The 144179-nt window shown below is 33.7% G+C and overlaps 4 protein-coding genes and 2 pseudogenes across 13 annotated transcripts; 3 read left to right on the top strand and 3 right to left on the bottom strand.

The window, feature by feature from the left end:
- Window positions 1-37776: 37776 nt before the first annotated feature.
- On the bottom strand, window positions 37777-101048 carry LOC121224524 (uncharacterized; annotated as a pseudogene).
- On the top strand, window positions 44293-46935 carry LOC121224078 (uncharacterized). 10 transcript variants are annotated; one of them, XR_005921546.1, is made up of 5 exons: window positions 44452-44674; window positions 44840-44935; window positions 45693-45819; window positions 45906-46005; window positions 46482-46935. XR_005921546.1 is itself a non-coding variant. In XM_041106599.1 (5 exons), the coding sequence occupies exons 3-5, from the start codon at window positions 45236-45238 to the stop codon at window positions 46689-46691; spliced, it is 402 nt and encodes a 133-aa protein (XP_040962533.1). In that variant the 5' UTR covers window positions 44452-44674; window positions 44840-44898; window positions 45119-45235; the 3' UTR covers window positions 46692-46935. The 10 variants fall into 10 exon arrangements, 3 of the variants coding, with proteins under 3 accessions (XP_040962534.1, XP_040962533.1, XP_040962532.1); XR_005921543.1 differs by having other exon boundaries at window positions 44840-45300; window positions 45889-46005; XM_041106599.1 differs by lacking the exon at window positions 45906-46005 and adding an exon at window positions 45119-45300 and having other exon boundaries at window positions 44840-44898.
- On the top strand, window positions 64012-69730 carry LOC107945429 (kinesin-like protein KIN-14R). Its single transcript, XM_016879436.2, has 19 exons — window positions 64012-64355; window positions 64762-65060; window positions 65145-65316; window positions 65424-65494; window positions 65587-65770; window positions 66071-66180; window positions 66289-66388; window positions 66469-66555; window positions 66661-66834; window positions 66932-67205; window positions 67346-67507; window positions 67611-67826; window positions 67909-67946; window positions 68064-68227; window positions 68326-68577; window positions 68664-68729; window positions 68817-68891; window positions 68970-69038; window positions 69150-69730. The coding sequence occupies exons 1-19, from the start codon at window positions 64130-64132 to the stop codon at window positions 69618-69620; spliced, it is 3210 nt and encodes a 1069-aa protein (XP_016734925.2). The 5' UTR covers window positions 64012-64129; the 3' UTR covers window positions 69621-69730.
- A 222-nt stretch (window positions 101049-101270) lies between the features above and the next one.
- On the bottom strand, window positions 101271-102665 carry LOC121224523 (uncharacterized). Its single transcript, XM_041107964.1, has 2 exons — window positions 102655-102665; window positions 101271-102531 (listed from the first exon to the last, which is right to left on the bottom strand). Exons 1-2 carry the CDS (start codon window positions 102663-102665, stop codon window positions 101271-101273), a joined length of 1272 nt encoding a protein of 423 aa, XP_040963898.1.
- A 10381-nt stretch (window positions 102666-113046) lies between these two features.
- LOC107945430 (equilibrative nucleotide transporter 1-like) lies at window positions 113047-115362 on the top strand (annotated as a pseudogene).
- Window positions 115363-125449: 10087 nt separating this feature from the next.
- On the bottom strand, window positions 125450-127611 carry LOC107945431 (dof zinc finger protein DOF5.7). The gene has a single exon (XM_016879437.2). It carries the CDS (start codon window positions 127305-127307, stop codon window positions 126297-126299), a length of 1011 nt encoding a protein of 336 aa, XP_016734926.1. The 5' UTR covers window positions 127308-127611; the 3' UTR covers window positions 125450-126296.
- Between the last annotated feature and the right edge of the window lie 16568 nt (window positions 127612-144179).

Genomic DNA, 144179 nt, shown 5'->3' with positions numbered 1-144179 from the left:
CAGAAAGGAATAGGGATAAAGGAAAGAATATATGGGCTGAGTCTGCAGTTTGGCTAGACACCTGAAAAGTTGTCGAGTCTTGTCGAATGGCTAGAAGATTAGCTAGGGGAAGATTACTTAGTGGTCTATCCTTGAAATGAAAGTTCAGGGAGTGAAACAAAGATCGCCAACCTAGATTGACAGATATTGTACTAAGAAACTTAGGAAGTGAAATGTGACTGGTTCTCTTTTTATTACTCCAATGAGTTTGGGCTATTTTGCGTAGTATAGTAAAGAAACTAACTAAGTTCTTTGACCTTGCAAAATCTGACTTATGACTCATTGGACTAGAAAGGATCTTGAGGAAGGACCCAGCCAGACAATGGTAGATCAAGGAGCGATCATTTGTTTTTGTCATGCATATAAGAGGAGGTACCCTTGGAGGCCTCACCTCAGAGATGATGACATTGTATCTAAGTAGATTCTTTAGAGTTCAAACTTTGAGTTAGTAACTTTTATTTTAAATTTAAGGTTTCTATTGTAATAAAATTTAATGCTAAGTATTAAATTTAGTCTCTAAAAAGTGTTAAGTTAAAATTTGTGTCTAGTCCAATCCAGTTTTGTGGCACCCCATACCCAGATCCAGCGAACGGGTCGGGTGCGACTGTTAAGTCACCTAGAAAGTTTTCCAAGTGCCAGTAATATAATTGTACAGTCATCGACCTCGCTCTTTGTTTGTTGACGTCCATCGCCTTCCTAGGGTCCAAATCACACGAATGGCAATTTAAACCCTTTTGACCCACACAATACATCAAACTAAACCATAATCTCCTATTTTCCTACATACACCCCATACCCACCTATTAAAATCCCAACTAACTCCAACAAAAAATTATTTGAAATCGCCCCCCAAAAAAAACCATACTTTCCACTTACCAATCTTATATGCTAGTAGTTTTAATTTCTTGATTTATTTTTTGTGAGTTTTCTAATTTTTAATTTTTTTTTTGAAATTTTGAATTATTTGCAGACATAAAATATAAGATAAAATTGTATCATGTTAGTAATGAAATATGCACATACTACCACTTAGGTTACCACTTAGCACCATCAAACTTTTAACGGTCTATCCAATATTTTAGTTAAAATCATAGCAATTTAACTCAAAATGAAAGGTTGAAGGACAAATTGCTTAAAATATAATTTTTGAATTTTTATCTTTAAAAAATTTTCAATTATGTTCTAACTTGACATATAAAAAAAATGGTGTCATGGTGAAAAATATATGTAAAATGCCATGTGGGTTGCAACATCGATGACATCAAACCTTTAACAACCGAATCAACATTTCTATTCAAATCATAGCCAAAATTGAGGGATAATTTGCTAAAACAAATTAATGCCAAATTAATAGAAAGGGTAAACACTAAGGGCTAAATTTATTATTATGTTTTAGAAAAAAATGTGTTTATTAATTTTTTATAAATCCTACTAGAGGATTTATTTATAATGAGTAGTAAAAGAAACATTTTTAAATTATAAAAAATTAATAAATAATATTTATTTCGTAATTACTCGCATCATGTCAATATTTTTCATTGCTAAATGCAATAATAAATAAAATATGTCAAATTAGAGGTGTTATGAACCTGGTTAGGTTGACATTTTGAAGTAACTAGGAGTAAATAGGGGTGATGTTGGTATTTTAAATAAATTTAGGGTCAAATAGGTATTTCATGAAAATACATAAAATACTTACATTTCTTTAACACTTATGAATTTTGAATTGTATTAATTAATATGCCTTTAATTTTGTATTAACCATATTTTTTTTGCATTGCATGAATTTTTTCTTTTATTTCAAAATAGACATTTAGGTTTTTTAGTTATTATATATTATATATGTTGGAAATTATAGATTGTAAATTCATAATTATTCATAAACACTTATTAGAAAGTGATGATTTATTCAAAGGATACATTTGATTTCATGGGACATGTTTTTCTAAGAAGTATATCCAATAGAAATCAAATATAAAAGGTTGTGACTCTTCAAAATTGTGTTCATTGATTGTATATAAATACAGGGTCTATGGTGCTCAAAAATATATTACAATTAATTCAATTTCAGAAATTAGAGTAAGAGTTAGATAATTCCTTGATTTTGCTAATCAAAGGAAATTCAAAAACTTCATTATATCCCGAGAGGACCTTTGTCTTAATCCTCTAGCAACTTTGTGTGGGGAAAATAGTTCTCTTTCGAAAGCGTCACCCGCGCCATAAAGTCTATTGTTTAATTCAATATTGTCTCCTAATCTATCTTCTCCACTCAAAATCTTCAAAAATCAAATAGAACTATTTTTAGAGATGGCGATGGAGGCTACCACCGTATTCAAAGTGATGAATCAAGAGTTTGTGAAAATTGACCGATTTGATGGCTCAAACTTCAAACACTGGAAGGACAAGATGTTGTTCCTTCTTACTATCTTAAATGTGGCATATGTTCTGGATCCAAACCTACAACCCGTGGAGGATCCTGCCCCCAATGCAAACCTTGAGAAAATTGCAAAAGTGGTTGAACTCAAGAAGAAGCGTGATGAAGGCAATTGCACATGTTGAGGACACATTCTCAACACCTTATTTGATCGATTGTATAATCTCTACATGTCGATGCAATCCCCGGTGGAAATCTGGAAATCTTGAAGAGAAATACAACATCGAACAACAAGGTACGTATAAATTTTGAATGATGAAGTATTTCGAATTCAAAATGCTTAATAGTATCCCGATCATAGATCAAGTCCATGAAGTATAAGTCCTTGTAAGTAGGCTTTGTGACTTAAAAGTTGTTATTCCGGAATTGTTACAAGTTGGGGCTATCATCTCGAAGTTGTCCTCGTATTGGAACAATTATCAAAAGAAACTTGTGCCTATGGTAGAGGACTTCACTGTAGAGTAAATACTTAGGCCTTTGCATATTGAAAAGGAAACTCAAAAGCGTGATGTGGTTTATCTTCCCCAAAGTTCTAAAGTGAACCATGTGAACGAGTCTAGGAACTTTTGAAATGGTAAGTGAAAGGCCACATCCGAGACCAAAGACGTTTAAGACTTGAAGAAAAAATCTCACCGTTGCTATAATTGTAATAAGAAAGGACACTATGATCGGCTGTTTAACGTCACAGCAATAATGTACAAGTGTACACTGTCGATGCAAGTATAGTAAACAGATATGAATCTATCGGATACTGATCCCACGAAGATGGTTGTCTTTTGACTATCAATGTCAGTGCAATAAATAGTAGAAACAAGATAAACTGTAAGAGTAGTTGAATAACTTGAAAATAATAAGATAAAATATGATAATGATAAACTGGGATCCCCAACATGAATATTCAACAGAATACTAAGTGCTCACTAGGTATAAAAAGATAGGTGATTGTCGATGCATTAAATTGCAATGAATATCTTACCAAGCTTAACTTATATATTTAATCTAAGATTTAAACATGCACATTAACCACACTTTCCAATGATGGCAATGGAACACTATTAAGAACAAGTGGATTAAATTCCTCTAATCCTCAACCAACTTCCGTTGTCATGCTTGTTAGCTTGAATTGTCACTGCACTTTCTAGTGTCAGTGACCGCAATAACACTTCCATGCTAAAAACATTCAAACCTAAAGATTAAACAGTAGAAGAAAGATTGAATAAAATAACATTTAACCCAGAAATCATGTATACTTCTTTACAAACATGAAATAGAAAGTAATCACCAAAGATTGAATAAAATAACATTTAACCTAGAAATCATGTATACTTCTTTACAAACATGAAATAGAAAGTAATCACCAGCATTTAGAAAAGAAATATAAAATAAACAAGTAGAGAGTACTATTCTTAGAAAATCTCGACTTGATCTCTCAACTCCCTCTTGTGTCGCACTCAACGCTCCTCCTCAAGAGCTAATATGCATCCCTTTCACGTCGGTTCACCCATAGGAGGATTAAGTCAACATAGCCAAAAAGCTTTAAAACATAGGTTGAAGAAGATGATACCCAAAAAAAAACCTCCCTTTTCTTTTTTCTTTTTACGTGAATATTAATATTTATCCAAATAGCATAGGTGTCCTTTCATTAGAATCATGCTGGCTCTGTATGTACAAGTTGGTTGTACCAAACTAGACAGCTCACACATTTTTGTCCTTATCTAGACAGTTGTCAGGTGCGGTGACAATTCTAGAGATACTCATGCAGTGACATCAGTACCAATACATGACAAAATTAAGGATAAATAGACTAAGATCTACTGAGTTATAAAATGCAATTTACTGAACTTAAAATGTTAAAATATGTGCTAAAGATAACTAAATGGGGACAAATTAACCAATAAGTAGGGAGAAAACATATGTTCTTTCTAGTACTATCATACCCCCAAACTTGAGTTTTTACTTGTCCTCAAGTAAAACAGAAACTAGCAAGGCTACACAAGAATTCACTAAGGCAAATGATCATTCTAGCAACTTGAATCATCTAAAATCCTAATGAATGAGTCACATTCAAATGACAAAATATTGCATCGACAATACATAAGTATGAATGAATAAGACTACAACTTCATTAAAACCAACATCATGCTTCAAATCCTAAATTCTATCTATCAATATAGCATTTATTGTACAATATATGTCTCTCTTTTTTGTGTGTGAATAAGGGATATCATTGCATTATTGTACCCTTGTTCCTGAGAAGTAACGATAGCGTGCAACAAACCCCCAGGGAGTATGTAATTACGCTGACACACACTCATGCAACGACAGCCTTTGGCCAGATTCATTTTTCTAATGCTTGCATTAGAGTGTTCCCTCTTTAACATTTCACAATACACCCACTTTGGAGTGTCTCTTATTCATAACTATATATATAAGCAGTTGTAAAAGCCAAATTCATTTAAGATTCAAGGAATGCTACTAGTCATCCATTACTGATGCAACCTAAATCATTCATCTAAGAATTTAAGATACAACATTCAGTCAAATTTATCCAACTCTTTCATGGATAATTCACATGATTCAAGAATTAAGCATCGAATGTAACAAAAAATTTTCAAACACATTTGCATTAACCACAAGTAAACCTTGCATGCTTCATTAAACTCAACTTTTTTTGACATGTGGGTGTATTTCCTAACCCCATATGCATTCCCCCAAACTTAAAGTTTGTATTGTCCTCAATGCACTAAAATTAAAATGCAATGACAATAGAAATGCAACGGTAATGTGCACTAACAAAATAAAAATTACAGCTATGTGCAATGAACACTACAACTAAAAGAAACTAAAAATAAACTAACTCAGTTTTCCTCAGCCATCAATGTGGTTGCATGATGTTTCTTTTTCCTCCTCTTTTTTCTCCTCCTTGTGTTTTTTATCTTTGGAGCGCTTTCTCTTCTTTCCTTTGCTTATTGCACGGTCCTCGGATAGCTCCTCAGTTTTCGATGCTACCTCAGCATCATCGATTGCTTCCTCTGTAGCTTTTGCTGGTTTAGGTCTATCTCACTCCAAATTATCAATAGTTGTACCCACAAACTCGGGTGCAGTGACAATGTTCTGATATGTCGTCATACTTGATGAGTCATAAGTGACAGTACAATAAAACAAACTGCGTCGACAATGGTACCTAATTATTCTCCAAAAAAAAGAAGTAAAACAAACTTGAACAAAAACAAAAAATAAAATAAAATCACATAATGATAAATTCAATAAAAATTAAATTTTTCGACCAATTTAATGGTCTCTATCTGCTTTTGATTAATATTCCCAAAATAGTGTTTCAACCGTTGTATATTCACTTTGAACCGGTTTCTATAATGTAAATCTCTTATTGTGACTGCACCATGAGAAAATACTTCGACAACTTCGAAAGGTCCAGACCAACAAGAGCGCAATTTACTTGGGTGCAGTTTTAGTCTAGAATTGAATAATAAAACTTGTTGACCCGCGATAAATTGTCGCTGCAAAATAATTCTGTCATTCCATCATTTGGTCATTTCCTTGTAAATTGCAGCGCTTCATACGCATTTCGCCTAATCTCCTCTAGTTCAGTGATATCCAACAACCTTTTCTTTCCAGCAGCTTCATAGTCCATGTTCACTTGCTTAATTGCCCACATTGCTTTGTGCTCGAGTTCAACTGGCAAGTGACATGCTTTCCCAAAAACCAATTTGTACGATGACATCCCTAATGGAGTTTTGTATGATGTCCACAATGCCCATAAAGCGTCATCCAGTCTGGAAGACCAATCTTTCCTCGAAGGGTTCACAACCTTCTCAATAATGTTTTTAAATTGTTGATTCGATACTTTAGCTTGTCTATTAGTTTGCGGATGATAAGTAGCAGCCATTCTATGATTAAATTCATATGTCTTCAGTGCGACTACCACTTGGTTGCAATGAAAGTGTGTACCCTGATCACTAATCAATGCTTTTGGTGTGCCAAAGCTGGTGAGCATATGCTTGTGAAAAAATTTAAGCACAGTCTTTGCATCATCCTTTGGGACTGCAACAGCTTCAACCCACTTCGAGACATAGTCAACAACTACTAATATATAATGATTTCCAAATGAACTTGGAAATGGTCCCATAAAATCCATACCCCAAACATCAAACAATTCAACCTCCATAATTGGCTGCTACAACATTTCATTATGTCGGGATATAGAACCAGTGCACTGACACCTATCACATTGATTCACAAAATTGTGGGCATCTTTGAATAATGAAGGCCAGTAGAATCCTGATTGGAGAACTTTAGTAGCAGACCGCATGCCACTGAAATGACCTCTATAAGGAGCACCAAGACAGTGGTTTAGGATTAAAAGCATCTCCTCTTCCGGAACACAACATCGAATAATGTTGTCATTGCATACCTTGAATAAATATGGCTCGTTCCAATGATACTTCACTACTTTATGAAAATTATTTCTTTTTTATGGCCTATGACACTCAATTGGAATTTTTCACACACTAGATAATTAACCAAATCAACATACCAAGGGGTTGCATCTACAGCAAATAACTTTTCATCTGAGAATGCATAGACAATTTGAAGTATGTTTCTATCTTTGCTGCCAACGTCCAATCGAGACAAATGCTCTGCAACTTGATTCTCTGAACTCTTGTGGTCTTTTATCTTGATGTCGAATTCTTGAAACAGTAAGATACAGCGTATCAGTCTTGGTTTTGCTTCCTTCTTTACAAAAATATATCTCAACACCAAGTGATCAGTAAATATGGTAACCTTTGGGCCGACAAGATAAGAACGAAACTTGTCGAAAGGAAAGACTACAACCAACAATTCTGTCTCTGTAGTGGTATAATTGACTTGAGCCTCTTAAGAATTTTACTAACATAATAGATGGCGTGAAATATTTTTCCCTTACGTTGTCCTAAAATAACACCCACAACAAAGTTTCTTGCATCACACATAACGTCAAAAGGTTGAGACTAATCTGGTGCAACGACAATGGGTGCAATTACTAGCACGTTTTTAATTGAATAAATGCATCTAGACAGGCATCATTAAAGAGGAATTTTTTATTCTATTCTAGTAATGAGCATAAAGGCTTTGCAATTTTCAAAAAATTTCTAATAAATCTTCAATGAAACCCTGCATGCCCAAGAAAACTGTGAAAACCTTTCACATTTGTCGGTAGAGGTAATTTCTCAATGATTTCCACTTTAACTTTATCTACTTCAATGCCTTAACTAGAGATGTGATGGCCTAACACAATGCCTTCGGTTGCCATGAAATGGCATTTTTCCCAATTTAGAACAAGATGTGTGCCTTCACATCGCTACAACACTTTATCCAAATGATCAGCACAATAATCAAAACCATCCATAAAAACCTCTAAATAATCTTTAATCATATCCAACAATATTGTCATCATGCACCTTTGAAATGTGGCTGGTGCGTTGCAAAGACCGAAAGGCATACGACGAAAAGCAAAAGTACCAAAGGGACAGGTGAATGTTGTTTTCTCTTGATGCTCTGGTGTAATAGCAATATGATTGTACCCAAAATAGTCGTCTAAGAAGCAGTAATAGGCTCTTCCAGCAAGCCTATCCAACATTTGGTCAACGAAAGGAAGTGGGAAGTTGTCCAACAGACTAACCATCCCGTAGGAATGCATGTAAGAATTAATTCATCTTTGTCGTTGCTAACTATAGTGATGCCACTCTTTTTAGGAACACAATGCACTGGAATTTCCCAATTGCTATCAGAAATAGGGTAAATAATTCTAGCATCAAGCCATTTTATAATTTCTTTCTTAACAACTTCATCCATCTTCTCATTTATCTTGTTTGTTGCTTAAGTGATTCCTTGCCTTTATCTTCTAACTTGATCTTGTGCATGCAAAAATATGGACTAATGCATCGAATATCGGCAATACTCCAAGCAATCGCTCGTTTATGTTTCTTAAGAATATGAACAAATTTCTCTTCTTGAGTTACATCCAGTGTTGCGGAGACAATAACTAGGAAAGTATTGTTATCACCAAGAAAGACGTATTTAAGATGAGTAGGTAGTGGTTTCAATTCCAAAGTAGGAGCTTCGTCGATAGATGGCTTGAAAATTTGAGCTGCTCTGATGGCTAAGTCTAAGGTTTCAATCTGCCATCCATGTCTGAGTTTAATATTATTAGCTTCAACCATGTTATCACAATTATCTAAGAATTAATCATTAGATGTTAATGCAAACTCCTTAAAAAGTATTGTGCTTTGGTTATTGAATTCTTCCTCAATTAGATCATCTAGCACATTGACAGTATGGCATTCTTCTTTATCCTTGCATTTAACAGATTTGAAAACACTAAAGGTAACTTTCTCATCATTAAGTTGCATGGTTAGTTCACCTTTGCAAACATCAATAAGAGTTCGTCCGGTGGCTAAAAATGGTCATCCCAAGATTATGGGAACCTCCTTGTCTACCTCGCAGTCAAGTATGATAAAATCAACTGGAAAAATGAATTTACCCACACAAACTTAGATATCTTTGATTTTCCCTTCAAGTTGAGCCAAGGATCGATCAACTAGTTACAATGTCACTATAGTATGTTTCATGTGACCAATTCCCAACTTTCTGAAAGTAGATAGTGGCATTAGGTTGATGCTAGCTCCCAAGTCGCATAAAGCCTTGCCCAAATAATGGTTGTCAATTGAACATGGGATAGTAAAGCTCTCAAGATATTTCTTTTTGGGGGCAACTTATTTGTCAAAACAGCACTACAGCCTTCTGTGAGTGCATTAGTTTCCATATCATTAAGCTTTTTCTTCTTGGACAAGAGCTCCTTCATAAATATCCCATAATTCAAAATTTTCACAAGAGCGTCTACTAAAGGAATATTGACCTGAAGTTGCTTCAGTGTGTTCACAAACTGTTGAAACTGCTTATCCTACTAATTCTCCCTGAATCTTTGTGGAAAAGGTAAATGTGGAGATACATCTAATTGCGCCGACACTTTTGATTGCGTTGATAATTTCGAAGGTTGGACATTAGGCATACGATTGACAATTTGTAGAACTTCTTTGTCTAGTACATCAACAAGCTCTTCAGATTCAACCTTCTCAATAGGGATCACTTTACCAGTATCTTAAGGTGCTACAGTAGAGTCTGTAGTGGGCTCACTAGTTTGTTTATTACTCCTGAGAGTGGTAGCCTTGCAGTGTTCTTTCCCCCTCGGAATGGGATTTTTTGTGTCACTAGGTAGTGTGTCTGATGGTCGAGTATTCATATTGGAAGCAAGTTGTCCTAATTGTGCCTCTAACGCCCAAATAGAAGATGATTTTCCTTACACAATAGCTTCTGTGCGAGTCATATGCTCCCGCATTATAGCCTCAAGAGCTACTAATGGGTTAGAAGGAGAAGCTTGCGTGTACTATTATCATCGATGTTCTTGAACATATTGATTTGGCATTGAAGAGTGTTGTGGCTGCGTCTGATTCTGGTGTGGGTGCATCTGGCTTTGTTGTGGATGCATCTAAGTGTGTGAATTGTAGTTCTATTGTTGTTGATTGTAATTCCCTTGTCTTGAATTATAATTGCCTTGAGTAGATATATTCCCATATCAGAATGTCACAACATTTTTTCCAACATTTTGAGTTCTCCAAGACTGTTGCTTGCATGCAAAATCATTATAAGAGGTGCCATAAGAATTGTTGCGGATGTTACTAACATAAAAGGCATTCTCTGCATGTTGTGGACAATCTTCATAGCTGTGGTTGTCACTGAAAATCTCACAACAAAAGGTAGGAACATCAACTTGTTAAATGACTTGTATATGTGCAACGCCACTAGTCCCTTGCATATTTTTATCATATTTGCAATAGAAGAAACTTAAGCACTAAGTGCAAATATTGCGTCCAATTCAATAACTCCGAGAGTAGCTTTTGCTTGTACAACTCTAGAGATAGGATATTGATAATCATTCTGAGCAATTCTCTCAAGAATTTCAATAGCATCATTATAAATACAATCTAGCAAAGGATCATTGGCTGATGCATCACAAGATTCTTCATGTGTGAATTTATCCCATTATAGAAAATCTCAATTTGTGTTTCCTATTGAATGTCATGCATGGGACAACGTCAAAGAAAAGATTTATAACGTTCCCGTATGGTGTGAAGATTTTCATCATCCAGCTGATGATAAGCTGTAATATCATTTAGGAGATGACCATTCATTGCCAGCGGGTTAAAACGCAAAACAAATTGTGTTGCTAGTGCATTCTAAGAAGTAATTGATCTAGCAGGTAGCCCAAGGAACCAAGTACGAGCTCTTCCCTGCAGGGAATAAGGAAATAGTTGCATCTTCAAAGCGTCATCAGGAACGCCTTGTTGACTAAAGGAAGCACAAACCAATAAAAATGATCTAAGATGTTCTCGTGCATAATCATGTGGCAGTCCAGCATATTGCCTATTAGAATTCAGCATTCGAAACATTACTACCTTGAGTTCAAAATTTTCAGCTTGGATTGCTGGCCTAACAACTCGCGGTTGTAAGTCATCTAAGACAGATTCTACAAAATCTCGTATAATCTTGTTTTGTATTTGAGCGTCTTGTGGCAACAGTGGGTCATTAGCATTTTGGTTTTGTATCGGGGGTATGACTTCATAGTTTCTTGGTAAAGCAATATTCCTTTGTTCTCGAAGTATCCTCTGAACTATTCTTTCAATTTCTGGATCAAAATCAGTAATAAACTCTGAATTGTTTCGGGTCATACAACACCTAAAATAAAATGTAAAAATAGCGATAAAAAGAAAACAAGTTAGTAACAACTAAATTTTATGAAATAAAAATAAACAAAAATAAACATAAAAAATGCCATCTCCAGCAACGGCGCCAAAACTTCATCGGTTGTTTAACGCCACAATAATAATGTGCAAGCGTACACTATCGATGTAAGTATAGTAGATAGATATGAGTCTATCGAATATCAATCCCACAAAGATGGTTGTATTTTTTCTATCAATGTCAGTGCAATAAATAGAAAGAAACGAGATAAATTGTGAGAGCAGTTGTCGAAGCAATAACTTGAAAACAATAAGATAAAATATGACAATGATAAACTGGGATTCCCAACATGAATATTCAACAAAATACTAAGTGCTCACAAGGTATAAAAGGATAGGTGATTGTCGATGCATTAAATTGCAATGAATATCTTACCAAGCTTAACTTCTAAATTTAATCTAAGACTTAAACATGCACATTAACCGCACCTTCCGATGATGGCAATGGAACACTATTAAGAACAAGTGGATTAAATTCCTCTAATCCTTAAGCAACTTTTGTTGTCATGCTTGTTAGTTTGAACTAGTGCTGCACTTTCCAGTGTCAGTGACCGCAATAACACTTCCGTGCTAAAAAATTCAAAACCAAAGATTAAACAGTAGAAGTAAGATTGAATAAAATAATATTTAACCCAAAAATCATGTATCCTTCCGTACAAACATGAAATAGAGAGTAATCACCGGCGTTTAGAAAAGAAATATAAAAGAAAAAGTGGAAAGTACTATTCCTAGAAAATCCTAACTTGATCTCTCAACTCCCTCTTGTGTCGCACTCAGGGCTCCTCTTCAAGAGCTAATCTGCATCCCTTTCACGTCGGTTCACACATAGGAGGCTTAAGCCGCCATAGCCAAAAAACTTTAAAAGATAGGTTGAAGAAGATGATACTCCCCAAAAAAAGCCTCCCTCTTCTTTTTTTCTTTTTATGTTAATATTAATATTATCCAAATAGCACAGGTGTCCTTTCATTAGAATCATGATACCTCTGTACGTATAAGTTAGTTGTACCAGACTAGACAACTCAAACATTTTTATTCTTATCCGGACAGCTGTCAGGTGCAGCGACAATTTTGGGCGCAATCTGGAAATACTATTGCAGCGACATTAGTACCAAAACATGACAAAATTAAGGATAAATAGGCTAAGATCCACTGTGTTATAAAATGCAATTTATTGAATTGAAAATGCTAAAATATGTGCTAAAGATAACTAAATAGGGACAAATTAACCAAAAACAAATGTTCTTTCTAGTATTATCACACTACATTAAGGATTGCAAACTTCTCAAAAAGAACGAAGATATCACAACTTCCAAAGCCAATATGGTAGAGAACATGCACTTAGTGGCCATGGTTACAAAAGGATCGAGAGTTTCAAGATTGGTATGATTACTGAACTCAACATAGACATGACCGATAAGTCCTATAATTAGTGGCTCGACTCTAGTGCTACTGTCCATGTGTGTAATGACCGGCAACAATTCCAGAATTATGAACTAGTGGCAAAGCGTGAAGTGCTTATGGGCAACTATCAATCGGTTAAGGTGCTTGGTCAAGGGACAATGGAACTGAACTTCACATTTGGGAAGAAATTGACTTTGACCAATGTGTTGCATGTTTCTAATATGAGAAAGAATTTAGTGTCCATGAGTCTTCTATGTAACAAGGGGTTTAAGGTTATCTTGAAATCCAATAAGTTAGTCTTTCTTAAGGGTGATATATATGTAGGAAAAGGATATTGTAATGAGGGCATGTTTTAGTTGAGCATTAATATGAATAAATTCAGTTTTTCTGCTTATATTGTTGAATCATATCCTTTGTGGCATGCACATTTAGCACATTTTAATTTTAAAACTTTACAATATATGAAAAGAATGGTTATATCAGTCTAAGTAATGACGAGTTTGTGGATAAATGTGAAGTTTGTATTCAATCAAAAATTACCAAGAAACCGTTTCCTTATAAATGTGAAAGGAATTCACAAGTGCTAAATTTAATCCATTCAAATGTTTTTGAACTAACTACAATTCTAACAAGAGGTGGAAAATGATATTTTATCACTTTTATAGACAATTCTCTAGATTTACTTATGTGTATCTCATGAGAAGGAAAGACGAGGCTTTTGATATGTTTAAACGTTTTAAAAAAGAGGTTGAGAATTTGTTTAGTAAGAAAATCAAAGTGTTTCGTAGTGATAGAAATGGTGAATATTTTCCAAATGAATTTAATGTATTTTGTGAGGAATAATGTGTGATACATGAGTGTTCCACACTTTATACTTCGCAACAAAATGGTTTGGAAAAAATAAAGAATCGTACTTTAATGATATGGTTAACTCGATGTTGTTAAATGCTAAATTTCCATATAATCTATAGGGTGAAGCATTATTGACTGCGTGTTATATCCTTAATAGAGTACCATCGAGAAAGTTAAAAGCATCTCCATATGAGTTACAGAAGGGTCGGATGCCAAACTTAGATTATTTCAAAGTGTGGGGGTGTTTAGCTTACTATAGAATTTCTGACCAATGAAGAACAAAGTTAGGACCAAGAGTTGTCAAGGGTGAATTCGTTGGATATGCTTAACACTCTAAGGCTTATCATGTTCTTGACTTAATGTTAAATATGATAATTGAAACAACAGATGTTTTATTCGTTGAAAATAAAGTTTTCAATGATTCAACGAATTTGGAAAAAGAATATCAACCAATGATCTCAAGTGATCAAGCCAAGAGAAGTCTTTGTGACAATAAGGATAAGGAGTCGAGGAAAAGTCAAAGAGAGGTAAAGGACTTTGGTCCCAATTTCATTTCCTCACAATCTCTAGCATTCCTTATTGAGGGAAATAGAAAATCTATAATTCCATATTGTTTAATGTGGATGGTGATCCACAATCCTATGGTGAAGCCATGACTTCTAGGGATGTGGCTTTTTGGAAAGAGGCAATCAATGATGAAATGGATTCAATATTGTCTAAAAATACTTGGATTCTAGTTTATCTTCCTCAAGGATCGAAGTCTATTTGGTGTAAATGGGTGTTTAAAAGGAAGAATACCCCAACAGGGGTTCTCCAACTTTTAAGGCTAGGTTGGTGGTTAAAAGATTTAGGCAAAATGAAGGCCTAGATTATTTTGAAACCTATGCACCAATGGCTAGTATGACCTCCATTCGAATTATTATAGCACTTGAATATATCCATAAGTTACATGTACATCAAATGGATGTTAAGACGACTTTTTTGAACAGCGATCTCGAAAAGGAAGTCTACATAGAGCAACCAGAAGACTTTGTGCTTCCTGGGAATGAACATAAGGTGTGTAAGTTGATCAAGTCATTATATGGTTTAAAACAATTGTCTAAACAGTGTAATTATTTAACTTGGCTATCTTGTCATATGTTTTTTACATAATGGTGCGGATAAATGTATTTACCCTAAATTCACTGATAGGTACGGTGTAATTATTTGTCTCTATGTAAACAATTTGTTGATTTTTGGGACGAACATGAAAGGTGTTCGTGAGACCAAAGAGTATCAAGCCTCAAATTTTAAGATGAAGGATCTCAATGAGGTGCATACAATTCTAGGTATAAAGGTGAAAAAGCATGAAATGGGCTTTGTACTAAGCCAATCTCACTACATCGAGAAAGTATTGAAAAACTTCAAACACTTAAATATCAAGGATTTGAACACTCTATCCGATTCGAACTTCAAGTTAAGTGAGAATAATCACAAAGCTATAGTGCAACTTGAGTACGCTAGCACAATTGGAAGTCTAATGTATGTAATGCATTGCACTAGACTCGACATTGCATTTTCTATATGGAAATTGGTGAGATTATTGGAAAGGAATTTGTAGGGTTTTGACTATCTTAAGAAAATAAAAAATTTAGGATTATTCTATAGTGATTATCTCGTGGTACTAGAAGGTTACTCGGATGCAAGTTGGATTACAAGTCTAAGTGACAATAAGTCCACATCGAGATGGATTTTTACAATCGGAGGTAGAGCCATTAGTTAGGCTTCCAAGAAACAAACTAGCATCTCACGTTCAACTATGGAAGCTAAATTTATAACCTTGGCGGCTACTGGCAAGGAAGCAGAATGGCTAAGAAATCTCTTGCTAGATATAAAGTTGTGGCCACAACGTAGGTTCAACATTCCCGTAAATTGTGATAGCGAATCCACCATGTCTTGAGTGTACAATAAGGTGTAAAATGGAAATTCTAGACATATAAGTTTGAGACATGCATATGTAAGACAATTCATTAGGGAAGGTGTGATAACTGTTACCTATGTTAAGTTAATTGACAATTTAGCAGATCCATTAACAAAAGGTTTGTCAATGGATTTGATTAAGAGTACCACCACTAAGATGGGATTAAATCTATTCTAATCACGTTATTGATAATGGAAACCCTACCTTGTTCTAGCCAAAAGTTAGTTTCGAGGTTCAAAGGGTAATAACAAGTTATCGAATGACAACGTACACTAAGAATCAAGATTTTATGTTTATGTTTCGAGGATGAGTTTTACTATTAATTTATGTACATTAGTTCTCATGAAATCCACATATATGGACATAAAGTGGTGTCGTTCAACAAGAGTTTCTTTATGGTTTTCTCTCGTACATGTTCATAAAACAGGATTAGCACATGACCATAACGGTGCTAAAGCAAATAAACTCTTACTCTAATATTTTACAGTTATATGTGAAATTTTTTCGGTATTGACTTTAGGAGTGATGGTTCAAGCGACTAGCCATCATTCACTTTGTTGGTACTTTGAAGAGTTTGCACTAAAGGAAGGTTCAATCTGTGGACACCCTTCTTTATGCATAATTGTTGTGTACTTATTTTCTGAAATTAACAATCTAGTAGGGGATTGTTGGAAATTGTAGATTGCAAATTCATAATTATTCATGAACACTTATTAGAAAGTGATGATTTATTCAAATGATACGTTTGATTTCATGAGACATGTTTTTCTAAGAAGTATGTCCAATGGAAATCAAATGTAAAGGGTTGTGACTCTTCAAAATAGTGTCCATTAAGTGTATATAAATAGAGGGCTTATGGTGCTCACAAATATATTACAATCAATTCAATTTCAGAAATTAGAGCAACAGTTAGAGAATTCCTCGATTTTGCTAATCAAGAGAAATTCAAAAATTTCGTTATATCCCGGGAGGACCTTGTCTTAACCCTCTAGTAACTTTGTGTGGAGGCAAATAGTTCTCTTTGGAAAACGTCACCCACGCCTCGAAATCTACTGTTTAATTCAATATTGTCTCTAAATCTATCTTCTCCACTCAAAATCTCCAACAATATATACAAATTTTAACTTTGAATTGCTACAAGCATTTTCTAATTATGATTTTTATGAAAATGTTTTTTAATTATTATTGGTATGAGTTATCACTATTAAAATATTTAATATATAATATAAAACAAACTCTCTCTTTTTTTGAGTAAATAGAGGTAATGTTAGTATTTTAAAATAAATCCAAGGTCAAAATAGGTGTTTCCTGAAAATATATAAATTACTTCAATTTTTAATTAAACTTTTTTTTCTGATAAATTAAACTTATTAATTTTAAATTGTATTAATTATCACGCTTCTAATTTTGTATTAACTATGATTTTTTTTTCTTACATTACATGTATTTTTTTCTTTTATTTCAAAATAGACCTTTAATTTTTTTTAAATTTTTATTTTTTAAAGAATGAGTATTGAATATTACTATATAGATAATACAAAGAGAAAATTTGGAGGGTTTAAAAACATTTTTTTCTTATTTTCTCTCACTTTATCTACTTAAAATTTTTATCTACTTTTATTTAATTTTTAATTTTTTAGAATTTTCTAAAATTTTAAAAAGAATTTCAATTTTTTTTCATTTTATTTATAATCAATGTTGAATTGAAAGAAAATATAAAAAATTAAGGACTAAAATTGTTATTATACCAATTAAAAAAGTATTAGTCGGGTAACAAAAAAATAATTTCAAAAATATTAATGATCAAATTGTAACTTTTTTAAGTAACCAAAACAAATTATATAGTTCACTCTAAAATTTATTTACCAAAAAAAAAACAAAGCAGCTTATTTTGAACCATAACCTAACACCAAAATGCCACAATGAATGGCAATTTGAATTTTTTTTTGTTTACTTTTTTCAACGCGAGAGATTAACAAAAGAACATGCACTCCAACTGAAATAAAAAAAATTGTTTAATTTATAAGTAAAAAAAATTGAAATAGGTAAATACATTATATTAATAAAATTAAATGCACTTTAATTATTTATCATGATTTTATTAATTTTTATAATTCGTCAAAAAGTTAGTAAGTTAGTGAAAGGAAAATTTAATATTAAAGTTTAACTTTTAAAAAATTAAATCTCGAGTTGACTTTTAACGTAATTAGCGACATTATCTATATACACAAATTTAATGAGAGTAAAAATTTAGTGTTAAAAGTTTTTTTTTTAATTTACATAAAAATTATTATTGATATAGTGAGAGAATTTATTCATAAATCTATTAAACATGAGTTCAATTCTTAAACATGTTAATTTTAGTTAAGAATGAAAAAACAAAAAAAAGTCATCAAAATATTCTTTTGTGGATAAGAAGAGTTAAAAGAGACGATAGAAACAAACCAAAACAGAGAAGCAAAACTCAGCAATTACAAAAACCTAACTTATAAAAATCCTTTTCATAAATAAATAAATAAATAACAAAATATTTAATCAACCATAAAGTGGAAAAAAACAAAGAAGCCTGTTTTGTGGGTATTTATCTGTTCGTGAAATTGCAATGAAAACGGCAGTTATAGACTCGCAAATTAATAATTAGATAAATGCAAAGGAAACTTTGAACTTGTCCTACAATACAAACATGGTATCAACGATAACAAGCCGGCTGATACCTTCCTACCTTTTCCTTGTCCTCCACTATTCCAAAGTGGAATCCAGAACTTGAGATACTTTCAATTATTTTTATTTTATTTTTTTATCGATAGAGATTTATCTATTTATATCAATATTTTTATTGTTGAATTTATCAGTATAATTATATCTTTTATACAAATAAATTTTCTAGAGACAGAATCATGGGTAGACAAATGGAAAATTTTAGTAAACAATCTCCCTCGAGTATTGAATTTTCATTTTAAGTCTTTTAGTCAATCAAAATTTTAAGATTTTATCTCACCATCTTTTATCGAAGTTTTTGGTTTTATCATTGTCACTATCATATCAACTTATAGTACAATATTAATATTTATTGAACAGTTAAAAATATATTACATAAAATAAATAATTTACATTAAACTTAACATATATGATCTATATGAATCAACCGTGAAAATATTAATCATAAAAAAATACCAAAAATGTACCAAAAAAATATTGGAGATTAATGTCTCCAACTTGCAAAAACTTAAATATGTATATTACCATATTAACAAATTATTGAGATTAGTGTCTAAATTTGGTTATTAATGTATTTTGTGTCACATTTATTTTATTTTTTGCATCATAAGTTCAATATAAATTTTAAATAAATATAACTTCATTTGTATATTTATATTATTTTTTAATCGTTATGTTGAATCATGTTTTTGGTGTGGTTTTGTTGTTACTTAATATATTGTTGCCATGTAATAAGTTTGAAGTGAATGAAACGCGGTTGATTTTGGGGTTAAAGAAGAAGAAAAAAAGTAATTTCCAATTATAAATAAAATGTTATTATAAAATCTGGACCAGTTGACGTCAACGTGTATGGAAAATCAATATTCAATGTCATAGTGATGAATGCTTGAATGGACACAAATATAGTGTTACTTTTGTTGAGGATATGCACCAAAATATGGTGGCCTTCCCACACCTCTTTCTTTATATTATAATAAATTATTTGGTTTTAAATTAATAAAAAATAGAAGGCAGACGGACTAGCATTTAGTCCATTATGTTTTTTTTTTTGGGAATATGTATTAATAAATTAGTTGGGGGTTATAAAGGGATGCGTTTGTTCTCTATTATTTTAAATCACAATCAACAAGGAAGACAAAGTTAAGTTGAGCATAAATGAAAGTTTTGTTATCAAGATTCTGTCTTTTCTTCAAACTTCACCATTGGGTTTCATATGCTTTTTTGGGTAATCTAAATGAGACAAATAAACCACACTCTAATCATATCAACTTCAATCTTAACAAAAAATTTGCTCCTTTGGATTTGTTTATCAAGTTGCTTTCTAAATATTCCTCAATATTGAAATTTTTATTAATTAATTTGGGATTTTAAAAAAAAATTCTATTCCATCCACACAATGATAAGGTATCTTTTAAGTTAACATAACTAAGATTCTAGCAACATATGTATTCTTCTATTCAAGATTCTAGGAATAATTAGATTTGATAATTCATGCATACTATTACTCCTTTGTAAATGGGGCTGGACTAATTCTAAAATAGTTGGGTTTTAAAATTCGCTTCTATGAGGAGAAAGTTAATTATGGAGTTTGGATTCGAGATGATTTTCAATACTTAAATCAATGAAAAATTAAAGGAAGTGAAAAAAAATTAGAAAGGGGAAATGGGTAGAATGATTAAATAGTAGAATTACCTAGACTTATATCTTATCTAAGGAGTTGGCTTGGAGCCAAAAAGTGCATAGATATTGGCCCATTCTCCTTGTTCTTGGCTACCAGCCTTAGCTGTGGTAGAGTGTAAGCTGGAAAGGGCAATGATAGTGTTAGACCTTACTTTATGTACGACCAGGGGCGAAGCCAGAACAATTTTTTAGGGGCGAACGAAATTTTAAATTTTTATAGTCTATATTTTTATAATTTTTAGATTATTAAATCAAATTTTTATAATTTTAAGGGGGTCAAAGGGTAATTTTACCTTTACTATTTAAAATTTTTTTAAAAAATTTAAGGGCCTAAATAGCAATTTTCCATTTTAGGGGGACTGGGGCCCCTGCCAACCCCTTCTAGGTTTGCCTTTGTGTACGACCTGTATATTTGTATGTTGAAACCTATGAGCTTGAAGTTGTTGCCAGTTGTTATTAGTTGGTGTGTTGGGTCTTTTAGTGTAATGTTTCAGGTTTTTTTTCTTGAGAATTGAATTTTTAATTTTTTAAGTTGGAATTATGAATTGAGTTGTTTTAAGAAGTTAAATTGAGAAATTTATAGGAATGGCTTCTGGTTAAGTTGCGGGTTATTAATAAGTGATTTATTGGGGTAATTATTATGTTTTAATTAATGAGTAGTGATTTAAGGATTAAATTGTAAGATTTATAAAAATTTTGAGGTTAAGGTGCGAATATGTAAAACATAGATTTTGTACATTAGGAAGTTTTAAGTTGTGATTTTCCCTAGGGTCATTAGCAAATACACCATTGGCCGGTTTTGAAGGGGGCGACAATTATGGGATTTATTTTCATAGGATCAAAATTTCTCTCTAAATCTTTCAATAATTTTCCAAGGTTTTGATTTCTAATAATCAATTTTGAAAGGTAAACTTAAGTAGTGTTTAGAAAGCCAACTAAACAAATCATCACAATAACATGGTTGACCATTCCCCAACAAGAGTCAATTAGATTGATTTGACCCTCCCCATGACAAGTTAACAGTAAGGTAAACCTTTACCAGATTTTCTTTTATCTACTCTGGATTTGGTAGGGAAACTAGGGGGACCAAGAGTATATCTATGGGAAGGGGACATTTCAGATCATTTTCTATCTACTTAATGTTCAGGTTATTCTTTCTAATCTCAAAATTTTCTTCTTCTTCTTCTTCTTTGTTAAAATCAAATTAAGATCTTGTTTAATGAGTAGATGATTCAGCCTTCTGGTAAGTCTTACAGCTTTGCACGTTACAAATATAGAAGGAAGGGTGTTATAGGAAGACCTTGCTTGGGGGTCGTATGTAATTGAAACGTTAGTAAAATGTCTATAATGGGGATTCTAATAGAAATATTTTAATACTACAAGCAGTTGCTACTACTATTTTGGGTTGAACATTTGAAATGAAAGTTCCAAGATGAGGTTAAGGTCGGTCTCTGGTGAGTCTCTAAACCCAACTTCTATACACTATATTATAATGATTCCTTGTATGGTCGATGCGCAGATCTTCTTGAGGAGTTTTTGTGTGTGTGTATGGTTATATATTCTTTTTGAAGCATTCGTATGTACACTCTAAAGTGTATGATGCGTTGCATGAATATGACAATGTATGGTAAGCATGCATGGGAAGTTATATGTTAAGAAGCATGACTCTAAGATTATGAGTGAAATTTGTGTAGATGTATCCATTATATCATTTGAGTGATGCATGATAATGTATGTTGGCATTAAGGGGGTTCAGACGGAGTGTCGAGAAAGTATGTGATACAATAACGGACCCCATAGTGGTACTTGGATGACGTTGGGACAGTAAACACAAGGGCCATTATGGTGAGTATGTTGTCCATCGAGACAGTAAACACGAAGGCCAGTGAGGCAATTATATGGAAAGACCATGGCCATGGCATATTCGGGAAATGGCAGATGAGTCACATTTGTCTACTAGGGTTTTTGCATGTCCTAGAGGCGATGATGGGCAAACCTCAAGTTATGCTAAGTTCAGGCAAATCCATACTGTCAAACTAACATTTGGTGTGGTGCCTTGATGGCAAACCAAACCAAGCCTTTGTGGTGAATATTTTGTAAAGCCTTTATGGCAAACTCTCTATAAAGCTTTTGTGGCGAACTCTTTGTAAAACCTTCTTGGCATATTATTCATAAAGCCTCAGTGGCGGAGTAATCTAGGGAATATTTGGGGCAAATTTTCTAGAAGGTTTGTATTTTGAATTCTGCAACTCTAAACGATGAATTGATATTCCACCCTTATGGCAAGACCTAGGCATATCTATGAGGTATTATCTAAAAGAGTTCTCGGCAGTGTACCTGTTTAATGATTCCGTCATAATGACCCGCCATGTCAGGGAACTTTGTGTATATGGAATATTAGTGGTGCAAGTGTCCACCAAACTCAGAATTTCTTAAGTTTTGTATTGAAGTCATCTAGGATTCTATTGCTTGAATTAAAATGTTATATTCTTCTAAGTAAGTTTGGTTGTCTGGACTGATTTGAAAATACAATATAACTAGTGTTCTGATAATTGCTAGATCTAGTAAAAGAATTCGTCAAAAGTAGCATCCGTTGGGTATCATTTTGAGAAGTGCATTCAACTACTATCTGTAAAGAAATTGTGTAATACGATTTGGAATATAGGGTGAAGTCTGTGATCCGCCAATTGGGTGAAATGTGTAAAAGATGCTTAAGTGTAGAAACTGGCGTATGGTAATTGACCAACTAGGAATCAGAAATGTATCTGCCAAGGTCTGAAAGGAAGTCCAGAGTCTTAAAGTCAAGGATTTCAACAATAACATTAAAAGGTAATATTGTTTGAGACTCATTAGGTTCCATTGAATTTATGGGTGTTTATTTACAATGCATGTTATTAGGATTGAACCAGTTCTCCAGAGGGGATCAAGCCAGGAATGCATCAAAGTAGATTATTGTAGAGCGATATTATGGATACAAAGAAGTACTTTTGAGAATATGTTTCAAATGGCGAATAGTATTATACACCACAATCGAGTCTATTTTAATAAAGTTTTAAGTAATATTGTCTTATACTATCACTGAGAATTAGTTGTAATCAAACAAACGTTTACCTTTAGAATGTTTAACTTAGAATAAAAATAAATAGGTAACAAGAACATTCAATAAATCCTTCACTCGTTTTAAAAAAAAATTCAAGTGTTTAAATCTGGTGGCATCCTATATTTGGATCCAGTAAATCGAGTCGGGTATAAAGTGTTACACTGAAGGGGAACAGAAAGCCGCACGACTTTGGGACGAGAAGGTCCCTAACGTCGAGATGAAGCGACGTCTTTGGCAACCACACAAGGTTGCAACATTGTGACGAGTAGGTAGGCAACGTCACGATGAGACGATGATTTCTGCACAAATACAACTACGGTTTTTACTTTCAACATGACTTCTTCTTCCAGTCAAACTCTATTTCCTACAGGGTTATTTAAGTCATATTGGACCCACATTTCAAGCCTATTTAAAGGGCTTTTGGAACCCTATTTAGATTAATAAGATTTAGAGAATCAGATTTACATTATGTATCTCTTGTGTAAGATATGTTAAAGAGATTTTAGGGAAATTTTTTGAGAAAGTTTTTGTATTTGGGATATTTGGGTTTCTTTTGGGATTTGCTATTTGTATTCGGGTTGGATACTCTCCATTGTTGTACTCTTTCTTTGGTGTTTAGTGAAAAGTCGAAGTCTCATTTGTTGAGGTTTTTCCCTCAATGAGGGTTTTCTACGTAAAATATTTGTGTTCGTTCTTCGCAAATTTTACTATCTCATTTTTTATACGGGTCGATCCCCAACAAACCGGTATCAAAGCTACAGTTTAGCTTTTGCAGATTGACTTGTTCGGTGACACAACAATGCTTTTAGATATCATACAATTAATTTAATTTGATAGATTTAAAAATTAGACATAACATGTACGACATACGTAGAAGGTCCAGTTAAAATAATATGAAATATGTTTCACATGTTTTAACGGAAAAAAAAATGCTTTACCGAAATTTAATAAATAGGGTATTTAGTAAATTCTGGTTAAGCAAAATTTTAGGGATTAAAATAAACTTATATCACATTAAGAGGAGATAACATTTTATTTTTATTTCCTAAAAATCCTCTACATTATTTTAGCTATTCAAAATTGGTTTTAAATAAAATAGAATTAATCCATCCTTTCTTACTAACTTTTCCCAAAATACTTTGTTTAGCACACTAGAAGATTTTGAGAGAACTCTCTGAAAAGTTTAATAAAGATTTCCCTTTGTGTTTGTTGGGTGAGTACAGTAAAGATTAGAGTGAAAAATTACAGTTGTGGTTGGACCTTTGCATCAAGAGCTTTTTTTTACATGATTTTGCCTAATTAGATTGATTGAAGGTAAATTCCATACCTTCTTTACCCTAAATTTGTTATCTTGTACATGGATCCATGGTGTGGGATTGTCGAAAATTCTTTTTCCTTGCACTTCGACGACCCAATTATGGTATTAGAGTCACGTGTGCAACACGAATTTGGGTTAATATCGATGGGTTGCAATTTTGCATGAGATGTCCTCTTGTTATCTTTTTTGTATGACTTGTATGACTTGTTTATCTCTTGATTCGTTATATTTGATTTTGTTCAATGTTTGATTAATCGTTAACAGTGTTGATATATTTTGATAATTGCTTGCATTAATTATTAATACGATGTTAACATTTGAAACAACAAAATTGAAGGAACTTTTATTAATCCTATTTGTATTAAGCTACATATTAAAATATATTTAGTAAAGCTAATGACACAAAATAGGTTCTTTGCCTTTGATCTTTTTGCAAGAATAGTGAATGATGTTATGAATGATCATAATTATGAAATTTGTGGTGTACAATGTAAAAATCTTTTTGGCATTGTTTGTTAGAACAATTGGAGACAGAGGAATAAGGTTATCTTCAATCCTAGTGATTATTGTGTTGTGGTTATTTTAAGTCATTAATTGAGAAAAATCTATTGAAACTACAAGACAGTGTGCAATGAGTAAACTCAATAAAGAGTGGTGGAAAATTGGATGCTAGGCTCCTAATGAAGGATGAGTTAAAATAAATTTAGGTGGGGCTCTAAAAAAAACTACAACGTGTGCCTAGATAGGAGAAGCTATTTGAGACAGTAAGGGTTGTTGGCTAGTTGGATTTTCAATAAATGTTTGCTCATATATAATTACTCAAATAGAGCTTTGGGGGATTTTGGATGGTCTATATATTGTATGAGTAGAAGGTTATAAACAGGTCATTTTTGAATGTAATGATTTATCTGTTGTTCACATGTTAAATGTTAATTCAGGTGATGTTAGTACATTTGGATTGATTTGGCACATAAAGAAACTTTGTCAGATGCAATGTAGGGTTCAATTTTAACATATTTATAGGGTAGCAAATTATGTTGTAAACCTTATGCCGAAATGGTCCATTCATAATGATCTCTATTTGTGTAAGTTTGCAAGATCATTTATTGGAGTATTGTTCATCTTATTAGGAGATATGTTGGGTATTAAGTTTTCTTGTGACTATATTGTTTGGGTTATTTTAGTTTTTAAGAAAATTTTCCTCTTGTAACAAAAAAAACATCAAGAAGCATAATAATATATTCTAGATATACAATGTAATCGACTGGGTTGGAATCGCAAGTCAATTAGATATTAACTCGGTTAGACAAATTACTTAAAAATTATTTTTAATAAAGTAATGAATATTAAAATAATGATGATTTTGTCTTTACCATTTTTATATGAAATTTTTAAATAAAACAATTAAGAATAAAATGTTTAAATGTTCAAAAAAAAGATTTTACCACTCTACCAGCAGTTGAAATATTAATTTTATTTATAAATATATTTTTAATATTAAGTTTTTCTTTCACTCATACCGTGAGTATGATATAATCCAACAACAACAAAAGTTTCTTTTGAAAGGTATTATCACAAGACTTGTGATAAGAGAATAAAATTTTACTATGCTAGGATACACTTATAAAATGGCAAAAAATAGGATGAATGAGAAACATAAAGAACTTTGAACCAACAAAAAGGGTAGGATAAAATGAATAGATAACAAACAGGTTTTTTGGGGTTGACGATAGCGGGACTTGAACCTTTACGATTTTTAAAGTCGATAGATTTTCCTCTTACTATAAATTTCAATTTTGTCGGTACTGATATTGACATGTAGAACAAAACTCTATCTTTATTCTCACCTGATTAATCAATTTTTCAAAATATTTATCAGACTTGAATGATTTGATTAATAACTATTCTATTCGATTCTTTCTTCAACTTGGAATCGGTTCATAACAATTCTTTTTATTTTTCATATAAATTGATTTTGCATATAATATACTAGAAATAAAAAAAAAATATGGGTGTCAAAGACATCTATTTAAAAACAAAATGATCGATCTTTTGATGTCATTATTTATCTATTCCTATAAATTTTGTAAATTATAATTATATATATACTACTATACAAATTGCATAAAAATGAATAGAGATAAGAAAATCGCATAAAATAAAATTTTTACTAATAAAACATTCGTTGAATAACAAAATTAAGATCATGAGAACTTTGAAATACTTGCAATGATGGATTATATTGATACTATTACAACTTAAAAAAATTATATAACACAACATAATAAGCCAACAAAATATAAATTTTATTGAACTATATAAATATGTGTGGTGAAAATTCTATGAATATAGGTGGACATGACAAATGTGTTGAAATATATGTTAAATATTTCATATTTTATATATTGTAATGAAAAAATGAAAAATTTTGTTTTGTTGTTCCAATTTTATTATTTCTATATAAACTTAATAAAATTTAAAATATTTCAAATGATAAATTTTCATACAACTTTCATTAATTTAATGGACAAACTATTAATCCAAATTTATTTTACCTAATAAGATTATTTGTTTAATTAAGATGAAAATGGTGTGAGTTGTTTTTTTTTATTTAATTAAAAACTTGGATTTAACTAATAAACTTTTGGTAGTGTTGGTAATAGTTGAGACTTTGGGTCCTTGTATAATTAGGATCAAATTTGATTATATAAAATTGTTATGCGTGAATTTTCAATTTTTATCATGTATATATATATGCTTTGTATTGCTTTGATTTTACTTAATAAATCTTGAATTTATATTTATTAAAATAGACGTCTTTTAATTTTAAATTAACTTTTATATATTTTATTTAAGGTTATATTTGTTTGTCATATAATTGATTTAGGGCTAGTTTGGATGGGTGGTGTGTTTATCTCCGATGAGGTTAAAAACAGCGATGGCGGTGAGATTAGTTACTGTAGCGTTGAGATTGGATACTGTAGCGGTGAGATTAGAAACAATGGTGGAGTGTGTGTTTGGATTCAAACGCAGCTGTAGCGGTGAGATGAGAATAAAAAATGACTATTAAGGACATCAGATTAGAATTGATATATAATAGAAGTTTTTTAAATTATTTTACTTTTTTAAAATTATTAAAATATGTGAATTTATAAATTCATTTAATAAAATATTAAAATGTATCTTCCAATATTTTAATGAATTATATAATTAATTTAAATTATTTATTAGATAAAATGATAATTATTTTTAAATTTTTTATAGTTAAATATTTTTTAATAACAATGATAAATATTATTTTCACAAATAGTAACATTATACTTGGATAAAATTTTGAAGTATCTAAACGGATGGTTTTTAATAAAAAAATAATAACATAAGACATAACAAGTTTCATTATTACTAGAAATTAGGTTATGATACAAAATGTTTTTACAAATATGGATTCATTAAACTAGTTACAATGGTTTCCCTTAACATTGTGATTTCAAGGTCACTTTCTCTGTTAGAAGAACTCGATTCACCTCTGTCAAACTGGCTTGAAGAGACTGGCATGTCGGGTATATTCTCAAATTCTCGAAAATCCTCATCATTTGACCAAGCATGTCTTCGAATATAATTATGCAAAACCATTGTTGCAATAACTATTAAAACTTGCTTGTTGAATGAATAACTTGTAATATCTCTTAATATTGACCATTCTTTTTCCACACTCCAAATGTTCGTTCAATCACAGAGCGTAACGAAGAATGGGCATGATTAAAGAATTCTTTTTTTTCCAGATACTTGATGATTACCTCGACGAAAATCAGGTAAATGATATCGTTCCCCCCTATATGCACCTAGAAAACCTACCATTTGTGGATATCTTGAATCCACAAGATAATATTTTCCTACAAAAAAGTATAACATAATATCAAGTTTAAAAATAATTTAATATTTTTAATATTTTTTATGTAAAAAGTAATTAAAAAATTAAAGTTCAACCTGGTGGAGGGTGTGGAAACTTCAACTCTTGTTTTCTAAGTGCTTGCAAAAAAAATTTACTATCATGTGTTGTTCCTTCCCAACCAGGAAATGCAAAAATAAAGCACATGTTGAAGTCACAAACTGCCATAATATTTTGAGTTTGTTCACCTTTCCGTCAGATATAAGGTATTTGACAAGAAGGCGAAATGCAGGCTTTTATGTGTGTTCCATCTATGACCCCAATACAATCCTTTAAAATAAATACAAGTAATAAGATAAAAGTTAGAAATAATTTATATTTTAAAAATATAAAGACTGTGTAGATATTACCTTAAAGTGAGGCCAATATCTTGTATCATGTCGAATATGGTTTTGTACTTCCTCGAATTGACCTTCAGTGGGTTTAATCGTGTCTATTCCCATTCGAGCAAATATATGCAACAAATCAGTAAAAATTCGACTAACAGTTTCCCCAGATCGTTGAAATCGCTTTGTTGCATTTGAATTTGATTCTCTATTTCCAAGAATGTATAATGATAATGCTAACTTCTCCGTCGCTGATACTTTCCCATTCTTTAAGCCATAATTTGTTTGCAAATCATGCAACAAGATATGAAATATATCTTTTGGCATCCTAAAACTATTCATGCAACGATCATCGTGCCCATTTAATACTTCGTCCACCCATATTTGACCTGTATAATTTGAATCCATACGCGGTTGCATAGTGAAATAAGTTTCATGGTGTACCAATACACTGCTTAACACATATTCTTCCTCTTCATGATAATTGTTGTTCTCAACTTTGGTAACAATTGTGGCTATTCTTCGTTGAGCTTCTTCACTTAATTCAGGGGTACCATAATTCATATCAAAACTATTATACATATTGTTAAATTCATCCATAACCTGAAAAAGTAATCAAATGAAAATAAATCCTTTAAAATCTCGTGACATTCTATACAACACACAAACTTGATTAAAAGCATAGCATAAAAATACCAAACATAATAAGTATCATACATTAGTTTTACATATAAAAAATTAGTATAGTTATATTACAATAATAATTCTAAGGAGCTTATGGTGGAGGTGGTTGACGGTATGGTTGGAAGGGAAATGAGGATGTTGCTACCAAGGATGAAAATAATGCAATTGGATTTTGGTCAGCATACTCACGTCGAAGCCACCAAACCCTATCATCTAGATCTAAGTTCAAAAACACTTCTCGTTTCACCGATATTTAGAACATTTTGGTGGCAAAATAGTACAGTTCATCTTTTTTTTTGAATTTCATCTCCCAATGCACGTAAAGCATCCATTGCATTTGAAATAGTATATTGAGAGTGAGGAAAAATAATTTCATTCACTGACTTCCTTGGACTAGCCATACTATCACACAATTTCTCAATCTGAGTAGTTAATGTATTTCTTGATGATTTTCTACTTGAACTTGATTTTTTTCCTTTACTGTGTACAGCCCCAAGTGTTTGCTTTCTTCGATTAGAAATTTCATGTGAAGGGTTTGATGGTACCTCATCAGGAGTAATACATTCATTCTCATTACTATGTTCATCTGAAGCACCAAATCCATCATTAGGTGCATCATCTCCCATAGGAACCCCACTTGGAAGAACACCAGATGAAGATGCCCATGCGTTCTCTCCGATGGCTACAATGCCACCAAACATTTGCCACATTAACTCATTCAATCATGGTTCAATTCATTTCTTCTTAAATCCTTTAAAATCAAGATTTTCCTACATAACATGTTAAATGTTAAATGTTATACTAAGATTTTTATAATTGTAAATTATTAATTTCAATAAACTTTATGCATTAAAATAATGATAAAGTGAACACTAACCTGTATTTTTGCAGCCCACCATTCTTCGGTAGCATCGACCGTCTTTTTAGATGGACATCATCCAATACCTGTAGATTCCTTAAGCAACTCCCTCCATAACCTCCATTATTTTTTTAATGTATCCCACTTATTTTTCAATTGAGGTTTTCAATAATTTTTTTGTGTTTTTGCTTGAAAAAGAGCAATGACATTTCCCATCCTTTTAAGTTTAGATGAGTCTATTACCAGCATTGACTTCATTCAAACAAAGTTCATAAAATATCAACGTCAGCTCATCATCCCAAATAGATTTTGTTGCTAAGCTACTATCTCCTTCCATAAAATTGTGTGTCTTTACCATCTATTGTGATATAATTCAGTCAATGTGCTAGCATTCACCAAGAAGCATAGAGAAAATATATAGTCTATGAGTTATATTAGACGTCTCCCAATGCTAATCTTTATCTAGTCACACCCAAAAAAAAAACATTTTACAGCCTAAGTTTACTGGCATCTTAATTGAAAGCTTCAACTTTATGGAAAAAGGGGAAATGAATGCAACAAAAATATAATATTCAAGTCTCATATTTACTCCATTTCTGATTCTCTTGGACACAAGACATATTTATATGGATATCAGACTTAAGTCTCTGGGGAAAACTGATAAAATTAAAGAAAAAATCTACAAGAAGCATTGGTTCATGTTTCTTGCTTAAAAATCTATCTACAATACAATTTCTTCATGTTTCTGTCAAATAAATACAGGGGCAAGTACGTCTCTATTCATCTTCGCTTTGAGGGAAAAAAATGCTTGGTCCTAAGTCCTGACTCCACAATTTGGAGCAGTACGAAGCCTGTTTTTTAGGAATGGGATTCGGTAACAATACATATATCTTTTTGGCATCTGGGAAAATATACAATGCTGACAAAACAATTGCTCCATTATTGGACATGTTTCCCAACTTGCAGACAAAATAGATGCTGGCATCTGAGGAAGAACTTGCTCCATATAAGGTCTTTGAGATTAGATTATTAACATCTCTTTGATGGGATTATTGCTTTCAGAACTTTTCTTCCAGGATGGTTGTCATATATTATAATGTTTGCCTTCATAGTGAGGTATTTGTGACAACTCAAGGTGGAAATTTTCCTTATTTTTTGATGGGCCATAGAAGATATTTGTTTGGAGGACACTTTAAGACAATTCGACCCGACAAGCAAATATTTAGTTCATTTAATTAGCACATTTCATTCAAATCGAATCAAAACCAACAAATAGTACCCTTTACATGTGTCCACTGCATGTGACAGGCAGGACACGTTGTAACCTGTACTGCCACGTAGCCCTACGTGTCTACCTCACAACTCATTATATTACCCTTTGTATTGCACCACTTTTTCCCATTCACTGTGTCGAAACCATTTTTATTTAAAAAAACAACAGAAATCGACTTTTAAAAAATGAAAATTCTGGGAGTCGCCACCGATCTTTTACTGAGGTGTGATCGGATCACCTTGAAAATGATTTTGGCCTACGAATTTGAGAAAACAGGTTCGAGAGTCAGTTACGCACGAGGAAGGGTTAGCACCCTCGTAACGCCCAAAATTGGTACCAAATTGATTGTTTAATCTCTTAGTGTCGAGAATTTGAAAAGATTTTAAAATACGATCCTTACTTCTTTATTAATGTTAATTTTATAAAAGATGCTTGGATAAATCGATGCGAATGCTAAAGACCTCCTTGTCTCAGAGTAATAAAATGTCACACCCAATACATTAGGGCACGACATTTTTAGTCCTTGAGACTAAGCTTGTCTTTTGATTTTCAAAACTCCTGTGGTGAAGTTTAAGAAGGATATTCAATTGCTTTAAGTCAGATGAAAAATCGAAGCCCAATACGTTAGGGCACAATTTCTCAAAATCCCAAGCATTGAATATTGCCCTTATTATTTTTTAAAGATCTTCATTTCGAGAAAACGACATGTCATATCCAATACATTAGGGCACGATGTATCAAATTCCTGAGAATGAGTTTTTATGTTTTTGATTAAAGCATATCTCGATTATTTAGATTCAACGAGGAAAATTGGAACCCAATACGTTAGGGCTCAATATTTTCGAAGATCCCAAATGCCGAGTATTGCATTATTTTTGAAAACTTTTGTATGAAATAACTTTGACATTTGTAATCTTTTGAATAAATAAAAAAAACGATTGAATAATAATGTACAACGCGAAATGATAATTTGTAAACTAAAGCATACATTAATGAATCACAAAGATTCGATATATACGAATAAACAATATCATATACGTAAGAGCAACAATTTTATACCCTACACTATGCATATACTAACATCCATATTAGCAAGTAAAATGAATTAACAAGTTAATCTTAAAAAAGTAACAAGCGAATTAAATAAAATGTAACAAGTTCTTAAATAACAAAAAAAGCAATATGAAAAGAAGGGAAATTATATATTAAAATAAGTTTAAAATAATATATATACATGAAAGTTTGAAAATAAAAAATATAGTTAAAAACAAATACTTCATAAAATAATAGTATCCCAATAAATTTAAAAATAAATATTATATCAAAATACATAAAATTATATACATATATTAATTTAAATAAGTAATACATGAGAGAAAATAATAATAATAATAATAAAGATGATAATATATACATAATAATATATATATAAAGAATTTGAAATAAATAGAATATATAAAATAGGGTTTTTAAAAGTATATTATAAAATAAAAGTTATTAAAAATATTGGATTAATAAAGAAAGAATAATTCATCACAAAATTAAAATAATAATGTATGATAATAATAAGATAAAAGAATTTAAAATAATAGTGCATAATAAAGTAATATATATATGTAAAAAAATAAGTAACCGAAAATGTAACCAAATATAACAATAATGTCAATAACAATAACAAATAATAATAGTAATAAATTAATATTAAACTAATTAATAAAACAATGGGCTAATTTGGAATTAGAACAGAAATTTAGGAGTAAATCTAAAATAAATAAAAGGGAAAAGACCAAATTACAAAGCGCAAATAATATAGGGACTAAAATAGGAAATATTCCTTGCCCAGTAAAACGCAGCACTGTAAATAGACTAAAATGGAGTCAGTGACAAATTATGCAGCCCGATTTAAAGAAGCAACATAAACTAGATTGAAACCAAACACAAACAAGGAGTACCTAGAGCGTAAATAACCCTCCCCTACCAAAACACACGGGTCAAGCTCCAATCGGATCGGGTCATCGCGTTATGGCTCAATACGACACCGTTTTGGTGCCATTGAAGCAAGGCCCAAACAGTGCCGTTTCAATAATCTGTATTAAACTAAAAAAACTAAACCTAAGTAACCCTAAAACCATCCTTTCTGCGTCGCATCCAAAAAATATAAAGCCCCCATCCATTCAACTCCAATCTGAATGAATGAGGGATTCGGCGACGCACCAACCCCAGGTATGAGTTCTAAGCCCTTTTCCTTTCGTTTTCACTCTTCTTACTGAAAGAGATAAGCGCCGGTACGAAAAAAACAGAAGAAAAAAAATGAAAAATGAAATAAGAATGCGAAGGCCAACCACCTTTTGAAATTGTTGTTTTTGTGTTTTTGATTTCTTTGAATGCTTTTTTTTACATTCAATCTCTCTACTTTTTACATTCGTTCCTCTCCCCTTTTTTTACAGATTTTTTTAAATCGACCTTTATAGCCGAAATAAAAAATATAAAAAGAAATCTCTTCTCCTCTCTGTTGGCCTATTGTTGTTCCTTTTCTGTTACGTTTGTTGTCGTTTGCTGCAGGTACGGGTACAAAGGCGTAGACGTGGCACATACGTGGGGAGAGGCGTGCTCGTACGGAGGTGTGCGTGGTTGGGGAGAACGGCGCTGGAAGCTGCTAGGGTTTCAGCTTCTGGTTTTGCATTGGGCCACTTCGTGGTTGGGCTAGGGTTTAGGCAAATTGGGTTTAGATTTTAATGGGCCTTAGTGGGTTAGCATTTAAGCATTTGGGCCACTGTATTGGGTTGATTTTGGACTGTGGACATTTATTATTTTTTATTCAGTTTTTTAATTTTGGAACTGTATGTGGGCCGAGCAAATTTGGGCTATTACAGTTGCCCCTCTTTGCTCATTGTCGTGTAACGGGAATGGAGCAAAGACTAAAAGAGAGCCAATTTTGCCCGGTCGTTCTGGACCTTGGTGCTCTTCTTCTTTACGCAGCCTCATTCCATCCTACTGCATCTTCAGAGGTATTGGAATTGGTGCTTCGATCCACTCCACTGCAAGATCAAGGAGATAGGATTTATACCTTGTAGCTCCTCAAAAGAATAAAATTTTCTATCTTTAGTCTGCTCCACTGCAACTTCAACGAGATAAGACTTGTAGCTTTAACTTGTTCTGCTGCAACTTTAAAGATAATTATGATGCGATCAGCGCTACTGCAACTTCAGAGATATGAGATCCATCATTTTGATCCGCTCCACTACGTCATCGGGGAGATAGGATTAGAGTCTTCGATCTGCTCCACTACTTCTTAGGGAGATAAGTTCTGTAATTTTCAACCTACTCCACTGTTGTTCAGGGAGACAAGGCTGGGGTCTTCAATCTGCTCCAATACTGCTCAGGGAGATAAGATTTGTAATTTTCAACCTAATTCACTGCTGTTCAGAGAGCTAGGATATGCAATCTCCCACCTATTCCACTGCTGGTCAGGGAGTTAGGACTTACAATCTTCCACCTATTCCACTGCAAGTAAGGGAACTAGGGCTTACAGTCTTCCACCTATTCCACTATTGGTCAGGGAACTAGGGCTTACAGTCTTCCACCTATTCCAACTGCTGGTCAGGGAACTAGGACTTACAGTCTTCCACCTATTCCGCTGCTGGTCAGGGAACTAGGGCTTACAGTCTTTCACCTATTCCACTGCTGGTCAGGGAACTAAGGCTTACAGTCTTCCACCTATTCCAACTGTTGGTCAGGGAACTAGGGCTTACAGTCTTCCACCTATTCCACTACTGGTCAAGGAACTAGGGCTTACAGCTTCCACCTATTCCACTGCTGGTCAAGGAACTAGGGCTTACAGTCTTCTACCTATTCCACTGCTGGTCAGGGAACTAGGGCTTGTGATTTCACCGATCCGTTCCCTGGGGAACATGACCTGTATAATTCATTTTAAGAACCTAATTATGCCTAGTGATTAGGATGTCATGATCAGAATGAGTCAAATGCTCCTAACTAGGTATGTATGAATGATGTTTGCATGAATGTAGAATGTCATTTTTTTATAACGATCTTTCTTTATCGCTTAAGTTATCATTGTTCAAAGTTTATTAAGGTTTTATCACTGACGCGCTATAACGTCTTTGCTCGGCTGGCATTTCCAACGAAACACTTAATCATATTACCCCACCATGAACTTCAAAGTTCAATCCACTGGGACGCAAAATTGGTATCATCATTCTCCCACTGTAATCCAAGGGTAGAAATATGTGGATTTCCCTTAATCCTTTCCTATCACAATTCAAGGATACCAGATTTAAATCTTTCTGGTCCTTTACGCCATTCCCAGGGTGACGTACCAAAGTCTTATACTCAAATGAAGGCTTTCTTCTTTAAGGAAACCTCTTTCTATTGTCTGATAATCATTGTTTGCTTGTTTATTTAAGCTTTGTCATCAACATGACCTTCTTGTCATTTTGTTCAATCAATGTTTTTGACAACAAAATCCAAAGAGAAAGTCCAAATTTAGACTCTTCCTTCTCAAATTTCCAACCTTTAAATTTGGTGTGTTCTAAACAATAGTCTTGTTTCAGGCTCCTGTATTATTTAGAAACTTTTCAAAGTAATATGCAAAATTTCCTTTGTGAAAGTTTTATTAGTCCATTAATTATTATTCCAATGCAACATGCTTGCAAAAAGGTCATAATAATGGATAAAAATAAAGTTGGTTCTGAGCATAGCTCGAAAGGAATAAATTACCAAAAAAGTAAAGAAGGATAGCAAAGAAATTGATTGGGAATGTGTACCTTGGAAAAGAATGAAGTATTCCAAGAACAACAAATTCAATATAAATAGTAAGCAAATTGGGTGCCCCAGATATCGCAGCTTGAACTTTTCTGTACAAACTTTCTGAAGACCATTCTGAGTTTGACATGTGTTTAGGAGATCTACAGTGCTTTGTCGATGCCCTAAGATGTCGCCTACTCTTTCCTGTTGATTCAAGTATAGCAAGATCACCACATGCCCCAATCTGACAAAAATTTGAACTGCTCTGATCACCTACTGCCCCATTCTGATCAATATTTGAGCCGCCCTTTTCGGGTTTTCAACTCAAATCTCCTTTGGTCTCAATGCGCCCTTTGCGGGTTTTCCCCTTAGCCTCTCCATTTTTACTTTTCATTTTCCATTTTTCCATTTTTTGACTCAAAGTGCCCTTTGTGGGTTTTCACCTTGGTCCTTTCTTCTTCTTTAAACGAAGTATTTCTTAACTGGATCTGAGTTTATAGGACTAGCAATCTCACTCAGGATTAGTGCTCATCTGAAAAAGGTCTTCTTTACAACATAGGGACATTCTCGGTTTGGAATTCATTTCCCTCTAGAATCCTTTCGTTGAGGAAGGATCTTTTTCAACATCCAGCCCTCTCGTGGAATTCTCTAAGATAACCCTGTTTATTATGGGCTCGTATCATTTGTTTATGATACATCCGACCCTGATGAATAGCTTTTAACCCTTTTCCTAGGTCCAACTGACCACATCGCGATTGGATCCTTCCAACTCTAATACCCAAAGAGAGGGGATTTCAATAGGTAAAACTACCTCAATCCCGTAAACCAAAGAGAACAACATTGCTCTGGTAGAAATCTTGATAGATGTTCGGCAAGCAAGGAGGGCAAATGGTGATTTCTCATGCCAGTCCTTGTAAGTCTCAGTCATTTTTGCAATTCATTGTCTTGCAATACAGTGACAAACCGTGGTGTCTAATTTCACATTGATTACAGCTCTCAGCTATCATGCTATCCTTCAAGTTCAATGCATTTTCCAATACCATCCTTTCTGGAATTCTATATCGGCATATGATGACATTGACGCATGAAGTAGCCTCTATCCATTTGATGAAGTAACTAATGATCTCAATAGTGAAGCAATGTCCACTAGAAGTCTTCGATAATGGTGATGTCCATGCCCCATTTTGCTCAAAATTTGAGTAGCTCTTTTCGGGTTTTCAACTCAAAACCATATTTGGTCACAAAGCGCCCTTTGCGGGTTTTCTCCTTGGCCTCTCCTTTTCTTTTTCCTTTTTTCCTTTTTCTTCTCTCTTTTTTCATTTTCATTTTGACTTTGACTTTGATTTTTCTTTTTCTTCTTTTTTTATTTTTTATTTTGATTTTGATTTTGATTTTGATTTTGATTTTGGTTTTTTTTGAATTGGATCTGAACCCATAGGATTAGGCAAGTGCTTCTTATCCCTTTTGACCAGAACCAATATTTTTCTTGATAAAGTCTCCCATATAAGATCTCTCACTTTCATCTTGTATGCGAAAAACCTTCTTTGGTATCAAATTTCTTTCATAGAGCCTTTTGGGGTGCAACTACGACAGAAAAATTTGGATCTTGCTCTTTAATCAAAGTGAAATCCAACAACATCTTGAAGGAATGGAAAGTCAACTTTAAATGGGCAAAGCTATGCTGAGTCAACGAGAGAGGCATTTCCCCGGCAAAGAATTGCATTGTTCATATTGTAAATTTCTGACATCGCAATGTTGTGCAGATTTCATTATCAGTGGTTAACCCGGGCATATCTTGGTATGACCATACAAAGACATCTTTGAACTCTAGAGGTAACTCAGCAAGGTATTGCTTCGTCTTTGTGGTCAGGTCAATTCTAATCTTTACCAAGCTCACAATTTCTAATGATTCCTTGAGAGGTAGGATTTGTTTATCCTATTGTTCTACCATCCTTGACAAGTTCAGAGATAAGCTACGATCTATGTCATTTCCAAAGTCATGAGATCCCTCTAACATATGCCTCGCTCAAGAGGGAAATCTGAGCCTATAGTAGTGTCATTCATGTAATTGATATCTGGGGACCCATAATAAGTACCAAAGAATATACAAAAAATGTGTAAATTCATGAATAATTATTTGTACATGAAAATGATGTGAGAGAAATTCCAAAAGAATGAAAGAATAATCATTCAAAAAGAATAAAAGAATATTGGCTCAAAAATGAATGCAAGGATGTATTTTATTAGAATAATGATGTTCAGACATGAACCTATTTCACAAAGGAATTTCTATCATTTTTAGGCTAAAAACAACAAAAATTTTCTGAACATTACTCTAAATAAGCTCTAAAAACTACAGAGGTCTCTTCCACAATCCAATTACTTAGAACACTCCCAAATTTATAAGGGCAGACATTTAACAAGGTCCCTTCTTCAGTTGTGTCTTCATACTTGTCATTGATGTGAACGCTTCCCAACATCTCTTCATACATCACATTCACCTTATTGTCAATCATGATTGGGTAGCGGATTTTCTGCATTAGATGAGTCACCCAACTTGACAATACCCATGTTGATAACTTTTTCAACTAGCTTTTTGAAGGTAATGCAATTCTCTATTGAGTGCTCCGTAATTCCCGCGTGGTAATCACATTGTGCGTTCGCATCATACCACTTAGGATACGGAGGTTGTGGAGGTTTTAATTAATGAGGAGCAACAACATGCGTATCAAACAAGCTTTGATACAGCTCCTTATATGACATCAGAATTGGTGTGAACTGGAGCTTCTCAGTACCTGGTTTCACTCCAGATTCTTACTTTAAAGGACTCTGATGTCTAGTGGTTTTTGTCTTTGGCCGGCCCATAGTGATTGGTTTTGAGTGGCCCTTGTTATATCTATTTGCATTATCCCCACTATTCCCCTTCTTCCTTGGGGCCTTTATAGTATCTAGGTACTTTGCCCTCACCTGTTTCATTTCTACTGGATCATCACGAGCAACAAGATTAGCTAAATTGTTCCTCAGATTGAATCCTGGGCCTGTCAGGCAATTCACTAGTGTCGATGTACCAGTCTGATATTGTTGGGATCTGATACTAAAGAGTGCCCCTTGTGGACGCCCATCTGGCTGGACCTGGACACTTATCAGAATACAATCTGGGGAATAGGCAAGATCCACATTATCAACCCCAAAGTGGATCATCGAGTCTTTCACCTCTTCTAACTTTTCATCTAGCAATCGGTCAAACTAGCTCATCATAGTTCTCTATAATTCAAGCATTTGATCTCTCATTTCCTATTGAAATTTGGTCAATTGCTCTTGCATCTGTATTTGCATTTGCTCTAATTTCTCCAACCTTTGTTCTATTTTTCTAGCCTTTTCTTGGATACCGTAAGGGTGTTGGTGTTCCAAATTAACTGAAATAAATTTACTCAATTAGACCCTTTCAATGGACTTTAATGCATATAATGTAAATGTATGAAATGTATGCCTAAAGAGACGTTGATTCTGATTCAATTACATTTAGAAAACTTTACTAGAAGGAAAATTTCTTTACATAAAGTGAACATATAGGCTCGCCCTCATATTCCAAGAGACAACATCGATCCCTTGCTTCATCCGTATGCTAAACCTTGCGAATTCTTCAAAAGGGGTGTCTCCTCTATCTCTTTTTGCTTGATCTTGGTCGCAATCCGTTGTCTGCCTATCCTCGTAATGCTCAACAGCTTCTTTAAGGAAGTTAGAATGTTGAAGGCTCTAGATAACCACCTTGAATCCTCGGGCCACGAAGTAAAGTCATGAACTCTTCCATCGCCCTTCTTGGGTTTATCGAAATATATTCAGGCAACCGTATTATTTTCCACTTTACCAAGAAATCCGTATTCCATGACAAGCTTTCTAATTTAGTAATCGGACTTGAATCAATATCTCTTTCCTTAGATGCAAATACAATGCAATCATAATCAAAACGCAACAAGAGGGGTTAGTACAAAATAGAAGCAAACAAGGAAAACAAAAGTACCTAGTCGGGCAAACACTAGGGATTTGGAGCGGCTCTACCTAGGACGGGCTCCTAAGGTCTTATACATGCGGTTTGGCTCTAAAGTCAAGGTACCCAAACCAGCAAATTCTTCGATCTTCACCCATTATAGGCTCATACAGACCGAGTTCGGTTCATAGGAATACATTTCCCTATGGCTGCACGGAGATGAAGATCTCACGAAGACATAGGTACGGATGTATCCGAAAGTGATCCACTATCCTGCACGGAGGTGAAAACCTCACGAAGGAGTAGCTTCTCACTCCTACTTAAAAGGGTAAGACTAACAGTCTTTATGCAATATGATGCCAAGATAAAAAAAACTTGATTTACAGTAATCATACAAACAAGTGCAAAGAGAGGATCGTAATTTTTCAAATCAAATTTTCAATTTTCGACGATAAGACAGAAAATAATCAATTTTTCGGCTTGACTCTCTAAGTGTCCCCAGCGGAGTCGCCAAGTTGTTGAAACCGTTTTTATTTAAAAAAACAACAGAAATCGACTTTTAAAAAATGAAAATTCTAGGAGTCGCCACCGATCTTTTATTGAGGGGTGATCGGATCACCTTGAAAATGATTTTGGCCTGCAAAATTTAAAAAAACAGGTTCGGGAGTCGGTTACGCACGAGGAAGGGTTAGCACCCTCGTAACGCCCAAAATTGGTACCAAATTGATTGTTTAATCTCTTAGTGTCGGGAATTTGAAAAGATTTTAAAATACGATCCTTCCTTCTTTATTAATGTTAATTTTATAAAAGATGCTTGGATAAATCGATGCGAATACTAAAGACCTCCTTGTCTCAGAGTAATAAAATGTCACACCCAATACATTAGGGCACGACATTTTTAGTCCTTGAGAATAAGCTTGTCTTTCGATTTTCAAAACTCCTATGGTGAAGTTTAAGAAGGATATTCAATTGCTTTAAGTCAGATGAAAAATCGAAGCCTAATACGTTAGGGCACAATTTCTCAAAATCCCAAGCATTAAATATTGCCCTTATTACTTTTTAAAGATCTTCATTTCGAGAAAACGACATGTCATATCCAATACATTAGGGCACGACGTATCAAATTCTCGAGAATGAGTTTTTATGGTTTTGATTAAAGCATATCCTCGATTATTTAGATTCAACGAGGAAAATTGGAACCCAATACGTTAGGGCTCAATCTTTTGGAAGATCCCAAATGCCGAGTTGATAGAGGAATGCGCGCGGACCAAGATCGAGTTGCCAAGTCACGAGAAACTCCTACGAAAACCCTAAACAATCAGATCTGAAACAAAACAGAAAATTAAAAGATTAGAACTTTGAATTTCCAGATCTGAAATAAAATCCCCAAATCAGCAAAGAATCAAATTGAGAATAGAAATAAGTGTTAATAAGGGTTTTTGAAACCCTAAAGGAGATTGCGATTCTGCCCAATTGAACACCAAGATAGTTTTCCCCAAATTTCGACAATCTAATTTCACCCAAAAAGAGTATGGAAGAACCGTAGAAATTGGGGATTTTTGGGCTGATTCCTTAAGATAGAAAAAGGCTGAAAACATAATAAGAACAGAAAATAAATTAGATAAAGATTCAGCACAAGCAGAAATAAGAAAGAATTGACAGCAAAAAATTAAAAGATAAGTCCTAAGAAGCCTTGAAATCCCGAAAGATCTCACAACTCCGTTCAAACGGCTCTAATATCCCCTCCAAAGAATATCAATGGCAAGAAGAAGGCTGAAGATGGTTCCCACAATCAAAAGATTGTTAAAACAACTTCTAAAGAAAACCCAAGGGAGAATTCTTGGAGAAAAACTCAAACAGAATTCTGCACTTAAACAAATCTGAAATTTTTGATATAATTGAGAAGTTCTTTACAAGGTGGCCAGCCATGCCTTTAAATATGCCTTATAACTAGTCCTAATCTAATTAGAAAACTAAAATAAAAAAACACCTAATTATTTTAATATGGAAATTCGGTCAAAGGTCTTTATTTGGGACTCTTGGACTGAATATTTACATAAAAATTTAAACTAAGTAAATAAATAAATAAAAATAAAAATAAAACTTTACAACTTGGGCCACTTTGACAATTTGGTCTAATTTTCAACTAAGTATGTATGGATTTCTTGATTGGGCTGGGAATTTGCTTATTGGGCCTCGCCTTCAAGAATTTGGGCTTTTGTAACTCGTATCACGAGTATTGCATTATTTTTGAAAACTTTTGTATGAGATAAATTTGACATTTGTAATCTTTTGAATAAACAAAAAAAACAATTGAATAATAATGTACAACGCGAAATGATAATTTGTAAACTAAAGCATACATTAATGAATAACAAAGATTTGATATATATGAATAAACAATATCATATACGTAAGAGCAACAATTTTATACCCTACACTATGCATATACTAACATCCATATCAGCAAGTAAAATGAATTAACAAGTTAATCTTAAAAAAGTAACAAGCGAATTAAATAAAATGTAACAAGTTCTTAAATAACAAAAAAAAGCAATATGAAAAGAAGGGAAATTATATATTAAAATAAGTTTAAAATAATATATATATACATGAAAGTTTGAAATAAATCAAAAATATAGTTAAAAACAAATACTTCATACAATAATAGTATCCCAATAAATTTAAAAATAAATATTATATCAAAATACATAAAATTATATACATATATTAATTTAAATAAGTAATACATGAGAGAAAAAAAATAAAGATGATAATATATACATAATAATATATATATAAAGAATTTGAAATAAACAGAATATATAAAATAGGGTTTTTAAAAGTATATTATAAAATAAAAGTTATTAAAAATATTGGATTAATAAAGAAAGAATAATTCATCACAAAGTTAAAATAATAATGTATGATAATAATAAGATAAAAGAATTTAAAATAATAGTGCATAATAAAGTAATATATATATGTAAAAAATAAGTAACCGAAAATGTAACCAAATATAACAATAATGTCAATAACAATAACAAATAATAATAATAAATTAATATTAAACTAATTAATAAAACAATGGGCTAATTTGGAATTAGAACAGAAATTTAGGGGTAAATCTGAAATAAATAAAAGGGAAAAGACCAAATTACAAAGCGCGAATAATATAGGGACTAAAATAGGAAATATTCCTTGCCCAGTAAAACGCAACACTGCAAATGGACTAAAATGGAGTCAGTGACAAATTATGCAGCCCGATTTAAAGAAGCAACATAAACTAGATTGAAACCAAACACAAACAATGAGGACCTGGAGTGCAAATAACCCTCCCCTACCAAAACACGCGGGTCAAGCTACAATCGGAACGGTTCATCGAATTATGGCTCAATACGACACCGTTTTGGTGCCATTGAAGCAAGGCTCAAACGGTGTCGTTTCAATAATCTGTATTAAACTAAAAAAAACTAAACCTAAGTAACCTTAAAACCATCCTTTCTGTGCCGCATCCAAAAAATCGAAAGCCCCCCATCCATTCAACTCCAATCCGAATGAAGGGGGGATTCGATGACGCACCAACCCTAGGTATGAGTTCTAAGCCCTTTTCCTTTCGTTTTCACCCTTCTTACTGAAAGAGATAAGCGTCGATACGAAAAAAAAACAGAAGAAAACAATGAAAAATGAAATAAGAATGCGAAGGCCAACCACTTTTTGAAATTATTGTTTTTGTGTTTTTGATTTCTTTGAATGCTTTTTTTTACATTCAATCTCTCTACTTTTTACATTCGTTCCTCTCCCCTCTTTTTACAGATTTTTTTAAATCGGCCTTTATAGCCGAAATAAAAAACATAAAAAGAAATCTCTTCTCCTCTCTGTTGGCCTATTGTTGTTCCTTTTCTGTTGCGTTTGTTGTCGTTTGCTGCAGGTACGGGTACGGTGGCGCAAACGTGGCACGTACGTGGGGAGAGGCGTGCTCGTACGGAGGTGTGCGTGGTTGGGGAGAACGGCGCTGGAAGCTGCTAGGGTTTCAGCTTCTGGTTTTGCATTGGGCCGCTTCGTGGTTGGGCTAAGGTCTAGGCAAATTGGGTTTATATTTTAATGGGCCTTAGTGGGTTAGCATTTAAGCATTTGGGCCATTGTATTGGGTTGATTTTGGACTGTGGACATTTATTATTTTTTATTCAGTTTTTTAATTTTGGAACTGTATGTGGGCTGTATGTGGGCCGGGCAAATTTGGGCTATTACACGCTGCATTCATCCAAATCCTATACTCGTATATATACGTTTTCGCTTTCGCTTATTTCCTCAAGAGTCTTGCCTACTGTACTTTCTTGGTATCCAAACAAAACCCAAGTTATTAGAAACCTTTTTTCGAGGAACTGGAGAAAATCACCTTTTCATATTCACTGCATGTCGTGTAAGCATTGCTAGCTATTTTAGCAGAGAGCAATGCATGTGAAGAAGGGTTAGTTATTAAACATCATTCTTTTTTGTTTTCACGTTTGCAGTGCTAACCTATTTTTGCCAAGTACCACAAGTTTCTGATGCAGAAACACCATGCAGTTCTTTTGACCTTTCCTATTTGAAGCATATATATGCTAATTTTTGTTGCAAAATTTTTTGGATGTAGAAAAGAGAAAATAGAAGAAAAAGCTGCAATGAGTGAATGCGATCCTACCCCGACATTGGGTGATAAATACATTTTATTATTGTGCTTCTGAATATTGTTAGTATTTGCTAGTCTCAAATTGCTTGCCCGATAGTTGTTTGATAAAATGCCTGAGAAAGGTTGCTTGCCGAATGAGTTTAGTTTTGGGATTTTGGTTCGTGGGTATTGTAGGTTTGGCCTTGCTAATAAAGGGTTGGAGCTTTTGGATTTGATGAGAAGTTCTGGGATTTTTCCTAACAGGATATTTTTAACTTGATTGTTGGCACTTTCAATGGTTTGAGCGACACCGATGGTCCATCATTTAGAAGGATAGTTGAAATTTTGGACACTCTTGTGAAATATAGATCATGTGTTGTGATGTTGGATCTTGAATCTGATGATTTGGTTAATGAAATGTTCAGTACATTTTTTTCTGTTGTAAGGTATGTTTTATTCCATTATTTATTTAATGTCAAGAACCGTTTACTCATCGGTTCTGCTTACCAAAAAGTATGTGTTGCATGTAACATGAGTGCTTTTATTTTTGTTGAATGTAGAATTTTGAAATGGCTTTATAGTACAATATGATATTGGTCTTAGTATTTCACTTTAGTGCAGTGGCTAAGATATGCCTGCAACCTCTTTTTGTTCATTGTAGTACCTTGAGCATATCTATTTGTGTGTGCATGTCTATCTTGTGGTTGGGTTGGTACTTGAAAGTTCCATCTTCCCTTAAGTTGCTTTTATAGTAAGAATCTGCATGTTGTTTAAATCCTTTTCCTGTATGTTTTGAATTATCTTGGACTGGAGGATTGATGTTAACTACATATTGCAGGGATGATCATCCAGAAAGTGTTTTATCAGCTATGCAAACAATCATGATTGTGGTGTTAGAAGAGAGTGAAGATGTTCGAGATGATCTTTTACTTGTTATATTGTCTACATTAGGTCGTAATAAAAGTGTAAGAATTTCATATTTCCTATTAGCTTATTGCTTACAAATTATATGGCTGCTTATACTTATCCCCCAGGAATTATAATTCTGAAGGAAATTGATTTCTGGAATCTATAATCTCGAGGTGTTACTCAAGCTGCCAAGAGACTTGCTATGAATGTCATAGAGCAGTGTTCAGAAAAACTTGAAGCTGGTATAAAACAGATTCTTATTTCAGTGATGTCTGGATATAATCAATTAATAAAAAGTGAAATTGACTATCATGAAGTTATCTATGGCATTTATCATTGTGCTCCTTAGTAACTGTCAAGAGTTGTTCCATACCTCACAGGAGAGCTGTTGGTATGAACACAAAAATTCTTTTTCATTTCTACTAATTACTTAACTGCTTTAAGATTTTGTCGTCCATGTGAAGACATATTTATTTGTTGTTTTTGATAATTTTTGTATATTCTAAAATAATTCTTATAATCTTTTTGAGGATGAAATGTTTGTGGTTTTGGAGAGTTTAGGTTCAGCCTTTGCGAAAATGAGGGCTTTTTCTTTTTCTGTCCTTCTTATTATGGATTTGTCATAGTTTAGTCTTAATTTTGGAAAATGAGTTCAAAGATGGTTGGAGTTGATTGACAGTTTCTGAGGTTTATAAATTATAAATTCCAATATATGCAGGTTGATCTATTAGACACTCGTTTGAGAGCTGTGAGATTGGTTGGATCCCTTTTTGCTCTGCCTGGTGCTAATATATGTGAAGCATCTCAGCCAATATTTTCAGAATTTTTTATGAGGTTGACTGGTAGAGTTGTCGATGTTAGAATGTCTGTCCTCGAACATGTTAAGATCTGTCTGTTGTCAGATCCCTCTAGACCTGAGGCTCCTTAAATAATCTGTGATTTTCTTTTGATTTTTCTTTTCTCAAAATATATAGTTATTTATGTTAGTTCGCTAATTTTGACATTGTTCTAAATTTTCTAGCTGCCCTATGTGATCGGCATTTAGACTATGATGAAAATGTTCGAAAGCAAGTTGTGGATGTAATTTGTGATATTGCTTGTCATTCTCTTGTTTCCATTCCCGTTCGGGCTGTAAAACTAGTTGTAGATCATTAATTCATGATTGATTTTTACTTTCTTTCATGTTTTCTATTGGACCTTGTGCAATTTGTAGGAGTCACTCAATTTGTGCTCTATGCAAAGTAGGAAAGATAGATGAAGCTAAAAATAAATTCAGAGAGATGACGGGTAAAAACTTGCAACCCGATGCGGTTATTTTTGATACTTTCATCCATATTTTCTGTAAAGAAGGTATGGCTAAAGTAACAACCCGATCAGTGGCAAACAATAGTACACAGGTATGGCTAAAGTAGTAATTCTATTTGGTGCTAAATGAGAATTGCCAAATATAGACAGTAGTGAACTATAGTCTTCCCTCAAAAAAGTATTAAAGAACCATTATCTAATAAAATCACATATGTTATGTCGTGACACTGCCAGTAAATCCTTTGGTATCCTGGACTCCTATATGTGATATATTTTTAATAATGTCTTTGCCTGGTAACTCGTCACGTTTTTTTCTATTGCTGTTGTACGATCTCAGGTTTCTCTATATACCATTATCTAATAAAATCCTAATATTTCTACCTTCGGGATGTTAGTATATGTGGTCACAAGGAAGCCTTTTTTAGTTTAATATTTCTACCTCACGCACAAACAAATGAACCCAGATAGTTATTATTTTCTTAGCTAAGAACAAGATGAGAAGGGAAAACAGAAACTACTTTGATACAATTCAAACACATATATAGAGTGGAAAAAAAAGGTTTTGACTTACAAGATCAAAGTTGAGAACAAGATTGATAGGATGAGTCGAAAAATAGAGCTTCTTTGAGTCTGCTTGTTGTTGGTGGGGTTTTGTAAGAGTGTCAATTGAAGAGCAGGAGTTGAAGAGCAGGGTTTTCTACAGATTGAGAAAGAAATTAGTTTAATTTTCAAGGATAAAATGGTAAAATAATAAATAAAAGTAAGGGTATTTTTGTTTGTTACAGTGCCAACAGCTCAGTTTAGCCCTCCATTGCTGCTGAAATCTCCAGCTGAAAATCAGCTGACCAGCGTAGTGGAGAAGCAAACTCACTGCACTGACACCCTAAACCAAACAGCACAGCAGTGAGTTTGGCACCATATTTTCCTTGAAAACGCACCTCACTGGCTGTAAACCTCAAACCAAAGGAAGCCTTAAGGGGTAGATATTTGAAAATACTTATGTGGGTCGATTTTCATGAAAAGTCACACTATCATAAACCATTGTGGAGGATAAGTGCTCCATTATAATTGGATTTCACGGGATATTTTAAATCAATTGTTGGAATAAAAGAAAAAGGAAAAAAGAAACATTAATCCATCGTTGATCATGTCACATAATATTTACAGTGAGAAACATGAATTAACTTTTTAACCAATTCAACCAGTTTCAATATTAAAGAAATAGATAACCAATTTAAGAGGTTCCAAGTTATCACTACAATTTTTTAGTTTTTGATGTGAATTGATCAAATGACTATAATTTCTTTATTTCTATCCTCAAGTACAGTTATTGATTTAAAAAGGATTTCTCAATATCGCACTATAATAAAATCTCATACTAGATGTTATCTTAAAATTCATGTTACATCTTACGATTTTTCACTCTATTTATCTCCGATGAGAATATTGAAGAGATGTAACCAAGTTGAGTCTAATTCAAACTTCATTCAATATTCGAGGTTGGAAGTTTTTTTTTTCCAAATTGAATTTGTTTCAAGATAAAATAGGATTGTTGAGTTCATTCTATTAGGATCATTAGCTAATTTAATTAACCACTAAAAAACTTGAATTTCACTCACTTGATAACTTAACTTGTTCAACTCAAATTCGAATCAAGATTTTTAGAATCAAATCAATAGTAGAACCAATCAGACCATTAGTTCGTTAGTTCAATCGATTCGATTAAGAATTTATTAAAAATTCATAAAATATAAAAGTTTTGATTCACCTACCCAACGTTTTTCTCCCCTCTCTAATTTTGAAATTTTATATCTGCATTTATATTAAGTTTCTAAATTTAAAATTTATTTTCTATAAAATAATAAATATTAAGAAAAGAGCGTTTTTATCTTTTTCATATTTTTTAGTAAAATAATATTGTTTATGAATTTCAATTTAAGACACTTAAATTTTCTAACTTAACTACTTCCATCAGAATTTACTTTGATTTTAATATAAATTTTTTATAAATATAATTTTTACATAGATTTTTCATTATTGTGTCATAGTAAACTTGTTTAAGGGTTAGATTACTTGTCTAAAATTTGGGAGGGTTTGAATAAAAAAATAGACCTGATCCGTTTTCTATTTTTTAATATATTGTATTATGTTATTTTTATATTTTATGTATAATATTATAATGTAAGCACTAAAAAATGTTCGGTTATCTATATATAAAACTGGAATAAATGAAATTTTATATAATTATTGTAGCAGGCCCAATTAGCCCGGGCCTGCACAAATAAGATATTGGGCACAACCCATATTTTTACAAACCTAAAAATCTAAACCTAAGCCCAATACAGACACCAACCCAAAACTAAAAAACAAAAAAGAAAACCCTAGCAACAGGTAGCGCTGTAGCCCCTCCAGCCACCGCACGTTTCGGGACCAGCTCCTCCACACACACGTTTCTCTCCACGAATACCTGCAAAACAAACTCAAATCAAGGAGTCCAATAGAGAGGAAACAGCAAAATAATAGATTTATTAATTTATTTTTTCTCTTTTTTGGGCTATATAAAGCCGTATATTTTTGTAAAAAAGGGAGGATATACTGAAAAATGGGGAGAAAGATTCAAAAGAAATACAAAGTTTTTTAAAATACAGAGGTGACTATTTTTTCGTTGTACCCAATTTGATGTTCATTGTTTTGTTAAAATCTTTTGTTTTTTTCTTATTTTCTGCTCAAAATATAAAAAAAGAAAGGGGTCTTACCTCTGTCGTCAAGGACGCCGGATTGTTGCCATCTCCGCTGCGGTCGGAGCGTCGGCGCAGGCGAACGACGGTGCAAAAGGAAGGGTTAAAAGGAATCCTAGTAGAGCCTTTCTCTTAAAAAATGAAACAAAATGATTTTATTTTTTTTCTTTTTTCAAGATTTGTTTTATTTAAAGCAAGACAAAACGGCACCGTTTTACCCAGGCAGATCCGCGTGGTGACCCGACCTGGAGGGGAGGATCCGCGCGTTCTGACTTTAAATGGGGATATTGCCTTTTTAGTCCCCCTCTTGTGGCACGCATTTTGATTTGGCCCTTTCTGGTGTTTTCCATCTTTAAATTTAGCCCTTAAACACTGTTTATTTTTCAATTGGATCCTTAATCGGTTTTTTTAGTTCTTTTATATTATTTGACATTGTATTATTATATTATTTACTATCATTATTATTATTATATTTTCTATACATATACATGCGCATATTTTATATATAATATATATGCATATTTAATATATATATATTTATATATATTAAGCCTTTATAATGTATTTTACATACGTTTTTTATTTTTTTATTTTTTTTCCTTATCTTTTTAACTTTTATATGTTTTATATTTTATAGATATATACATATACATTTCTTTTATGTTGTAAATATATATACATATATATACATATTTTTATATTTTTATTTTACTTTCAAAATTTTCATGGGTACATGTACATGTATTTTTTACAAAATATGCATACATATTTTTAGAGATATTTATAAGTTTTTGCTTTACATGTTTCTTTTTTTCGCATATATATCCTTGTATATGTGTGTTAAATATATGCGTACACATATTTTCAAATTTACTTGTATATTGTACTTGTATATATATTTTGTAAATACATATTCATATATGTTTTAAATTAAAGTTTTTTATGGTACATTAACTTTTAACATACCTTTTGGGAAATATATTTTGGTTTTGTCAATATATCAAAATCATTTTCTCTTGATTCAAAGGTTTTTTTGAATAAAAGCAATGTTCAAAGTTTGAGATTTTCGAGGAAATTGAGCCTTGACGTATTGGGTTCCGATTTTCTTTGTTAATCTTAAATAACCAAGAATATTCTTTATTCAAAATGCATGAGTATAAAAATCATTTTCGGGAACTTAACTTATTGTGTCCTAATGTATTGGACATGACATATTGTTTTCTCAAAATGAAGATTTTCGCATAAAATAAAGCGATATTCAAAGTTCGGGAATTTTAAAAAATTGTACCCTAACGTATTGGGACTCAATTTCTTTACATGACTTGAACAATTGATTATCCTTTTCAGATTTCATCATTTGAGTTGTTTTTAAAAAAAATTTCTTTTTAGCCCTCGACACTAAGCATTAAATAATCAATTTGGTACCGATTTTTGGGTGTTACGAGGGTGCTAACCCTTCCTCGTGCTAACTGACTCCCGAACTTGTTTTCTCAAATTTCATAGACCAAAAATACGTTTAAGGTGAGCCGATCACACCTCAATAAAGGATCGGTGGCGACTCCAATTTTGTTTTTAAGTCGACAACTAGAATTTTTTGTTTTCAAAAAGGTAGTTTCGACAGCTTGGCAACTCCACTGGGGACTTTTTGAGAGTCGAGCCATGAATTGATTGTGTTTTGTCTTTTTGTCGAAAATCAAAAGTTTTTTTTTAAAATCATGTTTTCCCTTTGCATTCATTGATTTTTATCATGATATGTTTGCATGATTGGACCAAGTCGGTTACTTTGTATTTGCATTTTGCACTACATAGTCCGTTTTACCCCTTTAAGTGGGAGCGATAAACTAGTCCTTCATGAGGTTTTCACCTCCGTGCAAGGTAGTGGACCGTTTTCTGGATACATCCGTACCTATGTCTTCATGAGATTTTCATCTCCGTGCAGCCATAAGGAAATGTATTCCCCTGAATTGAACTCGATCCATATGAGCCTATAATGGGTGAAGATCGAGGAATCTGCTGGTTCAGGTACCTTTTCTCTAGAACCAAAACCTCATATAGTGAACCATAAGAACTTACCCTAGGTAGAACCATACCGAACTTTTAGTGGTCACCCGAATAAGCGTTCTATTTATTTTGGTTTTGCACTAACCTGTTTCTTCTTGTTCTTATTATGATTGCATTACATTTGTATCTTAGAAAAGAGGTGTTGACTCAAGTTTGATTACTAAATTAGAGAGCTTTTTATGGAAAGCGAATTTCTTGATAAAGTGGAAAATAATACGGTTGCCTAAGTATATTCCCAAAAACACAAAAAGGATGATGGAAGGGTACATGACTCTACTTCGTGGCTTGGAGATTCAAGCCGATTATTCCAGAGTTTTGATATTCCAACTTTCTTAAAGAAGCTAATGAGTATTACAAGGGTAGGAAAACAATGGATCTCAACCAGGATCAAGCAAAAAGAGATAGAGGAGACACCCCTTTTGAAGAATTCGCAAGGTTTAAAGAGAATATGTCTTTTCGTGGAGTATGAGGGTAAAGTCGTATATATATCCACTTTATGTAAAGAAATTTGTCTTCTAGTAAAGTTTTCTAAATGTAATTGAATCTGAATCAACGTCTCTTTAGGCATTCATTTCATGCATTTGCATTACATTACATCATATGCATTAAACACCGTTAAAGGATCCTAATTAATTAAAATCATTGCTCAGTTAACCTGGAAACCAACCAAACATCGTTACGGCACTCGAGCAAAGATTAAAGACATGGATCAGAGATTGGAAAAGCTCGAACAGTACCGAAGGAAATGCAAGACCGACTTCAGCTACAAGTGCAGGAGCGGTTAGACAAAATGAAATAGGATATGTCAGAGAAGATGTTGGAATCCCAAAAGGATATGATGGCGAAGTTGACCCAGCTGTTGATTGAGGGAAGAGATAAGGGAAAGGGCCCTATGGCTAATGTCGAAGAGGGTAACTATGATGAACTTCTCTATCCTCCAGGCTTTATTCCTCCATATGTGCGAACTCAAGCTGAAGTATACCCGCACAAATCTACTGTTACAATCAGGCATCAGCAATTCTAGGCCGGTGTTTCAAACTTCCAGGCTGGATCAGGCTCTAACCCCAGAAACCACTCTGCTAACTCTACCATTCCTAACTTCGATGAAGCGGCTGAAAAAGAAAGAATAAATAAAGATTTACCAAGGCAGTTAGAAGAGAGGTGCAAATGGCTCGAAGAGAAGTTCAAGGCGATGGAGATCATTGAAAACTATCGTGGGATCAACGCTAAAGAACTCAGTCTAGTCCCAGATTTGGTACTCCCTCATAAGTTTAAGATGCCAGAATTCAAAAAATACAATAGGACAAGTTGCCCAGAAGCACATATCACCATGTTCTACAGGAGAATGGCAGGATATGTTAACAATGACCAACTACTGATTCATTGTTTCCAGGATAGCCTCACAGGGGCAGCATCTAAATGGTACAATCAACTGAGTCGTACCACGATAGGTTCAAGGAGGGACTTAGCACAAGCGTTCATGAAACAGTACAGTCATGTAACAGACATGATTCCTGACAGAATCACCCTTCAGAATATGGAAAAGAAGCCGAACGAAAGGTTTAGGCAATATGCACAAAGGTGGAGGGAGGTGGCCGTTCAAGTTCAGCCACCGCTCTTGGAAAGAGAAATGAAAATACTCTTTATAAATACATTGAAATCCCCGTTTATTATGCAAATGTTAGGAAGTGCTACAAAAAGCTTTTCTGACATAGTTATGAATGGTGATGTAACACCCCGAACCCGAGACCGTCACCGGGGTCGAATACGAGGTGCTGACAGACTTTTAAAAATTTTTCCAGACACTGCCCAGTCTGAGTACTAGTCGCTTCAAAAATCATATCTTGAGTTTCACAACTCGAAAATCAGTTTTGTGATTTTTCCCTGAAACTAGACTCATGTCCCCACCTATATATTTTTTTCTAGAATTTTTGGTCAGGCCAATTAGTACAGTTTATTAGTCAAAGTCTCCCATGTTACAGGGGTCGACTACACTGACCTCTTCCCATTGCGACTTGGATATCTCTCTGCACAGAGCTTCAATACTGATGCCGTTTGTTTCTATGAAACTAGACTCAGAGAGGAAACCATGCATATATGGTATGACCCCTAATTATCTCTGGTCAATTTATAGTGAATTTCCAAAGGCGGAACAGAGAATCCAGAAACTGTTCTGGCCCCGTTCCACAAGAACCCGAATATCTCTTACTGTACTGTTCATATGATTGGTTCGTTACTTCCATATGAAAGTAGGTTCATCAAGGTTCGATTACATAATTTATTCACTATTTAATTCCACTCCTACGAATTTATGTGATTTTTCAATTCTACACCACAGTTGCTGTCAAAATCTGTTTTCAAGGTAAACTTTACCTATTTTGTGGTTACCATGGACCAACTAGGGTTTTGCCATACATAGGTCCACATGTGATCATATTTAGCCATTCCAATGGCTGATCATTAGCCCAACACTTCCATTTTAATCCATAGTCACATCGTGAAACCATATATATACATACATAAACACAAATGGTCTAATGCCATACTCCACTTCTACAAGCCATTTTCGCATGGCTTTACACACATACATCACAAAAGAACTTAAACAACAGGGGGTAGTCCTATACATGCCATATCCAGAGTTCAACTAAAGAGTACCAAAAGAGCTTGATAGTGTAGATGACTTCGACTTCGCTGATCCCGAATCCGATAGCTAACGAACAAAATCTATAAAACAGAGAGCCAAAGCAACCGGGTAAGCATTTTAAGCTTAGTAAGTCTCAAGTAATGAAATCGGCTTTGACTACAGTATTACATTCACATAGCTAACTAAGTCATTTTATTAACACACATTCTCATAATCATACTTACTTCACACTTCATCAACATATATACACAAGGTATCAACCTTTCTAAAAGCCGAAAATTCGTTAGCCGATCGCACGAATACTATTTAAAACGAATCGACTTTTCCAATGCACATGCAACATACCTTATCGTTCGGGTTGGTCGAGCATATTTATTGAATTAGTTACAGCACAAAACGCTCACATTCAAACCCAAGTTTCTTCGGTATTTAACCGAATACAGCCGCAAACACATTTGCCTTCGGGTTTTAACCCGGACATATCAACTTGCATAATTGCCTTCGGGTCTTAGCCCGGATATATCATCTCGCATAATTGCCTTCGGGTCATAGCCCGGACATATTAACTCGCATAATTGCCTTCGGGTCTTAGCCCGGATATATCAACTCGCGTAATTGCCTTCGGGTCTTAGCCCGGATATATTAACTCGCATAATTGCCTTCGGGTCTTAGCCCGGATATATTCCAATGCTCATGCACACATATATCAATAATCATAACACATCCATATCATTTCTTCGTTACTAAGGCTCAAACACAAAACATTTATTAAACCTTTCAAATTTCGGCTCAGTAGCCGCACACAAAGAGCATAATTTCAATTGGCTTTATAACATAGTCTCTAAGCACATTCGACTATCCGTCATAGTATGACTATTCATTTCAATATAATTCAAGTAGGGTCATTACTCGAAGACTTACCTCAAATGTCGTCGAACGACTTCAACGGCTATTCAATTACTTTTTCCTTCCCTTTATCGGATCTAGTTCCCCTTTGCTCTTGAGCTTAAGTTCAACAAAATTTAAAATAGTCATTAATCGACTATTCAAGTATTACTTTCAGAATAATATTATATATATTGATCCGACTTTCACACACATAGATTATAGTAAGCTTTATATTAATCAATAAATAATTCATCAGCAAACTTTCATTAATGTTTACAACAAAATCACATATTCACTACGAGCTGTTTTCCCGAGCAGTAGTTACTAAATTACTTATAACTGGAGCTACTAAACTCCAAATCACTTGCCGTTAATTTTCCCTGAATATAGACTCGTATATCTTCCATCCATAAAATTTTCAGAATTTTAGGCTTGGCCAATCAATACCAGATTTTTCTTAAAGTTTCCCCTATTTCACTGTTTGACTATTCTGACCACTCTTCACTACGAATCCAATTTCTCACTTTACAGAATTCCAAATGTGTTGTATTTAATCTCATTTGAAACTAGACTCATTAAGGAGTCTAAGCATATAAATTTTATCTTATAACCATTTTTGTACAATTTATAATGATTTTCTAAAAACAGAACAGGGAATCCAGCAGTCATTTTGACTCAGCCCCACAATACTTCAAATATCTCTAGATCGGCAACTCTTTTGTTTCTATAGTTTCTTTTGTAAGAAAATAGACCCTTGAAGCTTTAATGACATAATTCACTCAGCTTCTAATTCAGCTCCTACAAATTATGGCGATTTTCGAAAACCACCTTACTACTGCTGTCCCAAGTAGATTATGACCTAATACAACAATCTCATATAGGTTTCTTCTAAGCTAACCATAACCGAACCATTTAGTCAAGCTTAAGGCCGATTCTATTTTGTTCAAATTAAGGTCACACTCCCTTAAAAGAAATTCTAGCCTTCTTAACTTTAATTAGCTACTACCTATTCTTTAAACATTAAATACAATGCACTTAACATTTAAACCTTTATACCGAATTTGCTCACACAATAGTCCTTGACCGAAAGTTCTTAGACTCTAGCTACCCTAATGTCATTCCTTGAAACATATCCGAATATCACGTTCAACACCTCCCATCAACAAGTTAAAATTTCTCAAATTCAATTACTAGTGCTTTTATAAAACATAAACAAAAATACATTAAACATTATCACCCCAAGAATCAATAGCATAACCGAATACATATATTTTTTCTTTCTCTCTAGACTAGATTCGGCAATCCCATAAGCCATATTAACCTTAACTTTCAAGCTAAAACAATTAACAATTTAACACATCCAACCTAACTATCCATCTAATGTCATCAAAACTTCTACTAAAAATTTTAAGCTCCTAGGCCGAAATTCAACCCTCATAAATAACCTAATTTCAATCCAAAATTCAAGTAGCTTTTAAACCAATCCTCCAAATTATGCATACATTTTCAAGAGTGGCATAAAACATACCTTTTTGTATCAAAACACCTTAGCCGAAATTCAACAAGAGTTTTTCTTCTTTCTTTCTTCTAGTTTCGGCAATGGAGAAGTAAGGATGAAACACTTTGGTTTCTCCTCCCACTTCTCATTATATTATTTCCTTTCATACTATAATTCCTTTAATATCAATTATTAAATCATTTGTTAATACAAAATTATTTTAATTTTTGAATTAGTGGAGCATATTCCTTCCTTGGCCGGCCACCATGTTTATCATGGGCAAATTGACATGCAAAACCACTCCTTTCAATGCATGTACTATTAGACCATTGTAAAATTAACCTCTCACTTTCCAACAAAGTTTCATATAAGTCCATATTAATAAATTCACATAAAGATGATCAAATTAATGCATGAGACTTTCACACATGCATTTACTCACATCATAAACACAGAATATAACTTTTAATTATTTATAAGACTCGGTTTAGCAGTCCCGAAACCACTTCCCGACTAGGGTCAGTTTTGGGCTGTCACAGGTGAAATGATCAAAAATGCTATAAGGAGTGGGAAAATCAATACAGATGAGAGTAACAAGAGGTCAGTCTCAAGGAGAAGAGAAAATGAGGTGAACAACACGGGTTACTCTAAATCAGTTACTGTGAGCCAGCCAAGAAAGGTGGTTGGTAATCAACAGAATTCATCAAGGCAAGATTCCTGCATGAAGACTGAGAAGTTCCAGTTTACACCAATCCCAATACCGTATAGGGAACTGTATCAAAATTTTTTTGATGCACGTGTTATTTCCCCTTTTCATGTGAAGCCTCTATAACCTCCGTATCCCAAATGGTATGATGCAAACGCAGAATGTGACTATCATGCGGGAATTACGGGACACTCGATTGAGAATTGCACTGCTTTCAAGAAACTAGTTGAAGGACTCATCGACATGGGTGTTGTCAAGTTTGGTGACTCATCAAGTGTAGAAAATCCGTCACCCAATTATGATTGATGATGGAGGGAATGCAACGTATGAAGAAGTGGTGAGAAATTTGCACTTCGATGTCGTATATGCAGACACAATTAAAAGGGTCCTTGTTAGATATTCGCCTGGTAGGTGTTATAAATAATGAGACTGCAAAGGAAACCCCTATATTATTTAGAGTCTGATAGAGTAATGTCTGAACATTATTATTTTAATAAAATACATCATTACAATAATCTTTGAGCAAATGTTCTTTCATTCTTTACGATTCTTTCATTCTTTTGGATTTTTTCTGCCAAACTATTCATTCATTCATATTATTCTTTGTATATCCTTTAGCACCTACAATAGGTCCTTGGATATCAATGACATGATTGACACTGCTACAGACTTTAGATCTCCTTTTAAGCGAGACATGTGTTTAGAGGGATCTCATGACTTTGAAGATGACATAGACTTTAGCTTATCTCTAGACTTGTTGAGGATGATAGAATAAGAGGATAGTCAGATCCTACCTCACAAGAAATCATTGAGAGCTCGGTGAAGATTGGAATTGACATGACCACAAAGACGAGGCGGGACCTTATGGAGTTACCCCAAGAATTCAATGATGTCTTCAAATAGTCATACCCAGATATGCACCGTTTAAGCACTGGCTTTATAATCTGAATAACAACATAATGTCAGAAATTTGCAGTAGGTTTAACATTAATGTTATGAATGATACAGTGAAATTTCTTTGCTGGGGCAATGTCCTTCTCTTTGGCTTATCATAGCTTTGCTCATTGAAGTCGAATTGACATTTCTCTGTATTTTTATCCTAAGAGGAAGATCCGAAGGTTCGTCCCAAAGAATTGCACAAGGGGGAGCTAATGTTGAAAAAGATCCTTCCTATAAAAGGATGTTAGAGGAAGATGGATGCCAAATTAGGAGGGTCCATATGTTAAAGAAAGCCTTTTTGGGGAAAGCTTTGATCTTGAGTGAGGTGGATGGTAAATATTTTCCAAACCTGTAAACTCAGATTCAGTTAAGAAGTACTTTTCCTAAAAAAGGGGGACCAAGGTGAAAGCCTACAAAGGGCGTCTTGAGTCAAAAAAAAGGAAATAGAGAGGCTAAGGTGAAAACTCGCAAAGGGCGTCTTAGACTAAAGGGGATTTAAGTTGAAAACCCGAAAAGGGCGGCTCAAATATTGATCAGAATGGGGCATGAAGTAATCAGAGCAGCTCAAATACTGATCAGAATGGGATATGTAGTGGTCTTGCTATACCTGAATCAACAGGAAAGGGTAGGCAACATCTTGGGGCATCGACAAAGTACTATAGATCTCCTAAACACATGTTAAACTCAGAATGGTCTTTAGAAAGTTTGTACAGAGAAGTTCAAGCTACGATATCCGGGGCACCTAATCCTTATACCATCTTTGTTATTTTTGGAACACTTCATTCATTTCCAAGATACACATTCCTAAATCAATTTCTTTGTTATCCATCTTTATTATCTTTGATAATATATTCATTTTGAGTTATGCTCAGAACCAACTCTATTCTTATCCATTATTATGACATTTTTGCAAGCATGTTGCATTAGAATAATGATTAATAGACCAATAAAACTTTCACAAGGGAAGTTTTGCATATTACTCTAGAAGTTTCTAAATAATACGGAAACCTAAAACAGGGCTATTGTTTAGAATACACCAGGTTTAAAGGTTGAAATATCTAAGAAGGAAAAGTCTAAATTAAGGCTATCCCTTCATATTTTGTTGTCAGAAACATTGACTGAACAAAACGACGAGATGTCGTGTTGGTGATAAGGCTTCGATAAAAAGGCAAGCGATGTTCATCAAGTAAGAAGAGGTTTTCTTGGAGGAAAATTCCTCATTTATGCATAAGCATTTGGAATAACTCACTGGGAATGGGGTAAAAGACCAGAGAGCTTCACTTTCTGTATCCTTAAATTACAATAGGAGAGGATTTAGAAAAAGCCAGATTTTCTACCTTTGGGTCACAGCGGGAGAAATATGATACAAATTTTGTGTTCCAGTGGATTGAACTTTGACGTTCATAGTGGGAGGCAATTTGATTAAGTGTTCTTTGGAGACGCTAGCCGAGCAAAAAGGCGTTGTAGCACGTCAGCGATAAAACCTTAATAAACTTTGAGTAATGATAACCTGAGTGATAATGATGAATCATTCTCGAAAAAATGACATTCTTCATTCATCTAAATGTCATTCATACACGTCTAGTTAGGAGCATTTGATTCATTCTAATCATGACATCTTAATCACTAGGCATAACCAGGTTCGTAACGTGAATTATACAGGTCATGTTCCCCAGAGAACAGATCGGTGAAATCATAAAGCCTTATCTCCTTGAGTAACAGCGGAGCAGGTTGAAAAGCAACAGATCCTGTCTTCATATATTGGTAGCAAAGTGGATCGAAGATAGTAGATCTTGTCTTCCCATACTGGTGGCGAAGTAGATCGAAGAAAACAGATCTTGTCTTCCTGTACTGGCAGCGAAGTAGATCAAATATAGCAGATCTTGTATTCATGTATTGGCGTGAAGTAGATCGAAGATAACAGATCTTGTCTTTCCATACTGGTGGCGAAGTAGATCGAAGAAAACAGATCTTGTCTTCCTATACTGGCAGCGAAGTAGATCAAATATAGCAGATCTTGTCTTCATGTATTGGCGTGAAGTAGATCGAAGATAGCAGATCTTGTCTTCCCATACTGGTGGCGAAGTAGATCGAAGAAAACAAATCTTGTCTTCCTGTACTGGCAACGAAGTAGATCAAATATAGCAGATCTTGTCTTCATGTATTGGCGTGAAGTAGATCGAAGATAGCAGATCTTGTCTTTCTATACTGGTGGCGAAGTAGAGCGAAGAAAACAGATCTTGTCTTCCTGTATTGGCAGCGAAGTAGATCAAATATAGTAGATCTTGTCTTCATGTATTGACATAAAATAGATAGCAGATCTTGTCTTCCCATACTGGTGGTGAAGTAGATCGAAGATAATGGATCTTGTCTTCATGTATTGACATGAAGTAGATCAGAGATAGCAGATCTTGTCTTCATGTATTGACATGAAGTAGATCGAAGATAGCAGATATTGGCTTCCCATACTGGTGGTGAAGTAGATCGAAGATAATGGATCTTGTCTTCATGTATTGACATGAAGTAGATCGAAGATAGCAGATCTTGTCTTCCCATACTGGTGGTGAAGTAGATCGAAGATAATGGATCTTGAGTTTATGTTTTGACATGAAGTAGATCAGAGATAGCAGATCTTGTCTTCCCATACTGGTAGTGAAGTAGATCGAAGATAATGGGTCTTGTCTTCATGTATTGACATGAAGTAGATCAAAGATAGCAGATCTTGTCTTCCTGTATTGACAGCGAAGAAGATCAAGGCTACAAGTCTTATTTCCCCGACATTACAGTGGAATAGACTGAAGCACCAGTTCCTATACCTCTGAAGATGCAGTAGGAATGAATGAGGCTACTTGAGGAAGAGAAGCACTGAAGAAATCGAGGCTTAGCAAGACCGGGCACAATTGGGCTTTTAGCCTTTGCTCTGTTCTCGTTACACAACAATGAGCAAAGAAGGGCAGCTGTAGCAGGCCCAATTAGCCTGGGCCCGCACAAATAAGATATTGGGCACAGCCCATATTTTTACAAACCTAATAAACTAAACCTAAGCCCAATACAGACCCCAACTCAAAACTAAAAAATAAAAAAGAAAACCCTAGCAGCAGGTAGCGCCGCAGCCCCCGCCTCCAGCCACTGCACGTTTCGGGACCAGTTCCTCCATGCACACGTTTCTCTCCACGAATACCTGCAAAATAGACTCAAGGAGTCCAATAGAGAGGAAACAACAAAATAATAGATTTATTAATTTATTTTTTTCTCTTTTTTGGGCTATATAAAGCCGTATATTTTTGTAAAAAAGGGAGGATATACTGAAAAATGGGGAGAAAGATTCAAAAGAAATACAAAGTTTTTTAAAATATAGAGTTAAATATTTTTTTCGTTGTACCCAATTTGATGTTCATTGTTTTGTTAAAATCTTTTGTTTGTTTCTTATTTTCTGCTCAAAATATAAAAATTGAAAGGGATCTTACCTCTGTCGTCAAGGACGCCGGATTGTTGCCATCTCCGCCGCGGTCGGAGCGTCGGCGCAGGCGAACGGCGGTGCAAAAGAAAGGGTTAAAAGGAACCCTAGCATAGCCTTTTTCTTAAAAAATGAAACAAAATGATTTTATTTTATTTCTTTTTTCCAGATTTGTTTTATTCAAAGCAAGACGAAACGGCGCCGTTTTACCCAGGCAGATCCGCGCGATGACCCGACCCGGAGGGGAGGATCCGCGCGTTCTGACTTTAAATGGGGATATTGCCTTTTTAGTCCCCCTCTTGTGGCGCGCATTTTGATTTGGCCCTTTCTGGTGTTTTCCATCTTTAAATTTGGCCCTTAAACACTTTTATTTTTCAATTGGATCCTTAATCGGTTTTTTTAGTTCTTTTATATTATTTGACATTGTATTATTATATTATTTACTATCATTATTATTATTATATTTTCTATACATATAAATGCGCATATTTTATATAATATATATGCATATTTAATATATATATTTATATATATTAAGCCTTTATAAACGCATGCATGTATTTTAGATACCTTTTATATTTTTTTATTTTTTTTCCTTATCTTTTTAACTTTTATATATTTTATATTTTATAGATATATACATATACATTTCTTTTATGTTGTAAATATATATATACATATACATATTTTTATATTTTTATTTTACTTTCAAAATTTTCATGGGTACATGTACATGTATTTTTTATAAAATATGCATACATATTTTTAGAGATATTTATAAGTTTTTTGCTTTACATGTTTCTTTTTTTCGCATATGTATCCTTGTATATGTGTGTTAAATATATGCGTACACATATTTTCAAATTTACTTGTATATTGTACTTGTATATATATTTTGTAAATACATATTCATATATGTTTTAAATTAAAGTTTTTTATGGTACATTAACTTTTAACATACCTTTTGGGAAATATATTTTAGTTTTGTCAGTATATCAAAATCATTTTCTCTTGATTCAAAGTTTTTTTTTTTGAATAAAAGCAATGTTAAAAGTTTGAGATTTTCGAGGAAATTGAACCCTAACGTATTGGGTTCCGATTTTCTTTGTTAATCTTAAATAACCAAGAATATTCTTTATTCAAAATGCATGAGTATAAAAATCATTTTCGGGAACTCAACTTGTTGTGTCCTAATGTATTGGGCATGACATATTGTTTTCTCAAAATGAAGATTTTCGCATAAAATAAAGTGATATTCAAAGTTCGAGAATTTTAAGAAATTGTACCCTAACGTATTGGGACTCGATTTCTTTACATGACTTGAACAATTGATTATCCTTTTCAGATTTCATCATTTGAGTTGTTTTTAAAAAAATTTTCTTTTTAGCTCTCGACACTAAGACATTAAATAATCAATTTGGTACCAATTTTTGGGCGTTACGAGGGTGCTAACCCTTCCTCGTGCTAACTGACTCCTGAACCTATTTTCTCAAATTTCGTAGACCAAAAATACGGTGAGCCGATCACACCTCAATAAAGGATCGGTGGCGACTCCAGTTTTGATTTTATGTCGACAACTAGAATTTTTATTTTCAAAAAGGTGGTTTCGACAATTATTAAATTAAAAATTAAAAATAATATAATATAATATAATATATTTCTTAATTTTTTTTAAAGATAATATGGACGAATTTAAGTAAAATTTTAAATCTATATTTTGGATCAAATCAAACTTGAAGAAACATAAAATATGTTCGTATCATATTTAAATCTGATCCTAACCTGACTCGACTTAATCCATTAACACTTGAACATGGTAGGACTAGTTTTATCTATCTAATTCATTAACTTAAATTTGAAGACTTGGGTTGTTTTTGAAGAGAAGTAGAGAGTATAGAAAGGCAAGCCCAATGGGTTTTGCAAAAACTTTGGCAAACCCTAAAAGGTCCTTAACGGTAAAAAGGTCCCCCAACGGTCGACAAAGAGGAATTCAAATTCGAACATTTTCCTTTCCAAATACATCCCATTTTCAAACGCATTCTTTTTTTCTTTCTTTCTTTCACTCTTGCTCGTTACAGACTTATCCAAGCAAATCTCAAGAGTTTTCTCGGCAACCAAACACACCCGATGGATAATGCTCAGTTAAACGCTTTTCTCCAAAACCCAGAAACCCATTTCCCCGATTTCTCTATTACTAGGGGTTTCGACTCAGAAAAATGCTATCTTGCCTTGAATCTAGATAACCCTACATCCGCCATGGATGAAGGTGAAGAAGAATCTTTTGCTGATCTAATGCTTTGTGACTCTAATTCAAGGCTGATCCCATCCGGGTTTTCCAAATCTAATTGCACCGGTAAGTAAAATTTCATGATTTTATCTTGTTAAACTCCTAATTATTTAATCAATAATAAAGTACTGTGAAAGAAAGAAATTACAACTCTTTTTTTCCTTGATATGCTTGCCAAAAAAGCAGAAGTTTCTCGTGATTTAATTATATTTGGATTTTTAAAAAAATCTTTTAAAGTACATGTAGTAGCATTCCAGAACTTGTTTGAAATATTACAAAAAGAGAAAAGATAAGAAAAGAGGTGAAGTTTATTCAAACTTTTTTGAGTTGCTTTTATTTTATATATGTATATTGCAGATTAATTTAACACTTATGAGTAAATTATGAATTTTGACTTATATTTGTAGTTCTTAATGGTATATGATTCAATCAAGGTAGTAATATTTTTCCTTAAATTTCATACAATTTACAGATGAAATTGTGATGTTTATAAACGCTGGAGGAGAGGCTTTAAATGAAACAGATTCTAGCATGAAATTTCTGGGGGATAATTACTTTGAAGGAGGAAATGTTATGCAGACCAATGAGCCTATAAATGAGGCTGGAGATTGTCCTTTCATTTATTGGTCGGCAAGAATTGGTAGCTTCTCATACCGGTTCAATAATCTTCCTCCGGGAGACTATTTTGTTGATCTTCATTTTGCAGAGATCATTAACACTAATGGACCTAAAGGAATGAGGGTATTCAATGTCTATATGCAAGAAGAGAAGGCAAGTTACTTGTCAAAATCATTCAATTTGTTTTGTGGTTTTTCACTGCCTACAAATGTTGAAATTTTAGTGTCAATATGACAGGTATTGTCAGATTTTGATATCTTCTCAGTTGTTGGAGCCAATAAGCCATTACAAGTTGTTGGTTTGAGGGTATCAGTGAAGGAGGATGGGCTAATTGCTTTGAGGTTTGAAGGAGTTATAGGAAGCCCCATGGTTTGTGGGATTTGTGTAAGGAAAACACAAAATATTCCAGGTACTGGAATTTGTGTTTTAGTTATTTGATTCACCCCTAGATTTAACTTTGGACCATGTTAGAAGAACTGCTTATTTTTGAAACCTTTATTTATGATCTAAAAACAGTTACTCAGGGATCGCAAGAATACCTTAAGTGCAATAACTGTGCTGCTGAAATTGAAGTTTCCTCAGCTCAGGTTAGAGTTTATTTAATATGATTTGATGTTTTCTATGAGAGAAGTTAAGGCTGAACTTCCTGCTTATTTAGACTTTTATTTTGTGCTTGCAGATGAAACTTGTACGAACAAAAGTTACAGATAAGTATGAAAAGAAGATACAAGAGCTCACTACACAGTGCCAGCTCAAGACACATGAATGCCACGAGGCTTGGATGTCATTGACTGCAGCTAATGAGCAGCTGGAGAAGGTTAGGATGGAACTTGACAACAAGATCTTCCTAACACGCACTCTCGGTAACTATCATCAGTTTACTTGTTCTCAGTTTTTAATGACATGAGTAAATGCATTTCTTCTTAGAAACTCTCATTTTTGCTAAATAATTACTTGTTCCTCGTATTTCTGAATGTTTGAAGCATTTGAGTGGAGGAAGATTTGTTGGTATATTGTTTATTAAATTCTGACTTGATCACAAATGCTGACGAAAAAGACTATGCAATGGTGGTTTATTTGGATTATGTTAGGTGCTTAAGTTCCACAATGAGAGGCATAGTAATACTTGCTCCTTTTTAACTCAAGAAATCTTCTCTTGTCAGATGACACTGTGGGGAAACAAGCTGAAAATTTGAAAAATATTACTAGCAGTTATGAACATTATAAGAAGTATTGGGCAGCAGCAGTCAATAATTTACGAGAGAAAATAAAGGTAATGATTCTATCTTTCCAATAATCTTCTATTTCTTAATATTTTCGCTTCCTACTGTTGTTGAGGGATTATCTATTTTAATGCATTTTTTTATTGATGTTTCTGCAGATAATGAAAAATGAACATGCTCAGCTCTCCCATGAAGCTCATGCCTGTGCTGAGTCAATACCTGAACTGAATAAAATGGTCACTGGTGTCCAAGCACTCGGTAAGGTCTAATTTAACTTGGTTAAGTGAGTTGGACTTTGCATTTATACATCTGCATAGACTTACAGAATGAGTTTGCAGTTGAGCAGTGTGAGGATCTCAAAGTGAAGTATAGTGAAGAGCAAGCAAAGCGAAAGGAGCTCTATAATCAAATTCAGGAAACAAAAGGCAAGGATTTTTCTCCCTTCTGAGTAGTTTATCAATGCAGTCTATGAAATTTATCATTGAAGAGTACAGGGGAAAACACTTCTTACAGTATTTATTTAATATCAGGTAATATCAGAGTCTTTTGCCGCTGCCGCCCACTTAGTAAAGAGGAGATATCAGCTGGTTCTGCTCAAGTTGTAGATTTTGATGCAGCAAAAGATGGAGACATTGGAATTCTGACAGGTGCCTCCAAAAAGACTTTCAAGTTTGATAGAGTGTACACACCCAAAGACAATCAAGGTAACAATTACCCCTATCATTTGATGCACGGCCCTTATATAACCAATTAAAATGCTATAAGATGCTGATTGAGCTAGTGTTTGTTTTGTCATAACAGTTGATGTTTTTGCGGATGCCTTGCCATTGGTGACATCAGTGTTAGATGGCTACAATGTCTGTATTTTCGCTTACGGGCAAACAGGAACAGGGAAGACATTTACAATGGAAGGCACAGACCAGAACAGAGGAGTCAATTATAGAACTCTAGAGCAATTGTTTCATATTGCTAAGGAAAGGAGTGAAACTTTTATGTATAACATATCTGTTAGTGTTCTTGAAGTTTATAATGAACAAATTAGAGACTTATTATCTACATCACCGACATCAAAGAGGTGAGACAGCTGTACTTTTTGTTACATTTTTAACTACTTACTTTCAAAATATGGTATCCTGAATGGTGTGGTTTATGTTGTCTAGGATGAATTTCCTTGAGATATTGGAGCTTAATGCATTCATTTGATTTGGTTGATAGGTTGGAGATAAAGCAATCTGCTGAAGGGTTTCATCATGTTCCAGGCATTGTAGAAGCTCAGGTTGAAAATATAAAGGAAGTTTGGAATGTATTGCAGATTGGAAGCAATTCTAGAGCTGTTGGATCAAACAATGTGAATGAACATAGCAGCCGATCCCACTGGTATCAAGACCCCATTTTTTCTTTTTCAACACTTTAAAATGAACGAGTCTCTTTTATTTTCTGTATCTTTTTTTTCATCTTTTTCTCTTTTACTTTTGTTCAGCATGCTTTGTATAATGGTAAAATCAAAGAACTTGATGACTGGTGAGTGCACCAACAGCAAGCTTTGGCTTGTGGATTTGGCAGGCAGTGAGAGGCTTGCAAAAACTGATGCACAAGGGGAACGACTCAAGGAGGCTCAAAATATCAATAAATCCCTTTCAGCTCTTGGGGATGTTGTGTACGCTTTAGCAACAAAAAGTAGCCATATTCCATACAGGTCCATTGATTGTCTACCTTACTCGACTATATAGCCACTTGCCCTTTCATTCTTGTGCATGACATCTTTCATTTGATTCCAGGAATTCAAAGTTGACACATTTACTTCAAGATTCATTAGGTAAATCTGGGGGAATCTTGTTGTTTACTCAATCTCTGTTTGTTAGTCTTACTGACATTAGTTTTCGAAGCAATCAGTCTACCAATGTTGCAACTAACAGTAGCTAGTATTTATCAGGGGGTGACTCTAAGACTTTGATGTTTGTGCAAATTAGTCCTTCAGAGAGGGACATAAGTGAAACCTTGAGCTCCTTGAATTTTGCAACTCGAGTTCGAGGAGTAGAGTTGGGTCCTGCTAAGAGGCAAGTTGATACAAGTGAGCTCCAGAAGATGAAAACAATGGTAGGTCTAGTTATTAAGTTTTTTGCTTCCATCATTATTATTTTAGTATAAGATTGATCAACTAACTTGACTGCAACTACTTCTAAATTCTTATAAAGCTTGAAAAAGCAAGGCAGGAATCTAGATCCAAAGAGGAGTCTTTAAAGAAACTAGAAGAGAGCTTACAGAATCTAGAGAGTAAGGCCAAAGGTAGAGACCAAGTTTACAGAACACAACAAGAAAAGATTAAAGAACTTGAAGGTCAATTGGAGCTGAAAAATAGCATGCATAACCAATCAGAGAAGCAGCTCTCACAACTTTCAGATAGATTGAAAGGGAAAGAAGAGATTTCCACTGCTTTGCAACTAAAGGTTGCTATCAAAATGAAGTATTATTGACATATTGCAACTCGTTGTTCTTCATAGTCATACTAACTAGAAGCTATTATTTGGTAAAGGTTAAAGAACTGGAGGCCAAGATTAAAGAGCGACACCAATCGGATTCAGCTAGCTACCAGCAAAAGGTTACATTACACAATTTTTTTTATTGTTTTTATGTCTCTGTGTTTTCTAGTTGTTGTATTTGACAGACAATAGTTTGATTCAAACAGGTTAAAGAACTCGAGAATAAGCTGAAAGAGCAAGTACAAGAATCCGAGTCCCATTCACTTTCTCTTCAACTGAAGGTTGCAAATATTTCAGTACTGTTGGTTCATATTTTATTAGAGGTATAGAAAGCTTAACATGTTATGTTTCTTTTCCAGATCAAGGAGCTTGAGAGAAAGCTAAAAGAGCAAGAACAAAACCCAGATTCCATTTTTCTTCGTCAAAAGGTCATTTACATATATTGCTCTTATTATCTGAAACTGTACCTCTTTGTCCATTCTACCATCCTTGTCTTTGCATGAAGAAATAGGATTGCTAATTAGATAATTTTGTAGCAGATTAAGGAGCTGGAAGATAGATTGAGGGAGCAAGAACAACAATTGCAGTGTGCACTGGCTCGTAGCTTTGCTGATACGATTGCAGCCAGTCCTAGTGAAGGAAAATGGAGAAAAGATGATGAGTCCATGAATGAAGCTGAACCTCATATCCTAAGGAGTTCAAACTCAACCAGTAGCCGTCCCTTGAGCCATGGGTTCAAACAGCCAAGAATCAGTGATTTAGTTCATGAGCCAAGGAAGAAAAGGTACTCTAGAAGTGGTGAAACAGAGAACAATATAGTTATGGCTGCTTCTTTGGCTGATAAAAGGGCAAGAAAATCTGATCCACCTAAGATTGCAAGGGGTGTGAAAACAACAAAACCAGGTAGCTTAGCGGCACGGGGACCCGTGGCTCACAAAAGGGTCATTAATAGAGGTCAAGTCCACGGAGCAATGGAGAGAGATAGTAAGAAAAAGATTTGGTCAAGGTAAGTTGTTCAAGCCTAGACTCCATTCTTTGGAGTAATTATATTGATGTAACTTCTACAGAAACTCTTATTGTATCGAATTTGATTTTTAATCATCAAGAAAATTTGAAGAAAGTTCACAGCCTCTCTTTTTTTTTTTGTAATTTGCAAGGGATTATCAAATTACTCCCTATTATTGTTTAACAGTTTTTACGATTTTACAAAATATACTTTTTATTAAAATTTAAATTATTTGATTCGAGGAGAGAATTGATCCATTTAGTAGAATTATTAATTTTTAGAAGTAATTTTAATTCACCACTGTAAATTGTTTGACTATTTACTAGTACTGTCCACTGCTATTTAGAATGATTAGTTCTTTAGAGTAATTTTACCACAGTAAATTGTTTTGTAACATTGTCCATTCTAAACTATATGAGAAAATAAAGCTAAATTTAACAGAATCAAGGCAATGAAAAAACATGATGAGAATGTAAAGATGAACATGATATAGAAAAATAATTGAAAGTTTTATTGATATTTCCATTCTATGCAAGATTCTTTTTCCTATTGAATGAAGCTTTTTCTTTGGACTGTTTTTTCATTTTTATTCTTTAATGAATTGAATTTTTTTTTGACAACAAGAATTTCATAATTAAAGAAATGTTAAGAAAAGGAAGTATGCAACATAATTAAAATAAATTATATTTTAAAAAATCTCGAACCATTAATTTAAAGTGCTAATTTAGAGAATTGAACTTAGATTAAGGAATTCATTTTCCGCATTACACCAACTAACTCATTTAATGCAACAAAGTCAAGAGAAACAAGCAACAAGCCATGTTGTCAAAATTGTAAAATTTCTGATTAAATTCTTTTTAGTTTTGTTAATTTTGCTGAAATGTTTCTACGATTTTACAAAATTGCTTTTTAAATTTAGCTGATTACAATAAAGTTTTTGTAAATATAAGTTAATTGCTTTTTAAAATTATTAATTATAAATTTAGCAAAAATTATTGAAATATTGTAAAATATAATTCCGAATTTCATTTATTTTTTATAGTGTAACTGTTAGGAACGCTTTTATTTTCTAAAATGTGTGATATTTATAGAAATTGGTATTATACCGGTACTCATATGTATCATTCATTGTAAAGCAGTATTAAATAATCAATGTTCTTTCAATGTTCGTTTCTGTCAATACTAACTCGTACCGATACATATTGACCCATATTGGTTGATACAAAATTTTAATATTTAAAATAGTCTTTTATTCCTTTAAACAATATTTGAAAATACCCAAGGATTGACAATTTAGTGAAGTAATAGCATCCTTGCAATTTGACTCAACCTTAACATTGTCCCACCCTTCCGACTTAAGCCAAGAGAGAGTCCTTCGGATAAGCATCATTTTGTCAATAAGTGGATCGTATAGCACCGGGGAGAAGCCTATCAAACCAGCGACGAAATGCCCTCAACATCGTGAAGAACCGCACCAAATGTGATTGCAGAGTCTGCCGCAATACATGCTGCATTGACATTGCATTTCAACCCGCTAGGCTTTTTACTTGTTCTAAAAAAACTCAGAAATTATAAAAAAATTTTAAAATATAAATTCATTTTCAAAAAAAAAAAGAATACAAAAGTTTCTTATATATTTAGCACCTGAAAAAATTATCATAAAAACTGATAATTAGGCAATTAAACATTTTCTTACTAATAAAAGTTTGGAAACTATATCAAGAAGAGTTAGATGATATAATGAATATTCACTTTTAATTTTAAAGTTTTATATGTCAAAGGTAATGACAATATTATCGCAAATTATCTTAGCAGGCCCTATGGGTAGATGTAAACAACCTCTAGGAAAAGTCGGGGAATGGACTACCAAGGATTTATGTCAATACATTTGTCACATCCCAAAACCCAGGTTAATAGAAATGAGCATTAGATTGTGGGCTCAAGAGAAAAATCGAATTTTGTGTCGTAGAAGCTGAAATAGGATAAAAAAATAATTAGTTAATAATAGTAAAAATAATAATAATTAAATAAAATAATAATGGTATTAATAGTTGGGGCATTAGTAAAAAATTAATAGAGACTAATTTGGAATAGTGATTAAAGTAGAGAGGTTAAATGTGTAAATTAAGATTAGTTGTTAAAAAGGGAGTTATTAGAACAGGGGAGAAATATGAGAGGACTTAGAGGGTAAATAGCCCAATTCTTTTATAAAAATTAGTTGGCTAAAAAAGCCACTTGCCTTCCCAATTTCTCTCTACGCTTTTTCATTTTAAAAATTTGTTAGATCTAGAAAATTTTTCTCTAAAAACTTTCTACAGTTTTTTTTATATATTTTCAGCATCTAAACACTCTTTATTCATTCAATTTTGCAAGAAAATCACTCTTTCTTCTCCAATTTCTCACCTAAACTTAGCTCGTTTTTGCTCAATGGTGCAAATTTGTGGAGGTTTTCGAACTAAAGGTAAATCTATTGTTTTCTTATGTACTAAACATTTATTATGTGTTTTTAATTTGAATTTTCATAGATTTAAGTAAGAAAATTATAGATCCATGGTTTTAAAGTTATCTTTTGCATAAAATGGCGAATCTCATAATAAAGAGCTAAGAGATGTTTTTTAAAATGATTTTTAGTATATTTTGACGAGATTAATAGGTTTACAAATTCAATTTATCAAAATCTTTAAATAATTGCATGAATTAAATAATTTTCTTTTGAGAATGAGGATGAACGGTGGTTTTTCGAGAAAAGTAGTGTCTAGTAAAATTGAGTTGAATTATCGGTCTAGATCTATAATTAAGCACAAGTTAGGGGGTTAGGAGGTAGACATTAAGGATTTAGTTAAGTTAAAAAGAAGAAATTAAGCGAAATAGGTTGTACAAAATAAGTTGAATAAGTATGTGTGAGTGAAGAGTCGTTGTATGAATACAAAGAGATAAGTTAGATTCTTTTTGAATGCTTAGTAATATGTATATTTTTGTGTGAAGCTAAAAACGTTAGTGGAGCCTTAACAAATCGGGATAAAGGAAAGCATAAAGTTGACTAGTTCGACGAGCCATGGTGAGCTACAATTGAGTGTATTTGTATGTCGTGTTTTAAAATGAATTGTGAGATTTAGAGAGTCAAAGTGATACGAACTCGCCTAGGGATTCAATTGAAGCTAACCAAGATGCCAACAAGCTGCCTAGTGGACCGATTACTCGTTCCCGTGCCAAACATTTCAAGGATGCTATTTCGGCTATGGTGGATCGAGTTTGGAAAGAAGATAAGAAGGAACTCATGAATCAAGTGCTGGACGGTTCAGCTAGGGATATATATAATCTTTTGGAAGAACAATTTGAGACTAATTAGCTAGCTAGTTTGGCTACTAATTCTTTAGACATTTTAATTACTTAGTCTAATTTAATTATGATTTAATTCCTACAGTTTAATTAGTTATCTGAGTGTTTTTGTGCCATTATTGTTCGTTTTTAATGAGTCCAAACATGCTGCATATTTGAGTTGTCTTAGCCTATTACATATTAAAATCATGTCTTGACCGGCCATTAAATATGTTCAAACTAGGACAGATTTAATTCATGTTTTTGTCTTAAGTCAATTACATGTTAAGAGTGTTAATTGTGTTTGATGATGTCTTGACTGAATTGTTAATGTGTCTTAACAGATTGATTAAGGTGGCTGCTGGACATGCATGAATTTGCCGATTCAATGAACACATTTAATGAGGAGCATGCATTCAGCCATGCATGCACTTTGAAGATGAACTTTCCAATCTCCTAGATGACCATTCGGCAAGGGGATGAATTTGTTGTTTTAATTCTCCAACTGAACAGCCAGCAAACTCCAATGACCATTCGGTTATGGCTGTTCACACACAAAGGCCCTTCATTACCGTATGTTCACACCATGGCCACTCAAATGCTACAACAAGCTGTGCATGCATGTGGTAACTTCTAGGAGCCTTTAATTCCGGCCTTTATTTTATTAGTTGAACATTGCTAGTTTCAGCTCAAGCATTAAGTCAACAGCCAAAGGCTGTTCGTGGACATCAAGAGACCCAACCTTCAGCCTCTTCGTGCACACCAATGGACAACAGCACAAAGGTTGTTCGGGCATCTAAATGGACAACCATCATTGATTTTGTTCCATGAATTTTCCAGCTGAAAACTAAGTTCATTTAGCTTATTAATTATGAAGTTTCCAGCTGAAAACTAAGTTCAATTCAGCTCATTAATTTGTAATCATTAGAGGCCATTCGGCTGGACTTAGTTGAGCTTATAAATAGCTCAAATGTTACCTATGTTAAGAACTTTTGATTCTGAATGAAACTTTGCTTATTTTGTGAGCTATTCACTCTCTTAGTTCTTCAAGGTTCAAATTGACTTATCTAGCATCTAGTGGCATCAATCTGAATTTGCTTCTGAACTTATCACCATTTCGGGTGTGGCGTTCAACCCAATACCTAAGGTTCCTATCTCATTAGATAGCGGGTCTCAGTCCGTTTTCAATCCATCCATTTTAACTTAAAACCTATAAGATTCGGGTCTTTAACCATTGTTAAAGGTTCTATCTTGTTTTAAGCCTACCATCCATCATACTATCATTTTTTAATTTGTTTTTAAACCGCTACTTAAACATCTATCCCGTTTTAATTTAGCCAATTTGTTAAACAAAACCAACTACTTAATTTAACGATCGGGCAAACTTACGACTCATTTTCAATCACAATATGAGTTTGTATCACAAAGTGAGGCTTGTGAATCCCCACTTATGATATGCATGCATGGTCTTGATATATACATTGTAAATATACGCGTGGATTTTGTGTTATACATAAATATATGTATATATGAAATAATTAAACGTCTTGTTATATAATATATATGTTTATGATTATATATATGTTTTAAGGGGTACTGTTTCATATAATATATATCTACGTATAAGGGTTGTATTATTTATAATACATATATAGGCACGGGTGGTTATACATATAACAAATTATGTGTGTGGGCTTTATTGTATGTAAAATATATTTATATGCATGGACTTTATTATATATAATATATATACGTGGTTTTCGGTGTTATATATATAATATATATGCATGGTTCTATTGTATATAGTATATATAATTATGGGTATAGTTTTATATAGTATATAAATTTATGGAACTTTTAATGTGTGCTAAAATTTGACGTGACAAAGGTTACTAAATAGGATATATGTAATATATATATTCGTATATGGTCATGTAATGATTGCGTATGGATATAAAAATAAATAATATAATGTGGACTCTTATAACATACAAATTTTATCGATAATACATATCTATGCATGCACGAACCCATAAGTGAATTATGAGATTTATGATATTGCGAGTTTTGATTAGTGCAAAATTATATTATTGTGAAATGCTAAGTGCAAACTCAGCAGTAATGCGAGCCAGATATATTGTGTAATAAAATGTTATTAATTAGATATGTTGGCAATGTGAACACTTGAAACCGTTGGATATCATTGGCATGCCGTAGGATTGGGTGTACTCACCCCTTTTTATTATGTGTTAAGCATTGCGTCCTAGAGATAGTGTTGGAGAGATAAGGGGAATGTCGAGCATAGCTCCATTCACCGTAGATAGCGTGGTGTGTTTGAAGAGTGTAAGCATACGTGCTACACTTACATGGAGATAGCGTACAACTTTATGAGTCATATGGTGTGTTTTGGAGATCTGTTTATCCAATGGATATATAATTTGACTATGTTTCATATTCACGAATTGTCAATATATCACTGTGTTGAGTATGAAAACTGTGTTATATGTAAATTGTTAAAATATGTTTAAATCTTAACATGTCTGGTGTGTATATATATTTGTGTTGTATGCATGTGTACTCACTGAGCTTTCCCAAGCTTACCCCCTTACTTTACCTTGCAGATAAATAGTTACCAAGTTAGCGAGAAGGGTGACAAATCGGTGATCCATCACAAGTCATTTTCTTTGAGTATGTGTGTTGAGCTTTTAAGCTCCGAAGTGAAGGCAATGTGGGTCATTCCAAGGGTTTAGTACTAGAATTAGACTTAGACTTTTTAAATAAAATTTTCAACGGGTTGTAAACGAACATTATGGACTGGTTTTTTTTTTTGGGAGGGATTTTTTAACATTATAATTGCTTGCTTGATTGCTTATCTGGATGGTTTTATTACTTGTTCAATGCGATGATAATTAAATGAACTAACAAACTTTTGTAGCTAAGGGAGACCGCTGAGTATTAAGGTATGCCTTATACCTTTTGATTGTGTGAATGAAATGATTAATTTAGAAAAACAGACACTTAGGTATAATTTCCTATATAAAATATTCTACAATTGTGTGGTGTGCATGATTGTTTGGTGTGGTTCTCACCTCAGTGGCTAATGTGATATTTTGAATTTAGATATGGCTGTCCTAGTCGGGTTTGGGGCGTCACAACCTTCTCAAGTACTATTTTATCCTACTTAAGGATATTATGTTTCATAACCAATGGTAAGACAACCAGTTGGAATTTCAATTCAATTTTCAATAACACCACAGTCGGTAAATCAATTACCATGGTCTCAAGTTTTAATTCTTTAGAATTGTCTTAGTAACTTTCTTAAGGCGATATCCTAGGAGGCATAAGAATCTAAACATGATTTAGGCACATTTTCTTTGGATCGTTTGAGCTTTTCAAACCTACCATATTAATTTAACCCTTGGAACATTAGTTTGAGTTATATGGCCTACTTTATTATGATTTACCTACATCATAAGTCATATTGTCATCTTTTTAATTTTTACCCTATGTTGCACCAATCTTAACTATACTTGTCTTGGTGACTAAAATTCGGGGGAGAATTTAGAAAGATGTACATGTTTCGAGAAAAAAAAAGAAGAGAAAGGCGAAGAAAAGAAAAGAAAAATCTGATCAAGTGTTGAGAAGTATTGTTGAGCATGAGTTTCAAATTAATTTTGGAGGTGTTAAAACCCGTTAGTAGGAAGACTATTCCCCAAATGATCTAAGACAAAATTAAGGTTAAGATTATTTATCCTAAAAATCACTTCTCTTTATCTCTACCTTTATTATAGCCCTATTATAACTTTATAAAAGACGTATTGATTTTGATAATTATGCCAACTACATTAGAGGAGAGACATTACTAAGTTCAACCTATGAAGATCATTAATTAAACCTTAGCATTGTTTTGTCTAATTAAATAAGGAAAATTAATTGAATGGTGGATTTTATATATAACTTTGAATTGCATGCAAATTATGGCTTGTGTTAACAATTTCTTTCATTTAGTATAAAATTTTGAAATAATATTTGCATGAAGCAACTTATCAGTAAGAAGAGTTTGTGAACATAAATTTGTTGACGCATGCTTACGTGAAGATTTTATTCTGCTTAAATATTGTGCAAGATTGCCCTATTAATTTTTTTCTTTTTTTTTGAAACATTACTCAGGACGACCAATGGATTAAGTTTAGCGATGTGAAAACTCTAAATTATATAGGTTTTTACATCACCTTTTTTGCTTAGAATTTATACAAATCCCGAGTATTTGGATAGCTAATTGTGTAATTTTTGTTCATATTGAGACATTAGGCATAATTTTAGTAAAGTTTGTAATTTTACATAATTAGGTGTTAATTTTACATCATTTCACATTATTATGCTACATGTTAATTTCTTGCTTAAATTGTTATAGCTTGGACCACTGAATTGCTCAATGTCGAGAGTTATAGTATGGACACACGTGTAAGTAAGCTAATTATCTCACACTATGGATGACAAACCAATGAATTGGACTCGGAGAATTGATTTAACCCAGCTTGGAAGATGATTGTTGAAAAGAAGATGATTGCTAAAAAGAATTAAGTTTGTTTTCTAATTGGGTTGCCAAACTGTCCATTAGGGGGAGAAGAGCCCAAATTCGGCAAAGACATGAAGAGCAGGCCAAATCAATTTCAGAATAATTGAATGAGTGGCATTTGATGTAGTTACTAATGTTTTTAAAGGTTAATTTTGGTATTTGATAATAAAAGATAAAATAAATAAAATAAAGTTAATTATCATATTCTTTCATCCACTTTACAATCGAAAATGGAGTTTGAAATAGCCATGGATGAGCTTGACTTTTGGACATGGTATTTTTGCTCAAATAGGTATGGATTTTGATCTGTTTTTAGTGATTTATACATTTTTGAGACGCAACTAGTACTAGCTAGCGCGTTTCTTCGATTTCAAAACTGTTAAAGATTTTGATAGTTTTCATTGATGACCTTATGTGTTCTTTGATGTTTAATGATGAAATATGAATATTTGATGTTAGATTTTCATATTTTATAAAGTGATTTTTTATAAAAATGCAAATTAGGGATTAAATTGTGAATATTAAAATTATGTGGTTAAAAGTGTGATTATTTGGAAAATGTGGGCTGCTAAGGCAATAAGAAGAATTCGGCTAAGCATGGGTAGGATGAAATTGCATAAAATTGTGATTTTATGTGATAAGGACTAAATTGCAAGAATGTGAAATAATAGGGGGAAAAGTGTAATTTTGCCTAAATGTGTAAATTGTGTTAAATTGAATGAATTAATGATTAAATAAGAAAATTTTTTATTATATAAATTGAGAAAAATGAGATTCGGATCTAGAACGGGGGAAAATAAAGTATCGGATTAGTCGACCTAATTCGTCATTACTGCGAACGAGGCAAGTTCGTATGCTAATAACGTATTTAAATTGTGTTATAAATGCTTAATTATTATTAAATTGAATTGAATGATGAATGGTCATGAATACGAGCTGAAATCAACAGAGTTACGACGTCCAGAAGCCCTGTATGATCCTTAGGAATAGAATAGGATACAAATGTCATGACATTAGGATTACTGAGAGGTGATAACATGTAAGACCATGTCTGGGACATTGGCATCGTTATATGATTTCATATAAGATCATGTTTGGAACAGTGGCATCGATATGTGATAACATGTAAGACCATATCTAGGATATGACATTGTATGAGTTATTATGATTTCTGAGCATCCTTAATGATTCCGAATGGTTCAACTGGCAAAGTCAATACGAGAATGAAAGTACAATCGAATTAAGTGATACAGATACGTACAAAACCTAAATGAGAATCAAATGAGGGTAATTTGGTAAGTTCTTAGTGTATCATGTATATGAAATATGATATGTGTTATAAGGATATATGGAAATGGAAATGAAATTTTATGAAATGTATGAATGAAATGCTATGTGAGTTGAATGTCAAATTGAACCATTCATGGATGAAATGTTGGTTATATACATATTTGAGACTCTAACCTATTGAGGTGTATGTGTGATAGGAATTTGAATATTAGAGTTGGACATATTGATTTAATTGCTTAAATTATGCAGTGTGGTAAGTTCGTATAATTAGAATTGAACTTTCATTTAATTGCAGTTGTATGAAATGAATATGTATATATATGTGAATTGAATGGTTGAAATAAACAGTATTGAATTGCTTAATTTGAAATGTATTGAGTAATACCGAGCCCCGTTTGAACTATAGAAAATCGTAGGATACGAGTGACATATCACTAGGGTTACCATTTTGGTCAAGCTCCTGCATTTGTTGCAGACTCACCACAGATCGTATGAGCTTACCGATATATCAGCTCTTATGAGCTTACCGTTTCAGCTTAATAGAGTTTACCGTTCTTCAGCTCGGAATGAGCTTACTGATCATGGCTCGAAAGAGCAGAAATGATAATGATTTGATGGATTACCGATTAACGCACATAATATATATCACCCGTATCCTTCGATGTTTCATTAGGTTCAACAGGCATTATACTGTTACCGATTATATGATTAAGAATGAATTGGAATATGATCTATGTGAATTGTATAGATGATATGTGAGATATGAGTTATAGTTGTTTTAACTAAATATACATATGGCACATAGTGTGCGAAATATCGTTATTTGATGATAATTCACTTGGCTAAAGAAAAAGTGATGAATATTGAATTGAATAAGGTATATATATAATTGCTTATGCATATGAAAATGTGGATCAATTGATAAGAAGTATTCAAACTATACGTGTTTTGAATGAATAAACTCATGAAAATCTGGATTAACTATGTGCATGAATTTGAAATAGAATGGTGCAATCCTATGTTTATAGAGTTTCAGAGGCTTGCTCGGGTTGGAAGTCGTCGGAGATCTCATCACACTATCTAGCTATGGTTTGGTATTTATAAGCTTTGTGATATTGGTTATATGGCATGTATAGGCTTGAGTCTTTTTGATAAAGGTTTTGGTGATGGTTCAAGATTACCATTTGGTCATTTGGTATATGATGCGTATTTACTTATGAAAGGCATGTTTTAAATAGGTTTGAATGTGAAAATGTGTTGGTTTCCATATTAATTGTAAATTGTCTGATAGGTCCAGTAATGCTCCATAACCTTGTTCCAGTAATGGATACGGGTTAGGGGTGTTACAATAAACATATTTGCAAATTGTTTGATTGCTTTTCCATTAATGATAATGACTTGAATTGTTTTAGCTAGAATAATTGCAATGCTTTGATTAAATTCATTCAATTCATGTTTATATTGTTTTATGCCTCAGTTGTTCATGCTTTCAATTAAAATCATTCATGTTATTCATGTATTAAAATATGTCTGAATGCATTAGAATTAGTTACTTAATCCAAACCATATGGTAATTAATGAATGCAATAATTGGAAGGTGCATGCTTAATTTATATCTGACCCAAAATAAATTAAAGGATCATAATGATTCCAAAAGAATACTATTACCTTGCATAACTTTAGGTTTATGTGATTAAATTGTTTCAAACCAACCTAGTCCCTATTACTTTACATAAATTCTAAGGAATCCTTAGTTAAATATTATAGAAATATGCAAGTTTTCCTAAGTATAAGACTTCAAAATAACTTATATTAGATTCCAAGTTAATGAATGATCGAGTTGCCATGAAATTTTTTCAGAACATTTGTTAAACATGATGATGAATGAATTAAATTAAGAAGTTGTAATTGTTCTAGCTTATTCATGTTATTGTTGTTCCGTCTTTTGAAATTATTCCTAAACCATCTCATTGCATTTTATTTTATTTCATTTCATTTAAGTTAAGTTAAATCATTTGCATATAGTTGATTAATTTAATTTTATCATCCATCACCTTAAGAGATTATGTTTTCTTAACCAACTTGTAAATATTAAATTTATAATTATTGATTTAAGCACAATCCTTGTGGAGACGATACTCTTTTTACTTATTAATTGATAACGATTGTGTATACTTGCACATTTTGTTGCGAACCATATTCCCTTTTGGATATTGTGATTTCACTAAGTAGGACCCCAAAAAATTTACAAAATCATCAAAATTTCTCTCAACCCTCAAAATTCTACCCTACCAAGTCCAAAATTAATCTATCAAACATTAAAATCCTAATCTAAATACAGAAAGTATGTAGAGTCAATGCTCAATGATTCAATTATTTACAACTTTCGAGTTTAATTGTCACATGCAGCAAATTAAAAATGCACTTGGTGCAATCGGTTACACCCCCGAAATGATGCTTCGCTGGTGTCTCGACACTTGGATACGTTTCTTGTTTAATGTGACTGAGGCCTCCCGAAAATCATAATGTCTTTCTCATTCTTGTTCTCTTCCAAACCTTCTTGCATGTTGAATGAACGCTTGAAAGATTACACCATTCCATAAAAGTTGCAAATTCGTTAGCAAGATTAGGTCTTGTCTTAACCACCTGACACTCATATCCTTAGGATGGTAACACCTCTTTAGGCCTAGGCTCGAGCTTTACACATTTGAAAATCTTGATCTCTCCCTCTATGTCTATGGTTAGCTCACCCTTTCCTACGTCTATGGTAGCTCTAGGTGTGGCCAAGAAAGGTCTCCTTGAGAGGATAGGAATTTTGATATCCTCCTCGAAATCCAGCACAATGAAGTCAACGGGAAAAATAAATTTCCTAACCCTTACTAACATATTCTCAAGGACTACCTTGGGACGTACCAAAGACAAGGTCATCGTCGTTTCCCTAAGCTCCCCCAAACCAAACCTTCTATAGATAGCCATTGGCATGACGTTAATGTTTCCCCTTAAATCATATAGGGCTTTCCCTAAACTAACTCCTACTATGTCTTTTGGGATGGTGAAGCTACCAGGGTCTTTAAGTTTGGGTGGAACACTTCTAGAGACTACTGCCTTGCATTCCTCATTAAGAGCTATTTGCTCCCTTTTACCTATTTTTTTCCTACAAGACATGACATCCCTAAGGAATTTGGCATATTTGGGCATATTTTCAAAGAGCTCTAGCAAGGGGAGGTTCACATTCAAGGCCTTAAATATATTGAGAAATTGCAAAAACTCATAACTCTCTTTCTTTTTATTCTTCTCTACACGCAAAAGAAAATGTATGGGTGTTGGGTTTGGTGGTGGTGGTAAAACTATTCTATCCTCTGCTTCAACTTGTGTGGGCTTACTCTCGAATCTTCCTTTCTCTCCCACCCCATTTCCAACACTAGGAGTGTAAGTGTCTACATCCTTCTCACTAACTTCCTTTTCCCACCAATCTGTTGGATAGTTTTTTTACCATTGCCCTAGATCTAAGGGTGATTGCTTTGGCGTGCTCTTTTCCTTCCTTCTTTGGATTAGGCTCAATATTACAAGCTATGCTCAAAGCTAAGTTGTTTTGCAACAAATGCAAGACTTGGTCTTGTTGACCACGAATTTGACACATATCAGCTTGCACAACATAAAAGCCTTCCTCAACCTTACTTATCCTAATCAACAACGGAGGGTCACTATTAAAGAAAAGTTTTCTCTCTAGCTCTTAGGATTCTCTAAATGGTAACGGAGGTTGATATGATGCATTGGTTCTAGGAAGCTTAAGGTTTTGGGCTCTTTGATTGGAGGGACCTTCTTGGTTCTCTCCCTACCTAACGTTAGGATAGTCACGCCAACCTAGGTTATAGGAGTTGGAGTATGGATTGTGTCCTCTATTGCCCCTACATAATTAACCTCCAATTGGCTGCATCGTTAACATTTCCCCACATAGCGCCTTCACCATCATGTCTTGCAATAGAATGAGTTAGAATGGGTTGATTTTGGACTTACGCCTTAGCCGAACTCATCTCCAATTGATTGAGTCTTTCGATGACTTGTTGATAGTTGTCCTGTTACCGACTACATTCACGGTCGACTGTTTAGCTCTATATGTGAACCACTCATTCGGCCACATATATAAATTCATTATCATATATTCAATGAGTTGGCAATCCTCGGCATATGTCTTTAACATGAACGCCCCTACGAACGCTCCATCAAGATTAGAGTGCATGTTTCCATAAGCCCATTATAAAAAAACTTGAAGTTGTAGCTAATCTTGCAAACCATGATATGGGCACTTACATAATATGAGCTTAAAGCACTCCCAAGTCTCGTAAAGTGACTCCTCTTCTAATTACCAAAAGTTTGTAATATCCAATTGTCTTGCTCAGGGGAAAGTATTTCGTCAAGAATTTTCTCGCTAACTCGTCCCAAGTGTTAATGAAATCTACCAGTTGTGAATCTACTAGTTGTAAATCTTACGAATCTTAAAGTCGTTCCTGGTATGGGAAAAGCTATCATATTATATTGTGACATCAGTGCGGCAATAGCTAATACCAAGAAGATGAGAAACCACAAGAGGAGGAAACATATTGATCATAAGTATCACATCATAAGGGAGACAATTTGATATGAACTCGTCTCGAAGATTAATATGATTTGATTAGCTTGATTGGCATCAATGAAATTCCTAGGCGAGTTCGTATCACAATTGTAGATAGAATCGTGGATGTAGCCAAGATCGCATTGGAAGACAACCTTGCAAACTCGTTTACCAAGACTCTACTAGATATGAGTTTTTAGAAACACGTGAAGAGTATAGGAATGCGAAATATGACTCATGTACTTCACTAGAGGAAGTGGAAGACTACTGGACTAGAGCCCTAAGTGTAGTATATTCGTTTGTAAACTTATAATTCTTTTAGATTGAATAATAAAACAAATTTATAGATTACATTAATATACTTTGTATGATTGTCCTCATGGTTTTTTCACGCAAAGAAAAATGGAAGCAAATGTTGCTTATTGGTTGTCTAACATTTAAATTAATACTAAGCGGTATTACGTGGTCAGATCGTAATACGAAAAGACATCTTGTATTAGTAGACAAACCTAAACATGTCCTTAGTCTAATTGGAAATGAGCAAACTGATTGAAAGGCTAATATGTTGTCTATCAAGTCCAATTGGAGAGATGCTATGTCTTGGGCATCGAAGCGGATGATTCCCAAAAGATGAGACATGGATTGACTGACTTAACTGACAGTACATTGGGCTAGACCCAATAAGAATAGGTTCTGAATCCATTTATGGATTTATTCACTTATGGCATTCATAGTGTGGCATACCTAAATCCTAAATGGATGATAGACTATGTATGTGATAGGGGTTGCGTGCGGACCAAGATCGAGTTGTCAAGTCACGGGAAACTCCTACGAAAGTTTGAAACAATCAGATCTGAAACGAAACAGAAAAAAATAAAAGATTAGATCTTTGAATTTCCAGATTTGAAATAAAATCCCCAAATCAGCAAAGAATCCAATTGAGACTTGAAATAAGTATTAATAAGGATTCTTGAGAATCAAGAACACGTAATTGAACCCCAAAAAAGACTCCAACCTGCCAAATCTATCAATTGAACACGAAACAGAAAATTAAAATGCAACAGATCACAACAACCCAAAAATTGAAATAGAATGAGGATAGGTTGTTTAGACGGCAAGATCAATGGAAAAGGATGATTGAAGAACGTTTTCTTGCTACCAAGAAGAGTGCTGATCGATTTCTTTAAGGTTGAAGTTGGCTGGAAACACAATAAAAGAATTGAAATAAGTTAGATAAAGAAAACGACACAAATAGAATTTAAAAGAAAGAATGACAGTAAGAAATAAAGATAAAGTCTTAAGAAGCCTTGAAATCGATAAAGATTTCACAACTCCATTCAAACGGCTCTAATCTCCCCTCCAATGAAGAACAATGGAAAGAAGAAGGCTGAAGATGGCTCCCACAATAAAAAAGATTGTTAAAACTACTTCTAAAGAAAACTCAAAAGAAAATTCTTGAAGAACTCAAAGAAAATTTTCACTCAAAGAAAATCTAAAATTTTCAATGTAATTGTAATGTGTTTCTAATGTGTATAAGGGGTGGTTGGCCAAGCCATACATATAGGCCTTCTAACTATTTTCCTAGTTCTAATAGGAAAACTAAAAAAAAAAACCTAATTTTTTTTTACTTTTAAGGGAATTTCGTCCAAGGCCTTTAATGGGCCTCTTTGGGCTGAATTTTTACATAGAAATTTATTTATAAAGTCTAAAAATTAAAACTAAGTATTTAAAGAATTAAAATTTTACAAATTGGGCCACTTTGACAATTTGGCCTGATTTTCAACTAAGTCTGATTTAAATTTCAAGATTGGGCTTGTAACATCTTATTGGGCCGTGTCTTCAAGAACTTGGGCTTGTAATCTGTTCTCTCCCAAAATTGGCTTGTTAATGCTCGTAACTGAGATCCAATGCGCCTTAGTTGCAAGATTCGGTTTCTTGGACCAAGATTTCCAAGATTTGAAATCTTGATTTTCTTGATTCTTGAAATCGCTCAAAACAACAAAATTGGACCAAGATTCGGTTTCTTGATTTTCTTGAAAACAAGAAAAACGCATCTAAGGCCTTTGTGACTCGTATCAGTATGCATGACTCGTACACTTTGATGTAAGTAAAAGCCTGAGTTCGAATAGATAAGGAACTGAAAGCTAGTGTGTTGGGTGTACGACTTTTGCAGTATGTAACGTCATTCACAATAGTGGAATTCATAGCCCGAAACGTGGATAAATGATATTCTATCATTTCCATTACATGGCTGATGAAAAGTAAATGTGGCTACGGGTCGTTCATCTTTGTGATAGATGACTTGATCACTATTTGATAATGATTGAATTTTCATGAAGGAAGATGTAACGGTTACCATGGGATAAAATATGATCATATTGAGAGAACCTCAAAGAGATTAAGGATATCCTATGAGGGTAACACACTTATGACAAGGTTATTGGACGAGTGCTAGTTGAGTTGCTTTTATAATAATATGTCGTTAGGGAAAGCTCAGTCACAATACTATTGTGAAATGGCTTCGTGACTAAAGTGGTTATAATTAATAGTCGAAAAGCTAAAACATAATTATAAATCATTCGAGTCTCAATTACATATATTCAATTGGTTCCTCTGCTAGCTTGTTGAAACTAGAAATGAATTGCATGTTTAATTAAATTAACAGAAACGAATAGAAATGGGGAAATGAAGAAATACGAAATATTTGGAAATAATTAAAGTTTTTTCAAAAATGAAAATGAAAATGAAAATGAAAAATGACCTGAAAATGAATTTATGTTTTTCGAAAATGGAAATAAATCATTTGGTCATAGTGAACCGTTGAATGCGAAAATATTAAAGATATTTTCTCATAGATTCTTTTACGGTAAAGTCATTATGATTTTAACGATATTAGAATTGGGTTTAGAAATTTATTTATTTGGAAATATTTGAAGTTTAATTTTCAGAAATAGAAAAATAAATATTGGGTTGAATCAAATTATAAAATATTGGGTTAAAAGCCCAGAAAGTACTTGTAAGCCCCTTATGTAATAAAGTGGGACGACAAACCATAGTATATGTAACTAGGGTTGTCACCCCTACATCCTAGTAGAACTAGGATTTCATTTTTCTAATTGAAATAAATTTCTCTAATTCAACAAGGGGAAACCTTCTCTCCTTATAAATAGATAACACTGGCTATAGACACAACTTTCAGATATTCTGCCCGAAAATGAAGAAACTTTTATTCACTAAGAATTAAATACATTTTCCGGAATAATGATTTTGCCAGTTTCTCTTTGAGAAGAGAATTTTCGTTTTCACCCCCAAAAGAAAAGAAAACTATTTCTAGTTTATGTATTTGATTCGATTTGATCAAGCCCATGCTCGAGGCAATTCGTGGTACGGGAATAGCAAAGAATATCGTTTGGTTGAAAGTCGAGAATGACAAGGATCCATCTATCCAAAAACATGGGTACGATTTTAGTCTAGGGTTTATTACTATAAATATAAAAAATCATGTCAGTTTTCAAAATTTTTTCCCATTGTGCAAGAAAACCATTTTCAAACCGGGTTTTTTCCAACAAGGTTCGCTAGACACACTGATACAGGGGTTGCGCGCGGACCAAGATCGAGTTGCCAAGTCACAGGAAACTCCTACGAAAACCCTAAACAATCAAATCAGAAACAAAACAAAAAATTAAAATATTAGAACTTTGAATTTCCAAATCTGAAATAAAATCCCCAAATCAGCAAAGAATCAAATTGAGAATAGAAATAAGTGTTAATAAGGGTTCTTGAAACCCTAAAGGAGATTGCGATTCTGCCCAATTGAACACAAAGATAGTTTTCCCCAAATTTCGGCAATCTAATTTCACCTAAAAAGAGTAAGGATGAATCGGCAAGAACCCTAGAAATTGGGGATTTTTGGCTGATTCTTTAAGATAGAAAAAAGGCTGGAAACACAATAAGAACAACAAATAAATTAGATAAAGATTCGGCACAAGCAGAAATAAAGAAAAAACTGACAGCAAGAAATTAAAAGATAAGTCTTGAGAAGCCTTGAAATCCCGAAAGATCTCACAACTCCCTTCAAATGGCTCTAATCTCCCCTCCAAAGAATATCAATGGCAAGAAGAAGGCTGAAGATGGCTCCCACAATCAAAAGATTATTAAAACAACTTCTAAAGAAAACCCAAGAGAGAATTCTTGGAGAAAAACTCAAAGAGAATTCTACACTTAAACAAATATGAAATTTTTGATATAATTGAGAAGTGAATAACAAGGTGGCCGGCCAAGCCTTTATATAGGACTCTCAAGTGTTTTCCTAATCTAATTAGAAAACTAAAATAAAAAAAAACTCCTAATTATTTTAATATGGAAATTCGATCAAGGGTCTTTATTTGGGACTCTTGAACTGAATATTTACATAAAAATTTAAACTAAGTAAAATAAATAAATAAATAAATATAAAACTTTACAACTTGGGCCACTTTGACAATTTGGCCTGATTTTCGACTAAGTATGGGTGGATTTCTTGATTGGGCTTGGAATCTTTTTATTACACCTTGCCTTCAAGAATTTGGGATTGTGATGCATCTCCTACCGAAATTGAATCATTGATGCTCGTAACGGAGATCCAATGCACTTTGGCTACAAGATTTGGTTTCTTGGACCAATATTCCCAAGATTTGAAATCTTGATTTTCCCGTTCTTTCGTGTACGCATCTAAGGCCTTGCTAACAAACTCCTGAATGGTCCCATTTAGTTTGGAATGCATTTGTCGGGCCTTTGATCTCGTATCATTCCCCCTTTCCTCAAAAAGATTTGACCTCGAATCTGAAAAATCAAATAGGGACAAGTCAGCCACATTAAAAGTAGAACTTACATTGTACTCACCAAGTAGATCAATTTTATAGGCATTATCGTTGATCCTCTCGAGTACTTGGAAAGGCCCATCGCCCCTTGGGTCCAACTTGGTCTTTCTTTTTCCAAGAAATCATTCTTTCCTCATATGGACCCAAACCCAATCTTCGGGTTCTAGGACAACCCGTTTGCGCCCCTTGTTTGCTTTGTTGGTGTTGGCATCATTTGTTTTGGCTATTCGTTGCCCAGCCTTCTCATGTAAGAATTTCACCAACTCAGCTTTCTATTCGCCATCTAAATTAACAATGTGTTCAAGTGGTAATGGCGCAAGATCAACTACTGTTAGTGGGTTAAAACCATAAACAAGTTCAAATGGAGAATAACCAGTTGTAGAATGAATAGATCTATTATATGCAAATTCAACAAACGGTAGGCATTCTTCCCAGTTTCTAATGTTCTTTCCCACAACAGATCGTAATAAAGTCCCTAAGATCCGATTAACTACTTCGGTTTGGCCATCAGTTTAGGGGTGACATGTAGTGGAATAAAGTAATTTAGTACCAAGCTTACCCCACAATACCTTCCAAAAGTGGCTATGGAATTTGACATCTCTGTCAGAAACAATTGTTTTAGGGATGCCATGAAGTCTTACCACCTCTTTAAAGAATAAGTCTGCCACATGTGTAGCATTATCTGTTTTGTGACAAGAAATAAAATGTGCCATTTTTGAAAACCTGTCAACAACAACAAATATACTATCTCTTCCTTTCTTATTTCGAGGCAAACCTAGAATAAAATCCATGGATAAATCTATCCATGGTGAAGTAGGAATCGGTAAAGGAGTGTAAAGGCCATGAGGCATTACCTTAGATTTTGCTTGTTTGCATGTAATGCACTTGGAACATACCTTTTCGACATTCTTTTTCATATGTGGCCAATGGAAGTGTTCTTGCAAGATGTCTAGTGTTTTGGCCACTCCAAAATGTCCCATCAAACCCCCACTATGGGCCTCATGAATCAATAAGTCTCTCATGGAACACTTTGGTATGTGTCGAAACCATTTTTTTAAAACAAAAAATTTAGGTTCACAACTTTAAAAAAAATGAAAATTTGGGAGTCGCCACCAATCTTTTATTGAGGTGTGATTGGATCACCTAAAAAAACGACTTTGGTCTACGAGTTTTAGAAAAATGGATCCGGGAGTCAGTTACGTACGAGGAAGGATTAGCACCCCCATTACGCCCAAAAATTGGTACCTAGTTAATTAATTAATGTCTTAAGGTCGAAAATTTTAAAAATTTAATCTTTAAAAACTTAAAATGTTGCATATTAATACCCTTTTCAATTCAGAGAAGCAAAAATGCCACACCCAATACGTTAGGGCACAACATTTTAATTTCCCCCAAAATGAATTAGGTTAGAATATTTTTACAATAAAACTTTAAAAGAACATCCACTCATCCAAGATTTAAGAAATCACACCCAATACGTTAGGGCACGATCCCTTTAGAATCCCAAACTCGGAATATTTCCTTTATTTTAAAAGAACATCCACTTATCCAAGATTTAAGAAATCACACCCAATACATTAGGGCACAATTCCTTTAGAATCTCAAACTCGGAATATTTCCTTCATGATTTTTAAAAAATCTTCATTTCGAGAAATCAATGCGCCACATCCAATACGTTAGGACACAACATGTTGAATTCCCAATAATGAGCTTTTATTTTAATTAAAAGAATATCCATTTTGAAAAAAAGTTTGATTTTAAAAATCGAGTAAAAAAATGTAATGTTATGCTACATTAAATATAAATACTATGATAGCATAGAGATGTTGCAAATATATGAACAAATGAATAACGAATGACATATAATATATCAAATAAATGCACAATACAAATATATAATAAATGAAATTACGAAGAATTAGAAGCATACATAAGAATTTTCATGTAGAACTTTGATTTATAAAATTTATAATGTACTTATAAGAACATAATAATAAAAAATTATTAAATGATGTCAACATTATTAAAATAAAAAAATATGTATACATACAAATATGAATAAAACTTTAGTTTTTTAAAATATATATATAAATGCACATAAAGCACATACATATGTTTTTATTTTAATTACAAAAAAAACAATTACATTATTAAAATTAATTAAGAAAATAATTTAAAAAAAACAAATTGAACAGTAATTGAAAAATTTCGGGGCAAATCCGTGAATACATAAAGTCTGGAGGACCAAATTGAACGCGCGAATTACATAGAGGGGCTGGAAAGGCAATTTTCCCTTCTCCTCTAAAACGGTGTCGTTCAAGAAGGGTCAAATTGAAATTAAAATAAATTACAGGGCAAATTTAAAAAAATAAAAAAACCTAATTATAAAGACATTTAAAGGCGGAGGGGCTACAAGTGCAATTTTCCCCTCTGCGCAAAAACACGCAGATCCTGGGTCCGGGTCGGGTCGACGCGCGGATCCTCCCCTTCCAAAACGGCGCCATTTTGATTGGCCTATTTAAGCCAATTTTCAACCTCAAATTTTATTTTCCAAACTTTTTTAAAAAAAAAATCCTTTTTAACAAAAAAAACCTCTCAACCCCTCAATCCTTCAGCCATCGGCCGGTCATCGGACGGTCATCGGCCACCGCGCCGGCCGCCATTCTCCGACGCCGGCACCACCGTCTGTGGTGGCCAGAAAAAGAAAAAAAAACCCCCTTTCGGCTTTCTAGACCTTCCCAAGCCGAGATCTGGGCTCAAAATACCCAAAATCCAGCAAAAAACACGAAGAACTTGCGAAAACCTTTCGGCTTCCAGCCACCGATCCTCGGGGGTGGCTCCCTCGATCTTCCAACGGCGTTTCAAAGGTAAACGAAGGTAAGTTCCTCACTCTTCATTTTATCGTGCTTTAGTAAAGTAAAAAAAATAATAATAATAAAAGAAAACGGAGAAGTAATCGATGCAAAAATAAAATAAAATATCAACCATTCGAGTTTTGATTGATTCTCCCTTTGTGTTTTTTAAAAAAAATTGTGCTTTTTTTATTGATTTCCCAAAATCCGATCCTATTTACAGTGTTCTAATGGCCTCTTTATAGCCATAATAATAAAAGAAATAAAGGAACAAATCTCCTTCTGATTTGATTTGCCAATCTTTGATTCCCTTTCCATTTTTGTGTTTGCAGGTGAAGATCGGGCAGAGATTTGGAGCTTGCGGCGCTTGAAGATTTCCCTAGAATCCCTAGGGTTCCTGACTAACATTTTGGGCACTTTGGGCCACACATAATTGGGCCACCGTGCCTTGGGCCCCTGCTGTATTTTGGGTTTGGGCCATATAGGCCAATGTAATTTGAGCCCTTTGCCCGGGCAAAATCTGTTATTACAGCTGCCCCTCTTTGCTTGCTATCGGGTACTGAGAACAGAGCAAAGACCAAAAACAATTTTGCCCAGTCGTACTGGACTTTGGGATTCCTTCCTACTGCATCTTCAGAGGGATAGGAACTAGTGCTTCAATCTACTCCTCTGCAACTTCAGGGAGATAAGATTTGCCATCTTCAGTCTGCCTCACTGCAACTTCAGGAGGATAAGACTTGCTTTGCTTAGTCTACTCCACTGCAACCTCAGGGGGATTAGACTAGATGCGCTCTGTTCTCTACAATTAGTCTTGTCCACTGCAACTTCAGGGAGATAAGACTAGATGCGATCTGCTCTCTGTAACTTCAGAGAGATAGGATCTGTAATTTTAATCCGCTCAACTGCAACTTCAGGGAGATAGGATTGTCGGCTTTATTCTGCTCCACTGTAACTTCAGGGAGATAAGATTTGCCCTCTTCAGTCTGCCTTACTGCGACTTCAGAAGAATGAGACTTGCTTTGCTTAGTCTGCTCCACTGCAACTTCAGGGAGATAAGACTAGATGCGATTTACTCTCTGCAACTTCAGGGAGATAAGATCTGAGGTTTTAATCCGCTCCACTGTAACTTCAGGGAGATAGGATTCAATTTATTATCTTCACTGATCTGTTCTCTAGGGAACATGACCTGTATAGTGAACCTAATTATGATTAATGATTAGGATGGCATAAAAATGCATCAAATGCTCCTAACTAGACATGTGTGAATGACATTTGAATGAATGCAGAATATCACTTCTCAAGACTTATCATTTTTTTATTGAGGTTTTGTCGCTGACGTCTTTTGCTTGGCTGTTATTTCCAAAAACGCTTAATCAAATTGCCCCCCGTTGTGTACCCCAAAGCTCTACTCCCTAGGACGCAGAATTTGTACTGTATTCCTTCCCTCATGGCTTTAAGAGTAGGAAAATTTTGACTCTTCTCAGTCTTCTCCTATTGTAATTCAAGGATTTGCTCACACCACTCTCAGGGTGTCCTACCAAATATTCATGCCTAAAAAAGGAACTTCCTTTCTAGAGGGGATTTTTTGCTGTCTGATTCGATATTTAGACAACCAAATATGAAAAAACAGTCTTAATTTGGACTTCTCCTTAAAAACAGTCTTAATTTGGACTTCTCCTTCTTAGGCTCTTTAAACTTTGAACTATGGGGTGTTCTTAGACAATAGCTCTGTTTCAGATTACTAAATTATTTAGAAATTCCCAAAGTAATATACAAAACTTCTTTTGTGAAAGATTATTAGTCCATCAATCATTATTCTAATGCGACATGTTGACACAAGAATCAAAAATACAGAGTAAGAGATGACTTAATTCACGAATTTATTGATAGTAAGCGTCTTGAAAAGAAAAAAGTATTCAAGAACAGCAAAGAATGAAGTTTTTACAAGAACCAATAAATTTGGTAAAAAATATTATGAAGACTAAGTGCTTTGGATATCGCCGCTTGAACTTCTCCATGCAAGCCGAGAACCATTCTGAATTTAACATGTGTTTAAGGGATCCACAGTACTCTGTCGATGCCTCAAGATGTCGTATACCCTTGTTTACTTAAGTGAAACAAGACCACCACATGCCCCAATCTGACCATGTTTGAGCCGCCCTTTCTGGGTTTTCAACTTAAACCACCTTTGGTCTCAAAGTGCCCTTTTCGGGTTTTCACCTTGGCCTCTCCCTTTTTTTAGAGGAAATCGAAGCGCCCTTTGCGGGTTTTCACCTTGATTCCTCTCTTCTTTCAAGTGAAATATTTATTGACCGAATCTGAATTTATAGGATTCGGAAGATTTTTGCCATCCATTTCACTCAAAATCAAAGCGCCTCCAGAAAAAGCGTTTTTCACGACATAAGGTCCTTCCCAGTTTGGCATCTATTTCCTTCTGAAATCCTTTTGTAAAGGGAGGATCTTTTTCAAAACCAAATCCCCTTCATGAAATTCTCTGGGACGAACCTTCTTATTATAGGCTCACATCATTCGCTTCTGATACATTTGACCATGACGAATGGCTTTTAATCTTTTCTCTTCAATCAGGTTCAGTTGATCATACCGAGATTGGATCCATTCGGCTTCATCCAATTTTAACTCAGCCAATACCCGTAGGGAAGGGATTTCAACCTCAATGGGTAATACTGCCTCCATTCCATAAACCAAAGAAAAAGGTGTTGCCCCAGTAGAAGTCCTGATAGATGTTCGGTAAGCAAGAAGAGCGAAAGGTAACTTTTCATGCCAATCTTTGTAAGTTTCAGCCATTCTTGCCACGATTTTCTTGATATTTTTATTAGCCGCTTCCACTGCACCATTCATTTTCGGGCGATATGATGATGAATTATGGTGTCTAATGTTGAACTGATCGCAGACTTCCGCTATTTGCTATTATTCAGGTTCAACGCATTGTCAGATATGATCCTTTCAGGCATTCCATATCGACATATGATTTCCTTCTTCAGAAACTTACTGACTGCTGACTTCGTGACATTAGCATATGAGGCTGCCTCTACCCACTTAGTAAAGTAGTCAATAACCACAAAAATGTAACGATATCCATTAGAAGCCTTCAGTGATATTGGTCCAATGACGTCCATACCCCACATGGAGAAAGGCCATGGAGAAGTCATAACATGAAGAGGAGAAGGAGGCGCGTGCATTTTATCTCCATAAATTTGGCATTTATGGTATTTCTTGGCGTGATTGATGCAATCACCTTCCATAGTGGACCAGTAATACCTGAATCTCATAATCTGTCTAGCCATGGTGAATCCATTAGCGTGTGTTCCACAAACACCCTCATGGACTTCTTCTAAAATTTCCTTAGCCTCTACAGCATCCACGCATCTCAACAGTACTCGATCCTTCCCCCTTTTGTATAGGATCTCCCCATCTAAGACATAGTCAATAGCTAGCCTCCTCAATGTCCTCTTATCATTCTCCGTTGCCTGATCTGGATATTCGTGATTCTTCACATATTGCAATATATCTCGGTACCAGGGAGGATTATCATTCTCCTTTTCTTCAATGCTGTAACAGTGGGCTGAGATCTCATAAATACTAATTTGAATAGGCTTCATGTCCTCTAACTGATTCACTTTAATCATGGAAGCTAAAGTAGCAAGAGCATCAACCATCTGATTTTCTTCTCGTGGGAGATAACAGAAGGTAATGTTGTCAAACTCTTCGATCAATCCCAAAACCAATCTCCGGTAACGGATCAATTTAGGATCCCTCGTCTCTCATTCCCCTCTTAGCTGGTATATTACCAATGCTGAGTCTCCGTACAGTTCTAATGTCTTGATTTTCCGTTCTATGGCTGCCCGTATACCCATGATGCAAGCTTCATACTCAGCCATGTTATTGGTGCAATCAAAGTCTAATTTACTGCTGAAAGGATGATAATCCCCATTCGCAGACACCAAGACTGCCCCAATCCCATTGCCTAATGCATTCGATGCTCCCTCAAAGCTTAATCTCCAAGAATCACTCTCTTGGGGATCCTCTTTAGCATTTACCACATACATTAAATCTTTATTCGGGAAATCAAAGTCTAGAGGCTCATAATCTTCCTGAGCCCTGCTAGCCAAGAATTCTGCTATCGCACTTCCCTTGATAGCCTTCTGACTTACATATACGATATCAAACTCAGAGAGCAAGACTTGCCATCTAGCCATTCTTTCATTCAATGCTGTTGACTCCATCATATATTTTAAAGGATCTAATTTTGAAATTAGCCAAGTCGTATGATAGAGTAAGTATTGCCTCAACCTCTTGGTCGTTCAAATCAAGGCGCAACATAATTTTTCGATAGGCGAATATCTCATCTCACAATCAGTGAATTTCTTGATGAGATAATAAATCGCCTTTTCCTTCTTTCCAGTCACATCATGTTGACCTAGCACGCATCCCATGGAGTTGTTGAACACTGTTAAATACAAAATTAAGGGTCTATCCGGGCTGGGTGGTGACAGAATTGGGGTATTGGATAAGTATTGCTTTATCTTTTCAAAGGCTTTTTGACATTCTTCATTCCAAACATCAGGATTACGTTTCTTCAAAAGGCGAAATATGGGATCACATTTTTCAGTCAACTGTGAAATGAACCGAGCAATGTAATTCAGTTTTCCCAAGAAACCTCAAACTTCTTTCTAGGTACGTGGTGGCGATAAATCTCGTATTGCTTTGACTTTGTCTGGGTCGATCTCAATTCCCTTTTCACTGACTACGAAGCCTAATAGCTTTCCTGATCTGGCTTCAAAAGTGCACTTTGTTGGATTAAGCTTGAGCTGGAACTTCCTTAATCTTAAGAACAATCTTCTCAAGACCTACACATGTTCCTCCTCTGTTCTGGATTTGGCAATCATATCATCAACATACACCTCGATTTCTTTGTGCATCATGTCATGGAACAAGGTTACCATGGCCTTCTGATATGTTGCTCCTGCATTCTTTAATCCAAATGGCATCACCTTATAGCAAAACGTTCCCCATAAAGTAATGAACGTAGTCTTTCTCATATCTTCTGGATGCATTTTTATTTGATTATATCCTGAGAACCCATCCATAAAAGAAAACAACAAAAATCCCGCCGTATTATCCACCAGCGTATCAATATGTGGCAATGGGAAGTTGTCCTTTGGGCTTGCTTTGTTCAAATCCCTGTAATCGACGCACATTCATACTTTTCCATCCTTCTTAGGGACTGGGACGATATTAGCTACCCACTTAGAATATTTGACCTCCTGCAGAAAACCAGCGTCAAACTGTTTCTTAACCTCCTCTTTTATTTTGAGCACAATATCAGGCCTCATTCTTCTGAGCTTCTGTTGAACTGGTTTGCAATCCTCTTTTATAGGTAAGCGATGCACTACAATGTCAGCACTCAATCCCGGCATATCGTGGTATGACCATGCAAAGACATCTTTTAATTCATGGAGTAATTCAATGAGGTCTCGTCTTGTTTTTACGAGAATTTCAGTTCCAATTTTCAACTCTTTCCCTTCTTCCAGGCTCACAACTTCTACTGTCTCTTTGTGAGGTAGGATTTGTTTTTCCTCCTATTCCACCATCCTCAACAAGTCCAAAGATAGACCACCCTCTTCATCACCTTCAAAGTCGTGCGATCCCTCTAAACACATGTTGCGTTCAAAAGGGCACTCTGAGCTCGCAGCAGTATCATTCACGTCATTGATACACAGAGACCTATTATGGTTACAAAAGAATGTATGAATTTATGTACATGTAATGAAAGAATATCTTTTAGGCGTATGAAAGAATGAAAGAATATTTACTCGAAATAATTGCAAAGATGTATTTTATTAAAATAATGATTTTTAAACATAAGCCTATTTCACAAAAGAATTCTTGCTATTTCTAGGCTAAAACAACAAGTTTGTTCTTGAGTATTACTCTGAGATAGTTCTAAAGACTTTAGGTATTTCTTCCGCAGTCCAATTGTCTAGAACACTCCCAGGCTCATAAGGGCGAATGTCTAGCCAACTTTTCTCTTCATTCCCAGGCTCATGAATGGCATTAATGTGCATATTCCCCAACGTCTTCTTGATGCTTTCCTCAACCGATTTCTTTCTCTCCTGATGAATGATTCCTCCAGATACGAAAGTTTTGGATGGGTGGGGAATTTTCATGGGCTCCCACTTAGCTTCCTCCCCATTCAAACGCGCCCTTCTTCTTTCCTACTTTTTTCTATCTCCTTCTTTATTTGTCCTTTATCCGGCTTGTATCCTAAGCCAAAATGATCTTGCTTTCCTTTCAGCATTGGAACCTCAGTCTTCCCTTAAAGATATCTCCCTAGCCCTCTTCCGGGTAAAGCTCCTTTTCCTACCAATAATTGTAAACCCATTTCTGTGGTTTTGGATAATCTTGGAACCACAATTTTACTCCATTCAGGAACAAATGCCGCATTTACAAACTCCAAAGATCGAAATGAGCATTCAACTGACTCATCATTGGTCTCCAAGTACGGTATCTCATTGGATACAGTTGCTATTATATCCTCCTCGGCTTTTATTGTCACTAGCCGACCATCTGACACTAACTTCAACATCTGATGTAATGATGACGGAACTGCCCTTACCGAATATATCCATGGTCTTCCTAATAAGCAATTATAGGAAGGTTTGATGTCCATCACAATAAAATCTACCTCATAAACTGTTGGACCAATCAGTAAGGGTACCTCAATTCTTCCCATGACCTTTCTTTCTGTACCGTCAAATGCCCTCACTACATTTTGACACGTTTTCATGTACGAACTGTCTATAGGTAGTCTGTTAAGTGTGAATAACGGCAATACGTTCAAAGCTGATCCATTGTCAATCAGTACTCCTGGCAAAATACGCCCCTTGCATCGTGCAGTGATATGCAAAGCTTTAGTAGATCCCATGCCCCCAGTAGGTATTTCATCATCATTAAAAAATATGAAATTATCAGCACTGATATTATTAACCAACCGATCTAGCTTACTGACAGAAATATCTTTGGACACATAGGTCTCATTTAGCATCTTCATCAACGTATTTCGATGCACTTCTGAATTCAATAGTAAGGACAGTACAAATATGCGGGCTGGCTGTCTATGCAACTGTTCAACGACATTATACTCGCTATGGTTTAAAAATTTGAGGAATTCCACAGCTTCTTCCTCCTTCACTGGCTTAACTACTTTCCCTTTTTGCTCCCCTATTATAGCCTCTTTCATAGACTCTAGATTGGTACTCACACACTGGCTCTTTGCCGTCTCTTTTCCTGGGACAGTCGTATTGCACTCGTAGTTCCATGGGACCTTCTTACTGTCTTGATAAGGAAAGGTTGCAGGTTTCTTTATTATGATCTTTGGCATTGCTGGTGCTCTCATCTCATCCTTCTTGGGTCGCGAGATAATGACCACAGGCTGCACTATTCTTGGAACCTTTGGAGCCTCTGATGTGCAAATGCTCCCCTCCTCCTTAACTTTCTCATAAAATTCCATCTCCTTGTTATCCATCAAGTCTTGAACCAAGGCTCTGAATTCTGCGCATTCTTGGATTTTATGTCCCTCATCGTGATGGAACTCACAGTAATTTTTCATCCCTTCAACACTTCTCTCTGAACTCGGGATGATCAATCCCCTTTTCACCATATTTTTCCAAACCCACCTCAAAGGAATTTTCACCTCTGATATGTCTTCCTTGATCTTTCTACCCATGCTCCCACCTACCATGTTCACTCCGTTGTGATCAGGTAACGGATTTTCTGTATTGGGCGAATCATCCAATTTCACCACGCCCAAGCTTATAAGTCTTTCCACCACCTTTTTGAACGTCGTACAATGCTCTATAGAATGCCCCTCAATTCCCGCGTGATAGTCGCACCGTGCATTTGCATCGTACCACTTGGGGTATAGAGGCTGCAGTGTTTCAAATAGAAAGGGGCAACCACGTGTGCATTGAATAGATTCTGATATAGCTCCCTATACGACATTGGAATTGGCGTAAATTGCATTTTTTCTGCATTTTGTCTTGTATCAAATCTCTGCTTCGATGATCCCTACTGATTAACAGCCATTTTTCTCGGCTGATTCACTGTAACTGTCTTCGAATACCAACTCGTGTTGTTAACCTCGTTCTCTTTCTTCTTCGAGGCCGTCCTTCTGCTACTTTCTCCAGCATCTATTTTCCCACTTCTGATAGCATTTTCTATCATCTCGCCATTCATAAATATGTCGGAAAAACTTTTAGTAGCGCTTCCTAACATTGCCTTCAATGTGTTGACGAAAAGCATCGTCATCTCTCTTTCTAGAAGAGATGGCTGAACCTAGACAGCAACCTCCCTCCATCTTTGTGCGTACTGCCTGAAACTTTCACCAAGCTTCTTCTCCATGTTCTGCAGAGTAATTCTATCAGGTACCATGTCAGTCACATGGCTGTACTGTTCTAAGAATGCCTGCGCTAGATCTCTCCATGAATTAATCTGGGTACGGTTCAATCGATTGTACCACTTAGATGCTACACCTGTGAGGCTATCCTGGAAGCAATGTATCAACAACTGGTCATTATTAACATATCCAGTCATCCTCCTGCAGAACATAGTAAGATGTGCTTCGGGGCTACTAGTCCCATTGTACTTCTCGAACTCCGGCGTTTTGAACTTGTGAGGAAGTACCAGACCTGGAACCAAGCTCAATTCTCTAGCATCAATTCCGTGGTAGCTCTTAGTAACTTCTATTGCTTTAATTTTTTCCTCCAGCCATTTATACCTTCCCTCGAGCTGCTTTGATAATTCATCATTTATTTTTTCCTTTCCAACCGTCTCATCAAAATCAGGAATAGCAGGATTAGCAAAATTGGCACCGGGATTAGAGCCTGATCCCATTTGGAAATTTATTTGCGTTGTAGCATCACTCAGAGGATTAATGGTAACAGAGGACCTTCGCGGGCACATCTCAACTTATTGGCGTGTAAAGTCCGGAGGATAGACAAGTCCCTCATTGTCTCCTTCTTCAATATTGAGCACAGAACCCTTTCCTTTATCAGTTCCTTTATTGAACCACTGAGTTAACTGAGCCATCATACTCCCTTGAGACTCCATCATTTTGTCTCTCATCTTTTGCTGCTCATTCATTTGCTTTTGAAGCAGCTCCTGCATTTCCTTTTAAGTTTGTTCTAATCTTTCCATTCTTTGATCCATATCCTTGGTTTTTGATCGAGTACCGTAGTGGTGCTTGGTAGGTTGGTTGGTTTCCAGATTAGCTGAGGAGTGATTTAGATTAATTAGAATCCCTTAATGTATTTATTAATGCATATGAAACAATGCAATACATGAAATGAATGCAGAAAATGCGTCAATTTGAATTCAATTCCATATAAGAAAACTTTACTAGAAATTAAATTCCTTTACATAAAATGAATTACAAATACGACCTTGCCCTAATACCCAGAACTCTAATCTTTCTAAGTAACAAAGCCAATTCTTGCCCCCGATCTGACTCTAATTCATACTTCACACTCAGCGTGTCAGCTTGTACTGCTAAAGTCTGTATATGGTCAGCTACTTCTCGAATCTGGACTACAGCTTCTTCAATAAGATGATCTCTGCTTCTGACTTCATTCTGAAAATGGTGAAGCTGTTCATTACTATGACTCTCGTTTGCTTTCAAGTGCTTGATCCGGATCTCATAATTTTGCAGCTCCGTCTCTAACTCTTCAATTCTTTTCTCCATTTCTTCAATCTTGCTCAAGCTAGCTTTTAACTCTATCGTAGAATTTCGGCTTCGATACTAACAAAGAGATCTTTCCAATACAATCACCCTATCCTTTAACTCCCCCTTTTCCTTCTGGCTTTCTGACAAACTCTTTTCTAAGGCCTTATTTCGCCTTTGCATCTCTTGAAATATCTGTTCCCACTTATTGGCCTTATCCTTTTCTCCTTGGATTTCTACTCGCCACTGTTCTGATGTCTTTCCCAGCCCAGCAGTTCTAATTGACAAGCGCAGCTTTTTATAATCCGTCTTTAGACTGCCCAGTTCCTCATCAGCTTTGTTTTTCTCTTTCTTCAACCTCTCATTCTCAAGCTTCTGAACGTCTATGTCCAATCTCAAGTTCGTCTATTCCGCCTCCATTTGCTCTATCCTTTTCTCCAAATCCGCATTCTTCCTCTCAAAATCTTGTCTTACCATTTCCAACTCAGAAAGAATGACTCGCAAATGCTCTTCTATTGACTGGCTTTCTTCCTGATTTAACTTAGGTGTATTATCATTTATCCTTCTAGCCCACCATTGATGATACCCAGGAGTTGTCATTAGACCTACAGCTAGCCTCTTCATTCGGCGAGCTTGTTTCCACGCACTAACCATCTCTTGAATCTTCTTTTTGTAACCATCATCCTTGTACGAAAATTCACAATCAACCAACCCTTGGGTCGCAGGTATAAATTGCTTTGACCTATATTGTCTTAGCACCAATAATGGGGCGTATCCAGTAGCTCCCCAAACCCCTAGCAAAGGAACCCAATCAAAACTACCACACCTATACAGGATCTCATTTGGAAGTAACCAATGAGCTCTCCACTCAATGTCCTCCTCTCGAAGATTTTGAAGAATTGCTATCCACTTCTCCTTCGAAATGTTGTCTCTTCTGGGCGTAGCGGCTATCTCCTTTAATGGTGAATAATTTTCAGAGAAAACCCGATATGACACTTTATCCACCTTCCAAAAGTGACTATGAAACCACGCGAGTAGAAGCTGTGCACATCCAATAAATCTGCCTTCACCCGTCCTCCGGCATGCACTCAATGACCTGAAAGTTTCTGCCAAAATTGCTGGAATCGGTGTAACTTTCTTATCGAGCCGGTCGAATAAATCAGTGACCGTTTCATCCACATACCCCAAGGCTTTAGGGAAGACAACCAAGCCATATATACTTAAAGCAAAAACATCTAACCTTTTCCTGACATCCAGGTGTGTGAGGATTGCATCTTTCAAGCCCCTCCAAGGAACGCACTTACTGTCTCCCTTTTGCTTAATTCGTGCGACAACCCATTGCTCACTCATTCCTGTTACACTCATCAACTTTTTGGAAAAGGTTGGCACATTCACCGCTCTTGAATAGACCCTGTCCCCTTGAAACTTTGAACAACAGAGTAAAGCCATATATTCCTCTATCGTAGGCACTAAATCAACCTTCCTGAACGTAAAGCAGCTGTAAGCAAGATTCCAGAATTGGGCGAGGGCTTGAAACAAATGCTTGTCTACCTTCACATCAAGCAAATAAGGCAAATCCCCATAATTATCATAAAAGAGCTGTCTAACCTCATCATTCCACTGACCCCAGATTTCCTTCAATTCTTGCAGATTGTTCTGAGTTGTACTGATATGCGTAAAGTCTCATAACTCTAATACATGCCCATCAGCCAAACTATCACCCTTTTCTTGCTGCGTTGTTTCAGACCAAGTTCGAACAGCCGCATTGTCCTCCACTTTATCAAGAAACCCGCTTTCCATGTTAAGCCTTCTTTCTAGCAACTGAATTTGAATTGACGCCTTTTATGATGAAATGAAATGTCATGTCATGCAAATAAAACACCAAAAGTCAGTATAACATAGAAACACAAGATATAATCAAGAAATAATAAAGATCCCTAATTGGATATCTACTAGGGTTTAGTTTGATTCTGCTTAAGGTGGATTCCTAAGGTTCACTATATGTGGTTTAGCTTCTAGACTAAAGGTACCCGAACCAGCAGATTCCTCAATCCTCACCCATTATAGGCTCATATGGACCGTGTTCAGTTCAGGGGAATACATTTCCCTATGGCTGCACGGAGATGAAAAATCTCACGAAGACATAGGTACGGATGTATCCCGAAAGCAATCCACTACCCTACACGGAGGTAAAAACCTCACGAAGGCATAGTTTCTCACTCCCACTTAAAAGAGTAACATTGTTCAACTCATGAAATTTATAATGCAAACAATGTTTGAACAAGAAGATAATGAATGCAAAAGGATGTCATGAGTTTTTTTAAAAAATATTTTCTCGACCGTAAGACAAAAATTAATCAACTTTGTGGCTCGACTCTCTTCTTTTTTTAAAAAAATGTCCCCAGTGGAGTCGCCAAGCTGTCGAAACCATTTTTTAAAAACAAAAAATTTAGGTTCACGACTTTAAAAAAAATGAAAATTTGGGAGTCGCCACCAATATTTTATTGAGGTGTGATTGGATCACCTAAAAAAACGGCTTTGGTCTACGAGTTTTAGAAAAACAGATCCGGGAGTCAGTTACGTATGAGGAAGGATTAGCACCCCCATTACGCCCAAAATTTGGTACCTAGTTAATTAATTAATGTCTTAAGGTCGAAAATTTTAAAAATTTAATCTTTAAAAACTTAAAACGTTGCATATTAAGACCATTTTCAATTCAGAGAAGCAAAAATGCCACACTCAATTCGTTAGGGCACAACATTTTAATTTCCCCCAAAATGAATTAGGTCAGAATATTTTTACAATAAAACTTTAAAAGAACATCCACTCATCCAAGATTTAAGAAATCACACCCAATACGTTAGGGCACGATCCCTTTAGAATCTCAAACTCGGAATATTTCATTTATTTTAAAAGAACATCCACTCATCCAAGATTTAAGAAACCACACCCAATACGTTAGGGCACAATTCCTTTAGAATCTCAAACTCGGAATATTTCCTTCATGATTTTTAAAAATCTTCATTTCGAGAAATCAATGCGCCACATCCAATACGTTAGGACACAACGTGTTGAATTCCCAATAATGAGCTTTTATTTTAATTAAAAGAATATCCATTTTGAAAAAAAGTTTGATTTTAAAAATCGAGTAAAAAAATGTAATGTTATGCTACATTAAATATAAATACTATGATAGCATAGAGATGTTGCAAATATATGAACAAATGAATAACGAATGACATATAATATATCAAATAAATGCACAATACAAATATATAATAAATGAAATTACGAAGAATTAGAAGCATACATATGAATTTTCATGTAAAACTTTGATTTATAAAATTTATAATGTACTTATAAGAACATATTAATAAAAAATTATTAAATGATGTCAACATTATTAAAATAAAAAAATATGTATACATACAAATATGAATAAAACTTTAGTTTTTTTTAAAAAAATATAAATGCGCTTAAAGCACATACATATGTTTTTATTTTAATTACAAAAAAAACAATTACATTATTAAAATTAATTAAGAAAATAATTTAAAAAAACAAATTGAACAGTAAATGAAAAATTTCGGGGCAAATCCGTGAATACATAAAGTCTGGAGGACCAAATTGAACGCGCGAATTACATAGAGGGGCTGGAAGGGCAATTTTCCCTTCTCCTCTAAAACGGTGTCGTTCAAGAAGGGTCAAATTGAAATTAAAATAAATTACAGGGCGAATTTAAAAAAATAAAAAAACCTAATTATAAAGACATTTAAAGGCAGAGGGGCTAAAAGTGTAATTTTCCACTCCGCGCAAAAACACGCGGATCCTGGGTCCAGGTCGGGTCGACGCGCGGATCCTCCCCCTCCAAAACGGCGCCGTTTTGATTGGCCTATTTAAGCCAATTTTCAACCTCAAATTTTATTTTCCAAACTTTCTTAAAAAAATCCTTTTTAACAAAAAAAAAACCTCTCAACCCCTTAGTCCTCCGGCCATCGACCGGTCATCGGACGGTCACCGGCCACCGTGCCGGTCGCCGTTCTCTGACGCCAGCACCACCGTCTGCGGTGACCGAAAAAAGAAAAAAAACCCCTTTCAGCTTTCTAGACCTTCCCAAGCCTAGATCTGGGCTCAAAATACCCAAAATCCAGCAGAAAACGCGAAGAACTTGCGAAAACCTTTCGGCTTCCGGCCACCGATCCTCGGGGGTGGCTCCCTCGATCTTCCAACGGCGTTTCAAAGGTAAACGAAGGTAAGTTCCTCACTCTTCATTTTATCATGCTTTAGTAAAGTAAAAAATAATAATAAAAATAAAAGAAAACGGAGAAGTAATCGATGCAAAAATAAAATAAAATATCAACCTTTCGAGTTTTGATTGATTCTCCCTTTGTGTTTTTTAAAAAAATTTGTGCTTTTTTTATTGATTTCCCAAAATCCGATCCTATTTACAGTGTTCTAATGGCCTCTTTATAGCCATAATAATAAAAGAAATAAAGGAACAAATCTCCTTCTGATTTGATTTGCCAATCTTTGATTCCCTTTCCATTTTTGTGTCTGCAGGTGAAGATCGGGCAAAGATTTGGAGCTTGCGGCGCTTGAAGATTTCCCTAGAATCCCTAGGGTTCCCGACTAACATTTTGGGCACTTTGGGCCACACATAATTGGGCCACCGTGCCTTGGGCCCCTGTTGTATTTTGGGTTTGGGCCATATAGGCCAATGTAATTTGAGCCATTTGTCTGGGCAAAATCTGTTACTACAGTATGCATAACCTGTTTATACGAAAAAGAAAGCCATCTACAAGATAAAATTTTTCAAAAGTAGTATGTCCATAATTCTTATAGATATTGCCGAAATCAGCATCATCATCATATATCTCCTTAATATGTTCAAACCCTAAGACTTTAGCATTCAATGTAGTTATTAAAGTATATCGTCTAGACAAAGCATCTGCAACTACATTATCTTTACCTGTTTTATATTGTATCATATAAGGGAATGTTTCAATGAATTCTACCCATCGGGCATGTCTTTTACTCAACTTACCTTGTCCTTTTAACCATTTAAGGGATTCATGATCTGTTTGTATGACAAACTCATTAGGCAGCAAATAATGTTGCCATACTTGAAGTGCACGAACCAATGCTAAGAGTTCTTTGTCATAAGTTGAGTAGTTTAACTGTGCATCATTCAATTCCTGAAGCATTAAAACGACGCCAATTCCAATTCCTGAAGCATCACACTCAAGCTCAAAAGTATTAGAAAAATCAAGTAATTTGAGAAGAGGAGCAGAACATAACTTATCTTTCAGGGTCTAAAAGCCTTTTCTTGGGTTTCACCCCATTTGAAACCCACTGATTTCTTTATAACCTCTGTCAATGGGGCATCAATAGTAGAGAAATCTTTCACAAATTGTCTATAAAAACTAGCTAAACCATGGAAAGATCTCACCTCAGTTATCGATTTAGGAGTCGGCCACTCCTTAATTGCCTTAACTTTGTCCTCGTCGACATGAATACCTTGAGCACTAATTATGAAACCTAAGAATATTAGTTTATCACAATAGAATGTGCATTTATCAAGGTTGGCAAATAATTTTTCAGCTCGCAGAATATCCAAAACAGTTTTAACATGGAAAACATGATCATCTAATGTCTTGGAGTAAATTAAGATATCATCAAAATAAACCACTACAAATTTACCCAAGTGAAGCCTTAAAACATGATTCATTAATCTCATAAATGTACTAGGTGCATTAGTAAGGCTGAAAGGCATAACTAACCATTCATACAATCCAAATTTTGTTTTAAAGGCTGTTTTCCATTCATCCCCTTCCCTCATTCGAATTTGATGATAACCGCTTTTTAAATCAATTTTTGTAAATATGACTAACCCATGTAATTCATCAAGCATATCATCAAGTCTAGGAATTGGATATCGATACTTTACCATTATTTTTTTGATTGGAAGGAAATCAACACACATTCGATACGTACCATCTTTCTTTGGTACCAATAAGACAGGAACGGCACAAGGGCTTAGGCTCTCACGAATGTACCATTTGTCTAGTAATTCCTCAACTTGCCTTTGCAATTCCTTTGTCCCCTCGGGATTGCATCTATAAGCTGGTCGATTTGGTATTGAAGCTCCGGGTACTAAGTCAATTTGATGCTCAATCCCTCGTAAAGGTGGTAAACCTTTAGGGGCCTCACTAAAAACATCCTCATAATCCTGCAAAAGAGACTGAAACACACTAGGCAAATTTTCGTTAATGTTAGATAAAGATAAATAATTTTTCCTAAACTTCACAAGGATACAAGGCTGTTTATTGAGTAGGGCTCTCCTCAAATCTTTTTTTGTTGCCAAAAATTTTTTCCCACTCATTTTACCACTTGAGGATTCGCTCATCTTTGGGCTTTTTAAATTTTGACTTTTTCCACTACTAGCCTCTTTTCTCTCTGTCTTTTGTACTTGCTCTTTCTCCCTTACCCCCTCACAAAATTTCATCATCTTCAATTGATCTTTATATACATCAGTAGGATTTAAAGGAGAAAAAGTGAATTTTCTACCTTTAAACATAAGGGAGTATCGATTAAGTTTACCTTGGTGTGTAACATCGCGATCAAATTGTCAAGGTTGTCCAAGGAGCAAGTGTGCCGCATGCATTGGGACCACATCACACCATACTTCATCCTCATAATTGCCGAGCTTAAAAGTGACCAAGGACTGTTTCGTAACTTTAACTTCGGAGTATTCATTAAGCCACTGAAGGTGATATGGCTTAGGGTGTTTGGTACAAGGCAACTTTAAAGAATCCACCAAATAGCTACTCACTACATTCGAGCAACTCTCACTATCAATAATGAGTGAACATAAGTTACCTTTAATAAAACACCTAGAATGGAAAATATTGGTCCTTCGGCTATCATCATCTTTCATCTGAATGTTAAGGGTTCGGCGAACTACAAGGCATTGAAAATTAGCAAAGTCCCCTTCTTTTGGTGGTTCGACCAACTCTTTGTCATTATCACTGTCATCCACAAGTTCTGGCATATCTGGATCTATTTTATCAGAGTCGGAAGTGTACTCACCATTATCTTTCAGAAGAAGTAATCTCGTGTTAGGGCATTCCCTACTATAATGACCTCGCCCTTTGCACTTAAAGCATTCAATCTCACGAGTCCTCTTCACATTCGAATCACCTAAATGGGGCTGCTTCGAAGGTGTTTGCGTTTTAGCAGGAGCCCGTTTTTTCCAATCTGACTGTTTACTTCCATTACTCAAAGAAGACTTATTAGTAACAAAAGGTGATTTTGAACTCTTAAAATCAGAATTGGAATTATTACCTTGGTAATATTGTGAAGTCAAGAAGGAACCAAACCTTTGTTCCTTTAGTTGTTGCTCGATCTCAATAGCTTTATGAACTACTTCTTCCAAATCAATGTAAGTTTGTAGCCTCAATGTATTAGCTATCGGCCTGTTCAAACCATCAATAAATCGAACCATAGTTGTTTCCTCATCCTCCTCCACATTAGCTCTCTGAATGAGCATCTCCATCTCCTTAAAATATTCATCCACTGTCCTACTACCTTGAACAAGTCTCCTAAGCTTTGTTTTAATCTCTCTATAGTAGTGAGGTGGAATAAACCTTTTCCTCATAATTTGTTTCACCTCATCCCATGTCGAAATCTCACCTTCATAATTCCGATGACGATTTACCCCAAGTTGAGTCCACCAACTTAATGCATAATCTGAAAATTCCAGCATTGCTAATGCTACCTTTTCATCATCCGGACATTTATAGTACCGAAACATAAGCTCAATCTTAGATTCCCATTCACAATAAGCTTCTGGATCATTCTTACCACGAAATTGGGGAATTGTAAACTTCGGTTTTGCCAAAGAAGGTTGCCCATGATCATGAAAATCATCATCCATTCTAGGGACACGTTGAGGGCCGCGCCTATGGGGCTGGTTATCCCTATCTTCCTTGATTGGATCTCGAAATTGAGGTTCTTGATTCAATCGTACCTCATTCAAAGTAGTATTCAATGCTTGAAGTGTAGCATTTATTTGTGTGATTGCAGCAGCATGTCCGTCTAACTGTTGTTGGACTTTCATAAGTGTATCATTATGGTCATCTTTAGACATTTTCTAAAAATCTGCAAAAAATAAACACTCAACACTCAAAAATAAAAGTTAGCAAACCTCACCGTTAATCACTCAAAAAGAAAATCAAATTCTCAATGAGGTAGAATTCAGGCTTGTGACTTCTTTAGTAGAGTTTATATCAATCAATTAGAGAGTGTATGAACCGAACTGCCAAAGAATCCTAATTTGCACTAGGATGCCAAAAACGGACGAGACACCAACTGATTTGTGTTGCACCGAGGAAGAATTGTGCACACTTTAAAAATCCTACTAACACAAGAAACAAGAAGGTGTTATAGATAGTGTAAAGAAAAAATAAAGGCAAACAAATGAAAACCTACAGCTAAGAATCAATAAAAATTGCTGAAAACAAAAAAACCCGAAAAACTGCGGAGTAACTTGACAACTTCGTTCGAGGTGTTCCCGATCTCCAAAAATCACGAAATTAAATCTGGAATGTCTTTAAATATTTAATTTTTGATCTGGAAAGTTTGGCCACCAAAATCAACCCGCTGAATATTTTTTAAAATTTTTATTGGATTTTGTCTTTTTTTCTATTTTTTGACTTTTTTGACTGATTTTTTTGTGCAAATAATTTTTTTATATTCAATCACAGTGCCACAAATATGTATGTAAAATTTCAGATCAATCGGACAACGTTTACCCACTCAAATGAATTTTTTTTGAAAGATTTTTCTGGGTAAAACTGCTGTTTTTGCTTTAAAAAATTGAAATCGGTTTAGAAATCAACCAAGAACACCCAAAACGCCCAAAATCTGATACCAAATGATACAGGGGTTGCGCGCAGACCAAGATCGAGTTACCAAGTCACGGGAAACTCCTACAAAAACCCTAAACAATCAGATCTGAAACGAAACAGAAAATTAAAAGATTAGAACTTTGAATTTCCAGATCTGAAATAAAATCCCCAAATCAGCAAAGAATCAAATTGAGAATAGAAATAAGTGTTAATAAGGGTTCTTGAAACCTTAAAGGAGATTGCTATTCTGCCCAATTGAACACCAAGATAGTTTTCCCCAAATTTCGGCAATCTAATTTCACCTAAAAAGAGTAAGGATGAATCGGCAAGAACCCTAGAAATTGGGGATTTTTGGCTGATTCTTTAAGATAGAAAAAAGACTGGAAACACAATAAGAACAGCAAATAAATTAGATAAAGATTCGGCACAAGCAGAAATAAAGAAAGAATTGACAGCAAGAAATTAAAAGATAAGTCTTGAGAAGCCTTGAAATCCCGAAAGATCTCACAACTCCCTTCAAATGGCTCTAATCTCCCCTCCAAAGAATATCAATGGCAAGAAGAAGGCTGAAGATGGCTCTCACAATCAAAAGATTGTTAAAAAAACTTCTAAAGAAAACCCAAGAGAGAATTCTTGGAGAAAAACTCAAAGAGAATTTTGCACTTAAACAAATCTGAAATTTTTGATATAATTGAGAAGTGAATAACAAGGTGGCCGGCCAAGCCTTTATATAGGCCTCTCAAGTGTTTTCCTAATCTAATTAGAAAACTAAAATAAAAAAAACTCCTAATTATTTTAATATGGAAATTCGACCAAGGGTCTTTATTTGGGACTCTTGAACTGAATATTTACATAAAAATTTAAACTAAGTAAAATAAATAAATAAATAAATAAATATAAAACTTTACAACTTGGGCCACTTTGACAATTTGGCCTGATTTTCGACTAAGTATGGGTGGATTTCTTGATTGGGCTTGGAATCTTTTTATTGCGCATTGCCTTCAAGAATTTGGGATTGTGATCCATCTCCTACCGAAATTGAATCGTTGATGCTCGTAACGGAGATCCAATGCGCTTTGGCTACAAGATTTGGTTTCTTGGATCAAGATTCCCAAGATTTGAAATCTTGATTTTCCCGTTCTTTCGTGTACGCATCTAAGGCCTTGCTAACAAACTCCTGAATGGTCCCATTTAGTTTGGAACGCATTTGTCGGGCCTTTGATCTCGTATCACACACGTAGCATCGTTGAGGGACATGTGTTGCTTTGTTAATTTTCGCTTCTACTTCTATTTGTAATTTGCCATAGGCTGCTGGAAAAATCTTGATTTAAATCGCAGCCTTTTCTTTGATTCTTGTTCTTTCTTTATTTTATTCAGGAGATGATTCCAAATAAACGGTACGGAAGCTATAATTGTAAACTATGATCGAATTTATGGAAGCATTGGTTTATACATTCCTCTTAGTATCTACTCTAGGGATAATTTTTTTTGCTATCTTTTTTCGAGAACCGCCTAAAATTCTTACTAAAAAATTAAATAATTTTTCATTACTTCAATTAGTCCCCATATTCATCGAATGGATCTCTTAATTGTTCAGAGGGTTGCCCAAAAGCAGTATAGGTATAACAATGCTATATAATTTTATCATTTATTAATTTATGATTTCATCATTTTTGAAAGGAAAAATATTTTTTTTTCATTTTCGAGGGGCTAAGGTACAACTTTATCATATATTAACTTAAATTTTCATTATTCATAAAGGGACTAAATTACATGGTTTTCATTTTTAGGGGACCAAAACCCTTACTTGCCCCTTTAAAATTATCCCTAGCCCTAAACATTAAAAAAAACTTTAAAAGCAATCCATTCTGGATATATGCGTTTATTTGAGAAACCCATATAGAAATTAAAATAATAATTGAAAATAAAAATACCGTAAAAATATAAATCATAGTGTAATAGGTTAGATTGTTAATATCATTAAAATTTTTTTATGATATTTTTTATTTTTTTATTATGAAATTTTCTTATTATATGATTATATTTTTATATTTCAAAATGTTAAATTAATATAAAAAAATAGCGGACTTTAAAACTTATTATTATTATTGTTGTTGTTGTTGTTAAGCTTGAAGAGTTAGCCATAAGGGCTTTGGAATGTTGTAGATAACCAGTGTGTTTTTTTTATTATTGATGCAATTCCAGTAATTAAAAATCTTATCCGTGTGTGCCTGGAAATTAAGCTAATAATCAGGAAGATAAAAATGAGTGACGGAAGTAGACAATCCATGGCCGGAGTACTGAAGACAAGCTTAAATAAGTATATTTTATTAAACTTTTGTGCATGTAGCATTCTATATCAAAAGATTAATTTCATATTCTCTTTCAAGCTATGGTGACACGTTGAGGTCATGACTTCAATCGAGAATTTCAATCTATCTTTCACCCATGCATTAAACAACAATGCGTTAAGCTACATTATAACTTAGTAACTACTCCATAATTCAAATCTTACCAACAACATTAGAAGCACACTCATACTATAAACTATAAATGCTTAATTTCTCCTCATGAAAAACCATATAATACAATTCTTTATTTAATTTTGATGTTGATTGGTCATTTTATTCGCTTTTCTAAAAATATTATTTGAAAATTTTTCCCTTTAAAAATAGATAATGATGAGGGGCTTAGGATAGGAAATTGGGAAAGTAAAAAATTTCATTCTCAGTTAAAGATACATGCTTTGTGAAGGGTATTTTGGTCAATATAATTCCCCAAAACAGGATTCTCTATATTTTGTACAGTATTTTTTTGTACAAAAATTATCATCCATTGTATAATATCAAATTCTGCATGAATTATGACGGATATTGAAACAAAAGTAAATCATACACTTTATTCCTTGAAAGTTGAATTTCTGTTTATAAAATCAGTTGTTTTCAATTAAAAACTAACACTGTGTTTGGTTCAATGTATTAGGTAATCCATTACTGACCGATTACGTGCCTATTACATTACGCTCCTAATCCGGCGTTTGGTTCGCTGTAATAGGTATTACGCGCGTAATACAATCCCGACCTAATCCCCAAATTCCCTGCTTTTCTAATCCCTTCCCAAATCGAGTAATAGGTATTACGTCTGGCTTCCCTCCCCAACTCTCTGTTTTACCCTCCCTCCCTACCCGACCCTCTCCTCTTCTATCCTCATAATTTCTCCTCCCAGTTGCATTTTGGTGGAAAAAAACAAAACAAAACCAAACAAAAACAGAAATGGGTTTTCCCGATGCATCCGCAATCGGTGGAGGCCCGAAACCCGACTCTGAATCTGCCATCCTCCTCCGCACATTCTTATAACCAGAAGACAAATTCAATTTGGGCTACATCATCTACTTCACTTTGGGCGTTGGCTTTCTCCTCCCATGGAATAGCTTCATCACTGCCGTCGATTACTTTTCCTACCTCTACCCGGAAGCTTCCGTCCACCGTGTTTTCGCCGTTGTTTACATGGTCGTCGGCCTCGCTTGCCTCTTGGTCATTGTATTTTATGCTCACAAGAGTAAAGCTTACATGCGGATCAATGTTGGTTTGGGCATTTTCGTGGTTTCCCTGCTCGTCGTGCCTGTTATGGATGCGGTTTATATTAAGGGTTAGGTCGGATTGTATGACAAATTCTACGTCACGGTCGGTCTTCTCGCTCTGGCAGGTATAGGCGATGCGCTTGTTCAAGGTGGGCTCATTAGAGCGGCTGGGGAATTGCCTGAACGCTACATGCAGGCTATCGTTGCGGGATCCGGCGGTTCTGGTAATTTAACGACCAACTTTTTGACTAACTGTAGATATGGATGTTAATTTAATTTTGTTGATCCATGAATTCTTGAAAGTTGGTGAAGTTTATTAGATTGGTACTTAAAGGAGTCATTGGTCTATTTCTAAGGAACTTGTTCTTCATTATTTGAAGGCTCAGAAATTTAGCTGTTTAGTATTGTTCTGGTCTGTGACCTCCGGTTTCCGGTACCAACAAGGGCTTCGGCTAACTCCAGAGTTGACCCAGGTCTGACTCCATTTTTGGGAGGAAGCTCCCTCTATGCGGTTTTCTCCATCCATAATATTCAAATTTAAGACTTTGCTTAAGGGCATCGAGCTGTTCAGTAATTACTAATTATTATAGCTGAAGTAGCCCAACCAGTGGTTTGACTCAAGGATAGCTTAATTATATGTTAGTTGTTTTCAAGGTATGTTTTGCTTTAACAGCTTGAAAGTTGCCTTGATTCGCCAGGTATGTAATAAAGCTCTTGATGACACTATGAACTCTGAATCTTGAACCACTTGTAACATTTTTCCTCTACCACACATGGTCTATGGCTATGCTTTTTGTATGGTGTAATAGAAATTAAACCATAGTTACTATTAGTACCCATGTGGTCAGTAGTTTCACTTGAATATTCCTGGATACAAAATTCATTTCTTTCATTTTTTATCTTTTGTATTGAATCCTATTATATGAAGAACTGTGCTGCTTCCTCGTCTAATGAAATTTTAATTTGTCAAATTGTTGGGCGCAGGGGTCCTTGTTTCAATGCTAAGGATCCTAACCAAAGCTGTATTTCCACAAGATGCTGATGGCCTGAGAAAGAGTGCCTACCTTTACTTTTTTACTAGCATTGTGTTTATGGTCATATGCATAGTCTTGTACAATGTGGCACACAAACTTCCGATTATGCAGTACTATGAGGAGTTAAAGGCTGAGGATGTTAAGGAGGAAAAAGCAGAGAAAGGTCCCATGACCGGGCCTGTTTGGAGAGCAACCTTGTGGAATATAGTAGGAACAGTCAAGTGGTATGGATTTGGGATCGTCCTCATATATGTTGTGACTTTATCAATATTTCCAGGATACATCACGGAGGATGTGCACTCATTGGTTCTCAAGGACTGGTATCCGGTCCTCCTTATAACAGGCTACAATGTGTTTGACCTGGTTGGCAAATCGTTGACTGCAGTCTATCTCCTTAAAAATGAAAAGGTTGCTATTTTCGCTTGTGTTGTGAGGTTACTGTTCTTTCCTCTCTTCATAGGTTGCTTGCACGGCCCTCAGCTCTTCCGAACAGAGTTTCCAGTCTCGTTACTGACTTGCCTTCTAGGTCTAACTAATGGCTACTTGACAAGTGTGTTAATGATCATGGCTCCCAAATCTGTCCAGATACAACACGCAGAGACTTCTGGCATCGTTATGGTGTTATTTCTAGTAGTTGGTCTGGCATCAGGATCAGTCATAGCTTGGTTCTGGGCCATCTGATCATCAGCCAAGATCTCTCCAACAGGTGGCCGCTATGAATTTGTGCTAATGATGTTTTTACCTTTGTAAAGTTTATCTAAAAGCCGTTGTTTGTAGCAGTGTTTTTCTTCAAATTGTATGATGAATACTGTGCCTGAAGTGTGCATATCTGCTTTCAATGTATGCCTGTATCTTAAAAACATGAAAAAGAAAAAATGGAAACATTTGGCTATTATCTGCTTTTAGTCTAGTTTGCTTCCATTGAATTTCTATGATGTTGCAGCAAATATAGTTATAGAGTTTAAATAGGAAAATTGGAGTGATTTACGGTATTGGATTTCTATGATGTTGCAGCAAATATAGTTATAATATATTTAATAATAATTATGTTAATTTATATTTTACAGTATCATATATTATGATTTGAGTAAATTCATATAAGAATATTAATTATTAAGAATTTTATTAAATTATATATTTTAATTAAAATATATTTAATAATAATTATGTTTAAATATGATTAAATTATTTATTATTGATATTAATAATCTTATTAAAATTTAAATAACAATAACAATAATAATTTACCAAAACAAATTTCTGCTAATTATTAAGAATTTTATTAAATTATATATTTTAATTTAAATATATTTAATAATAATTATGTTTAAATATGATTAAATTATTTATTATTGATAATAATAATCTTATTAAAAATTAAATAACAATAACAATAATCATTTACCAAAACAAATTTATGCTAAGGGTATTCTAGTCATTTTAGTTTTTTTCCATTATGCTATTACACCTCTATTCCATTCAACCAAACACAAGATTACTATTACGCCTCTATTCCATTACATTCAACCAAACAGTTGATTTGCTATTACACCTCTATTCCATTACACCTCTATTCCATTACACCTCTAATCCAATACAGCGAACCAAACGTGCTCTAAGGGTAATTGAAGGAATTGATTTTCCGGAAAATCATTTTCAACTTTTTCAGCGTTTGATTGGCGGAAAACATTTTCCATTTGGAAAATGAACTCCAAAACAAGGGAAAATGGGTTACATTTTAGGGAAAATGTCTTACCCTTTCAATTTCCGTTAGACATTTTCCGTGCTCTCCTCTCTATCGCCTCTTTCATTCCTTCCTTCATTTTCGGTAGAAAATTGCTTCTGTTTATCGATTTTCCAGTAACTTGTTTTTTTAATTATTCAATACTTGTTTTTTTAACACAATTACAAATAATTTATTTGATATTAATTTTTTTCAATTTATAACGATTAATATTGTAGCTTAATAATTGAGTATTATTATAAATGAATCATTGCAATATATGTAAAAATAATTTAAAATATAAAAATTTATTAATACATATCAATATGTGTAAAAACAATTTTTTCGAAAAATATTTCTAGGAAATCTACCAAACAGCCGAAAATATTTTACACAGATTCAATCAAACATCAGAAAATATTTTCCAGTAAATCATTTTACAGAAAAGTAAAACATTTTCCCAAAATCATTTTACGGAAAATATTTTACTGGCAATCAAACAGACCCTAAACAACATTAATTCTATATGAGCACCAAACAATTATAATTTATCTCATATTAATATTCACATAATCACAAAAAGATTCAACTCTACTTACAAAACAAAGTAAGACATCATGACCATTTGCACAAAATTAGAAAAATAAATGGGGTTGTAATCAAGTCAAGTCGAATATGAATATTGTTAAAGTTAAGTTTGACACAAAATTTGGATCTCTCGATTAAGCTTATTTATCAATTTTTTTACTTAAGCTCGACAATATATATTAAGGGGAATACAAATGCTAATAGCAAATAAACGTTAACTTAGAAATAATTTGATGCACATATGAAAAATTGATTTGATGAATGTGGGAATGCTTTCTGGGTTTTTCTTTGATTTTTGTACGATGCTTTGCTTTGACGAATCTGTTTTGTGACAAAGGTGTCATGAAATCTTGTTTTGGTGTTTTATCTAGTTGTCTTGTTTCTTTGATGCTTGAGTGTTTTTGTAATCTAACGATGCAAAGTTATTTTGACTTGTCCAAAAAAAAAAAAAGATTGATGAGCACATAAAAGGGCAGACAAAGATCTTTTAGAGAGAGTTTAGAAGTACAAATACAGTACAATATAGCATGTCGAGACAAGTGTTTTGAAGTGGTTGTCAAAGTGTCAACGGCAATAGCTGCTATAACTAATACTACAATAGGCCTCTATTAGTTGCCATGTTTAAATAAAGCTAATATTGTGAAAATATGAAAATTTGTCTACGAAGTTCAATCCATTTAAAGAAACTTATATTGAAGATTGGATTGACAACAATTAAATATTTATTTATATTTTGTTTAAAATATAAATGCTTTAAAAATACTTTAATTTTTTTTAAATAATAGGTAGAGGCATAAAGTAGCTTGAAAATACAAATATTTTACCATTCTCATTGGTAGGAGTATTATTTTTTACTTATGTTTTAGTATATGAGTTAGTAATAAACTAATTTAATTGGTAATATTTAGCCACTTCTATAACTTATTTTTAGTTAAGACGAGGAAAAACTTTCACTTATTTTAGACATTTTATTTTTTACAAAAGTTATTACTCATCTTTCTAATTTCAAGCATAAATTTATACTAATTATTCTTTATTTGATGTGTAACTATTTTAATACATATGTAATAAATAAGATTTTTTCTCGTGTTATTATACTAGTAACCAAATGAGGTAGAAAAGTGATGATTGATTAAAATCTCATGATGTGTTTGTTTCACTGAAAATGACTTACAAAAATATTTTATGCATAATTCTTTTTTTTTTCATAGAAAAATCTTGGTTAATGAAAAATAAGTCATTTTTCCTATAAATTGCCTTACCCTTATGAAGAGTGTAAACTGTAACTCATTTTCTAGAAATGATCTCATTTATGAGTAATTTTATTTTTATTCAAAAATTAACTTGAATCAAACTTAACATTATTGTATTATTATTAATATTCTAATTTTAATTTTTAAAAATATTAAAATACTAATATGAAATACCATAATGTCCAGTATTATTAAACATACATATTTAGTTATTTATATTTAATAATATAGTAAATTATTAATATAATTTATTTTTTAATAAATTATTTAATATTATAAATTTTAGTGATGATAATTTTAAATTTTAAGTAATATTTTTAATATATTATTGAAAAATATTTATATCAATATTTTAATAATAAAAATATATTACAATTTATAAATATTTAATGATAAATATTTTATTGTATAAAATACAAATACTTTAATTATGTAAATATGAGTATTTGTTTAAATAATGCTTAGCTTCATTTATCCATTTCAACTTTAATATGTCACTATCCACTCTCATATATTTAATATATGTAATATATGTAATTTAAATAAAGTTTTAATTAAGCATTGTTTACTATTAAGTTTATATATGATATTTGAAGTTTTGTAACTGTTGATGTCACACCCCGAAAATCGGTGGATCCAAAAAGATGAGTAAAGTAGATATGTAAACTCTTGGGTGCGTTGTGGTAACATAATCCGCCACCATACTAGCTTGATGGCGAGTTAGAGTACTGATACATACTAGCGCTAAAATATCCAGCCGTTGGCGGTATCTAAGGAATTAATCGTAGGGTGTTTTCAAGTGACGAAAGATTACACCCAAGAAAGTGCACGCCTATGAAGGAGTATGCCCCAGAGTTTTGTTTGAGCACTAAGAGCCTGTCGAATGTACGGGGAAGCTGTAGGAGACTTAATTGTCTTTAAGACCACGCAAAACATGAGTCACCACCAAGATATAGTACGCCTGATTTGCATGAATACTGTTCAAATGGATCTTGTATCGGGTTTGGTTAGGAGTTATTGGGACTCAACAAAAGTTGAGATCAGAGTAAAGAGCAAAGTAACATGATGTATGAAAGATTGCTTGTACACTAAAACAAGCCAACTGAACAAATCATCACTAGCAGTATGGTTGGCCACTTCTCAATAGGAGTCAATTGAATTGATTTAACTCTCCCCATGACTGGTCAACAATAAGGTTAACCTTCGCCAGTTTTTCTTTTACCTACCCTGGATTTGGTAAGGAAATCTAGGGACCAAGAGTATATTTATAAGAGACAGACCATTTCAAATGGTTTTTCTATTTGCTTAATGTTTAGGTTCTTCTTTCTAACCTCAACATTTTCTTCTTCTTCTTTGTTAAGATCGGACTAAGATCTCATCTAATGAATAGATGATTCTGCCTTTTGGTAAGTATTACAGCTTTGCACATTATGATTATAGAAGGTAAGAGTGTTATAAGAAGGCCCTACATGGCGGTTGTATGAGTGTTAAACGGGCCTTTTTTTTGCCCAAACCCATTTTTTGGGCCTAATATTTTTTCCAAATCCTCTTAATTTTCGGGCAGGTCTTTAAGCTTAAGCAGGAACAAGTCTAGCTAGAACCCTAACCACTAAATTCATCCTTGTGAATTCAGCAAGTAAAACCACAATACAAAGGGTTTACTATCAATATGCAGTCAAAAAATATAGTTTCTTACTTAAACATATTTAGTGCCCTCAATTCTAGGTAAAATAACTTAGACAAGCCTCTCAATTATATAGAATATGTTTAGACTTGCTAGCATAGGAAGATCTATATCAAACCCTATAAAACAACCATATTACAAACCAAATACAATGTAATAATGATGAACACTGTAAACATGGATTCTTGGTAGCTAAGGATGCAATGTTTCAATTCAATCAAATATCCATGATTGAAGGGATCCGATAGGGTGATCTGATTCGATCCAATCTCTAAAATATGTTTCTTCAATTGATATTATCTTCAATAATGAGTTAGATATCACCACATAATTCTCAATATCTCAAATATGAAAACTGTCTCAAACAACTCCAGTGGTAAGGGAGTGCCCTTAACACTCAATTATCAATTCCATATTTTTCAACAATATTAATTATTAATTAAAATATTATCTTATTATAAAATAAATTTTGATTGTCAAAAGAAAAAAAATACTATAATATTTTGTAACAAATATATTTATGTTGTGCTCGTTTGACTAAGAACAACTATTAGAAAATTATTTTAGAAAATTTTGTCAAATAATAGAAAATATTCTACAGAGAATTATTCAGAAAATAAAAAAATATCAATTTTTACAAAAATTATTTTCTAAAAACTATTTTCAATAAAACAACCCCAATATAATTCACATTATTATTACAACAATTAAAAGCTTGCGAGTTTGAACGTAAGTGGACACATATTATCTTTTTTTCCTATTAAAAGTTTGGGTTATATATTGTATTAGGAATTTTATAAAAAGAAAAGCCGATGACGAATTTAATTTATATGGAATTGGGTAAAAAAACAAAAAACCAAATGGTGTGGACACCTGACACGATCTATGAAGAGGTTGAAGTGGAAGAATAGGTATAGATATAGAGAGACGAAAGTATAAATGACATGATGACAACAAGGGCTTGATGGGAAGGCATGAGATTGTTTTTGAACCCTCTATGACTAGCTAAATGCCAAAACACACCAACAATTTTCTCGTTTCAGTGGGGGCCTCATCTGCAGGCCCCACCTTCCTTCCAACACAACACAACCAAACAAAACAATAACAAAAACAACTGTGTTTGTTTTGGTAGAGATAAAGAAAACGTTACATGTTCATGAATGATGCTGACTCTATGTTATTATTACATTTCCTCCCTTTTAATTACATCACTTCCCACACCTTTACTAAAACACCTTAACATAGTTTGAAGTAATTTCAAGTTCCTAAACCTTACCTATTCAATAAAAAGCAGTTGGTGTGATGTTCAGTACCATTGGATCTCGACTTTTTAAGAGACAGTAGAAGGGTAGGTGAATGGAATGGGGGGAGGCAACTAACGAACTTGCGTGAAGATGGATGACAATCTGCCGTTTCTATGACTTACTCATTCATGAGCTTCTCGCATCTTCCTAAGCTAAGCTGTATAAAACGACAGTTAAGAGACACTAAGGACATACATACATACATACATACATACATACATACATACATGCATACATACCCCAAATTCACTTACAACTCTCTACTAAAGTAGGTTTTTTTTTCCTAATGGATCCCTGTGAGATCACCCTATCACGTTAATCACGATGCTTCACGTTCTTCATCGCTTTTCTTCTTTACCCAACCCCCCCCCCCGCCACTTATTATACTATATATGATTGGTTAATCTATCTAATCAACCATTTAAATTTTCTATCCTGTAATGAATGTTGACTCAATTTATCACCCTTAATATCTTAAAAGTGCAACGAAAAAAAAAGTCTAAAATTATATCTCTTTTATAACAACGATTCTTCTATTCGATATCAAAATCGGGTTTTAATGATATCTTTATCTATACTATTATTTAAATATTTGATTAAATTAATATCACAAATTAAGCAAACATCAACTTGATTAGAAAATTATTAAACTACCTTTACATATTTGAAATAAGTTATATACTTACAAAGATATTTTTATCTTTTTAAAAATTTTAACCAATATAAAATTTACATATGTTAAGGTTTGAACTCATACCACCAACATATATAGAATCTTTTTAACTAAAGCTTAAATTTAATATATTTTTTATACATTCCAATTGTTCCACTCACAATGCTATTATTAGTAGTTAAACACATTATGTTTCATTATTTACTATATATTATTTCTAAACACATACATATATTATAAATAAAATTTCCAATATCTAGTATTAAAAGAGAATAAAACACTTTAGTATTATTTGTTAAGACAAATACCTTTAAACTTTTAAATATTAATGTTGAAAATTCATCGATTTAATTTTGTTGTTTAAAAGAAGGAAAATAAAAGAGGTGGGCAGGTGTGATGAAGCGGCTTTTTTGTTGCGGTGATGTAGCCCAAAAGATTAAAAGAAGGGAGTGAAAATAAAGAGACAAAATGGTGGCTTTTCTTCAAATTAAGCCGTAAATTTTCAGTATTTAACCCACAATAATGCAGTGGATTCAATAATTGTTGTTGTACAATCTGTATGTTGAAGCTATGGATAGGGGAGAGAAGTAATTAATTTAAAAGCTATGAGTTCCATTAATTATTCGTACAACAAAGTTGTACCATATGTTCTAATATTAATTCTTCACTCTAATATGGGACAAAAAATAAGTAACCATTTAACCTGTTCATCCTGTGCATTTATAGAGGGAAAAATTGTAACATAAGTTTTTATAATTTTTTATATAATTTTTGAAGGCATTTAAATTATATTTTCATAATAAGACTTTCTAATTTATTTGTATTCAATTATTTTACTTACAATTTTACATAATAGGTCATTGTAATTTTGATTTTTTTAAGAAAAGTCTTTTTAAGTTTATTGCTGTTTTTACAAAATAAATACACTATTAAGATTGAAATAGATATTCAAAAATATAAATAATATTACAATAAATTATTTACTAGTCACAATATTTAAATTTAATAAATAATTTACATTCATTAATTAATAATTAAAGTTAATTTAGAAACTAGATTTAAAAATACAATTTCACACAATATACTGTTATAATATTTATACTTTATAAATAATTTTAAAATATTGTTTATTTAAATTCAATATTAAAACATTTACTTTAGTGACTTAAGTAGTTAGTTTTTGTAGGGTGATTGATTTAATATTTTTTGAGGAGAGGAATTATTTTTTATGGAATTTTTTAAAATATTTTTCATGTTTATTTTACGATCTATATTTAGAATTCAGGCTGCTTTTTTTCAGTAATATTGTTTTAAATATTCAAATTTTATTCTCATTTTAAGAGTGTAATGTATCTTATTATTATACCTAACATTGTTGATTTGTGTGGCATATTTGAATGACTTACTAACTGATTGAAATCATAGGTAATGAGAATCATACTTAGATAAATGTAAGCTGCAACTTAAAAATTAAAGAATTGGACTTAAATTATTGTTTCTTTGTATGAAGTTAACTTTAATAAATGATTCTCTAAACAATATTCTAAAGACAAAGGTTAAATCTAAATTACATTAACAATTTTTTAGTATAAAAATTTTCACCTTATTTTTTTATTAGTTGTGGCCACAATTTTTATAGCAATATAAATATAACAAGTTAGCCATTGCATACATCATGAAAATGCGATGGATCGAAATCTTTTCTATACAAGACTTGATAAATAAAGATAAAAATAAAACTATTTGACATCTCCGGTGGAGAGGTTCATGACTCCCTTAAAATGAATTTTTTTTTATTTAGGTCTTTTATAATTTATAAAATTTTAAATTAGTAATAATAAAATTATACATTGATCCTCAAAAAATAATAAAAATTTGATCTAATCATTTACAATTATAAAGATATAGACTGTTAAAATAATATTTTAAAATTACATTTTTACTATTGTAAAAATATACAATTTAACTCTGCCACTGGACATCCATATAAACTTACGAAGAGCGAGGCTTAAGGCTAATATCGTATATTTATATTTGGTAATCTCATACACCACACAACCATTATAAAATATTAAGACGTTGGAGAGAAATATTAAAATATGATATAAGATAAATAGGCCAACATGTTACCATTTATACTCAATTTATTGAGATATCAAATGAAATTTATATATATATATAACTATACTTTACATGATGTTATGCATTTGCTATTTTGAGAGGTGAGGATTGAGTTTTGTCTCTTTGTTTGTGTAGGAGTTAGATGTTTTAGGGTGAGAGTGTTTCAATTTGAATGGTTATTTTGGGAGTTTTTGTAATTTCTTTGTTTATGAAAGAGGTTGAAATTTATCACCGTCTTTCTCTTATTAATAAATTCATGTCAATTGAGCGAAAAAAATAACAAGAATACAATAATATGCATATATATATGTATCATCCTATTTGATTTTTTGTTAGATTTGGTTATGTGTTTATGTTCTATGTAAGTTTATGAATGTAGTCATTATACTTTAATTTGGTTATTTAATTCTTGTACTTATTGAATTTTAAAATTTTAAATCTTATGCAACAAACATATTATTCCATACCTGATACCATTTTAGCTTATTATTTCCAACAATACTCATAAAAAAAAGTTACGATATTTAGTTAATGAATTTAATGGCTACCATTTTGAATCAAGACCAAAATTTCAAATTTTAAAAAATATAAGAACTAAAAATTATTAAATTGGAGAACATTGACTAAAAATGCACAACTTATGCATGGTACTAACATTAAACTTTGACCTAATGTAATTATATGATACCATTTGGGTCAAGAATGAAATTTTAAAATTTAAAAATATAAGGACTAAAATTGACCAATTTAGGATATAAGGATTAAATTGTTAATTTACACATAATATTGAGACAAATAGCAAAATTTTACTCTTTTTTTGTTCAAAATAGAGATTTCATTAATATGTAAAACTTTTATAATAAAAGAAAGAAGCTATAATCAACAAGAGTTTGGTGCAATGGTAAAGAACATTGCATTTTTCTAAAGATTGACACAAATTTAAATTTGAGAGTAACATTATTGAAAGAAATAACCATAAATTCTAAACCTAAATTATAAATAAATAAATAAAAACAACCCAATACAAAGGAACATAAAGCTAAAAGTAATGCATATAATAGAAAACAATATGAAGGATTGATTGAAGGTCATGTCATACTAGGAAAATATCTGACCCGAACCACCACTCCGAGGAAAGAGGCTAGTGTTGGGGTGGCTAATGGCCATCTCTCAGTTGGTCAACTGCTGGCAAGGGCAAGGGGAGGGAGGAAACGGGGGAAAAAGGGAAGCGGAAAGGAGGGAAAGGGGAGGGATGAGTCGGCTAAAGGGGGTGGTTAACGATTGCTAGCCGCTAAGGGGCCAAGGTCCGTTGGTGGGGGGTTTGATTGAGAGGGGATCTTGAAATTTTGAGTAGAAAAAAGAAAAGAAGAGAGTGAATTCTTTTAAGGGTTCTTCCTAATATACTATATTATATTATCCTATTTGATTTTGCAACAACCAAATGTTGATGTTAGTGTAAAATTAAATTTATTTTATGTTCATATTTTTTATGATTAACCTAATAGAAGTATTTCATAATTTTCACATAAACAATGTTATCAAATTTTAAATAAATTAAAAATATTTAAATATTTGTTTATTGTAAAATATTTTGAACAGTTAATTATAAAATAAAGACATCAAATTAATTGGAACATTTAAGTGTACGTACAAGTGTATGCACATAAAATAATAAGAAAAAGTAGAGAACAAAAATGAGGCAAAAGCAATGAAGGGAAAAAAGAAAACACAATCACTTATCATCAGTAGCAATTAGAAAGGGCTCATCCTCCAAGAAGGAAAATAGAGAGCTATACAAAAAAACATTTCACACAAAAGAAAGGAACCCTAAGCTTTAGATGCCTTTTTTTTCTCTCTCAATTCAAAATGTTGGACAGTCTTTCTTTTTCATCCAATACTTTATCAGACACCACCGCACTTCAACTAATTATTACCAACAGCCCTTATGGCCTCCTGTGAAAACCCTTAACACTGCAAAGGCACCTAGACCTAGGCAAGGGAAGGACTCCTACAGCCGTTGTGTTCCATTCATATATGCATACGATGACACTATTTAGTAGCCTCAGACTGTGTCTCCTGCTAGGGAGTGATTGAATGACAATTACTGACTTTACATAAAACAAATCAAAGATCTCTGCCCCTTAAATACTCACTGATCCCAAACAGATTGTGTTCAAAACAAGCAGTTCCCAACCGAAAGACAAAACCCATTGTCTATATTGAGAGGTTGAGTTTATAGTTATAGTGGAGGTGAAGCCAACTACTGCTTTCACTTTCATCTAAATTTTAGGCCTTTCCATTGACAGCAGGATTTATAAAAGTGAGTAATGGTAATGCTCAACAATTTATTAAAATAAATAATAGAAAAAGAGAAGGAAAGAAAAAAAAGAAAGAAACACTATTTTTTTTGTTCATACGTTTACATGTTGATCAATATATATCTCAAGTACTCAATAAAACATTTTAAACAGACAATTAGCTACATGGTTTTTTTTTCTTTTTGGAGAATATATTACTTTTTTTTCCCTTTTAAGGTCTACCTTTTGTTTGATCCTTCTCTTTTTAGGGCAACGTGCTGTAATGATGCAAATCATTCCATGCTTGAACCCCATTCCAGTTGCTTGTTGTAGTGTTATCATTGCCATTGCTGCTAGTGGTTGGAGTTGGAGTTACTGGTGCATATGAATTCCCAAAGAACCATTCCGTGGCGGTTTCATTGGTGGTGGCTTTTCTTGGATTCTCAACAGATGAAATTTCAGGCTTTGATATCTCTAGATTGTGGAACAAAATGGGTTGTAGCTTTTGGGGTTGGTTCTCAACTGGAACTGAACAAGCAGTGGTGGTGATGGTGTTTTCCTTTTGGTTCTCTCCCCCTCCACCGAAAAGCATAGCCAATCTTTGCTGCTGCAACTTCCAATGTAAATCTTGGTTTATTGAACTTAAGGACTCAATTGAAGAAGCAAGACCACTACTAACATTCAACGAACCCATCTCCTGAATTGCACCACTAAGGCCAGGGGTAAGTGAAGATAATGGATAATTGTTGAACCCCATCAAAGAAGTAGAGCTGCCAGATGGATCAAGAGTGAAGCTAGTGGGAGGAGGAGTATCAGTATCTCCAAATGAAGCAAACTGGTTATAAATAGCAGGTGGTGAAGAATTAAGCCTAGGAAGCGACAAACCACCGAGCTGAAAATCCATGGCAGGAGAAAGGCCATGAAAGAACTTCAACCCACCACCCATCTCTGAAGATGAGATGGAATCCTTTGAGTCACTAGAGAGCCTGGAAGAGGGTTTTAACTTCTTGTTCTTACGGCAACCTCCACCGATTGGTACGTTACGCAAAGCCCCACCTTTAGTCCAGTACCTCCTACAGGTCTTGCAAAAATGCCTAGGTTGAGTGAGGCTGTAGTTGTTGTAGTAGCAGAATTTGGTGTTGGGGGAGTCGCATCGTGGACACTTGAGGGCTGCTTGTTGATCCTGCGCTGCCCTTGTTGAACCCGTTTTCCGGTTGCCACTGCTTTGGTTTTCGTCTTTAGCAGCTGGTTTTACACTGGGATTATCAGGAGACATAATGGAAACAGTGGGGTTGGTTTGTTGTTGTGGTGGTGGTGTTTATTATTCAGTTTCTTTGCGCAAAGGCAAAGATGGTCAATTGATGGGGTTCATGCATGGGATGGATACAGACAGATAGAAGGAGGGAGGGAGATGGGGTCTTGTGATATTCATCAAAGAAGGGGGTTTAGTTTGAGGTTAGATCTGGTGGAAATTGGAATAAATAAAGTTAGACATGAAAGACAAGAGAGAAGAGAGAGAGAATAAAAGGTAGGGGGGGGGGACGCTAGATCTCACTAGAATAACAACTGGACAAACCAAGCATATCATCTGAAACTGCTTCTGGCTATGCAGAGATGAGAGAGATAAAAACGTTTTGTAAGATCCAAACCAGACAAATTTTGGATATATTCAATTTTTATTTATTTAACTGCTATCTTTTTACAATACTGCTATATTTCTAATAACAGAATATGCACCCAGAATTTTCTTTCATTCTTTTTTTATTTTTAAAACTGAATATTTGGAAATTTTGTTAACTAACCAGAGCTGTAGTACTACTAAATGATTTGTCTCTTCAAATTAGGTTTTGGATTTAAATAGATACAATTTAGAATCAATCCAAACTTTTTCTTCTTTTAATAAAGTAAATTTATTCGCTCAACTTTTTAAATTACATTTTTACATCGTCAACGATGATATCGACTCTCGGATTAGTTGTTGATCACGATTTTTTCAACTTCTTTTTTTCTATTTTTAATTGCAGTTTTATTATTTTAATTTTACTTACAGTTTGGTGGTTTTATTTTGTTTATATTTTCTCGTAATTTTTATTTTGTCCCATCTCTTCTCTTTGAAAATAGTTGTGTTTTTCTTTTTTACTTTTAATTGTTAGTTATGTGCTGGCATATATATGAAATTTGATTGTATAAAGCTGTTGTCAAATCTATTAGGAACCATTCTTGAAGGGTTTTATTATAATAAATTATAATAATGGTGATAGATATGAGATAATGAGTGACCTTTTGTAGACCATTGATGCGGTAAGTCTCTTAAGGTTTTTGACAATTTTTTTTCTTGATTGATTGGTGTCTATGGTCAGGTTAATTTAATGATGGCGAGGTAAGGATGCAAGTTTCAGTGATTTGGTCAAGTTGATGCATCTTTAATTTGTTTCTAGTTTTTTTCAGAGTTGAAGTTACTGTCAATTTGTCCTTTTTTTTAAGATTATTTTGTATATATGACATGTGTGCATTAATTTATAGTGATTTATTTATAATTTGTACTAAAGTCAGGCCTTTGTATTATTATTGTTCATGGTTCCTATTAATAATAATTGTATTATTATTTATGTACTTTTAGGTGACAACTGTAGTGGGAACTTTTAAAATGAGAACATAAATTATCTTAGTCATTAGATAAAAATAAATTATTCTAAATCTTAGATTTTGTATTTATCTTACCTTATTAAAATAAAACAAGCAACAATCAATCTTTCCCTTCTTTTTTCTTTTGAGCATGTAATTGAAGTCTTAGTGCGAAAATAATTTGGATAATCTTTACTTTCATATTTAATTACTTTTTTTTAGAAAATAAAAACTAGAATAGAAAGAAATATATTAGAGTTATTAAGATTAACTGATTTGTGTATTAGGTGTTTGTTTTTTTTATTGAAACCAATTTGAATAATTTTTTTTGGAGGGAAATTGAATAATCTTAATAACCCTAATATCTTGCTTTCCATAGAACCATTTATTTGGACCTAATGGTTAAAATCATTTTAATTCTCATTATTTTCATTTAAAAATTCTCATTATCAGTAGGATTGAGTTTTAATTTGATTGATATAAGTATTGTTACCAATGCAGGAGGACGTGAGTTTAAATGTGCTGAAGTACATTATCCTCTTATTTATGAGTAGTTCAAGGATTTGTGTTAAAAAGAGAATATATAATTAAAACTTATAATGAAATTTTAAAATAAAATTCTCATTATAATTACCGCGGATACTTTTATATAAAAAATAATTTATATTTATATTAGCTCAAATTGTTTGTTTTAAATAACATATTTTATTTTATTTTTATATAAGTACTCGCTAGCTACAATTTAATTGTATCTAACATTGTGTCAAGGTTTACTATTTCCTTGAGGGTACGATAAACTGTCCAAAATAGAGAAAACATAATTAATGATTGCACTAATATATTAGCAATTTTATTCTTCTCAATATTTCAATTCAGAACCTTCATTTAATGAAACATTTATTGCAATCAAGCAAGGTATTTTTTAGTTATAGTCCGGTTGATCAATTAAGGATTATTCCATTATAATTTACATTTAAAAAGTTATTGAATTGTTTGAAACTTTTTATTTAAGTCATAAGATTGTTTAAATTAATGTTGTATGATCTTTTCTGTTTGCACTCTACAGTTTAATTTTTTTTTTCATAAAGTTACTTTGAATGCTACAAATTTATAAACCAAAATTTAAACAGTTTTCTTTTCCAATATCTATGGCCATCAAGTTGACTTATATCTATAGTATGTTTTTCTACTCGCCAATAGTTATTGTTCCATTATATTAATCATTAAACTATTGATTGGAGCTTACTAGCTGAACTATTTTTAAGAAAAGACTTAATAACTCAGTGACTTAAAAACTTTCAAATAATTCAGTGCTTTAAATGAAAACTTTCAAGTAGTTCAATAATCATTTTGAAAATTTTTTGAAATTAAAGAATCAAAATATAGACTTATTAATAATTTAGTGATATTGAATGTAATTTACCCCAACCTTTAAACACGGTATATGGACCGATTGTATCGAATAAATTTGAAGAAAATTTTCATTTACATATTATTTTTGAATTAAAATATTTATTATTAAATGAATATTTTTATTTAAAAAATAATTAATTAATAACATCAAACCTCGATATTTACGTACTCTTTTCCCTTATATGAACGATAAAAATATTATCTTAACCAGTATTTTGGTGGCATTTGTTTTTTTCTCTTCTACTAGTTGTCTTAAGCACTATGTTTTTTTTTCCTTTTAATACTTAAGATACAATTTACGACATTTGATGTAAAAAAAAACCCAATGAATAAAACATACAACTGTAGCTAATAGAGAAAGGATTGTATGAAATTGTGCTTTTACATTATTAGGAGAAAAAATTTGATTTGTTATTTTTCTATTGAAAATGAATAAAGATGACGTGGAATTACAGTTTCATACAATCCTTCATTGTAGCTAATATCTATAAGTAATACATTATTTCCAATCGGAAGGTGTTGAAAAAAATATGAAGCACACAGTAAATACGCCATTGCATTTACCTCTTAATCATTTATTTATCGGTAAAAATTAGTTTCGAAAATGCTTCTTGTAGTACAATTAATTTAACATCAAATTTATTGTTTTTTGGTCTTATAAATATACACGTGGGAAATATTGATGACAATGAACAAAAGTAAGGCATATATAAGTAAAAGAAACTAGTAATAAGTTACAAGGCAGGTGAAAAAAAGTTCATGTATCACAATACTTTCTTTTTTCTTTATATTCAGTAACACAGTTTTCATTTTACCTATAAATAACGATAATAAATTTGTGGAGCCTGCAAATGCAATGACTAGTGAAATTCAGATGTATTTGATAGGAGAATATGGAAATATTAGTAAAAAGGTCAAAATTTACGGGAAAGAGAGTGATGCATGCATGGTCCATGGAGTATGGAGATGTGGACATGCATGAAAGCAAACCTGTTGGATACTGATAGAGAATATATATGTATATAACATAGATTTTTAAATATAGTTACTACAGGAACAGGAGGTTAATAATTGTAAGTGAAAAAAGCAAAGGGCAGAGCATGCAGGCAGGCAGGCAACAGTATTGGCAGTAACACTGGTAAAGAAGTATTTGCTTTGTTACGTTATTTTAGTGTGGGATTTGGGTATGTGTATATTTATTAGTTTCTTTTTATGTGTTTTAAAGAATCCATTTAATATTAATATTTAAAATAATTAAAAATGGAAAATTAATCAATATAGAGTAGTAGAGTAGGGTCGAGTCAGAGAAAACAAAAGAAAGAAAAAGGACCAAAGTAAGAGTAGCAGTGGTGTACTCAGCTCTGCCTCCGTACCGCAGCCTCCAGAACTCTCTAATTCCCTTGCCTTGTAATAACCATTCTATCCTCCAGCTTTTCCTGCTTTTCATTTATTTTTGGCTTCGCCTTTCAAGTTCAACTTTATGGTTATGTTTATTTTTTCTCAATTGTGTTACGATATGTTTAGTACTCTTTAGCGTTGAGATCGTGAAACTGCATAACAATGACGTTATTGTCAGAAAATTTTAAAATAATTTATATTTATTATTTAAGTCATTCACTGAATTGGTATCACTCACATATCTTCTCAATTAATAAAATATAAAATATAATTTTATAATTAAAATAAATTATATTATTTGAGAATATTTTTTATTCTAATAAAAGTATATATACAGTAAAACTTGTACACACCAATTAGATTAGTAAAATATTAAATTTATCACTCAATTAATAATTTTATTTTAATATTGAGTTGGGACCAATCAACCAAGTCCCAACTCAATAGAGAATTATGGAACAACAAAAAATAAACATTTTATTTGCAAAGTAAGTTGTATAGTTTTGTGGGTATTTTTGACTTTTTATATTTTTATAAAAAAATCATAATAAAAATTGAACCAAAAAACAATACATAAAACTTCTTCTTTTACCATTTGAACTAAAGCAATTTTTAGTTTTTATAAGAAAATTTAATAAATATATTTATCTCAAACCATACGTCTCATTATTTATTTTATATTATTTTTAGGGTAAACTTGATAAATGGTTACTCGATTATTAGAAACTTTCGTGTTATGTCACCTGACTTAAAAAAGTTATAAAATAATCACTCGACTTACCTTTTTTATTTTTTTAAAGTCCAAACTATTAAATACTAACGTGACTATTAAGTTAATTACTTGTTTTTCCTTAAAATTTATTTTCAATCCACATCATTTTCATTTTATATAATAATTAAAAAAAATTAACCCAAATCACCTCGCCCCACCCCACCCTACCCCACCTCGTCCCTCTCCCTGCCCCCCGACTCCTTCCCTCCACTGCTCAACTAGTGACCTACACTACACCAAAACAGGTTTTTAGCGGCGTTTTTTTAGGCCTTTAGCGGCGCTTTTTAACGCCACTAAAGGTATTTGTGGCGCTTCCACAAGCGCCACAAAAAAGGCCGCTAATGAAAACGTCGCAAACGTTTGCAGCGTTTACAAACAAAAACGCCGCTAAAGACCATGTTCTTTAGCGGCGTTTTTGTTTGTGCGCCTCTAAAGAACATGTTCTTTAGCGGCGTTTTTTCTAAGCGCCTCTAAAGAGCATGTTCTTTAGCGGCGTTTTTTTTCTATCCGCCGCTAAAGAACATGGTCTTTAGCGGCGTTTTTTCTAAGCGCCGCTAAAGAACATGGTCTTCCCTCGCTTCCGCCTCTACTTTAAGTTGTAGCTGAAGTTCTTCATATTTCCTTTGAACCTCAACTGTGGTCGCTTGCATCTGAGCCATCTAGTCTTTAACCTCTGAACTTCAGCTTGAGCCTGACTCCCCGAAGCCATGTATTGGTGGGAGCTGGATCCAAAATATTGGGTTGGGCTAACAAAAGATCCTTGAAATCGAACCCGACCATACCTTTCAGGACCCAAAACTTCAGTAATAATCCGGTTATCAATGTCTTCAAGATAAACAGAACTATCACTAGAAGCAATCGCTTCGTACTCCGCCTTTTTATCCTTTAGTTTTTCCTAATAAATATATCACATAGTTAGGAACGCAATATTATATATTGAAAAACATATGCAACATAACAATAGTCGCATTACAAGCAATGAATTAAACCATTAGAAAATAAACACTATAAATAACTAAAATAAATCAAATCGTATTAAGTAAACGTACCATTATTTCGCCAGCTTCAGGAGTCATGGGAGATCCATCTTTCTTCCTATGTGTAATTTCAAAAAGTTGAAGGCGTCCAACTTTTTGACCGGACGACAGTTCCTACAATATAGTAGTATAAATATTATTTAATAGAAATTTATACATATTCGACAATATTAAAAAAATTAAAAATACCTTCGCCTCAGCTACACATGCAAAACTTCTCGACCCGGCTGCTACTTTTTCCAACTTGTTCACGATCCTACGTTACGAAATTTTTTAGTACGTAAATAGAAAATACTATAAACCAAAATAATTACAATAGTTTGGAAGTACGTCATACCTCGCCTTTCTTCGAATGCCAAAATCTAACCGCATCTTCCCATTGGTACCTCAACATACCCGGTGGGACATTTTGTAATTTCTCATCGAGGGTTGTTTTTGTCTTATAATAATTTTTCTTCAAAGTACTTTTGTTGTCTCTCCATCTTTTTCCCAATGCCTTCTTTACATAAGCATCCGAGACCTCTAAAGCAAACCTCGCCTACAAAAAACAAAAAACACAAGTTAATAAAGTAAATATAAATGAAACTATTTCCCAAGCATTACAGATGACATTAACATTTTGTTACCTTAATATTATCGAGGGCTTGGTTTTTGTTACTATCAGGCATTTGAGGCCATGACTCGTAGTTGATAGGCAACATATTCGGATTTCGTGCTAAAATGCCTATGTATCCTGCTAAAAGTCGAGCTTCTGATCCAACAGGCTGACCAAAACTGTTTCGTCCAACTTTGACACGCTCGACTAGATCTAACTCGTATAACTCTCTGAGTAGCGTACGTCCTCGACCTCTGCGCGTCCCACCATTTTCAGCTACAAATGGTATATTATAATATAAGAATTTGAAAAATAAATCAACTATAACAGAAACATGCATGTAAATTAAATGTAAAATTACTTTGAACTTCTGTAGGATCCTCAGCTGTAATCGGAACATTCGAAGATCCAACTGCTGTCTGTTGTTCAGTACTATTTTTTCTGTCGTGTTTGGATCATTTTGCACAATGCTTCCCCTTAGAATTTTTCTTCTAGGCATTTTATCTGCAATACACATAAAATAGTTGATAACTTAATAACTAATTACAACAATAACAACACATATAAAATAGTTGAAATATATAATAAGACTAAGATTTAATTTATGATATTACATATAATAAATCAATCGTAAAATCTTACTACATCATTATTCGTAAATATCTTCATCCGTATCCTGACGAACCCATTGAAATTGTGCACTAGTACTAGGGATATTATCGTTTAAGTTTTGTTCTGGAAAGGGCAAAGTTTCTGATCTGTCGTCGATGTTATCTCTACTTCCACTGCCCATGTCAAACAAATCTCTAGGGATGTTCCGGAGTACAACGTACCAACCCTCATCGACTAGATCTTTTGAGTAAAAAACTTGTTTGACTTGAGATGAGAATACATACGGCTCATCTATCACCTGTTGTCCTGTGTGAATCAATCGATCAAAGTTCACCATTGTAAAACCAAATTGATCTTGCTTAATTCCACGAGCTGTATTACCACCGGCCCAATCACCTCGAAATAAGACAACTTTCCCCGAGCCGTAGTAATCCAACTCAATTATGTCAGTAAGATGTCTAAAATATTCCACATTTCCCTCGACAGGATTATTGTCCCTAGCACTAGCATAACTTGTAATTGCAGAATTGACAACTATTCCACAATTTTGCGTTCTCCTCAACCTCTCGCGATATTTTGTATGAAATCTGAATCCGTTGATGAGGAACGCACTATATCTTTTAACCACTCGATTTGGACCTTGGGAGAGCCATTTAACTTCGTCGTTTACGCTCTTCCCACTCCAAACCTATTGAATGGAAAGTAAACTGAGTAATTAAAAATGTTATAAGAAAGCATTATAATTTGTAAGCGGAAGCTCCAACTGCATACCGTTTGGCTTAACCATTCATAAAAAGATTCTGCAAACAACTTATTGATATCTCGATGTTGTGTTCTTCGGGAGCGCGAACGAGTTCTCAATATTTGTTTGTACTCACTATGTTAAAAAAATGTGATCTTTGTTAGAAGATAAACAATTTTTAGTTTGATAAATATTTATAAAATTTGTAGAACTTACTTCCGTAAAGGTTCCAATGATTCGTGGTGAAACAGAACATATCGATGTGCTTGTACCCACGATAAATGATCTAATTCTGCAATTTCAACTTTGCCGATTGGTTCTCCAAAACTTTGGAACAAATAAGTATCGGCTAAGTTATAGTCCGTGAGTCCAGCATTCCTATTTGGTCTATTCAACCTTGTTTCGACAGCTTCCAAATATCTTGAGCAGAAGGTCATACATTCCTCTGCCAAGTAGCCTTCAGCAATCGATCCTTCTGGATATCGCTTGTTGCGGCAGTAAGACTTTAATTTGAATAGGAACCTAAACACAATATACAACATTATAAAAAGTTGTAACTAAAGGCATAGAGGTGAATGAAGGAAAATAAAAAAAATACTTCTTTAACACCTTTCTATGGGATACATCCATCGATAGAAAACGGGTCCACCAATAATTGCTTCGTGCAAGAGATGAATTATCAAGTGAACCATAATGGTGAAGAAGGAAGGTGGGAAGATTTTCTCCATGTTGCATAAGGTCAAAGCGGCTCGATCCTGTACCTTCTAAAGTTCTTGAACATCCAAAACTTTGCCACAAATAGCTTTCATTATGTTGGATAGTTCAATGATACAAGACGTCACCTTCTTGGACATACAACATCGTAGAGCAACTGGCAGTAAATCTTGCATCAAGATGTGATAGTCATGTGATTTTAGCGAATATAATCTTCGATCTTTAACACTAACACATTGAGATATATTTGATGCATACGCATCCGGAACCTTTATATCCTTCAACACCATACAAAATAGTTCTTTCTCCGTCTTGGACATTGAGAAAATAGAAGGCGGCAACCGATATTTCCCATTCAGAAGTGGATTGGGATGAAGATCAGGCCGAATTCCCATTTTAACTGAAAAAGACGAACACAGAAGGCCATTTTTGAAAATTTTGATCCCTCATACAGTTCTTCGTTCATGTCATTAAGTAGAGCGTAAAACTTCGCCGCTTCTCCATTTGGCTCTTCATGAGGTAGAATACTTCCCGGTTCGGTAAAAGTAGTTCCACCAATATTACAATCATCAGATGCCATAAAATCCTCTGGGAACAATTGCACACCATGATTGTGCATATTAAATGCATCCCGCAACATACCTTCCATGTCATCCCCTCTATCAGACTGATGGTAAGCAGTACCAGGATAAGATACATCCATCGTTGAAGAGGAAGTACTAGGCGGGCATTCTCCATGAAAAAGCCATTGCTTATAACCCTTAACAAACCCATCAACAATTAGATGCTCGTATACAACCTCACGATAATGCCAGTTTATGTTGACACATTTCTTACATGGGCAAAGAATCATGCTCTCTTGGCTTGCATATTGAAATGCAAAATTTAGAAAACTTTGCACCCCATTTCAATAACCGTTGCTAACCCTTGACAAATTCATCCAAGACCGGTCCATTTCTTAATTCTTGAAGTCTGACGTTGACAATAATTTGCTCGGGTTAGTCAAAATGCCAGTTATAACTATAAATGAATTTCAGAAATTTGTGATATGATATATTTTTATGTATTATGTAAGTTATGACAGTTCTGTATTATGTATTATGTATGCCCCATGTAAGTAATTTAAGCTATGTAAGTAATGTATTATGTAAGTTGTGTACTACATCATTATGTGAGTTGTGTATAATGTAAGTTAAGAAGGTTATGTATAATGTAAGTAATGTAAGCTATGTAAGTAATGTATTATGTAAGTTAAGAAGGTTATGTATAATGTAAGTTACTTAATTTATGTAAGTTATGTAAGTTATTTAATTTATGTAAGTTATGTAAGTTATTTAATTTACTTAATTTATGTAAGTTATGTAAGTTATTTAATTTATGTAAGTTATGTAAGTTATGTAAGTTATGTAAGTTATTTAATTTACTTAATTTATGTAAGTTATGTAAGATATTTAATTTATGTAAGTTATGTAAGTTATTTAATTTATGTAAGTTATGTAAGTTATTTAATTTATGTAAGTTATGTAAGTTATGTAAGTTATTTAATTTATGTAAGTTATGTAAGTTATGTAAGTTATTTAATTTTTGTAAGTTATGTAATTAATGTAAGTTATTTAATTTGTGATACCTAAACTATTATTCAATTATGATTTTTAGTCTAAATGTCATAACAGGGTTTAAAAAAATTGTTCGCTATTTTAATAATCGCATACTGTAATGTGACATTTTTAATTTCATGCAAACTATATATATGTATTTTAATTTAATTATCTTAAATCATTATTATTTTTCCCATATTATCTTTATTACTATCAATGCATCTTATCTACAATCTAAAATGTGGATATTAATTTTAAAAAATTAATAAAATTTAAGGTAAATAAATTATATAATTCCTACCATATAACTATGTTAGGAACATCTTCGATTAATTATATCGGAATATTAAACAAAAATCATTCAAACTTTATTTATCATTCAAAATATAGGAATACATGCAAAATTTTGAATACAATAATATTAGATTAGAGATATGTACCTTAAAATTGAGATTAAAATCGAGATATATTGTGCATATTAAAAGTTCTGCAGGTCATACTCTATGCAGTTATAATTGAAGCATGCCTTAAAATTTTTAATGTAAGAGATTGTTGTCCCAATTTTGTAGAAATTTAAGACGGTTAAATTTGTTATCATTGTTAGAGATTAGAGATATGTATTAGATCAATAAAAAAATCTCGTGTCAGCTTTTCATCTCTCATTTAGCAACAATTAATCGCATTTTGTGCTAAAGTATTTAATTTCAAAAAGTTTAGTAATTTCAAAATAGAACAAATAGATTAGTCACTATTTTTATACTTTACAAAAAAATCTAACACGCTGTAGCTTTTCGTAGGACACTTTTACTCTGTCCGCATTGTGAAAGCAAAGCTCCTTAGCAAAAACAAATAATATTATGCAATAACATTTGGACCAAAGACATATAATACATTTGGATACAATTAATTTAGACCAATTAATTTTTTACGTTGTGCACCAAAGGCATATAATATATTTGGATACAATTATTTTCAAATTTGAGTACTTCTAAGTATTCAAAAGGATGAAAACCCAAATCTAAACATTTTGGACCAAAAGAAAAAATTTATTGGAATTCATTTTCCTCCTAAATATGTAAGTTGTGAGCTCAGGGCATGGGCTGATTTGATTTTAAAACATAAATAATTTTACCAAAATTTACACATTTTGGTAACAAAAACTTTATTCACAAAACTCAACAAGAATGACAGCAATTTGATAATACGTGACAGTCCATTTGGGTTCTCTTAAAATAAGCCATTACCTATAAAGCTCAACTGTGTCATTACATAACAATGTTCAAAACACTCATATTTTACAATGAACCACTAGCAATGGCTACTGCTATCAACAAACAAGGCTCATCTTTTTTTTAACAGTAGGCCGTATTTTTTTAACAACCATGTGCCTAAAGCTTCATGTTTTTTTAAAAACCACATCCCCTCAATTTGCAACTTTTATCATAAAGCAAAGCTCAAATTTATCATAAAATGATGCTCAAATTATGCAAGTTATGAAAAACGATATTGCATAATGTGATACGAGTCACAAAAGCCCAAATTCTTGAAGGCGAGGCCCAATAAGCAAATTCCCAGCCCAATCAAGAAATCCATACATACTTAGTTGAAAATCAGGCCAAATTGTCAAAGTGGCCCAAGTTGTAAAGTTTTATTTTTATTTTTATTTATTTATTTATTTACTTAGTTTAAATTTTTATGTAAATATTCAGTCCAAGAGTCCCAAATAAAGACCTTTGACCGAATTTCCATATTAAAATAATTAGGAGTTTTTTTTATTTTAGCTTTCTAATTAGATTAGGACTAGTTATAAGGCCTATTTAAAGGCATGGCTGGCCACCTTGTAAAGAACTTCTCAATTATATCAAAAATTTCAGATTTGTTTAAGTGCAGAATTCTCTTTGAGTTTTTCTCCAAGAATTCTCTCTTGAGTTTTCTTTAGAAGTTATTTTAACAATCTTTTCATTGTGGGAGCCATCTTCAGCCTTCTTCTTGCCATTGATATTCTTTGGAGGGGAGATTAGAGCCGTTTGAAGGGAGTTGTGAGATCTTTCAGGATTTCAAGGCTTCTTAGGACTTATCTTTTAATTTCTTGCTGTCAATTCTTTCTTTATTTCTGCTTGTGCTGAATCTTTATCTAATTTATTTTCTGTTCTTATTGTGTTTTCAGCATTTTTCTATCTTAAGGAATCAGCCCAAAAATCCCCAATTTCTAGGGTTCTTCCATACTCTTTTTGGGTGAAATTAGATTGTCGAAATTTGGGGAAAACTATCTTGGTGTTCAATTGGGCAGAATCGCAATCTTCTTTAGGGTTTCAAGAACCCTTATTAACACTTATTTCTATTCTCAATTTGATTCTTTGCTGATTTGGGGATTTTATTTCAGATCTGGAAATTCAAAGTTCTAATCTTTTAATTTTCTGTTTCGTTTCAGATCTGATTGTTTAGGGTTTTTGTAAGAGTTTCCCATGACTTGGCAACTCAATCTTGGTTCACGCGTAACCCCGTATCATTTGGTATCAGATTTTGGGCGTTTTGGGTGTTCTTGGTTGATTTCTAAACTGATCTCAATTTTTTAAAGCAAAAACAGCAGTTTTACCCAGAAAAATCTTTCAAAAAAAATTCATTTGAGCGGGTAAACGTTGTCCAATTGATCTGAAATTTTACATACATATTTGTGGCACTGTGATTGAATATAAAAAAAATTATTCCCACAAAAAAATCAGTCAAAAAAGTCAAAAAAATTGAAAAAAGATGAAATCCAATAAAAATTTAAAAAAATATTCAGTGGGTTGAGTTTAGTGCCCAAACTTTCCAGATCAAAAATTCAATATTTAAGGACATTCCAGATTTATTTTCATGATTTTTTGAGATCAGGAACACCTCAAACGAAGTTGTCAAGTTACTCCGCAATTTTTCGGGTTTTCTGTTTTCAGCAATTTTTATTGATTCTTAGCTGTAGGTTTTCATTTGTTTGCTTTTATTCTCCCTTTACAATATCTAACACCTTCTTGTTTCTTGTGTTAGTAGGATTTAAATGTGTGCACAATCCTTCCTCGGTGCAACATGAATCAATTGGTGTCTCGTCAGTTTTTGGCATCCTAGTGCAAATTAGGATTCTTTGGTAGTTTGGTTCACACTCTCTACTTGGTTGATATAAACTCTGATAAAGAACTCACAAGATTGAATTCTACCTCACTGAGAATTTGAATTTTCTTTTTGAGTGATTAACAGTGAGGTTTGCTAACTTTTATTTTTGAGTGTTGAGTGTTTATTTTTGCAGATTTTTGAAAAATGTCTAAAGGTGATATTGACCATAATGATGTCTATGACATGTTTCAAAAACTCCAACAACAATTAGATGAACACGCTGCCACACTTCGAACCTTGAGTACCGCTTTCAATGAGGTGAGATTGAATTAAGATCCTCATTATCTGGATCCAATCAAGGAAGATAGGGATAACCAGCCCCATAGGCGCGGCCCTCGACGTGTCCCTAGAATGGATGATGATTTTCATGATCGTGGGAAACCTTCTTTGGCAAAACCAAAGAGTGAGCAGCAATGAGAACATCTCTTTCATACTCGCTGCCATGTACAAGGTAAGCTTTGTAGAGTTATTATTGATGGTGAAAGTTGCTCGAACGTAGCCAGCACGACGATGGTGGAAAAGCTTTGCTTAACCACTACCAAGCATCCACAACCTTATCAACTACAAGAGCTTAGCAACGAAGGCCGATTTAAGGTCACTCAACAAGTGCGCATCGCCTTTTCTATCGGTAAGTATCAAGACGAAGTTGTGTGCGACGTAGTGCCTATTCAAGCCTGCCATTTGTTGCTAGGAGAACCATGGCAACTGGATCGAAAGGTCACTCACGATGGTCGTACAAATAGGTATTCTTTCAAGAATCAAGGAAGGAAAATCACCTTAGTGCCGCTCACTCCGGAACAAGTCCATGAGGACCAAATCAAACTGAAAAATTCTGTTGTTAAAACAAGTGAGGAAAAAGAAAAAGAGAATGAAAAAGAGCAAAAAGAGATTGAGAGTGAAAAGGAATGTGAAACAAACAAGAAAATTAAAAAAGAAGTTGAAGAAAGAAGAGAAAATGAGTTAGAAAAAGAAACAAAAGAAAAAGACGAGGAAAGGGTAGTGAGGAATGTTTCCACTAACCAAGATATGAATTTTTCTTGTGTTGCTACTTTTCAGGTTCCCGAAAGACCGAAAGGTAACTTTCAACTTCAATACCTCTCAAATGAAAGACGGTTTCAAACGATCAACATAGGCAAAGATAAAATCACACTACATGAGCCCGAAGAGCTTCGACTACACTATGCCCCTGATGAGCGAAGGTTTGTATTAAATGGAAAAGGTAAATCGATCCTTATTATTCTGCTTATAAAGTGGACTCAATTGCCATTAGTCCCGTTCGATCGAGGAAAGTCGAGTCCATTTGATTTTTCAGATTCGAGGACAAATCTTTTTGAGGAAGGGGGAATGATACGAGCCACAAAAGCCCAAATTCTTGAATGCGAGGCCCAATAAGCAAATTCCCAGCCCAATCAAGAAATCCATACATACTTAGTTGAAAATCAGGCCAAATTGTCAAAGTGGCCCAAGTTGTAAAGTTTTATTTTTATTTTTATTTATTTATTTATTTACTTAGTTTAAATTTTTATGTAAATATTCGGTCCAAGAGTCCCAAATAAAGACCTTTGACCGAATTTCCATATTAAAATAATTAGGAGTTTTTTTTATTTTAGTTTTCTAATTAGATTAGGACTAGTTATAAGGCCTATTTAAAGGCATGGCTGGCCACATTGTAAAGAACTTCTCAATTATATCAAAAATTTCAGATTTGTTTAAGTGCAGAATTCTCTTTGAGTTTTTCTCCAAGAATTCTCTCTTGAGTTTTCTTTAGAAGTTGTTTTAACAATCTTTTGATTATGGGAGCCATCTTCAGCCTTCTTCTTGCCATTGATATTCTTTGGAGGGGAGATTAGAGCCATTTGAAGGGAGTTGTGAGATCTTTCAGGATTTCAAGGCTTCTTAGGACTTATCTTTTAATTTCTTGCTGTCAATTCTTTCTTTATTTCTGCTTGTGCTGAATCTTTATCTAATTTATTTTCTGTTCTTATTGTGTTTTCAGCCTTTTTCTATCTTAAGGAATCAGCCCAAAAATCCCCAATTTCTAGGGTTCTTCCATACTCTTTTTGGGTGAAATTAGATTGTCGAAATTTGGGGAAAACTATCTTGGTGTTCAATTGGGCAGAATCGCAATCTTCTTTAGGGTTTCAAGAACCCTTATTAACACTTATTTCTATTCTCAATTTGATTCTTTGTTGATTTGGGGATTTTATTTCAGATCTGGAAGTTCAAAGTTCTAATCTTTTAATTTTCTGTTTCGTTTCAGATCTGATTGTTTAGGGTTTTCGTAGGAGTTTCCCGTGACTTGGCAACTCGATCTTGGTCCGCGCGCAACCTCGTATCATAATGTAAGAACAAAAAGCAGAAAATTGATATTATACCTGATAACTTGTTATTAGAATCTAACCGCAGCTTCGAAAGTGGTCAAGTTTTCAATATTTGATGGCCTTTCACCTAGAAATATAAATAAATTGGTCAAAATAGCTTCATTCCATTGCTTTCTGTCCAACCTAATTCTAAGCTTATTCTGGCTAAATTTTAACAACACTAAATTCAAATGGAAATTTTAGGTAAAATTCCAATTTTAATCCCTCTGAGTGTTTGAAAAACCTTTCGATACAAGATAGGGCCGTTCTCACATGAAAGAAGAGAAGCTAGCATAACTTCTATTTTTTCTCTTTCTGGAGGAGGAAAGAGAAATAGAGTCTTATGGGGGGAAGGGGAACATTCAGGCGCATTTATAAAAATCCTCCACTGCATCTAGAATCACAAGTGGAACACTAAGCAGGGGTGGGAAGGCAGCGAACTACTGAAAAACATTGATATTTAATATTTAATATAATTATTTGTATTGCTAAAATAAATAATTAACATCGTAAAATATCGATTAAAATACTTTGGCTATGATTTTCATCGAAAGCCATGAAATTACTGCCATGTAAATGCAACTGAAAAAAATCGTCAGAAACTAATGCATCATTTTTTACCGATGCAAGAGGTATACATAGCTTATCTGTTACATAATGCACACTTTAAAAGTAATTAAATTAAATTACAACAATTTAAAATATCGTAATTGGGGCAGGAAGAACAAGAAGCAAGTACGGACGGATATTTTGGAGCAGAAGATATCATGAAAACTTACCGACTGTTGCGGCAGAGGAGACCAACGGAGGGAGACGGTGATGCGCCAGAGGAAACGTCAACGTTGCAAGAGGTCGGGTTTGGGGAAATATAGATTAGGGGAAATTTCTCAATATTTCAGGGAGAAATGGATTTTGGGGATAAGTCACAATTGGTGGGGTTTATGTTTCGGTTAAATGTATGGGGCAGAGGAGACCGACGGAGGGAGACGGTGATGCGCCAGAGGAAACGACAACGTTGCAAGAGGTCGGCTTTGGGGAAATCTGGATTAGAGGAAATTTAGGGATTTGGGGGAGAATGGGATTTTGGGGGATAAGTCACGATTGGGACTCTAAGTTTCGGTAAAATGTCTGGGAA

The sequence above is a fragment of the Gossypium hirsutum genome, chromosome D12, assembly GCF_007990345.1.
Source record: "Gossypium hirsutum isolate 1008001.06 chromosome D12, Gossypium_hirsutum_v2.1, whole genome shotgun sequence".
NCBI lineage: Eukaryota > Viridiplantae > Streptophyta > Magnoliopsida > Malvales > Malvaceae > Gossypium > Gossypium hirsutum.
This window is presented reverse-complemented; position numbering and strand designations above follow the sequence as displayed.

Excerpts from the sequence above, each read along its gene's own strand:
- LOC121224078 (XM_041106599.1), top strand. The coding sequence starts at position 45,236 with ATGTTGGATCTTGAATCTGATGATTTGGTTAATGAAATGTTCAGTACA. Across the intron at positions 45,301-45,692 it reads ACATTTTTTTCTGTTGTAAG|GGATGATCATCCAGAAAGTG; the intron begins GTATGTTTTATT and ends TACATATTGCAG. Across the intron at positions 45,820-46,481 it reads CATTAGGTCGTAATAAAAGT|GTTGATCTATTAGACACTCG; the intron begins GTAAGAATTTCA and ends CAATATATGCAG.
- LOC107945429 (XM_016879436.2), top strand. The coding sequence starts at position 64,130 with ATGGATAATGCTCAGTTAAACGCTTTTCTCCAAAACCCAGAAACCCAT. Across the intron at positions 66,556-66,660 it reads TCAAATTCAGGAAACAAAAG|GTAATATCAGAGTCTTTTGC; the intron begins GCAAGGATTTTT and ends ATTTAATATCAG. Across the intron at positions 69,039-69,149 it reads CCATTTTTCTTCGTCAAAAG|ATTAAGGAGCTGGAAGATAG; the intron begins GTCATTTACATA and ends ATTTTGTAGCAG.
- LOC107945431 (XM_016879437.2), bottom strand. The coding sequence starts at position 127,307 with ATGTCTCCTGATAATCCCAGTGTAAAACCAGCTGCTAAAGACGAAAAC.